General features: G+C 36.4%; 1 protein-coding gene across 1 annotated transcript; it reads left to right on the top strand.

Annotated features, from left to right (window-relative positions):
• The first annotated feature begins 5,147 nt into the window (after nt 1-5,147).
• On the top strand, nt 5,148-102,455 carry DTWD2 (DTW domain containing 2). The gene is made up of 6 exons (XM_032627602.1): nt 5,148-5,449; nt 32,991-33,081; nt 35,239-35,333; nt 38,299-38,491; nt 96,224-96,352; nt 101,718-102,455. The coding sequence occupies exons 1-6, from the start codon at nt 5,232-5,234 to the stop codon at nt 101,886-101,888; spliced, it is 897 nt and encodes a 298-aa protein (XP_032483493.1). The 5' UTR covers nt 5,148-5,231; the 3' UTR covers nt 101,889-102,455.
• The last annotated feature ends 41,724 nt before the right edge of the window (nt 102,456-144,179 follow it).

A 144,179-nucleotide genomic window follows, 5' to 3' on the forward strand; every position in this document is an offset into this window, starting at 1 on the left:
TTCTAGGTAGAAAAACAAATGTTTGGCAGACAAATGTTTGCTGGGCCGTGCAGAGTCAGTGGGACACAGAGGAATTCTAGCAAACAGACTTTCCTGTCTCCTAGTTATCTGTAACTGGAACAGGTCATCTACCTACATTCTTTTAGGCAGTTAGGGGGAAAATCAAAGTTTCTTCCTGAGTCTTGGGCCTTGATCATTTTTTCAGCTTGAAATCATCTGCATGCTAAAGAGACATTTTAGGGTGGCGAATTCTGCTCCCTGACACCGCAAAGATTGAGAACAACAAGGTCAGGGGACCTTAAAACTCCTGACTTCTAACTCACTAGGTTAGAAGTCAGGAGTTTTAAACTTTCTACCTGGCCATTTCCCCTCTTTGGGCCTCAGCTTCCTCATCTGTAAAAAAAAGCTGGATCTTAGGATCAGTGGTTTTCAACTCAAGCTGCAAGGAGAATACTGATGCCTGGGGTTCCCTCTTTCTCTCCAGGCTCTGATTTAATTGGCTTTGGGTGGGGCTCTTCCTCTGATTCCCATGTAAGACAGGCTGAAAAAGCACGGTGTTAGATGATCTTCACATTCCCTTCCTGCTCTAAAACTCAGTTGTTTCTAATAATAGAGGTAATTCTTGGCCATAAAAATAGTTAAGTTAAAAAATTTGCCAGTCATCTGAATTGGATTTATAAATTTTAATTATTTAACTCTATGCAGGGATATTTAATTCAAAATGTAAAAATGAGTGTCTCGGGCTTCCCTGGTGGCGCAGTGGTTGGGAGTCCGCCTGCCGATGCAGGGGACGCGCGTTCGTGCCCCGGTCCTGGAAGATCCCACGTGCCGTGGAGCGGCTGGGCCCGTGAGCCATGGCCGCTGGACCTGCGTGTCCGGAGCCTGTGCTCCGCGATGGGAGAGGCCACAACAGTGAGAGGCCCGTGTACCGCAAAAAAAAAAAAAATGAGTGTCTCCAAAACTAATTGGTAAAACAAACAAATCTAAGCAAACAAGATGCTTAAAAAAAAAAAATCCTGTGAGCAGAGGATCCAAGTTGTATGTGTAGATAAGGGATAATAAATTTCCAAGTTAATTAAACCTAGAATTTTTAGAAAATATGAAAGCATAACTGCACAGTCAGGAAATACAAAAATTAGAGTAGATCCTTGAGGAAAACCAAAGGGTCCAGTGACTTGGGGGTGAGGGAAACGCAATCACCTCCCTATCATCAACTGGGTCACTTAAGAACAATTTATGTCAAAATAATCATGACACATGTACTTAGGGAACTTGCATTAAATAAAAGAATCACTAGACTCACTACTAATTCACATAAAAAAGACCCAAAAATACAGTCTTAAGGAAAGGTAGCCTAAGGAAAACAAGGAATGGAATTAATAGAAACCATCTTCCACTTTATATTACTTGCCATTAATCATACCATTTAATATTCTGATATCTAGTTGTTAATGTTCTGAATTCTTCTTTCTAAAAATGTGGTTTACATGGTCATTGTGCAGAACATTTGTAAGATAGAGGAAAATCACACTCACACAGAGACTTCTAATCCCAGTACCTTGGTGTAAGTATCAGTAATACTTTGGGTATATGTTTTTCCTTTTTCTTTTCCATGTGAAGTTTGTATGAATTGCATCCGTAGATTTAGATGTGCAGATATGGAAGGTAAGATTTTGGCCCTCAAGTTCTGCACTCCCTGGTGTTATGCCTGAGACTATGTTACTTTACACAGCAAAAGGGAATTAAGGTTGGAGATAGAATCAAGCAGTTAATCAGTAGACTTTAAAATAGGGAGATTATCCTGGATTATCTAGGTGGAAAAGGAAGTGGAAAAGGAAGGCAGAGAGCGAGTCAGAGAGATGTGAGTACGGAAGAAGAGGCAGGAGAGAGTCAAACCACGAAAGGGACTCAAAACCTGCCATTACTGGCTTTGAAGATAGAGGAAAGGGATGAGTTCAGAACATGCTTCCCCAAATATATGCCTCTCTGGCATATTGACTCCTTTGAGTTAAAGCCATGTGAAAAACTGCAGATAGAAGAAAACCACTCTGACTTTACTTTTTTTTCCCTAAAAGCAGGAAGTGAAATTCCTATGTGAAAGGTATCCTCCCTATACCAGAAGGAAGGTACATTCTAATCATCAAGGACAGGAAGTTAAGATCAAGAGAATGCTATCATCCAAACAGACTTTGTTAAAATAATTCCTATCTTCCTTTAGCTTGCCCACATAGTTGAGTCACTTTTCCACGACTGCCTCTTCGTTCAACCTAATATAAAAACAAGTTGGTGTCATAATATCTTTGGATCTTACTCCTTATGAAGGGTCTCGTGTGACAAAAAGCTTGCATTAAAAAAATTTGTATTCTTTTCTCCTTTTGATCTGTCTTATGTCGATTTAATTCTCAGGCCCAGCCAAAAAGAACCATTTGGGGAGGGGGATATTTCCCCCTCTACCCCTCTTGAATTTTTGTGGCTGGACTAATAATATAATTGACACAGACAGATTAACAGAGAAAAAGAAACAATTTTAATTCATGTGCATGGAGGTCTCATAGAAATGAGACATGGGAAGTGGCCAAAGCAGGCATTTTTTATACTTGTTAGGTGACTTTGTGAGGAATTGGCAGGACAATGAAGTGTAGGTTTTGAATGCCCTATTAGTGAAGAATCTAAACAGAGTTTTGGCTTGAGGTAGTAAATTAAAGAAGTAACAATGTTTGTTTACACAGGCTTCTAGGCTGGAATTCCTTATCTTTGACAACAAGGGTGTCCTTCTACCTCCAGATGCAGGGGTGCACCTTTCACATGAAACACTGATTTCCTGCTTTCAGGGAGACAGGAAGGTCAGAGTGTCCCTCTTGTGTTGCCTGTTTCTTAAGTAATTTTAATTCAAAATAATCAATATGCCCTTGAGGCACACTTTGTACAAGCTACTCTGGGCTCCAACAGTTCCCTCCTCTGAAACTTCCCTGGAAGTTTCACATAGTCAAAGCTGAGCTGGTGATGGTGGAGAGAGAGAACAGGTTAGCAGAGTCCTCCATTTCATTGAACCAGTTTCTTAGTTCTGAGAACAGGTCATTTAAACAGTTGTATCTCATTTCAGTAATGCATCTGGGCTCCCAAAGCCAGGTCTATGGTGCAAGGAATCGGGTATTTAATAAGAGGAACTTCTATGGAAACAAAAGAAAAACATAGGTTAAGAATTGGAGCAGATTATAAACCAGTTTTTTAGCCCAGGGGGCAGTCAGTCAAGAGGATTTCTAGATATCAGTGTCCAAGCATCTTCTGCAGTTTGAAACGTCTCTGATGATGTCATTGGGTGTTCAGGTAAACTTTCTGAGTGACATACAGTAACAGGCACAAGGATTATTTAAATATAAGCTGTTGTGGCAATTTCTCTGAAGTTTATATCAAGTCGTTTAGCTTCAGTTTGCAGGGCTTCAGGAAAAGTTTTAAGTCTCAGTGATTCCAAGTCAAATGGATGGGAAGAAGTTGGAAAAGTTAGTTTAGAGAGTCGTAGCCAGATATTGGAGAAAACTAAAAAAATTCAGTCTAGTTTTTAGGTAAATTACAAAACCTCAAGGAAAGTTAATAGCAAAAAAATCTAATATCTACAAGTATGTATTATAATTTAATTGAAACCTAACTATTCTCTCTAAAATCTCACCCTGTTAACAAAGATAGCCGAATTAAGACTAATTTGTTTGCAAAGTAAGTCTAGATTTAGTAAACTTGACCTGATTATTTGTATAAGTCTAGCAAGAGTAGTGACTAACCATATAGAATCCTTTAAATCTGTATTGCTTGAACTTTTATAAGGAATCTCTGGTTTGAACTTTTTGTTTTTGTTTGTTTGTTTTTGCGGAACGCGGGCCTCTCACTGTTGTGGCCTCTCCCGTTGCGGAGCACAGGCTCCGGACGCGCAGGCTCAGCGGCCATGGCTCACGGGCCTAGCCGCTCCGCGGCATGTGAGATCTTCCCGGACCTGGGCACGAACCCGTGTCCCCCGCATTGGCAGGCGTACTCTCAACCACTGCGCCACCAGGGAAGCCCTACAGGCTTGATTTTAAGATGACTAAAAACTTAATAGTGAGATAAACACTTTAAGAAATACAATACTACTCTATTACTGTTAGTGATAAATCTTTGTTTTTTATTTAAACTTTAATAGCTCTAGAATCAAGATAATTATGATTGCAAAACTTAGCTCATATGACTGGTAAAAACTTAATATTTTTGTTTAAAACGATGAATGTTGGTAGAAGTAACAAAGTATTAAATGAAAACAATCAGCACCGATATAGGGCAAGAAGTAGTGCCACTTTCATTCTAACGTAAAGTTCATTCTGGCTTTTAAAAAACTGCGGGCTATATTGCTGTTTTCCAGAGCTGTAAAAAGTTGGGCAAGGTAGTTATTTTTCTGTGGCTTATTTTTCCCCTCATACATGAAATCTCAGCTCTCTTACTTTGATCTTAGTGGCCTCGGACAATTTAAAAACCGCATTTCAACAAATGTTTAGTGTCTAGCGTAAAACAGTATGCTTGATGACGAGTAGAAATACCAAGTACAAGACACAGGACACAGGTCCCTGCCCTTCTAGAGCAAGAAAGCCGCTGAAACAGACCAGCCGTGAATTCAACTTTCAATCGGTACAGCCTCTCCTTTGTAGGCCTGAAACAAGTACACAAGCTGATCAAGTACATCAGATGCTGAGACCGCTGTGCGCACTCACCCAGCTAATTCTTTTTTAAAATTTTTATTAAAAATTTTTTTACATTAATTAATTTTTGGCTGCATTGGGTCTTTGTTACTGCACGCGGTCACGCAGCTAATTCTTAAACTGCCATCCTAAGGGGGAAAACGCAGAATTCCATTATATTTTCACTTTTAAAGGGGTGAAAACAAGGAAAGTACATTCAAGTTTGCCACCTGAGGTGTTTTTAGAGGATTCCTTTACTTCTCCCCGAGAAGCTTTCCTAACCTCATCTGCTCCCCAGGAGAATCCACACTTCCCTTCCGGCTTCTAGGTGAACTGGCCCACAGGGCACAGACCAATGGGTTCATTCCTTGTCCGCTGCGGGGCGGGGTCTCCAGCCTGGGCTTCGTAGACCCGCCCCCCGTACGTGGCGTGCGTGCGTGGCGCCGGGCGGCGGAGGCTGGTTTCTCCAGCTTGTGGCGCCCCCTGGCGGCAGCGGGGCTTCAATGTGACGGTCGGACCTGAGCGCCTGCCATGGAGCTGCAGAAAGAGGCGCGAACACCCAGGGACCCCGTCGCGCGGCTACCCGGGGCCTCTAGGTCTCAGAAGCCGGACGAGGAGGAGCGGCGGGAGGGCGGCTCAGCCCCGGCGGCGACTGCCTTGGACGCGGAGGCGGACGGGGCTAGTGCGGACGGCCTGTGGGAACTGCCAGTGGAGCCGGCTGAGCGGAGGCCCGAGTGCAGCCGCTGCAGGTGACCGCCGGGCGGGGGCGGGGACTGAGGCTGGCGGCCGACTTGGAGGGGGATGTGTATCGCGGTGGCTGCCGCGCCCTCTGCCGGGGAGGCGGCAGCTGAGGTTCCAGGCCAGGGGAGCGCTGGTTCTGGCCTCTCCGCGCTTGGGGCGGCAGGGTCCACTGGTTGACCTTGGAATCACTGTGAAATACCTGTCACAGCTCTTTCGTAAGAAGCCATTTCTCCAGGTTCAGGATTATTTAGCCTTACTTCTTCCTGCAAGACACTGAGCGGGTCATGGGATGAGCAGACAGAAGTTCCGCTGTCAAGAAGCTTGAATGTCTGGTAGGGGAAGTAAGGCGTAATGACAGTAATATTTGTGAAAACACGTTTATGCTTACGTGACATAGTCATCTCACAGTAAGAAGAAAAAAAAATGGATCAGAGGAGACAATCAAGGTGGCTATTCCAGTAGTTGACATTGTATTCAGAATTATGAATTCACTTAGAAATATTTATTGAGCACCTACTGTGTGGCAGGCACTGTTCTAGGTTCCTAGAAACCTAGGCATGGATAAAACATACGTTATCTCTGCGCTCACTGGGTCACTTATAGTCTAATGGGGAGACAATTTATTAAACTAGCAACACCAACAATTAACATTATTTGACCGTTTGAATTATGCTGGTGTACTTTCAGGATTGTGAGGATTGCTTTCCCTGCTTGTTTGAATCTCATGCTATACAGATATACTATTATATTTACCTCTTGGGTGTTCAGGATCATTTCTCTTGGTTACTACCTCTCTGTTGTCTTTCACACTTTTAACAATTAATTAGATAGTGTCTCTACTTCCTCACCTGGGAATCACTCTGTAATTTGTCCTCAGATTCTAGGTGCTCTGAAATGGCTCTCACTAAAGTCACCATTAACCTTAATGAGGTGAAATCTAATGGATCCTTTTCTGTTCACTTTTTACTGGACCTCTTGGCAGAATTCTGCAGTTGAAATACTCACTCCTTGAAACACTGTCTCTTTGGTTTCGCTTTGATTTATCTGACTTCTGTATCCTAGTCTTCTTTGCCTATTCTATTAAAACTCTAAATGTTGGACTACCTCAAGGTCTTGGTTCTAGGTTCTCTTCTAACCCCACACACTTCTCACAGGTGATCTTACCAGTTTTCATGGCTAAGTTATCACCTCTACTCCAGTCTCTCTAGCTCAGACCTTTCTCCTGAGCACCAGATGTACGCATTCATTTAATCATTGAGTACTGAGTGCTTTGCTAATTACTGGTAATACGGTGGAGTCTTTGTCCACATAGAGTGTTCAGTTCGTTATTGGATACAGATGATAAACCAGTAAACAAGCAACTAAATATGTAATTACAGATTGGAAAAAAAAAGAACAGCAATGAAAGAAGTGGGATTCTGCCACAGAAAATAGCAGGATGGTGTCAGGAAAGATTTGTGAAGAGATAGCCTTTATATTGAGACTTGAAAGATAAGAAGGATTCAGCCAAGAGAGAAGTGTTCGAAGAAGGGGAACAGAAGAACCGGCTGGTTGATTGTCTTTAGCATTTGCATACTTGGAGTCTCTTACCAGGGCCATTTTGACCTTTTCCCAGAGCTGAATTGTAAGACCTCAGAGGAAGGATCTTGAGTGTAAGGATATTTTTATATTTTCTGAATGTACTATGTGCAGTAGATACTCACTAGACCTTTGACGAGGGTGAATAATTTGTGTCTAAAAGAGACTGTGTGTTGGAACAGACGGGGTGTGTGAATACAATTTATTTAAATAAGTTGTCTAAAGTTGTTAGGAGATAGCATTTAAGAATGCTTTGGGGCTTCCCTGGTGACGCAGTGGTTGAGAATCCGCCTGCCAGTGCAGGGGACACATGTTCGAGCCCTGGTCTGGGAAAATCCCACATGCCGTGGAGCAACTAAGCCCGTGTGCCACAACTACTGAGCCTGCGCTCTAGAGCTACTGAGGCCACGTGCCACAGCTACTGAAGCCCATGCGCCTAGAGGCCGTGCTCCGCAACAAGAGAAGCCACCGCAATGAGAAGCCCGTGCACTGCAACGAAGAGTAGCCCCCGCTCGCGCAACTAGAGAAAGCCTGTGCACAGCAACGAAGACTCAACACAGCCCCCCAAGAAAAAAAAAATGCTTCGAAGGGCTCTCACTAGGAGGTGGAAAGAAAAGTATTTCAAATACAAATCCAGAGCTAAATTATGCTAACTTTATCATGTAGTTTTTAGTCTACTCAGAACTGCTAGTTATAATAGTTTAAAAATTAGTCTTCTATGGCTAGCAAAGATTTATAATTTTTCTTATCTCCTCCTCTCTGCCCCATTAATAGACTTTATTTTTTAGAGCACTTTTATTTTATTTATTTTTTAAAAAATTTATTTATTTTATTTATTTATTTTTGGCTGCATTGGGTCTTTGTTGCTGTGCCCTACTTTCTCTAGTTGTGGTGTGCAGGCTTCTCATTGTGGTGTCTTCTCTTGTTGCGGAGCATGGGCTCTAGGCGCACGGGTTTCAGTAGTTGTGGCTCGTGGGTTCTAGAGCGCAGGCTCAGTACTTGTGGCGCACGGGCTTAGTTGCTCCGCGGCATGTGGGATCTTCCCGGACAGGGGCTCGAACCCGTGTCCCCTGCATTGGCAGGCGGTTTTTTTTTTTTTTTTTTTTTTTTTTTTTGCGGAGCACAGGCTCCGGACGGGCAGGCTCCGGACGCGCAGGCTCAGCGGCCATGGCTCACGGGCCCAGCCGCTCCGCAGCATGTGGGATCTTCCCGGACCGGGGCACGAACCCGTGTCCCCCGCATCGGCAGGCGGACTCTCAACCACTGTGCCACCAGGGAAGCCCGGCAGGCGGATTCTGAACCACTGCGCCACTAGGGAAGCCCTAGAGCACTTTTAGATTGACAGCAAAATTGAGAGGAAGGTACAGAGATTTCCCATATACTCTCTGCCCCTACACATACATAGCTTCCCAGTTATCAACATCCCCTACCAGAGTGGTACGTTTGTTACAATTGATGGACTCCATTGACACATTATTATCACTTAAAGTCCATGGTTTACATTAGGGTTCACCCTTGGTGTTATACATATTTTGAGTTTGGACAAATTTGTAATAACATATATCTACTATTATAGTATTGATAGCATACAGAGTGTTTTCACTGCGCTAAAAATCCTCTTGGCTCTGCCTTTTCATCCCTCTCTACCCTCTAACCTGATCTACTGTTTAAAAAATAAACATGACTTGCTGGATTTTAGCTTGTTTTTAGTTTCATTTAGTTAATCCTTTAGCATTATAATTCATTCCGACATTTCTGCACTTTGTTTTTTCTAGTGAAATTTTCTACCTTTTACAGACTCTTTCCCTTGGCATGCTGTGCATTTTGTTTGTTTTAATTGGTTGGAGTGCAGTTCTAGAATTATGGAGAATATTTAGGTGTTATCAGTATAATATTTATAGCTCTTTATATTTTATTTTATTAGGCGGTTAGGGTTTTAATTAGTTCCCTGAGTGAACTTGTTTACATTTATGCTTATAATAGTTTTTAAAATTAAAATGCATTCTTAGATTTGAGTGATCAGTAAGTCACAATTATTTGGCCATTTATTTAAAACACTATTCATTTCTCTAAACACATTACTATAATTGTCACAGCCTAAGGAGTTCTAGAGATTGGTTTTGTTCAGGAAGTGCAAACTCAATTTAACTTCTCAGCAGAATCTTGCTCGTTAGAAATACAACATATCTTAAACATTAATGAAATATTCTTTAAAAGATCCCAAACTAACTTGTTATTGCAAGATACAGATTTTATAAAAAGTGTGTCCCTGTTAGAAGGAACAGCATGTACAGGAGTACATTGTATAGAGTACAGTGTATTTGGAGAGCTTGGCAGAAAGGAAGGAGAGACGATTATACCACGATTAATGGTGGTTGCACTGGGAAGGGCCAAATAAACTGTGTTAGGGAGTTTGAGCCTAAAGCACTAGAACCCAACAAAACAGCTGCTGAAGTATTTTTATATTTGAATGGAGGTTACAACTTGACTTCTATAGGTGGCTTTTATCACAATTTGTACTCTGTTTTATATATTAAGAAAAATGCAAACTGAATGGTGATACAGTGGTAAAAGGCTTGACTGGGAAGAGTTAGGGCCTTATTCCAGTAAAATGCCAGACATCTTAATTTTTTTTTTATATCTTCTGTTTATATTCCTGCCTGAGGACAAGAGTTAGAAACCACTTGAAATTCATTGATCATAAGAATAATGGAATAATGTCTAAATACAGAGTATTTTTTAATTTGTCTGAGGGAGGAAGACAGCAGGGAGAACATGTACACAAACTGACACAGGCCCTGAGACAGAAATTTTTCTCTCTCCAGTGCTTTCTTCTTACGAAAGTACAAAGTTGTAAGGATTATAATAAGCCACATCAATATATTTAGCACCCGTTTATTAAGCACTGGTCATCTGCAGGTTATTCACCAAGCCTAGGTGCTTTATGTGTAATATTTTATTTATTTCTCATAACAGCATTCTAGAATTGATGATATCATTAGCTTTTAAATGATAAGAAGGTAGAGGTAACAATCAAGTAGCAGAGTTGGGTCTCCAGCTCCAGTCCACTTGGTTTCCAAGCTCTTGCAAATGCTTGGCTTTGCTCTACGCTCCACGCTTGCTGAAGAAGCCTTATGATTTTGTTTGCCGAGTGGATGTAGTCACTAGTTGAAGTGCAGCCACTAAGGCTGCAGGAGTAGCTCTGATTTTCATACTTTTTAAGCTGAAGTATGTTTACTTCAAGCTTAGTAACAGGATTCCTGAGCTTTGGTATTCTTTAGCTCCTTTTTTTAAAAATTAAGAGATATTTGTTGTATAATTTTGTATAAGTTTAAGGTGTACATCCTGTTGATTTGATACATTTCTGTATTGCAGTATGGTTATCACTGGTAGTGGTTAGCTGTTGTCACCTAATTATCATTTCTTTTTTTGTGCTGAGAAGACTTAAGATGTAGCCTCTTAGCAACTTTGAAGTATATTAGACAGTATTGTTGACTATATCACAATGCTGTGCATTAGATCTCCAGCATTTGTTCCCCTTCTAGTTCCAATTTTGTACCCTTTAACAACGTCTAGCTTCTTTATTCCATGTCTTAACCTTTTCCGTATTCTTTAGGCTTGGTTATTCTGGAGAAGAAGGTGATGGGGATAAAATAATGAGAAAGTGAAGCAGGGAAGGTTGCAGGTGTTTAAGAAGAATACAGGAGCCACAAACTGGCAGCCCCACAGATGTTTTGTTTAAAACTATATTTTTACCAATTTTAAATTACCAGTTGCTAATAGTTAAAAATGAAGATGTTTTATATCAAAATCCAGATTTCTGTTTTCTGTGAGAATGGGAAGATCTAGGAGCTTGGGGGCCAACTGCCTGAGCAAAATAGTTGGCTGAGCGGAGTATTGGTTGTGCCTTTAGATTGGGTGTGATCTGTCCAGGTCATCATTGTTCCCAGTCATTCCTGCTTAATTCAACTATGATTAACTGCCTGCCTCTCATAGGCATTTGCTTTTTTTTTTTTTTTTTTTTAACATCTTTATTGGGGTATAATTGCTTTACAATGGTGTGTTAGTTTCTGCTTTATAACAAAGTGAATCAGCTATACATATACATATGTTCCCATATGTCTTCCCTCTTGCGTCTCCCTCCCTCCCACTCTCCCCATCCCACCCTTCCAGGCTGTCACAAAGCACCGAGCTAATATCCCTGGGCATTTGCTTTTTGATCTGGGTCTCATGTACGTCATTGTGGGCTGGTCAGCCTGAGCAGGAGGGTAAATCAGTCTGCAGGTTTTGTAGGTAGAAGTGAAAAATGGTAATTCCCAAGCAATTAGTTTACAATAATTAAGATTGTTGAATTGGTATCAACACTTAGAAAACCAACTGTTTTGGTAAATTTAAAATAAACTAGATTATTGATGGTAATTTTTAGGGTAAAAATTTTGATAGTCTGCAAATTTAATTCTTTGTGCATTAACTAAGTTAATTTGTTCTTTCTTGTTAATACAGAAAATATGTTTATTCTTTGAACTAGTTCGTTCCTAAGATATGTGGGAAACTAATCATATGTTCAAAGTTGAGCAAAGATGATATATCTCAAGAGGGAATTTTTTCTTAATTAAGTCTCCAAAGAGGAGTGACCAATTTTAAGAAACTACTTTAGAGCTTTCTAAATGTTTGATTTATTTTCCCCAAGAAAAATAAGAACATTATTATTACCCTCTAATAGATAGAAGTTTTCTTCAAAGAATATCAAAGCACATTAATTTTTTAAGTATGTTTACATTTGCCCCAAATTAATAATTCATAACTCTGATAGTGCTTATGTAGTGAGAGAATATATTCCTTAATAGTCTAGTCTAAAATTTGTCTTTTTCATTTATTTTGTAAAATAGCTAATGTATTTTATTTTTTTCTTCCAGTTTTATTGAGATATAATTGACGTACAGCACTGTATAAGACGTACAATATAATGATTTGACTTACATGCACCATGAAATGATTAAGTTTATTGAACATCTATCATCTTATGTAGATAAAAAATAAAAGAAAAAGAAAAAAAAATTTCCTTGTGATGAGAACTCTTAGGATTTACTTTATTTATTTATTTATTTATTTAGGCCACTCTGCGTGGCTTGTGGGATCTCAGTTCCCCGACTGGGGATTGAACCTGGGCCACGGCAGTGAAAGTGCCGGATCCTAACCACTAGACTACCAGGGAAGTCCCAAGATTTACTTGATTAACAACTTTCATTTATAATGTACAGCAGTATTAATTATATTATGTTGTACATTATATCCCTGATACTTATCTATCTTACAACTAGAAGTTTGTACCTTTTGACCACCTTCATCCAATTCTCCTGCTCTCACCACTCCTCGCCTCTGGTAACTACAAATCTGATCTTTTTCTTTAAGTTTGTTTCTTGAAGTATAATTGACCTTTAGCACTATGTTAGTTCTTGGTGTACAACATAATGATTTGATATTTCTATACATTAGAAAATGATCACCATGATAAGTCTAGTTACCATTGTCACTATACAAAGATATTACATAATTATTGACTGTATTCCTTACACTGTACATTTCATACAGGTAACATTTATTTTGTAACTAGAAGTGTGTACATCTTGTATTTCCCTCACCTTTTTCACTTATCCTCTCACCCACCTCCCCTCTGGCAACAACCTGTTTGTTCTCTGTATCTAAATAAATTTGGCATTATTTTAAAAGACTTCACAGGTTACAAAGTGCTTTCTTACATGTATGTTTTTATTTACTATATACGACAACTTTCTGATTTAAATAGTTATTCTTTTTGATATATTCATAAGGTCAGGTGAGTAGTAGAGGCAGAGCTGCTTTAACTTTCATATTTTCATTACTGCATCACGTAATAATGAATTATACTAAAATGAACAGTATGACTTTCTTTGTTTTCCTATTGCATATAATACATACTTCCAGTGAGGTGTTCCTTTGCCTTCTTCTAATCCATAGATTCTTTTCCTTTTCCTTTGTCCATGGCTATTTTTAATTATTTTGGGATGGGCAATTTTAATTATTGTCTTTTTTAAGGTCCACCTTTTACCTCCTGAATCCTTTACCTGCCTATGGTCAGCTTCTCATTTCTCTTGGTGGCTCTTCACATTTCAATTAGAAAGGCAAATTTGAAGGTATTATTGATTGATAGGTTTTTTTTTTTCTCTGCTGAGTTTTTAGTTTGCTTGTTTCTTGTTTTTTGTCTACTGGAAGCCTAGTGGAAAAGTTGTGGGGAAAAAGGGAGCAGTGAAGTGAAGTAAGTAGAAGTGTTCCAGGATTAATCAAGGAAAAAAATGGAAAGGTATGGAATGATTCTCCTGACCTTGCGAAGAGTTAGAGAGACTGACCTGATAGAAATGTGTCTGATCTCACAGGTGTGACCCCTAGGAATAAATAAAAATAAGAATAAAAAAAAGAAAAGAAAACTGAACAGACATACCAGTGACTGCACACTACAAGAGGAGGGAGTCTGCAGGTTAAGTCCAGGCAAGTTTCCAAAGAACAGCATCCAGAAGAATTAAATAGAATCCAGAGTTTCTACACTACATTGTCTAAAATGTCTAGTTTTTAACCAAAGCTTACTAGACATGCAAAGAAACAGGAAAGTGTGACTCACATACAGGGAAAACAACAGCAAATAGAAACTGTCTTTGAGTGGATCCAGATTTTGGATATAGTAGAAAAATACTTCAAAGCAACTCTTATAATAGGTTCAAAGAATTAAAGGAAAAAAAATGTAATGACTGTGACTCAACAGAGACTCAATAGAGTTAAAAATTATTTTTAAAAGTCTATGCAAAATGTCATTGTAGGTTCATCATTTGTAACAAATGTACCACTCTGATGGGAGATATTGATAATGGGGAGGCTATGCATGTCTTTGGGCAGAGGGTATATAGAAAATCTCTGTAGCTTCCCATCAGTTTTGCTGTGAATCTAAAACAGCTGTAAAAAAAAAATCTTAAAAAAAAGAGATGTGTATGATCTACTTGTTTATGTAAATCTGTTATTTGGCAGGTCAATTAAAAAAAATCAGGTTAATATGTATATAACATATTTATCATTTGAACCATTTATAAGTGTACAATTCAGTGACATTAAATACATTCATAATGTTGTGTAACTATCACTACTATCTATACCCAGAAAATTTTCATCATCCCCAGTATAAACTCTGTACCCATTAATTAATATCTTCTTATCCCCTCCTCCCCCCAGCCCCTGGTAATCTCTATTCTCCTTTCTGTTTCTATGAATCTACCTATTCTAGATACTTTGTATAATCACACAATATTTGTTCTCTGTCTGACATTTCACTAAGAATAATGCTTTCAAGGTCCATCCATGTTATAGCATATATCAGAATTTCATTTTTATGGCTGAATTGTATGTATATGCCATCTTAATTTATCTATTATCCATTCTTTTGTTGATGGACACTTGGTTTGTTTCCATTTTTTTGGGTATTGTGAATAGTGTTGCCATGAACGTTGGTATACAAATATTTATTCTAGTTCCTGCTTTTAATTCTTTTGGATATATACCTAGGAGTGGAATTGCTGGGTCATATGGTAGTTCTGTGTTTAACTTTTTGAGGAATTGCCAGACTGTTTTCCATAGCAGCTGCAACCATTTTACATTCCCCTCAGCAATGCACAGGAGTTCCAATTTCCACAAAATTGAAGGTACACAGTTATCTGAGTAGTTAACAAAGCATATATATCACCCTTAATGTACTTGAAATTGAATCTTTAATACAAACCCTCAAAGAAAGAAATCACTGAAAAAATGCAGCAATTATCATAAGTAAGGATCTTGCTGTGCTATGCGGCTACTTCCCACTAGCTATGTATTTTACGTTTGGTAGTGTATATATGTCCATGCCACTCTCTCACTTTGTCACAGCTTACCCTTCCCCCTCCCCATATCCTCAAGTCCATGCTCTAGTAGGTCTGTGACTTTATTCCCGTCTTACCCCTCGGTTCTTCATGACCTTTTTTTTCTTTTTTCTTAGATTCCATTTATATGTGTTAGCATACGGTATTTGTTTTTCTCTTTCTGACTTACTTCACTCTGTATGATAGATTCTAGGTCCATCCACCTCACTTGTAGCGCTCATACATGGCCTTCCTCCTTACTTATGGTCATTCTGTTCAGGTGCCCATCATGACAGCATCAGTGTAGCTGTTTACTGAGGTCGGTTGATGCAAACTGGCTGAGTCATTCTGCCTACTTGGTTGAATAGTGCCTCTTCTGTGATAGATACTCTCTGGCATTTACAGGAGATAAAAAGATTGTCAAATATTTTTCTATATATCCATCCACATTGCCTCGACCACAGAACCCTTTCTGCTATCTTAATATTTCTTTCATGCCCCTGATAAATCTAGCATGGCAGCTAAAATTGAACCTACTAATTGAGTTTTTGGTATTGTCATCTCCACTTGATATACACAGCTCAGACTGATGAGTTAAATATGATGGGCGCTGCCAGTAATACATCTCTCTGATCCTCAGGGTAAGTGCACTAACTTTTTCCTTCCATCTGTGACTACAATAATGTTTTTACTATAATAACCTGGGTGACAGCTCCATTTTTCCTTCTCAAGATTGCTTTGGCTATTCGGGGTCTTTTGTGTTTCCATACAAATTGTGAAATTTTTTGTTTTAGTTCTGTGAAAAATGCCAGTGGTAGTTTGATAGGGATTACATTGAATCTGTAGATTGCTTTGGGTAGTAGAGTCATTTTCACAATGTTGATTCTTCCAATCCAAGAACATGGTATCTCTCTCCATCTATTTGTATCATCTTTAATTTCTTTCATCAATGTCTTATAATTTTCTGCATACAGGTCTTTTGTCTCCTTAGGTAGGTTTATTCCTAGATACTTTATTCTTTTTGTTGCAATGGTAAATGGGAGTGTTTTCTTGATTTCACTTTCAGATTTTTCATCATTAGTGTATAGGAATGCCAGAGATTTCTGTGCATTAATTTTGTATCCTGCTACTTTACCAGATTCATTGATTAACTCTGGTAGTTTTCTGGTAGCATCTTTAGGATTCTCTATGTATAGAATCATATCATCTGCAAACAGTGACAGCTTTACTTCTTGTTTTCCGATTTGGATTCCTTTTATTTTATTTTCTTCTCTGATTGCTGTGGCTAAACTTCCAAAACTATGTTGAGTAAGAGTGGTGAGAGTGGGCAGCCTTGTCTTGTTCCTGATATTAGTGGAAATGCTTTCAGTTTTTCACCATTGAGGACGACGTTGGCTGTGGGTTTGTCATATATGGCCTTTATTATGTTGAGGAAAGTTCTCTCTATGCCTACTTTCTGCAGGTTTTTTTAAATCATAAATGGGTGTTGAACTTTGTCGAAAGCTTTCTCTGCATCTATTGAGATGATCATATGGTTTTTCTCCTTCAGTTTGTTAATATGGTGTATCACGTTGATTGATTTGCATATATTGAAGAATCCTTGCATTCCTGGGATAAACCCCACTTGATCATGGTGTATGATCCTTTTAATGTGCTGTTGGATTCTGTTTGCTAGTATTTTGTTGAGGATTTTTGCATCTATGTTCATCAGTGATATTGGCCTGTAGTTTTCTTTCTTTGTGACATCTTTGTCTGGTTTTGGTATCAGTGTAATGATGGCCTCATAGAATGAGTTTGGGAGTGTTCCTCCCTCTGCTATATTTTGGAAGAGTTTGAGAAGGATAGGTGTTAGCTCTTTTCTACATGTTTGATAGAATTTGCCTGTGAAGCCATGTGTTCCTGGGCTTTTGTTTGTTGGAAAATTTTTCATCACAGTTTCAATTTCAGTGCTTGTGATTGGTCTGTTCATATTTTCTATTTCTTCCTGGTTCAGTCTCGGCAGGTTGTGCATTTCTAAGAATTTGTCGATTTCTTCCAGGTTGTCCATTTTATTGGCATAGAGTTGCTTGTAGTAATCTCTCATGATCCTTTGTATTTCTTCAGTATTAGTTGTTACTTCTCCTTTTTCATTTCTAATTCTGTTGATTTGAGTCTTCTCCCTTTTTTTCTTGATGAGTCTGGCTAATGGTTTATCAATTTTGTTTATCTTCTCAAAGAAGCAGCTTTTAGTTTTATTGGTCTTTGCTGTCGTTTCCTTCATTTCTTTTTCATTTATTTCTGATCTGATCTTTATGATTTCTTTCCTTATGCTAACTTTGAGGTGTTTTTGTTCTTCTTTCTCTAATTGCTTTAGGTGCAAGGTTAGGTTGTTTATTTGAGATGTTTCCTGTTTCTTAAGTTAGGATTGTATTGCTATAAACTTCCCTCTTAGAACTGCTTTTGCTGCATCTCATAGGTTTTGGGTCGTGGTGTCTCCATTGCCATTTGTTTCTAGGTATTTTTTGATTTCCTTTTTGATTTCTTCAGTGATTACTTCGTTATTAAGTAGTGTATTGTTTAGCCTCCATGTGTTTGTATTTTTTACAGATCTTTTCCTGTAATTGATATCTAGTCTCATAGCATTGTGGTCTGAAAAGATACTTGATACGATTTCAATTTTCTTAAATTTACCAAGACTAGATTTGTGACCCAAGATATGATCTATCCTGGAGAATGTTCCATGAGCACTTGAGAAAAATGTGTTTCTGTTGTTTTTGGATAGAATGTTCTATAAATATCAATTAAGTCCATCTTGTTTAATGTATCATTTAAAGCTTGTGTTTCGTTATTTATTTTGATTTTGGATGATCTGTCCATTGGTGAAAGTGGGGTGTTAAATCCCCTACTATGATTGTGTTACTGTTGATTTCCCCTTTTATGCCTGTTAGTATTTGCCTTATGTATTGAGGTGCTCCTATGTTGGGTGCATAAATATTTACAATTGTTATATCTTCTTCTTGGATCGATCCCTTGATCATTATGTAGTGTCCTTCTTTGTCTCTTGTAATAGTCTTTATTTTAAAGTCTGTTTTGTCTGATATGAGAATTGCTACTCCAGCTTTCTTCTGATTTCCATTTGCATGGAATATCTTTTTCCATCCCCTCACTTTCAGTCTGTATGTGTCTCTAGGTCTGAAGTGGGTCTCTTGTAGACAGCATATATATGGGTCTTGTTTTTGTATCCATTAATCCGGTCTGTGTCTTTTGGTGGGAGCATTTAATCCATTTACACTTAAGGTAATTATTGATATGTATGTTCCTATTCCCATTTTCTTAATTGTGTTGGGTTTGTTATTGTAGGTCTTTTCCTCCTCTTGTGTTTCTTGCCTAGGGAAGTTCCTTTAGCATTTGTTGTAAAGCTGGTTTGGTGGTGCTGAACTCTCAGCTTTTGCTTGTCTGTAAAGGTTTTAATTTCTCCATCAAATCTGAATGAGATCCTTGCTGTGTAGAGTAATCTTGGTTGTAGGTTTTTCTCTTTCATCACTTTAAACATGTCCTGCCACTGGGGACAGATACCAAAAACAACAGGAACTGCGAACCTGCAGCCTGCGAAAAGGAGACCCCAAACACAGTAAGATAAGCAAAATGAAATGCCTCCCTTCTGGCTTGCAGAGTTTCTGCTGAAAGATCAGCTGTTAACCTTATGGGGATTCCCTTGTGTGTTATTTATTGTTTTTCCCTCGCTGCTTTTAATATGTTTTCTTTGTATTTAAGTTTTGATAGTTTGATTAATATGTGTCTTGGCGTGTTTCTCCTTGGATTTATCCTGTATGGGACTCTCTGTGCTTCCTGGACTTGATTAACTATTTCCTTTCCCATATTAGGGAAGTTTTCAACTATAATCTCTTCAAATATTTTCTCAGTCCCTTTCTTTTTCTCTTCTTCTTCTGGGCCCCTTATAATTCAAATTTTGGTGTGTTTAATGCTGTCCCAGAGGTCTCTGAGACTGTCCTCAGTTCTTTTCATTTTTTTGTCTTTATTCTGCTCTGCAGTAGTTATTTCCACTATTTTATCTTCCAGGTCACTTATCCGTTCTTCTGCCTCAGTTATTCTGCTAGTGATCCCTTCTAGAGTATTTTTAATTTCATTTATTATGTTGTTCATCATTGCTTGTTTCCTCTTTAGTTCTTCTATGTCCTTGTTAAATGTTTCTTGCATTTTCTCTATTCTATTTCCAAGATTTTGGATCATCTTTACTATCATTATTCTGAATTTTTTTTCAGGTAGACTGCCTATTTCCTCTTCATTTGTTAGGTCTGGTGGGTTTTTACCTTGCTCCTTCATCTGCTGTGTGTTTTTCTGTCTTTTCATTTTGCTTATCTTACTGTGTTTGGGGTCTCCTTTTCACAGGCTGCACGTTCGTAGTTCCTGTTGTTTTTGGTGTCTGTCCCCAGTGGCTAAGGTTGGTTCAGTGGGTTGTGTAGGTTTCCTGGTGGAGGGGACTAGTGCCTGTGTTCTGGTGGATGAGGCTGGATCTTGTCTTTCTGGTGGGCAGGTCCACGTCTGGTGGTGTGTTTTGGGGTGTCTGGGGCCTTTTTATGGTTTTAGGCAGCCTCTGTGCTAATGGGTGGGGTCGTGTTCCTGTCTTGCTAGTTGTTTGGCATAGGATGTCCAGCACTATAGCTTGCTCATCGTTGAGTGAAGCTGGTTGTTGGTGTTGAGACAGAGATCTCTGGGAGATTTTCACTGTTTGATATTATGTGGAGCTGGGAGGTCTCTTGTGGACCAGTGTTGAAGCTGGCTGTCCCACCTCATTGGCACAACTCTGACTCCTGGCTGGAGTACCAAGAGACTGTCCTCCACACAGCTCAGGATAAAAGGGAGAATAAATAGAAAGAAAGAAGGAGAATAAAAAAAAAGTAAGATAAAATAAAATAGTTATTAAAATAAAAAATAATTATTAAGAAAAAAAGTTTTGAATAGTGAACAACAAAACAAAACAAACAAACAAAAAAAGGATGGACAGAACCCTAGGACAAATGGTGAAAGCAAAGCTATACAGACAAAATCTCACACAGAAGCATAACCATACACACTCACAAAAAGAGGAAAAGGGGAAAATATAATCTATCTTGCTCCCAAAGTCCTCCTCCTCAATTTGGGATGATTCGTTGTCTATTTAGGTATTCCACAGATGCAGGGTACATCAAGTTGATTGTGGAGCTTTAATCCGCTGCTTTTGAGGCTTCTGGGAGAAATTTCCCTTTCTCTTCTTTGTTCGCATAGCTCCCAGGGTTCAGCTTTGAATCTGGCCCCGCCTCCATGTGTAGGTCACCAGAGGGCGTCTGTTCTTCGCTCAGACAGAACGGGGTTAAAGGAGCCGCTGATTCGGGGGCTCTGGCTCACTCAGGCCGGGGGGAGGGAGGGGTACGGATGCGGGGTGAGCCTGCGGCGGCAGAGGCCAGTGTGGTGTTGCACCAGCCTGAGGCATGCTGTGTGTTCTCCCGGGGAAGTTGTCCCTGGATCCCGGGACCCTGGCAGTGGTGGGCTGCACAGGCTCCCTGGAAGAGGGGTGTGGATAGTGACCTGTGCTTGCACACAGGCTTCTTGGTAGCTGCAGCAGCAGCCTTAGCGTCTCATGCCCGTCTCTGGGGTCCGCGCTGATAGCCGGGGCTTGCGCCCATCTCTGGAGCTCCTTTAAGCAGGGCTCTTAATCCCCTCTCCTCGCACACCGGGAAACAAAGAGGCAAGGAAAGGTCTCTTGTCTCTTCGGCAGCTCCAGACTTTTCCCCGGACTCCCTCCTGGCTAGCCGTGGCGCACTAACCCCTTCAGGCTGAGTTCATGCCGCCAACCCCAGTCCTCTCCCTGGGATCTAAACTCCAGAGCCTAAGCCTCAGCTCCCAGCCCCCGCCCGTCCTGGCAGGTGAGTAGACAAGGCCCTTGGGCTGGTGAGTGCTTGTCGGCACCGATCCTCTGTGCGGGAATCTCTCAGCTTTGCCCTCTGCACCCCTGTTGCTGTGCTCTCCTCCGTGGCTCTGAAGCTTCCCCCCTCCGCCACCCGCAGTCTTTGCCCGCGAAGGGGCTTCCTACTGTGTAGAAACCTTTCCTCCTTCACACCTCCCTCCCACTAGTGCAGATCCCGTCCCTATTCTTTTGTCTCTGTTTTTTCTTTTTTCTTTTGCCCTACCCAGGTACGTGGGGAGTTTCTTGCCTTTTGGGAGGTCTGAGGTCTTCTGCCAGCATTCAGTGGGTGTTCTGTAGGAGCAGTTCCATGTGTAGATGTATTTCTGATGTATCTGTGGGGAGGAAGATGATCTCTGCATCCTACTCTTCCACCATCTTCTCCTGAATCTAACTTTGGGTTTTGTTTGTTGTTCTTTTTCTACTTCCTTTAGATGTAAGGCTAGATTGATTTTTTGAGATTTTTCTTATTCCCTGAGGTAGGCTTGTATTGCTATAAACCTTCCTTTTAGAACTGTTTTTGCTGTTTCCCATAGATTTGAATTGTTGTGTTTCCATTTTCATATGTCTCCAGATATTTTTTGCTTTTCTCTTTGATTTCTTCAGTGACACATTGGTAGCATATTAAGTTTCTATGTGTTTGTGTTTTTTGCAGATTTTTTTTATTGTACTTGATTTTTAGTCTCATACCTTTGTGTTTAGAAAAGATGCTTGATATTGTTTCAGTCATCTTAAATTTGTAGAGACTTGTTTTGTGGCCTAGCATGTGATTTATTCTGGAGAATGTTCCATATGCACTTGAAAAGAATGTGTATTCTCCTGCTTTTGGATGGAATGTTCTTTCTTTGACCTTTCTTTGACTTTGACTTTTTCTTCTTCCTTGTCTCTTTCAGCCTATTAGGTTTATTTATCATCAAATATTTTAATTTTAGTGCTAGGCCTTCTGGGACCTAGGGAAGCTCTACAGAGTTATGTTAAGACTTTTTATTGACATTAAATGCTTATATGGAATCAACAAAATGTATTGATTAAGGGCATACACTTTGGAATTAGAACTGGGTTCTAGCCCCAGCTCTGTTTTCTCTTGAGAAAGTTATTTAGCCTTTCATAGCCTTGGTTTCTTCATCTGTAAATTAGAGCAATAATACTACCTTTGTTTGACAGGTTTTGTAAGAATTAAATGAAGGTAAAGTATTTAGCATAGTGCCTATAGCATATGCACATTTGCACAAAATTGTGCAGTTGTTAAATTCTTCCTCGTTCCCTTTCCTCCTTGTTCTCATCTCTTATCTTTTTCTCTTTCCTCCTCTTCCTTCCCCTCTTTTTCTCCCTCCTCCCTCATTCTTTTTCTCCTCCATGAATTATCATTATTATTATTTACAAAATTGGTTTATTTTGTAGTCATCTTCTTCCCTGTTTGGGTAGTTTTTCTAGATTCAGAGATTAAGGGCAAGTAAACAACTTTGTGTGTGTTAATGTTGCAGGTCACCATAATTAAATTGCCTCATGATGGAGAGTTTATAATCCTAGGGCTTTTAAAATACTCAACTTTCCAGCTACAAATAAATATTCCATTGATGAAAAATACTTTCTTTAGGGACATCAAAATCGGTGGCTTATTCATAGCATTCTTGTGTTCTCTTATGTAGTAAAGTAACCCTATCTTAAACCTTATATATTTTTCTCTCTTATATCAAAGAAAATTCTCAATTCTCTTTTGCTTTTTTGAAGAAATGGACCTTTTTATAAATTTAGGAGGAATATTTCCTTAATAACTCAGGTATTCCAAATCTGCATTTTAAAATATAGACAGCTTTTAGGCAAGGGAAAGGAGGAGAAAGAATAAAGAAAATGAAGATGTTTTCTAGTAACACGGTCCCTTCACTCTATGCTATTCTTTGTAAAATATCTCTGCTGAGGTATAGCTGGTCCTTGGGACAATTTAACCTCTGACTCCTTGCTTGTCAGGATGGCCATTCATGCTGTCCCCTTTAGTTGACCAATGGCTAAGGAGCATAGAATTCTGCTGCACATGGATCTGGAGGCTTAATTTGATGAATCATGTGGGTAGTCTTTGTTCATTCAATCATTATTAATTCATTATCCAGTAAAGGCACAGCTTGGGTCATAGAAAAACAATTAAGAAATTGTTTCCTCTAGAATTCATAGTGAATTGAATGTGAGGGAAAACATGTCTATGTAATAAATATTTAAGACAAATTATGAAAGTATAAAATAAGAGTTTGTAGAGCAAAGAGTGATTTACTTAACTTGCTATTAAGAAAGATTTTTTTTTATATTTGTTTTATTTCGATATAAGAAGACAAAGTAAATAATAGGATAACTGACTATAGATGATTACTTTATGACAAGATTCTCAGTTGATCTGTCACTTTGTCATTGCATCTCTAGTAGGGGCTTTATATAGATGCTGTATATAGTCATCTCTCTGGACACAAGGCTTTTGTTTTCCAAGCATCTGGCTCCTCTGAAGGCTTTTTTTTTTTTGCGGTACACGGGCCTCTCACTGTTGTGGCCTCTCCCATTGCGGAGCACAGGCTCTGGACGCGCAGGCTCAGCGGCCATGGCTCACGGGCCCAGCCGCTCCGCGGCACGTGGGATCTTCCCGGACCGGGGCACGAACCCATGTCCCCTGCATCGGCAGGCAGACTCTCAACCACTGCTCCACCAGGGAAGCCCTGAAGGCTTCTTTAATATAATAACACTTACTAAAATTTTTCTTAGTTATAGATCTTGTAGTAGGAACAAGCTTATCTCTAGGCCAGTGATTTCTAAATTATTTTGAATACATACCACAGTTGGTTAAAATATTTAGGATGTAATTCTAATAGGTATACATATTTATCTATGATAATATACATTTATCATATACTAATGTATGACTTGCCTCTTAAACCATAAAAAAACATAGATAAAAGGGAAGAGATAATGGTGAAATAAACTATTTAAAAATGTTTTGCTAATTGTGATGGGGTCCTAGTCTTATTATTTAGTACTTTTGAGACATAATATATACTTGCAGTAAGGTTTATGATTGTAACTTACTGATAGTAAGATGTGATTTCATAGTTCAAATAATCTTTATAATTTCTACTTTTTAAAGTTATTGTCATCTGATTAGATTTATTAACTCTAATGAAGAGTTTGAAGTAGCAGTAAGAAAGGAACAGCTCTGCCATATACTTATTTATTTGTGATTATGTAATTAGAATTTCTTCAGTATAGACTCTTCGTGGGTATATATAGTTTCTTCGTGGGTGCTGTTAACACTTCATGTTATGAAACTCCTCCTTTTCTATTAGGATACTGCATATCCTGACACATTACCATGTGATATACCATCTCACAGAGGGAGTGTTATTCTATGTACTAAATATTAGTTGTTTAATTATAAATAGAAGTGATAATATTGATACTATCTTTTTGCACCTCATTGGGATATTTTACTTAACTCACTTTGGACACCACTCTTCTAAGCATGCCTAGGTCAATATGTCTCATTTAAAGATAGTTATTATCTTTAGAGAGTTACTTCCTCTCCTATAACAGTGATTTTTTTTCTAAGTCTATTGTTCCTCTACTCCTGAAGGCATTTATAAAATAAAATAATGCAGTGATAAAAAACAGATTTAAGGGGTTATGAGAATATCATTTCTTTTACACTTGAAGCAATCAGACATGGTTGAGATTGCTTCTCTTTATGAGATGAAATTTTATTATAATATTATATTAATAACGAAAAGCTGTTTCTTCTTTCATTGATTATATTGGATATAGTTTCAAAAATGTAAAACCTAGAGTTTATTTTACAGATTATTTAAGTTTCTTTAAAGTGACAGTAGAGGGCACTGTGGCATTTCGTTTTTCAAAGTCTGTTTTAAAATTAGAAAGTTGTTGCCATTTTTATGTGTAATGCAGTGTATCTATTCAACTGATCTATTGAAAAGTGATGAAACTCTTTGTTCTTTGCTTTTTCAGTCTATGGGACTAAAAATTTTTTGTCGAGTGTTGGAAAACTTGAGGTGCATTATCTTTCTGGGTTCTACATTTGCTTTTGTTTAGTGGGTAAAAGAAATTCTTTTAAAGATAGTGATTCTTGTAAATCTATTCACTGATCTTTTTTTTTTTTAAGATTTAATTTTATTTATCTTTGGCTATGTTGGGTCTTTGTTGCTGCGTGTGGGCTTTCTCTAGTTGTGGCAAGTGGTGTCTACTCTTTGTTGCATTGTGTGGGTTTATCTTTGCGGTGGCTTCTCTTATTGTGGAGCACGGGCTCTAGACGCGTGGGCTTCAGCAGTTGCAGCACGTGGGCTCAGTAGTTGTGGCATGTGGGCTCTAGAGCACAGGCTCAGTAGTTGTGGCGCATGGGCTTAGTTGTTCCGCGGCATGTGGGATCTTCCCCGACCAGGGATCAAAGCCGTGTCTCCTGCATTGGCAGGCGAATTCTTATCTACTGCGCCACCAGGGAAGTCCCATATTCACTAATCTTTAAAGTATGCCTTATTAGTACTATGAGAAAAATAGCTTTCAGTGAATATTATGTTAGAAATTAATTAAACTTTCAAATATTAATTAAACTTTTGGAAGATGTTTTTGTAGGTTTTAGCATCTCTAGTCATATGTCAGATATAATTTTATTTCCCTGCAGGCTGTCAAAGATAGCATACCCAGAGTGACAGATTACCCCTGTTTTACAGCATTCACTTCAGAAGCCAGTCAGTCCTAGTCTGACAGGAAGCCTACGTATTTATTTCTACAACCTTATTGAGAAAAGAAGAAAAAGCTTATTTCATAAAATTTGTTCAGGGAAATTATTTGAAAATTCCATTTATATGTTAAGAATATAATGAACATTAATTTGTTGTATAGATTTTAAAGAAGATAAACCCCAGTGATAGAGAACAGTATTTACAATACATTTTCAATGTGTTGTAAGTGTTGAAGAGGGAAAAAAATCTCAGCTCTTACTTTGGTCATTCTGTTATAAGTTAGTTGAAAAATTACATTTTTATTACATTTGCCTGTGATTCAGTAGTTATTCACCAGAACTTTCTTGGTATCTTATTACTAGTTCTATGAAGAAGGAAATTGAAAACCTCTGACACAGTCAGGATCACATAGCAAGACAATGATATTGTCAGTGACATATCTTAATCGTTATTCCCTAAACCTATACCCAATTTACCTGTTGATATTTATTCAGATATTAATTTTTCTTCCTTAGATCTATATAAATTGTAAAAGTAGTTTGATTTTTATTTTAAGATGAATGTTCATTATTTATAAATAATGATAAATAATAAGGTTCGATGTGTAGTTATCTGATCTGTTTTTTTCCTATCATCCATAATAGTTCATAGGAAGCAAGGAACTTAAAAAAATTTTTTTCTGGCACAGTGAAAACATACACATTCAGTGAGGGCAGTAATCTTTCTCTCTTTTATTGTCCCAAGTGCCTAATGTCTGGTACATAGTTAAGATGTACAGTAAATGTTTGAATAAAATTTTGTTGAATTTACAAATTATTTAATCCATTATTGACTTGAAATATTTAAGCCTTCAAGGATTAAGTTTGAATGTAGGGAGATTTTTTTTTTCCTTTGGAAACATTTTTTATTTAAAAATTTTACTTACTTTTTTGTTCAATTTTTTTAAACTAAAAAATACAAAAACAGTTCATCCATTTCTCCCCCTTCCATCCCCTGCCTCTGGCAGCCACCAATCTTTTCTCTGTATCTATGAGCTTAGGTTTTTTTGTTTTGTTATTTTTTTTTTAAAGATTCCATATATAAAGAGAGATCATATGGTATTAATCTTTCTCTGTCTGACTTATTTCACTTAGCATAATGCCCTGGAGGTCCATCCATGTTGTCACAAATGGCAAGATTTCATTCTTTTTTTATGGCTGAATAATATTCCATTGCATGTATATCACAATTTCTTTATCCATTCACCTACTGATGGACACTTTGTTTCCATATCTTGGCTATTATAAATAATTCTGCACTCAACATGGTAATGCAGATATCTTTTTGATTTAGTGTTTTCATTTTCTTTAGATAAATATCCAGAAGGGGAATTGCTGGATCATATAGTGGTTCTATTTTTATTTTTTTAAGGAATCTCCATACTGTTTTCCATAGTGGCTGCACCAATTATTTATATTTGCACCAACAGTGTAGGAGGGTTCCCTTATCTCCACACTTTCTCCAGCATTTATTGCTATTCTCCTTGACAGTAGCCATTCTAACAGATGTGAGGTGATATCTCATTGTGGTTTTGGTTTGCATTTCCCTGATGATTAATGATGTAGAGCATCTTTACATGTACCCGTTGGCCATCTGTATATCTTCTTTAGAAAAATGTCTGTTCAGATTTTATGCCCATTTTTCAATTGGATTGTTTTATTTTTTACTCTTGAGTTGTATGTGTTCTTTATATCCCATATCCCCTTATGAGATATATGATTTTCAAATATTTTCTCCCAGTGTGTTGGTTGTCATTTCATTTTGTTGATAGTTTCTGTTTCTGTGCAGAAGCTTTTTAGTTTGATGTAGTCCCACTTGTTTATTTCTGCTTTTGCTTTTGCTTTTGGTGTCAGATTAAAAAAATCATTACCAAGACCTAAGTCAAGGAGCTTACTGCCTATATTTTCTTCTAGGAGTTTTATGGTTTCCAGCCTTACACTCAAGTCTTTAAACCATTTTGAATTGATTTTTGTGTATGATATAAGATAGTAGTCCATTTTCATTCATCTGTATGTCCAACCTTCCTAACACCATTTAGAAGAGACTGTCCTTTCCCCATTGTATATTCTTGGCTCCTTTGTTGTTAATTAATTGACCATACATGCATGGGTTTATTTCTAGGCTCTGTGTTCTGTCCTGTTGATCTATGTCAGTATAACACTGTTTAAATACTAGGGCTTTGTTAGTATAGTTTGAAATCAAGGCGCACGATGCCTCTAGCTTTATTTGTCTTTCTCAAGATTGCTTTGGCTGTTTGGTTTAATGGTTCCATACAAATTTAAGGAATTTTGGTCTTATTCCTGTGAAAAATGTTGTTGGAATTTTGATAGGGTTTGCATTGAATCTGTAGATTGCTTTGGGTAGTATGGACATTTAAAAAATGTTAATTCTTCCAATCCACGAGTACAGAATATCTTTCCATTTATTTGTGTGTTCTGCATTTCCTTTCATTAATGTCTTGTAGTTTTCAATATACAGATCTTTCACCTCCTTAGTTAAGTTTATTCCTAGGTATTTTATTCTTTTGGAAAAAGATTTTAAATTGAGGAGAGCAATTTCTCTGCACTTATTCACTAGTTTGGTAAGAGATGGTTTAACATTTGGATAGTTAGTCACCAGCGTAGTACATGCAGACAATTGTGGAGTAGGAAAGTATGAGAAAAATTGCTGTTAATAACAAATAAGCAAAATTCTTAATTAATTAATAAGGGGGTTAATAAAGGGGACATGCTTTAAAATAAATGGGTAGTGATATGAGCATGTTAAAGCATAAACCAAAACAATTAGGTTTAGCTTAAATCACAGTTAACAGTGTTTGTACATAAAGTACTTAGCTGTTTTTTTTTAAGTAAATATTTTCTTCAGTAAATATTTTTTCTCTCTACATGGTATTGCTTACCAGAAAGATCACAAATGATAACAAAGGAAGATCTGAGGGAATTCCCTAGTGCTCCAGTGGTTAGGACTTGGAGCTTTCACTGCCACGGCCCAGGTTTGATCCCTGGTTGGGGGACTAAGATCCTGCAAGCTGGACGTTGTGGCCAAAAGGAAACGAAACAACAAAAATGTCAAAGGAAGATCTGAGACTCTGAATTTCATTTATAATACAAACTAATTGCTTTAGTAGTAGAGAGGAAGTGAAGGAGTGATCAGTATTTGATATGTAAGAAAATGAAAGGATAGGATAAGAAATTGTGTAGGAGGAGAAAGGAATTTCAAGGTCGAGGTAAGAGGGAATGCAAAGGTATTCCCTCATGTATTCAACAGTATTTATTGATAGCTTACTATGCTAGGTGCTGGGATATAAAAGTGAAAAAAGTAGGTCAAGTCCTTGGCTCTTAGGTAGCTTACATTGTAGAGAAGGAAACTCACCTTAACATGACATGTCAAATAGTGGTAAAATGCCTCTTTCTTACTAATTAGGTTGAACGTTCTTTTTTCATTGCATTTTTATATTTTTTAAAAAACCAGCTTTATTAAGATACGATTCACAGACCATGGCATTTATCCTACTAAAGTGTATAATTTAGAGGTTTTCTGTAATATTAGCAAAGTTGTGCAAACACCACCAGTATTACAATGATTTTAGTAGATTATCTTTGAGTGTCTCTTTACAACATCTTTCTTTTAAGCTGCCTTCTTCTTTTGCATTGCATCCTGTCCATTAGGCTCCACTAATTATCAGTTGATCATTTTATCATTTCGATACAGTGCCCTGGAGAATAAATTGCTCAGCAGTCTGATCCAGTTAAATTTGGAGAGGGATAGTTTTTGAGGCCACTCTGAGTTTTTTTTCTGACTGCATGTGTGTTCTTAGCTGTCTCTTTCCATCGTTCTTTCTGATGAACTAGCTGGCCTATGATTTAGCTGTTGCTCTTAATTAAGAAGAGTTATTGTTTTTGAGAGCACCCTTAGGCTTGAACTTCTCACACTCCATTTCAAATAAAGTCAGTTACTTTGGGGAGAGCTTCAGAGCTCTCTTATAGTCTGCCTCTCCTCCAAGGTGGATTCTCTGAGTCACTGTTCTGGGTACAGGGCTAGTCAGTAGCCTCTGACTTACTGCTTCTGGTGTCGAACTTCTGTCCTACGAGTGAACTGGGGTGAGAACAGTTGGGGTCCCAGCATTTTCAGCCTACTGCACTGTGGTAAAGCTTCTGTTTTTTAAGTGGAGGCTGGGTGGAGGAAGGGAGACTGCTCTGTTGGCCACACTCACCAGGAATTTATTTTCTTCAATTTGGAGTTGGAAGGATGAGAGATGCTGATGGTCTACCTTTCTCTGTGACATATGGTAAGTCTTGATTGAAAGCTGAGAGGAAGCTCTGTTCTCTTGGCCACACTTACCTGGACTGGAGTTTCTGTCAACCTAAACTGGGGCAAGGTAGTAAATGGGTTATGGCTCAAATGCCACAAACTATCCCAATACCAAATTTTCATAGATTTTCTTGAATAATGTTTCTTCATTTGAATATGCCTTTAGGACAATTTCCAGAGACTTCATTGTTTTAAGTTTTTTAAAAAAAGATTTATTTATTTGTTTATTTTATTTAGTTTTGGCTGTGTTGGGTCTTAGTTGCAGCACGTGGGAACTTCGTTGAGGCATGTGGAATCTTTTGTTTGTGGCGTGCGGGTTTCTCTCTTGTTGTGGTGTGTGGGCTTCTCTAGTTGTGGCGTGTGGGTTTTCTCTTCTCTATTTGTGGCACGCGGGTTCCAGAGTGCGTGGGCTCTGTGGTTTGTGGCACACGGGCCCTCTAGTTGAGGCGCACGAGCTCAGTAGTTGTGGCATGCGGGCTTAGTTGCCCCGTGGCATGTGGGATCTTAGTTCCCTGACCAGGGATTGAACCCGAGTCCCCTGCATTGGAAGGCGGCTTCTTTACCACTTGTCTACCAGGGAAGTCCCTCCAGAGACTTTAAATGGTGGTTTTATAAAACAGTATTTGTCAGTTTTGCTTGTTTCACTGGAGTGTGGGTCTCTGAAGCAACTTTCCCTGTTATCCTGGAAGCAGAACTCTCCAAACTATTTAATTCTAAATCTTCCTAAAGATCAAACGTGTCCTTCCAGTAAAGAAATTACTACTTAATTCTAAATCTTCCTAAAGATCAAACATGTCCTTCCAGTAAAGAAATTACTATCTCAGGTAACTTTTTTTCCCCCTATGAACAGAGGTTTTGGTCAGACATGAAACCCAGAGCTATCAATAGCTAAAGCAGTTCTTTGCACTATCCTGTCATACTAAGGACTTTTATAATTACTATATATGTCATGAGCTAAAGCTGTTATTTTAAGTGTTTATTTTACCTAGTTTTCTGTTACCCACAGAAATCTACAGCTTTCACTCAGCTTGTTTACTTGTTGGATTTTGCAGTTCTTTGGCCCTGCTGATATGTAGATGCTTCCTGCATAAGACATATGACATTTTTGCATTCTTTCATATTCTTAGAATCATATAATTTATAAATATGTAAGTTGATATCCAGTTAAATTCTGATTTTTAAAAAATGGCTTCATCTGATCTTAAATTACATTTTATAAAAGAATTTTACTGACATCTGATCATGCATTGCAGTCATATGTAGAGTTTCATATAAAAATATCAGAAACTTAGGGACTTCCCTGACAGTCCAGTGGTTGAGACTTTGCCTTCCAGTGCAGGGGTTGTGGGTTCAATCCCTGGTTGGGGAGCTAAGATCCCATGTGCCTTGGGGCCAAGGGACCAGAACATAAAGCAGAAGCAGTGTTGTAACAAATTCAATAAAGACTTTAAAAAAAATGGTCCACATCAAAAAAATCTTTATAAAAAAAATCAGAAACTTAAACTTTTAGAATTCTAATGTATCTAATTCTCTTCCTCCTCCTATTGAATGGGAAATCCTTTCTAATTGCAGCCCTTGATCTGTTTGTCAGTATACGTAGTTCCATCAGTCACTGCTCCTGTGTTTACTTATGTTTAAGTGGTCTTCTTGGGACCGCTGAAAGACTCTCCATTCCTATAAATCTGCTCACATTCCTGAGAAGGAACCCATTGTAGGACTGAGTAGTCACACGGAATCATTTCAGACATCACTGGAAAACAAGTATATTGATTTTCCTTTGGTTAATCATCCACTCTGGGTTCATTGGTGGAGAGGGCAAGTGGGGTCATGTTGTACAATACATTTCTACCTTTGTGTAAGATATTATCTAGATGATTTCTTCAGCAGGAGCAAAGGTTTGACAGTTTCTTGCAGAATGAGGTGGTAGATATAATTGAACCAATTTACTCACACTGTGTTTTATTAATGTAAGTATTTCTTACCTTAGGCTATAACTCAACATAAGTAAAATTGAGGAAACAGTTGATCGTGATCAGTTTTCTAGTAGTAAGTATGCTGTTGGGAATTCTCTTTAATGTCACATTCACTTGTGTACTATTGTAATGGCATGTAACATCTGCCTATAGTAGTGATCCATTGTGAAAATTTACTTCCATCATATACTGTGTCTGGCCGTTTGTTGAATTTCATATTATAAATACACATATTAAATATAGGATATAATGGTAAACTATCCATGTATATTCCTTCAATACCTTTGGAAGGACACACAAGAAACTAATCACTGGTTGTCCTTAGGGAAGAGAATGCACCAGGCTGGAGGACTGAGATGGGAAGTATACCCTTTTATTCCATCTGAATTTTGTAATAAGTATTTTTGAAACAATAGTAAAGCACTAAAAAGTAAGTAAAACAAAAACAACAAAGTAAACAATAACAAAAGGGAAAACAAATGGATAGACTGGCGTTCTGTGGATATAATTCTAGCCAAAAATACTTTGGTGGCCCGTTTGGGTTTCTTCTCACAATTGGTAAGCTCTCCATGTTGACTGATGGCTAAGTTTGATTAGAACCCTCTTCTAGGTGGTAATTATATTCTAATATTTTATCATCATTTTGTTCCCTCCAACTTCAGATGATTTAGATCAATTGCCAGGTTTCTCTTTGACATGAGATCTGTTCTTGATTTGGAATGCAAATTATTAGAAGTGTTTCTTCATGAATAAAAAGAGCATGGTGGTGACTTATGAGTATTCTTCCATTGAAGATAATTAAGGCAAGATTTTTTGAGGTTAAAAAAAAAAAAGATTTTTTGAGGTACTTTGATCTATATGGATGGTAAAAAATTTACTTGAGTCTTTTTTCAAATTCTCATATTGAAAATATGATTGATTAAATTCATTCTTGGTATCATTTTAAAGAATGCAGCTTTAGCAAATCTATATAATGAAGTGAGATTATGTTCAAATTTTAGGTTATTGGTATATAATTTTATTTTAAACATACAGGTTTTCATTTTTTTTCTGCCCTTTAGCCGACCTCAGAAAGTGTGTTTGTGTCCGTTTCTACCAGTGCATCCTCTACACATCTCTACCCACTTGTACATAATTCAGCATCCAGCAGAGGTAAGATGTTATAAAATACACAATTTCAGATAGAATATTAGGATACAAGAGGAAGTATACAGATGAACATACTCATCCCTTTCAGCTCTTCAGCATTTTTGAAAATAAATTGATGATAAATGCTCTCTTTGGGAAAAAAATAGTTTCTTTTATATATTATATGATAGTATAGTATCATATGCTTTATAGACAGACAAAAAATGTGTTATTTCATAAAATGGTGTTATTTCATAGAAAGTACATTACTGAATTGTATAATGAAAATTGAATATATAGAAGTTTAGAACTCCAACAATTTTGTATAGAGGAAGAAAAGATTTTGTGAGTAGAGAGCTAAGAAATTATTGCTTTTTAAATTTTGGTCATAGCTTGTATCCTTTGATGTCTTTTCTTGTTAGGGCAGAAATAATGCTCAGCATTTTAGTGTTATAAAATGAATACGTAAAATAAATTTTTTACTTCTTTAAGTGAATAGACAAATATGTATGTTTTACATGTGTATATAAAAATAAATATATAAAAATATGTGTACGTGTTGTATAGAAAGACTTTTTAGTTAATAATTTCATATGTTGGTGAGAATTATGCATGTGCTAGTGTGTATGTATGTTAGTAACTCTTGATTAACTGCAGTAATGAAGAGAGGAGCGAAGGAGATCATAGAAAACCAGAAATTATCATCAATACCAGACTAGTTGATGCATGGTACAAAAATGGGTTTACTGTAAACTGAAGTTAAAACTCTTCCAGGCTTTTAAAGGAGGAATAATTTTTTCTTAAATTTCTGAGGTGTATACCACTTTAAGACTTTAACAAAGACATTAAAGTATATTAATCAGTCACTTTCCTTTTCCAAATGATGAAGCAATTATTTTTTATTGCAAATTGTTAAATATTTCATTTAACAATGAAATATTTTTTTTTCAGTGTTTTTTTTTTTCAGTGTTAACAACATGCTTTTTTTTTTTTCAGTGTTAACAACATGCTTTTGTCAGGATTGTGACACTTTAATCACTAGCATTATTTTACTGCATTTAAACATACAACACGGTGCAGCTCAAATTTACATAAAATGATAGCTTACTGGCCATAACAGTTGTGGCTAAAACTTGACTTTTGATGTTGAGTGCTGTTTTCATTTTGCCATATACATAGTATGGGGCCTTTTCATTGTTGTATGGTTCCAGACATAAGATGGCTTTTAAAATATAGGTGTTTTCATAGATTTGTGGCAGTTTTAATGTTTTCATATCTCTTATTTGTTCCTAAGGATTAAGAATGGAATTCTTGTGGCAACCAGAAAGGTGGTTTTTAGTGTTGGAAGTTAGGACGTTGAAAAAAAACCCACTGATTTATGGTGAACATTATCTATGATGATAGTTAATGAAATTTACAGAAATGGTCACCAGCTTTTTTCACACTAAAGTTATAATTTTTTTCTCTTTCCATACTTTATTCCTTGGAAGGAAGACCATAAATCCAGCCCACACTCAAGTAGGAGGGAGAGATTAAACTCCACCTCCTGGAGAGGGGAGAGTTTATGTTTATTACTTGGAATTCTTCTATAAGGAAGATTTGTCGCTTCTCTCCCATTTATTTATTCAATCATTTATTTATATTAGTCTAGACTCTGTATTTATTTTATACTTTGGGTTATAATCCAAATACTGTTATTTTGTTGCTCAAGTTGTTCCATTGGGTGCTCTTTAAGATTGGCTTCTGTGTCCCTTTGATATGCCCTATTGTTTTGTTTTTTTTTGAGCACTTCCTTGCTTTTGGGGCATAAATATCTAGGCAGTTATCTTCAAGTTGACATACTACAAAATGTAATTACTAGTGAAATAAAAAGTTTGTCAGAATAAATGAATTCAATTTAGTTAAACACAAATTTACATTTTTCATAATGTTTATTATTTAGAATAATGTTATCCTTTTTGATCAGTAAACATGTAAATACACCCAAATAGAATAAAAATATACACTTATATTTAATACTGATAAGTCAGAGAAATTGTACCTCTTTTTATTAAACTGTGGCCTGTAGTAAAAGACTTGTGAAAATTATACATAATGCTGTGAATCAGATGTTCATCAAAAAGTTTTAAAAGCGTGTTTATCTAATTAGAATCTACATTTTAATTAATTTTTTAATTACAGGAAAACAAGGTGTTGCGGACAGTTCCTCTGCTAGTAGCATGTCTCCCCCAAGATAAGTGTAAAGTCAAGATTGGTCGTCGCTTCAGTGAGGAAAGGTAAATTAATTTTTAGGGCAATTTAAATGAATTCTTTTTTTTTTTGCGGTACGCGGGCCTCTCACTGTTGTGGCCTCTCCCGTTGCGGAGCACAGGCTCCGGACGCGCAGGCTCAGTGGCCATGGCTCACGGACCCAGCCGCTCCGCGGCATGTGGGATCTTCCTGAACCGGGGCACGAACCCGTGTCCCCTGCATCGGCAGGCGGACTCTCAACCACTGCGCCACCAGGGAAGCCCTGAATTCTTTTTTTACTTTAAAAATGGTTTCCTTCAAGTTACCTATTAGACCTAGAACATGGTACATTGGAAATGGTTAAAAAATTTAATTTCTGCCTTCTCTCTCAAAATAATACAAGATAAGCAAAACATAAAAACAGAACAAAATGGAATAAACAAATTATAGTATTATCTAAATTCCATGGTATATATGTTGAGCCTAAAAGGCATGTATATTTCCTGTTTATTTCATTTTGTTAAGATATTTTATTTCAGGATGTTAGTGTACTTGTATTAGATTTAGTTAATGTTTTTCTTTCTTTTTCTTTTACAATTATATATGATATACATTTATATAAACATATATTCATTTCTAGCCCATGAAGGCTTTCCTAAGGTACAGTGACTAGAACTATATTTAGTGTTCCAGTTATAGGCACATCCATATTTTAAAAAAAATGATAGAATGCTTTCTCTTGTTGTGTTTAAAATATTTTTTTTTGATGAGGCCCAGTATGTGCAGCAGTTTGTTAGTTGATATCTTCACAGACAGTTCTGTAATATTCTTGGATCTTATTTTACACTGTATTACAGAACCCATTATTATAAATATATATAATATACTGTATGTATATTGAAATTTTTCTACAAGTTGTTTCTTACCTTTGAAGCATATTTGTTGCTTTTCTACCTATTCAGAGCCTTCACAAATTACTTTGATCCTATCTACACAGTTAAATATATTTTTAGATTTCTTTTTCAGTTCACTTATGAAAATGCTAAGTAAGACTAGTGGCATCACCAAGCCCAAGGAATTGACCAAACTTTTTCCTTCCTTTATTATTTTAGCTTTATATTATGAAAACATCATGTTAGAACCTTATAAAATCATTTTTTTCCTTGCTCTGAAACTATTGGTTAGGCATTCTTTTCTCATATAGATTTTTCTTTTGCACAGTTTGCATTGCCTTGTCCTCCAGAGGTGAGCTTTGCTCTGGGCTTGGTGCTGCTGTTGCAGATTCTGCCGTTTTGTTGGGAGTGGAAGCACCATCCAGAGCCCTTCACATGGGGAGCAACCACATAATTTACACTGTGACACTTCTTTCACACAGAGGCTCTTTATAATGATAGTTTCTCTATAATTCTTGGATAGATGTGGGTATATAATCTGCCAGCTTGGATCTTGGTTATTTTATTGCAAAAATGGTGAGCATCTATGGTGGTAGAAGTGGCAGCTATCTGGGTCATCCCTGACATTTGGCTATCTAACCCTTCCACAGATGTGTGTGGGGATGAGAAACTTGATATTTTTCTAAATAGCCTATCCCATTTTGAGCCTATGATATTAAGCTCAGTATTATTTTTTTAAAAATTTTTATTTATTTATTTATTTTTTTGCGGTACTCGGGCCTCTCACTGCTGTGGCCTCTCCCGTTGTGGAGCACAGGCTCCGGACGTGCAGGCTCAGTGGCCATGGCTCACGGGCCTAGCTGCTCCACGGCATGTGGGATCTTCCCCGACTGGGGCACGAACCCGTGTCCCCTGCATCGGCAGGCGGACTCTCAACCACTGCGCCACCAGGGAAGCCCTAAGCTCAGTATTTTTGATGGTACCAAATATAGTGCTTACTCAGTAAATTATTATTCACGTATGGATTTTAAACTAAAGCTGATTAAGATTATTGATTTAATATTAATCTGGTAATTGATTGATTTATTTTTATAAATTTATTTTATTTATTTATTTATTTTTGGCTGCATTGGGTCTTTGTTGCTGCGTGCAGGCTTTCTCTAGTTGTGGCGAGTGGGGGCTACTCTTTGTTGAGGTGCGCAGGCTTCTCACTGCAGTGGCTTCTCTTGTTGTGGAGCATAGGCTCTAGGCGTGAGGGCTTCAGTAGTTGTGGCACATGGGCTCAGTAGTTGTGACTCGCGGGCTCTAGAGCGCAGGCTCAGTAGTTGTGGCACACGGGCTTAGTTCTCCACAGCATGTGGGATCTTCCCTGACCAGGGCTTGAACCCATGTCCCCTGCAGTGGCAGGTGGATTCTTAACCACTGCACCACCAGGGAAGTCCTGAATGATTGATTTAGTTTTTTGTTAGAGTATGTGATGTAACCATGGAGGAATGATTAAGAGACTTATTACTTTTAGTATCCTTTGTAAATGGAATTTAAAAATACTTACTTTCAGTTTTTTGCCGCTAGTATATAAGAAAACAGTTGGCCTTTGTATATTAACCCTGTATACTATGACTTTCTAAATTTATTTGTTAGTTGTAGAAATTGTTTTGTAGATTCCCTAGAACTTTCAATGTAAGTAGGATTATTTGCAGATAGGGTCATTTATATTTCTTCCTTTCTGATGTTTATGCCTTTTATTTCTTTTTCTTGCCTTATTGTAGTAACTGGGACCTTCAGTACAATGTGTATTATGAGTGGCAAAAGCCCCTATCTTTACCTTGATACCAATCTAAAAGGATGTTGTTAGAGCTGATATTGGCTGTATATTTTTGTAGATGCTACTTATTATTATAGTTTGAAGATTATACCATTTATTGTCTTTAATTGACTTTTAACTTGTCTCCTTCCCACTCAAGTTTGTTTTGTTGCTTGCAGACAGAGGCTGTGTCATTCTTTATTATATCTCTAGTGACAAAATGCTTTGACATGTATTTTTGAATGAAGTTCAATAAGAATAATAAAACTCCACCCCCCCACCAGGCTAATAAAGACTTTTATTTTAAACTTTTAGAGATCCTGAACTTTCAACTGTTTGTCGGAAGTCTGATACGTTAATATTATATCCAGGGGCTGAAGCTGCTAATTTGGAAGAATTTATATTAGATTCTCCTATTTATCCTTCCACAATCATCATCATCGATGGTACATGGAGCCAGGCTAAGGACATTTTCTACAAGAATTCCTTGTTCCGACTGCCTAAACAGGTAAACTAGTATTTTAACATAGAGTAAATACAAATGTATAGTTATACATGTATATGTTTTCTGTGAGAGGACACACATATGTGTTTATATATAAATTTGATGGTGTTTAGATATGCGAATGTATGTACAGAGGTATGTATATGCTTGTGTGTATGATTTATATGTAAGCAGAAAATTTCAAATTTGTCCTTCTTTGTCAGTTCCTACCATCAGATTTCACCATAGTTTAGGCATTTAGCTGTATTAAAAGTTTCTCAGACATTTAATCAGAGCAGTGTAAGGATTATTTATTTCTATGTGTATTAATGTTTTTGTTAAGAAGTGTTATGTTTAAATATTTTTGGAATACTAAATTACTTTGTTCTTATTAGGCATGACTTGAGTTTTTATGAAATATTTTTTTTTGTCATTCGCGATTATAATCATATGGTTTATCCTTCAATTTGTTGATGTAATTGATGATGATACATTTCCTAATGTGGGACTGTTCTTGTATTATTAGAATGAACTCTACTGGGTCATATTGTACTACCCTTTTGCTATATTACAGAAGCTTATATTTTATTTAATGGCTTTAAATTATAATTTATATATCTTATGTACTTTTATTATAATATTTGGGTACTAAGATAATGGTAACTTCACCAAATAAATAGGAGAGATTTTAATATTTTTCTGTGGCTTGGAATAGTTTAAATAATAGTTAACCTAACTTCATTTAGGTGAACTTGAGGTGCTGCCATTTTGTTGTATATGTACAGGATGGTGGGCTGGGAAGCCTTTGTCACGAACCTATAGTACCTATTTCAACTTCCCCCAAATGACTCCGTCCCTGAATTTGTTTTCCTTGGGGGAGGGGGGATGGATTGTACCATGAATAAGAAGTATTAATTTTTTTAAAGACAAATTGACTTTGAAGATATAAAAAGTTCACTGCAAGAAATAAAAATTGTGAATGAAGGAAAAAAAAAATAGTTTTGCTCCTTAAAAATTACATGGAGCTCTATGGTGAAGCCACCTGATACTGGTCTCTTTAAAATGGTAACTTTAAAACCCTTCTTTCAAACTCTTTCATGAAAATTATTCAAGCTTTCTACTTCTATTTGCTTCATTTTTTAATAGTTTATCTTTTCTAGGGAATTATTCCTTTCCCTTGGGTTAACAGGTTATTTGCCATATACCTATATATTCTTAAGTACTTATTTTAATTTCTTCTGGATGTTTCCCTTTTTTTTTTCTAATCATACACACAAACACACACACACACACACACACTTTTCTCCCCCATGAACAGACTCAAGAGGGATTTCCTTGTTTATTGAGCTTTTAGAAGTATTAGCCTTTAGATTGCTTTAATGGCTATTAAACTTTATTCTTACTTCATCAATTTGAACTTTTAGCTTGATCAATTTATTTTACCTTTTTCAGCTAAATTATTTTTTCTGATTGTAAGATTTGTGCTATAAGTACTATGTTTCTTTATTAAGATTAGTGAGTTTTTTCTTTAATAATAAAGGGAAAGAAGACTGTAATGTTTCTTCTTAGTATAATTGTCATTGTATCCTATAGTTTTGGATTGATGTGTTTTTGTATCTATACCATTGATATAATTTGTAATTTGTTTTGATTTCTTTCTACCCATGGATTATCAGAGTTCTTAATTCTCAAGTGTTATAATATTTTTGTAGCTATTTTTATTTTTATGTCTTATTTTGTTGGATCATGATAAAATAGCATTGCCAACAATATTGTGAATAATTTTATGATTTTTATCAGGGTAAGTACATGGCAAATTTTTGTGCATGTTCTATGAATATAAAAAATTTACCTTCTCTATTTAGCAATGAAAGTGTTTACATTTTTTTAGTTTGTTATTGTGGTTTTACTTTATGCTATTATTTTTGGCATGCCCAGGCTATTTTATATTGAAAAAGGTATATGGAAAGCTTCTATTTGTGTGTTTTTAATGAAGTTATTCCTACATTTTCTTCTTTTTAAATTTATTTTATTTATGTTTGGCTGTGTTGGGTCTTCGTTGCTGCACACGGGCTTTCTCTAATTGCGGTGAGCGGGGGGTACTCTTTGTTGCAGTGTGCAGGCTTCTCATTGCAGTGGCTTCTCTTGTTGCAGAGTGCGGACTCTAGGCATAGGGGCTTCAGTAGTTGTGGCACGCAGGCTCAGTAGTTGTGGCTCGTGGGCTGTAGAGCGCAGGCTCAGTAGTTGTGGTCCCCAGACTTAGTTGCTCCACGGCATGTGGGATCTTCCCGGACCAGGGCTCGAACCCATGTCCCCTGCATTGGCAAGCAGATTCTTAACTACTGCACCACCAGGGAAGCCCCTTTTTTTCCTACATTTTCAATAGTTTTTGTGTTATGTATTTTTTTTAACATTTTATTGGAGTATAATTGCTTTACAGTGCTGTGTTAGTTTCTGCTTTATAGCAAAGTGAACCAGCTATACATATACATATTTTCCCATATCTCCTACCTCTTGTGTCTCCCTCCCACCCTCCCTATCTCACCCGTCTAGGTGGTCACAAAGCACCGAGCTGATCTCCCTGTACTATGCGGTTGCTTCCTACTAGCTATTTTACATTTGGTAGTGTATATATGTCCATGCCACTCTCTCACTTTGTCCCAGCTTACCCTTCCCACTTGCCGTGTTCTCAAGTCCATTCGCTACATCTGCATCCTTATTCCTGTCCTGCCTCTAGGTTCTTCAGACCCTTTTTTTGTTTTTTTTAGATTCCATATATATGTGATAGCATATAGTATTTATTTTTCTCTTTCTGACTTACTTCACTCTGTATGACAGTCTCTAGGTCCATCCACCTCGCTACAAACAACTCAATTTCATTTATTTTCATGGTGGAGTAATATTCTATTGTATATATATGCCACATCTTCTTCTTTTTTTTTTTTTTTTTTGCGGTATGCGGGCCCTTCACTGTTGTGGCCTCTCCCGTTGTGGACCACAGGCTCCAGATGCGCAGGCTCAGCGGCCATGGCTCACGGGCCCAGCCGCTCCGCGGCATGTGGGATCTTCCCGGACCGGGGCACGAACCTGTGTCCCCTGCATCAGCAGGTGGACTCTCAACCACTGTGCCACCAGGGAAGCCCCGCCACATCTTCTTTATCGATTCATCTGTCGATGGACACTTAGGCTGATTCCATGTCCTGGCTATTGAAAATAGAGTTGCAGTGAACATTGTGATACATGACTCTTTTTGAATTATGGTCTTCTCAGGGTATATGCCCAGTAGTGGGATTGCTGGGTCATATGGTAGTTCTATTTTTAGTTTTTTAAGGAACCTCCATACTGTTCTCCATAGTGGCAGTATTGCTTTACATTCCCACCAACAGTGCAAGAGGGTTCACTTTACTCCACACCTTCTCCAGCATTTATTGTTTGTAGAATTTTTTTTTTTTTTTTTTTTTTTTTTTTTTTTTTTTTTTGTTTTGTTTTTGCGGTACGCGGGCCTCTCACTGTTGTGGCCTCTCCCGTCGCGGAGCACAGGCTCCGGACGCGCAGGCCCAGCGGCCATGGCTCACGGGCCCAGCCGCTCCGCGGCACGTGGGATCCTCCCGGACCGGGGCACGAACCCGCGTCCCCCGCATCGGCAGGCGGACTCCCAACCACTGCGCCACCAGGGAAGCCCTGTTTGTAGAATTTTTGATGATGGCCATTCTGACTGGTGTGAGGTGATACCTCATTGTAGTTTTGATTTGCATTTCTCTAATGATTAGTGATGTTGAGCATCCTTTCATGTGTTTGTTGGCAATCTGTATATCTTCTTTGGAGAAATGTCTGTTTAGGTCTTCGGCCCATGTTTGGATTGGGTTGTTTGTTTTTTTGCTGTTGAGCTGCATGAACTGCTTGTAAATTTTCGAGATTAATCCTTTGTCAGTTGCTTCATTTGCAAATATTTTCTCCCATTCTGAGGGTTGTCTTTTCATCTTATTTATGTTTTCCTTTGCTGTGCAAAAGCTTTTAAGGTTCATTAGGTCCCATTTGTTTGTTTTTGTTTTTATTTCCATTTTTCTGGGAAGTGTTTGAAAAAGGGTCTTGCTGTGATAATTGTCATAGAGTGTACTGCCTATGTTTTCCTCTAAGAGTTTTATAGTGTCTGGCCTTACATTTAGGTCTTTAATCCATTTGGAGTTGATTTTTGTGTATGGTGTTAGGGAGTGTTCTAATTTCATTCTTTTACATGTAGCTGGCCAGTTTTGCCAGCACCATTTATTGAAGAGGCTGTATATTCTCCGTTGTATATTCGTGTCTCCTTTATCAAAGATAAGGTGACCATTTGTATGTGGGTTTATCTCTGGGCTTTCTATCCTGTTCCACTGGTCTGTGTTTCTGTTTTTGTGCCAGTACCATACTGTCTTGATTACTGTAGCTTTGTAGTATAGTCTGAAGTCAGGGAGCCTGATTCCTCCAGCTCCTTTTTTCTTTCTCAAGATTGCTTTGGGTACTCAGGGTCTTTTGTGTTTCCACACAAATTGTGAAACTTTTTGTTCTAGTTCTGTAAAAATACCATTGGTAGTTTGATAGGCATTGCATTGAATCTGTAGATTGCTTTGGGTAGTAAAGTCATTTTCATAATGTTGGTTCTTCCAATCCAAAAGCATGGTATATCTCTCCATCTGTTTGTATCATCTTTAATTTCTTTCATCATTGTCTTATAGTTTTCTGCATACAGGTCTTTTGTCTCCTTAAGGTAGGTTTATTCCTAGGTATTTTATTCTTTTTGTTGCAGTGGTAAATGGGAGTGTTTCCTTAATTTTTTTTTTTCATATTTTTCATCATTCATGTATAGGAATGCAAGAGATTTCTGTGCATTAATTTTGTATCCTGCTACTTTACCAAATTCATTGATTAGCTGTAGTAGTTTTCTGGTAGAATCTTTAGGATTCTGTATGTATAGTATCATGTCATCTGCAAACAGTGACAGTTTTATTTCTTCTTTTCCAATTTGGATTCCTTTTATTTCTTTTTCTTCTCTGATTGCTGTGGCTAAAACTTCCAAAACTATGTTGAATGATAGTGGTGAGAGTGGACAGCCTTTCCTTGTTCCTGATCTTAGAGGAAATGGTTTCAGTTTTTTACCACTGAGAATGATGTTGGCTGTGGGTTTGTCATACGTGGCCTTTATTATGTTAAGGGAAGTTCCCTCTATCCCTATTTTGTGGAGGGTTTTTTCATAAATGGGTGTTGAATTTTGTCAAAAAGTTTTTCTGCATCTACTGAGACGATCATATGATTTTTCTCCTTCAATTTGTTAATATGGTTTATCACATTGATTCATTTGCATAAATTGAAGAATCCTTACATTCCTGGGATAAACCCCATTTGATCATAGTGTATGATCCTTTTACTGTGCTGTTGGATTCTGTTTGCTAGTATTTTGTTGAGGATTTTTGCATCTGTATTTATGAATGATATTGGTGTGTAATTTCCTTTTTTGGTGATATCTTTGTCTGATTTTGGTATCAGGGTGATGGTGACCTAATAGAATGAGTTTGGGAGTGTTCCTTCCTCTGCAATGTTTTGGAAGAGTTTGAGAAGGATGGGTGTTAGCTCTTCTTTAAATGTTTCATAGAATTCACCTGTGAAGCCATCTGGTCCTGGGCTTTTGTTTGTTGGAAGATTGTTAATCACAATTTCAATTTCATTTCTTGTGAATGGGCTGTTCATATTTTCTATTTCTTCCTGGTTCAGTCTTTGGGAGATTGTACCTTTCTAAGAATTTGTCCATTTCTTCAGGTTGTCCATTTTATTGGCATAGAGTTGCTTGTAGTAGTCTGTTATGATGCTTTGTATTTCTGTGGTGTCCATTGTAACTTCTCCATTTTCATTTCTGATTTTATTGATTTGAGTCATCTCCCTCTTTTTCTTGATGAGTCTGGCTAAAGGTTTATCAATTTTGTTTATCATCTGAAATAACCAGCTTTTAGTTTTACAGATCTTTGCTCTTGATTTCTTTGTTTCTATTTCATTTATTACTGCTCTGATCTTTATGATACTTTCTACTGATTTTGGGTTTTGTTTGTTCTTTTTCTCTAGTTCCTTTGGGTGTAAGGTTAGGTTGTTTATTTGAGATTTTTTTTTGTTTCTGGAGGTAGGATTGTATTACTATAAACTTCCCTCTTAGAACTGCTTTTGCTGCATCCCATAGGTTTTGGATCATTGTGTTTTCGTTGTCATTTGTCTCTAGTTATTTTTTGGTTTCATCTTTGATTTCTTCAGTGATCTCTTAGTTATTTAGTAATGTATTGTTTAGCCTCCACGTGTTTGTGTTTTTTACGTTTTTTTCCCTGTAATTGATTTCTAATCTTATAGCGCTGTGGTTGGAAAAGGTGCTTGTTATGATTTCAGTTTTCTTTAATTTACTGAGGCTTGATTTGTGACCCAAGATGTGATTTATCGTGGAGAATGTTCCCTGTGCACTTGAGAAGAAAGTGTAATCTGTTGTTTTTGGATGTAATGTCCTATAAATATCAAGTAAATCTATCTGGTCTATTGTGTCATTTTTTTTTTTTTTTTTTTTTAAATCTATTTTATTTATTTATTTATTTGACTGCGTTGGGTCTTCGTTTCTGTGCGAGGGCTTTCTCTAGTTGTGGCGAGCGGGGGCCACTCTTCATCGCGGTGTGTGGGCCTCTCACTGTCGCGGCCTCTCCTGTTGCGGAGCGCAGGCTCCAGATGCACAAGCTCAGTAGTTGTGGCTCACGGGCCCAGTTGCTCCACGGCATGTGGGATCTTCCCAGACCAGGGCTCGAACCCGTGTCCCCTGCATTGGCAGGCAGATTCTCAACCACTGCGCCACCAGGGAAGCCCTATTGTGTCATTTTTAAAACTTGTGTTTCCTTATTAATTTTCTGTCTGGATGATCTGTCCATTGCTGTAAGTGAGGTGTTAAAGTCCCCCACTTTTATTGTGTTACTGTTGATTTCCTCTTTTATAGCTGTTAGCTATTTGCCTTATGTATTGAGGTTCTCCTGTGTTGGGTGCATATATGTTTAGAATTGTTATATCTTCTTGGATTGATCCCTTGATCATTATGTAGTGTCCTTCCATGTCTCTTGTAACATTCTTTAAGGTCTTACTCCAGCTTTCTTTTGATTTCCATTTGCATGGAATATCTATTTCCATCCATTCATTTTCAGTCTGTATGTGTCCCTAGGTCTGAAGTGGGTCTCTTGTAGACAGCATATATACGGGTCTTGTTTTTGTATCCATTCAGCGAGCCTGTGTCTTTTGGTTTCAGCATTTAATCCATTCACATTTAAGGTAATTTTCAATATGTATGTTCCTATTACCATTTTCTTAATTGTTTTGTTTTTGTAGGTCTTTTTCTTCTCTTGTGTTTCCCACTTAGAGAAGTTCCTTTAGCATTTGTTGTAGTACTGGTTTGGTGGTGGTGAATTCTCTTAGCTTTTACTTGTCTGTGAAGCTTTTGATTTCTCTGTTGAATCTGAATGAGATCCTTGCTGGGTAGAGTAATCTTGGTTGCAGTTTCTTGCCTTTCATCACTTTAAACATATCATGACACTCCTTTTTGGCTTATAGAATTTCTGCTGAGAAATCGGCTGTTAACCTTATGTGAGTTCCCATGTATGTTATTTGTCATTTTTTCCTTGTTGCTTTTAATAATTTTTCTTTGTGTTTAATTGTTTTCAGTTTGATTACTATGTGTCTCGGCGTGTGTCTCCTTGGGTTTATCCTACCTGAGACTCTGCACTTCCTGGACTTGGGTGGCTATTTCCTTTCCATGTTAGTGAAATTTTCAGCTATTATCTCTTCAAATATTTTCTTGGGCCCTTTCTCTCTTCTCCTTCTGGGACCCCTATAATGTGAATGTTGGTGCGTTTAATGTTGTTCCAAAGGTCTCTTAGGCTGTCTTCATTTCTTTTCATTCTTTTTTCTTTATTCTGTTCTGCAGCAGTGAATTCCACTCTTCTGTCTTCCAGGACACTTACCTGTTTTTCTGCCACAGTTATTCTGCTATTGATTCCTTCTAGTGTATTTTTCATTTCGGTTATTGTATTGTTCATCTGTGTTTGTTTGTTCTTTACTTCTAGGTGTTTGTTAAACATTTCTTGCATCTTCTCCATCTTTGCCTCCATTCTTTTTCTGAGGTACTGGATCATCTTCACTATCATTATTCTGAATTCTTTTTCTGGAAAGTTTCCTATCTCCACTCTATTTAATTGTTTTTCTGGGGTTTTATCTCATTCCTTTGTCTGGTACATAGTCCTCTGCCTTTTCTTTTTGTCTATCTTTCTGTGAATGTGGTTTTTGTTCCACAGGCTGCAGGATTGTAGGTCTTCTTGCTTTTGCTTTGTGCCCTCTCTTTCAAGATTTAAAATGTACATACCTTTCAACCCCAAATTCACTTTTAGGAATCTAAAAATCTTTACAAGTTCAATATAGGAATGACATCCTAAATATTCAGTACAAGGAATGGTTAAATGGATTATCATACTTACGTACTGTACTGATATAGAAAAGCATCCACGATATTACGTCAAGTACAAAAAAAAGTAAGGTCCAGAATATAAGTGTGGCACCATTTTTTAGACACATTTGTGTAGGAATAAAATATTCTTGTTTATTTTTTAGTTGGCCTACATTAAGGTTTTTGTCTGTGTTTAGAAAAATTCCTTAGAGATAATGAGATATATAAAGAGGCAGTGAACCAAAGACATACCTAAATCACTTCTGAATTTGGAAGTCATGGCACGTGAGGGCCAAAAGAGAAGAAAACAGGGGAGAACAGAAGAAGTGGACTTGCAGCGAAAGTGAGAGAGAGAGAGAGGGAGGAAAGGAGGGAAGGGGTGGTTGGTGGGTGAGAGAGAGTGAGAGAGAGAGAGAGAGAGGGAGGGAGGGAGGGAGAAAGAGAGAGAGAATATGGCAAAAGAGAAGACCTGGGAGTGTGTGGAGAAAGAACAGTGTTTTCAAAATTCAATTTTAAATAGTTCACCTTGTTACAACCTTCCCCCTGCCCCACAACTTCATGTACCCAGACATTCTTTAGAGTTTCTTTTATACACAGAAGAATACTTTGTGTGAGTGAAGTGTGTATGTGAATGCTTTGTGTGTGTGAATGCTTTGTGTGAACTACCCCAGATAAATTTTAGGAGAGGGGCAACATTCCACGTCTGAATAGACAGGAAGCTGAGAAAAGAGAATGTCTATGGGAGATAAGTGTATAGCAGAATAGGGAGGTACAAACTTTCAGCTGTAGAATAAATGAGTCACAGGTATGAAATATATGGTGTGGGGAATACAGTTAATAACTGTGTAATATCTTTGCATGGTGACATATTGTAACTAGACTTATGGTGATCATTTTGAAATGTATAGAAAAATATCACTATGTTGTGAAACAAGAACTAACATAGTGTTGTAGGTCAATTATACTTCAAAACCAAACAGACATGCAAACTCAGAAAAAGAGATCAGACTGTGGTTACCAGAGGTGAAGGGGTGGGGGGAGGGGGAATTGGAGGAAGGTGGTCAAAAGGTACAAACTTTCAGTTATAAGATAAATAAGTACTAGGGAGATAATGTATAACATGATGAGTATAGCTAACACTGCTGTATGATATACAGGAAAGTTGTTAAGAGAGTAAGTCAGTCCTAAGAGTTCTCATCACAAGGGGAAAATTCTTTTACTTTTTTCTTTTCTCCTTTTCTTTTTATCGTATGTATAAAAGAAGATGGATGCTAGCTGAACCTATTGTGGTAATTGTTTCACAATATATGTAGATCAAATCATCATATTGTGCACGTTAAACTTATACAGTGATGTATGTCAATTATTTCTCAATAAAGCTGATAATTTACCTTCTGATTCTTTACTGATCAGGAATTCATTGTTTTTACCCAGTATCAACTGACCTTTACATTATTACTTTTCAAATGATGTAATGTGTATCCTTCAGAATAAATTTTTATCAAGGTCAACTTTTAGGAGACTTCAAATGTACCAGTATAAAAGACTAAGATTAAAAATCAGTTTTCAAATAGTAATTTTACTTTGAGTTTATTTGCCATGATGCATATTTTAAAAGAATATCATTTAGTGCATTTTGTTTTACACAGATTCCTTTTAACTACTTTTAATTTAGTGTTTTCACAGGAACAGAAGATATGCCATTTTAGGCCAGTCTGGTCAGTGGTTTGTACAGCCTAATACATTGTTTTTGATAGTAAAGTGTGGCTGTTGTTCCAGTTGTCTATTTTTACATGTGCAGAAAGCAATTAACAGCAGATTTGAGACTGCTATCCTTAGAAACATTCTTTTTTTTTTTTGGGGGTACATGGGCCTCTCACTGTTGTGGCCCTTCCCGCCGCGGATCACAGGCTCCGGACGTGCAGGCTTGGCGGTCATGGCTCACGGGCCCAGCTGCTCCGCGGCACGCGGGATCCTCCCGGACTGGGGCACAAACCCGCGTCCCCTGCGTCGGCAGGCGGACTCCCAACCGCTGCGCCACCAGGGAAGCCCCTTAGAAACATTCTTGCAAGAATGGCCTTTGGCATCTGATAATGTGAATGGTAAACAGTTTGCTGCACAGATATAAACTTTCCCTAAAGGATGAGTGGCTCACTGTTGTACAGACAATGTGGTGTATAATGAATACTTGCTTTTCTGTAGGAGTCTGAAATTTTGGTGCGTGCTAGGCAGAGGGTGTCTATGTAACTAATCTCCAGTGAAGACCTTGGGCCCTGTGTCTCTAATGAGCTTCTCTGGTAGGCAGCACTTAACACAGGTTGTCACAGTTTAATGCTGGAGGATTTAAGTGCATCCTCATCAACCTCACTGGGAGAGGACTCTTGGAAGCTTGAGCCTGATTTCATTTGGACATGTGTCTTTTCCCTTTGGTAATTTTGCTTTGTGTTCTTTTGCTGTAATAAGTCTTAGTCATACGTTGAACTAGATGCTGAGTTCTGTGAGTCCTAGTGAATCACTAGACCTGTGAGTAGTCTTGGGAACCCATGACAAACTGCATAACAAAATTCTGCAAAACGTAGTATCTTAAAACAGCCATATTATTGTATCTCACGATTTTGTTGGTCAAGAATTCAGTTTGACTTGTTGACAGAGGTCACTTGGTGATTTTCATCTAATAGTTGGTTTGGTCTGGTGGGTCCAAGAGCTTTCTCCATGAATCTGGCACTTTGGTAGCGATGGATGGAAGGCTGTGCTCAGCTGGGACTGTTGGCTGGACTGCCTACATATGGCCTCTCCTGTATTACAGCCCTAAAATGCCAATTAAGAATCAGACTATCCTGAATAGACCGATCATTTATTTATTTTATACTGCTGAAATAGCTTATATTATTATTTTTAGCTGGAATAATTGGAGTTCTGAATTCCCTGTATTACCACATATTTTGTAATGTGTGGTTATTAATTCCTTTTGTTTTCCCCAAACTACCTTCCCTTTGAGTGTTACGGGATATCTTTTTGTTCTGCTGAATAATTCTGTGTTCATGTTATCTGTACTCTTTGTGATTTTATTAACATGTAACATCTTCTTTTGGCTTTCATATTTCTAAGAAGAGAATGTTTTTATTATATCCTCTTTAGAGAGTGACTATTCTAGTTATTTTTATCTTAACCATTTCCAGGTTCATATTTTCATTTGAAAATGAAAAATCTGACCTATATGCAATATGATAGGCTGAGATGCACCATATATATATTTTTTTCCTCCAGAAGAACCATGGAGGCATGAATTCCCTTTGCAGAAAATATTATTACTTTTTATGGCTAGAAATTATTCTTACTTAAGTGGAAAATTTTCAAACCTGTGATTAGAAATATTTATTTTTTACTCACTGGTTTGTAGTTCCTTGAGAGCCCTTGGAGCCTTTTTTTAAATGAATAACATGAAAAATTCTTGAAATCTTTCAGCGGCTTTTACAAATTTTAGCTCATAGTTTGATAACTTCACATTTGAGTTCCTTCAGGACTCCTGAGTGAATGTTATTCAATCCTAATTTATTTGTATTCAACAATCATGTTTATTTTTTGGTATTAACAATAAATGACATCTCTGGATAATATTGCATGCTAGAAAATTTTAGCATGCATTATATAATTTCATTCTTTAAGCAAATTGTTAGATGGTTTGAATAAGTATTTTTTAAAAATTGAATCATAATGTTTTATAGTAGCAGTTAATTTGGCATTCTGTATATGCCATGGATTGTAATAGTTCATATTTGTGAATATTATGTGGATCTCATTTTAAGAAGTTGTCTCTTTTCATAGCTTACTCCAATTATTTACAATACTATTTTTTTCTGTTTTTGAGATTCAAATAAAAATAATCTCTAAATTAGAATGATAGACTTAGAAGGAAGCTCAAAACTCTGGGTACTAGGGACACAAGAGGTTTTGCATTATCCTCCTTGTACTTATTTTGAAATTTTTCTACATTGAGCAGGAAATTTCAAAGAGGAAAATAAAAATTGCTTGAAATCCTACTATCCATAAATAATCATAGTTAGCATTTTGGTCATTTCCTTTCTTCTCCATCTTCCTGTGGATTTGAATAGTATTGTTAATTATCCCACTTCATAGATGAGAAACCTGAGGCTTAGAGTGATTTTTTAAGTTTGAAAATAGAAGAACTAGAGTGAGAATGGAGATCTTATGACTCCAAATCCCACTGCTCATGGGCATCTGTTCAGTTTTAGGGGCACCACACTACCGTCCTGAGTCCTGGTGTTTAGATGATTGTTGTTGTTGTTAATGTTGATCAAGGCAGGCAGGATATTATGCAGTCCACTTGCATCACGGATGTTCTGAGATTGATATTTGAATACCTGAGGTGAACCCGGGACACTCATGATCACAGTGAGTCTCCCCTCTGCTTTAGTGCACTTAGAGTGCTCAGTTAGGTGATTGAATTTCAGCCTTGGTTTCTGACTTATCCTTCCATTTCCCCCAGTGGGACTGAACTCTGCCTTAAATCCCCACCTCCCTAGTTCTTGCTCCTAGAAACTGGACCACAGAAGCTCCACCCACTGACTGGAATGTTGTTCCAAAGATAGGATCATGGTGGTACCATCCACCTGACTCTTCTGACCTTGTCTCACTCACAAGTTAGAGTGCTTTTGGCTATTTGACCACCATTTCAGTGTCACTAAAGATATGGATGTTTGCACTGTTGGTCACTCTATTTGGGGGGGCAGCCCTACAGTGTGGACTCACTCATATCTACTTTCTTACTTTTTCTCACCAGCATATATATATTGAAGTTGAAATAGTAGAGACTTCCAGGTTTTTTCCATCAGGGTACACTACTTCCTTAGGATAATCCTAAACTATTAATTAGATATTGAATCTCTGCACTTACCATGTTTTCGTATATATATCTATCTTCTGAACTATTCCCAGTAAAATGAACTTGAGAATTTAGAATCCCTTTAAAGTAATAATTTTCAATCTAAAGTTTACAGGAGTGGTTAAAGACTGAGGTATATACATTTGTGAGTCATTTCCACTTAGGTGGCAAGTGAAACCAGGTTATGGATATTATCTAGAATGAGAATATGGAGTTAAAAACAAGTATTTAAGATTGGACCTTGAGGAACTTGAGTATTTAATAACCAGGAGAGAAGGTTGAAACCACAAAGGAGACAAGGAATGTGTAGCCAGATGGGTAGAAAGAAAACTAAAGGAATGTGGTGTCTTGAGAACAAAGGAAGAAGAGTGTTAGCAAAGTTGAATGCTCCTGAGAGATCAGTTAAGATGAGTACTGAGAAGTATCCATTAGTTTTAGTGACATGACGGTTATTGTTTATTTTAGTCAGAGTGTTACAGTGGAGTGATAGGATGGAAACCAGGCAGTCAGGCTTAAGTGGCAGGTAGAGGTGAAGAAATGGATCCAGTTGGTATAGAAAACTATCTTAAGTAGTTTGGTAAGAAAAGAAGTGAGGTAGAAACAAGGGAATTGTGAAGTTGGTGGAAGATGTTTTCATTTATTATATGTTTCAAGTAGGGGAGACTTAAGTATAATTAAAAAACAGTGGGAAGGATTTAGTTGAGAGGGAGAGGTCAAGTGTATCACAGAAAGAAAGGATGTTTGATAGTATATTATGTTTCTGAGGAAGCAAAAAGGCTGCATAAAGCTGCTTTGAATGATCTTTTACAAGTCTTTTTGTGTTGCATGCTTTTATTTCTCTTCAGAAAATACCTAGGAGTGGAATTCCTGTGTCTTTTGTTTAACTTTATAGGGAATGACCAGTTATCCAAAGTGGTTATACCATTTTACTTCCTCATCAGCATTGTACGAGAGTTTCAGTTCCACATTCTTGCCAACACTTGTTAGTGTTTTCAATTTTAGCTAATCTAAGGGCAGAGTAGTGGTATCTCATTGTGGTTTTGATTTGCATTTTCCTGGTGATTAATGATGTTGAGCATCTTTGCATGTTTTTAGTTGATCATCATATTTTTTATTTAGTGAAGTGTCCTTTCCTATTTTGGGGGGATTGATTGCTTTATTATTGAATTACAGGAGTTTTAAATATATTCTGCAGAATAGTTCTTTCTCAGACATATGTGAAGCAGATATTTTGTTCTGATCTATGTTTTGCCTTTGCATTTCTTAATGTTGATTTTGAAGAGCAGAAGCTTTTAATTTCAATCAAGTCCAGTTTATCAGTTTTTTTTTAAAATGGTTTGTATATTTTATATCCTAAGAAATATTTGTCTACCCACAGGTTACAAAGATTTTCTCCTACTTTTTCTTTTAGAAGTCATATATTTTTATTTGAGTGATACATTTTTAGCTGATATTTTTGATTTAAGTAATTTTTTTGTGTGTGGTGTGAAGAAAGTAAAATTTCATTAAAAAGATATGGCTATGTAGTTGTTCCAGTACCTTTTGTGGGTAAGATTTGTCATTCCTCTAATGAATTACTGTGATTCATTTGTTGAAAATACCTTGACCATCTATGGTTCTGTTTCTGTTCCACTTATGTATGTGTTTATCTTTAATGTCAATACCATTCTGCCTTGATTATTGTAGCTTTGTGGTAAGTCTTAAAATCACATAATGTAAGCCAACCAACTCTATTCTTTTCCTTTTTTAAATTTTTTTTTGTGAAAATTGTTTCAGATTTCCTTTGCATTTCTGTATACCTTTTAGCATCTGTTTTTTATTTTCCAATATAAAATAAGTGGGAGTGGGATTGTATTGAATCCCAAGTGAGGATGGGTAGAAAAAGTGAAATGACCTTTTCCAATCAGATTTACATTTTAGAAAGGTCACTCTTCTGACAGAGTGCAGGAGTGCATTAAAAGAGAGTAGGATTGGCGACAGAACAACTTATAGTCCAGGTGCTAGATGGTGAAGACTAGAAGAAAGACATTAGTGCAAGTACATACTTTTGAAACCTCTGTCAGTTTTCTATTGCTGCCCTAACAAATTACCATGAATTTAGTGGCTTACAACAACACAAATTTATTATTTTATAGTTCTGAAGATCAGAAGTCTGGTACAGTTCCTGGACTAAAATCAAGGTGTTGATCTACTATGTTTTTTTCTCCTGTGTTGCTTTCTGGAGGACCTTGGGGAAAATCTGTTTCCTGCTCCTTTGGGTTGTTGGAAGGATTCCATTCCTGTGCTTGTATGTCTGAGATCCCTGATTTTTTGATGGCTGTTGGCCAAACGCTGTTCCTAGCTTCTGGAGGCTGTCCACCTTCCTTGGTTAGTGGTACTCATCATCCATGTTCAAATCCAGCAATAGCAGGTTGAGATCCTCTCATGCATCCTTTTTTTCTTCTTCTTCTTCTTCTTTTTTTCCCTTCAGTCCTATCTCTCTGACCAGCTGGGAAAGGTTCTCTGATTTTAGAGGCTCATGTGATTAGATTGGACCCACCCATATAATTCAAGAGAGTCTTCCTATATCAAGATCTGTAATTTAGTTACATCTACAAAAATGAAAACTGTATAAAAACTATACTCAGAAGTCTCACTCTTTTTCATATCCCTTCTTCCTCGTTTCCACATATTCTCCATGGGTAATAACTTTTACTAACTTGTTTATTCTTATAGCATTTTTCAAGAAGCAAGCAGATACATACATATATTCATAGTCTCATTTCTATGTTTTTTACACAAAACTCTCTTACTATACATATTCTTTTGCATGTTTTTTAACTTAACACCATTATCGTTGAAATCACTCCATATCAGTTTATAGAGATCTTCCTTATTCTTTTGTTTATAGTACCTGTACTCCTTATATCCTTTAAATAGATGAACTATACTTTATTCAACCAGTTTCCATAGAAAGGCATTTAGATTATTTCCAGTGTTTACTCTGACAAATAATGTTGTATATATGTTGTTTCATGATTGTGTAGGTGCTTCTTTGGGGTAAATTCCTCAACATGGGATTGGTAGATCAGAGGGTAAATACTTATGTAGTTTTATAAATATTATCAAATCCCTTTCCAACTATTTTCTCTCATTTCACGTACCTATCAGTAATGTTTGAGAGTGCCTGCTTCCGAACAGCCTTTTCAACAAATTTGTTGTCAGGCTTTTGAATTTTGTCAATTGGATAGGTGAGAAATGGTATCTCATTATAGTTTTAAAAAACTAACTTTACTGAGGTATAATTTATAGAAAGTAAAATGAATTTATTTAAAATATACAGTTGATGATTTTTGACAAATGCATAATCATGTAACCACCACAACAATCAAGATGTAGAATGTTTCCATCATCCCTTAGAGGTTCCTTGTCCTTTTTGTGCTCAATTTCTCCATCCTTCATCCCAGCCCCAGACAATCACTGATATGATTTCTGTCTCAATAGATTCCCCACCCCCTGCCTTTTGGAATTTTAAATAAATGTAATCATATAGTATGTACTGTTTTATGTCTGATGTCTTTTGATTAGCAAAATGCTCTTGAGAGTCATCCATGTAAGCATGTGCATAATTTATTCATTTTTTTTACTCAGTGGTATTTCATTGTATGGGTAATTGTTTATCTGTTTACCTATTGATAGATATTTGAGTCCTTTCCAGTCTTTACTATTATTAATAAAACTGCTGTGAAAATTCTTATACAGGTTTTTGTGTGGACATATATTTTCATTTCTCTTGGGTAGATATCTGGGAGTGAAATTGCCAGTAAGTGTATGTTTTACATTATAGGAAGCTATCAAACTGTTTTCTAAATATATATCATTTTATATTCCCACCAATAGCGTTTGAGAGCCAGTTGCTTCACATCCTTTATAACATTTGGTATAGCCTGTGTTTTTAGTTTTAGCCACTCTAATGGATGACTAGTGGTATGTAACTATGGTTTTAGTTTGACTGTTGACCATTTATGTATCTTCTTATTATTAAGTTATCTTTTTATGGATGAGTTGTAAATATTCTGGATATCAGTATACTGTCAGATATATGCAGTGGATTTTCTTCCACTTTGTGGTTTATCTCTTCATTTTCTAAATAATGCCTTTCAGAGAGCAGAAGTTTATAATTTTAATGAAGTCCAACTTATAATTTTTTTCTTTTATGTTTCATGTTTTTCATATCCTAAGAAATTACCTCCCTCCAAATCACAACTATTTCTTTTATGCTTTCTTCTAGAACATTTGTAGCTTTTTAAAAAATATATTTATTTTATTTTTGGCTGCAATGGATCTTTGTTGCTGTGTGTGGGTTTTCTCTAGTTGCAGTGAGCAGGGGCTACTCTTTGTTGCGGTGTGCGGGCTTCTTAACTGCGGTGGCCTCTCTTGTTGCGGAGCATGGGCTCTAGGCACACAGGCTTCAGCAGTTGTGGCTCGTGAACTCTAGAGCACAGGCTCAGTAGTTGTGGCGCATGGGCTTAGTTGCTCTGCGGCATGTGGGATCTTCCCGGACCAGGGCTCGAACCTGTGTGCCCTGCTTTGGCAGGCAGATTCTTAACCACTGAGCCACTAGGGAAGCCCCATTTGTAGTTTTGCTTTTATGGTGGTCAATTTTGAGTTAATTTTGGTAAGTGTGACTTAGGGGTTGAGGTTTATTTTTTTCCCAGTGACTATCCACCATTTATTGAAAAAGTTATCTTTTTTTTCATTGAATTACTTTAATATCTTTAAAAAAATCAATTGAATATGTATGGGTAGATCAATTTCTGGATGCTATATTCAGTTCCATTGATCTGTGCCTTTCCTTATAGCGATAATACTCTGTCCTGAATACTGTAGCTTTCTTTATAGACCACCTTGAAGTCTGGTATTATAAAGTCATTCAATTTTGTTCTTTTTAAAAATTGATTTGGCTAATTCTCAGTCATTTGCATTTTCATGTAAATTTTAGAATCTTCTTGTCAGTTTCTGCCAAAATGCCTGCTGTAATTTTGATTTGGATTACCTTAAATCTTTAGATCAGTTTTGAGAAAATTGACATCTTAACACAATTGAGTCTGTCAGTCCATAAACGTGAACATGGTATATCTTTCTATTAATTTTTCTTCCTTAATTTGTTTTAACAAATTTGTGGCTTTCAGCATTTAGGTCTAGCACATATTTTGTTAAATCTATCTCTAAGTGTTTCATGTTTTTTGATGCTATTATATTGACATTGTATTTTGTTGATTTAATTTTCTAATTGTTTGTTGTAATATATTGGAATACAGTTCAGTTTTGTATATTGACCTTGTTTTTCAGAGACCTTTTAAAATTTGCTTATTATTGGCAGTAGGTTTTTAATAGATTTCTTAGGTTTTTAAAAACTTATGTGATCACATGTAAGTCATTTTTAGATGGTGAGGTGGTAAAAAAGATGATTATGTTGTGGAAATTTTGTTAAAAACTTAGGAGAATACAAAAAATATAAGATTTTCACTTAAGGCACTGTATAGTAGCTCATAGGATGTAAGATCTTTCCCACAATAGCAAAGATCAGTTGATTCAAAATTTGAAAACTTGCATGTACTTTTATTTAGTTTAAATGAGTCATGTGATAAAAGAGACACAGTCCAATTAATACTTTGGGTAAAAAATAATTTGGTAAGCTCAAATGTAGGAAGAAGGTGGCTTTGGGTAAGCCACTGCCAGGGTCCCATGATCCAGGGACAACCTCTCCGGGAGAACACACGGCGTGCCTCAGGCTGTTGCAATGTCACACGGGTCTCTGCCACCACAGACGCACTCTGCAATCCAATTATAGCTACCTGTACTCCTTCCTCCCCCTGGCATAGGTGAGCCAGAGCCCCCTAATCAGCCGCTGCTTTAACCCCATCCTGTCTGGGTGGGAATAGATGCCTGAGGGCGACCTACACCCAGCAGTGGGGCCAAAACCAAAGCTGAAGCCCAGGAGCTTCATGCAGCCTCAGGAGCAGCGGATTAAATCCCCACAGTCAACTTGATGTAGCCTGCATCTGTGGAATACCTGAATAGACAATGAATCATCCCCAAATTGAGGCAGTGGACTTTGGGAGCAACTGTAGACTTGGGGTTTGTTGTCTGTGACTGATTTGTTTCTGATTTTGAAGTTTTTCTTAGTATAGTTTTTAGTGCCTGTTATCATTGGTGGATTTGTTTATTGGTTTGGTTGCTCTCCTATTTTTTTATTATTAATTTTTTAAAATTTTAATAATTTTAAAAAAATTTATTATTTTTAAAATTTTATTTTATTTTATTTATTTTCTTCTTTTCTCCCTTTTCATCTGAGCCGTTTGGATGACAGGCTCTTGGTGCTCTGGCCTGGTGTCAGGCTTGAGCCTCTGAGGTGGGAGAGGCGAGTTCAGGACATTGGACCACCAGCGACCTCCTGGCCCCATGTAATATCAATTGGCGAGAGCTCTCCCAGAGATCTCTGTCTCAACACTAAGACCCAGCTCCACCTAAGTTTACAGACACCCCAAAACACACCACCAGACGTGGCCCTGCCCACCAGAAAGACAAGATTCAGCCCCACCCACCAGAACACAGGCACCAGTCCCCTCCACCAGGAAGCCTACACAACCCACTGAACCAACCTTAGCCACTGGGGGCAGACACCAAAAGTAATGTGAACTACGAACCTGCAGCCTGCAAAAAGGAGACCCCAAACACAGTAAGTTAAGCAAAATGAGAAGACAGAGAAACACACAGCAGATGAAGGAGTAAGGCAAAAACCCGCCAGACCTAACAAATGAAGAGGAAATAGGCAATTTTCCTGAAAAATAATTCAGAATAATGATAGTAAAGATGATACAAAATATTGGAAATAGAATGGAGAAAATACAAGAAACGTTTAAAAGGACCTAGAAGAACTAAAGAGCAAACAAACTGATGAACAACACAATAAATGAAATTAAAAATTCTCTAGAAGGGATCAATAGCAGAATAACTGAGGTGGAAGAACGGATAAGTGACCTGGAAGATAAAATAGTGGAAATAACTACCACAGAGCAGAACAAAGAAAAAAGAATGGAAAGAACTGAGGACAGTCTCAAGACCTCTGGGACAATATTAAATGCACCAACTTTGGAACTATAGGGGTCCCAGAAGAAGAAGAGAGAAAGAAAGGGACTGAAAAAATATTTGAAGAGATTATAGTTGAAAACTTCCCTAATATGGGAAAAAATAGTAAATCAATTCCAGGAAGTGCAGAGAGTCCCATGTAGGTTAAATCCAAGGAGAAACATGCCAAGACACATATTAATCAAACTATTAAAAATTAAAGAAAAAATATTAAAAGCAGCAAGGGAAAAGCAACAAATAACACACAAGGGAATCCCCATAAGGTTAACAGCTGATCTTTCAGCAGAAACTCTGCAAGCCAGAAGGGAGTGGCAGGACATATTTAAAGTTATGAAAGGGAAAAACCTACAACCAAGATTACTCTACCCAGCAAGGATCTCATTCAGATATGACAAAGAAATTAAAACCTTTACAGATAAGCAAAAGCGAAGAGAATTCAGCACCACCAAACCAGCTCTACAACAAATGCTAATGGAACTTCTCTAGGCAGGAAACACAAAGGAAGGAGAGACCTACAATAAAAAGCCCCAAACAATTAAGAAAATGGTAATAGGAACATACCTATCAATGATTACCTTAAATGTAAATGGATTAAGTGCTCCAACCAAAAAACATGGACTGGCTGAATGGATACAAAAACAAGATATGTATATATGCTCTCTACAAGAGACCCACTTCAGACCTAGGGACACATACAGACTGAAAGTGAGGATGGAAAGAGATATTCCATGTAAATGGAAACCAAAAGAAAGCTGGAGTAGCAGCCAACATCGTTCTCAGTGGTGAAATACTGAAGCATTTCCACTAAGATCAGGAACAAGACAAGGTTGCCCACTCTCACCACTATTATTCAACATAGTTTTGGAAGTTTTAGCCACAGCAATCAGAGACGAAAAAGAAATAAAAGGAATCCAAATTGAAAAAGAAGTGAAGCTGTCACTGTTTGCAGGTGACATGATACTATACATAGAGGATCCTAAAGATTCTACCAGAAAACCAGTAGTTTTCTACCAGAAAACTACTATAGCTAACTACTATAGCTAATAAATGAATCTGGTAAAGTAGCAGGATACAAAATTAATGCACAGAAATCCCTTGCATTTGTACACGCTAATGATGAAAAATCAGAAAGAGAAATTAAGGACACACTCCCATTTACCATTGCAACAAAAAGAATAAAATACCTAGGAATCAGCCTACCTAAGGAGACAAAGACCTGTATGCAGAAATCTATAAGACACTGATGAAAGAAATTAAAGATTATACAAATAGATGGAGAGATATACCATGTTCTTGGATTGGAAGAATCAACATTGTTAAAATGACTCTACTACCCAAAGCAATCTACAGATTCAGTGCAATCCCTATCAAACTACCAATGGCATTTTTCACAGAACTAGAACAAAAATTTTCACAATTTGTATGGAGACACAAAAGACCCCGAATAGCCAAAACAATCTTGAGAAAGAAAAATGGAGCTGGAGGAATCAGGCTCCCTGACTTCAGACTATACTACAAAGCTACAGTAATCAAGACAGTATGGTACTGGCACAAAAATAGAAATATAGATCAGTGGAACAGGATAGAAAGCCCAGAGATAAACCCACACACATATGGTCACTTTATCTTTGATAAAGGAGGCAAGAATATACAGTGGAGAAAAGACAGCCAGCCTCTTCAATAAGTGGTGCTGGGAAAACTGGACAGCTACATGTAAAAGAATAAAATTAGAACACTCCTTAACACCATACACAAAAATCAACTCCAAATGGATTAAAGACCTAAATATAAGGCCAGACACTATAAAACTCTTAGAGGAAAACATAGGCAGAACACTGTATGGCGTACATCATAGCAAGATCATTTTTGACCCACCTCCTAGAAAAATGAAAATAAAAACAAAAATAAACAAATGAGACCTAATGAAACTTAAAAGCTTTTGCACAGGAAAGGAAACCATATAGAAGACGAAAAGCAGCCCTCAGAATGGGAGAAAATATTTGCAAATGAAGCAACTGACAAAGGATTAATCTCCAAAATATACAAGCAGCTCATGCAGCTCAATATCAAAAAAACAAACAACCCAATCCAAAAATGGGCAGAAGAATAAATAGATATTTCTCCAAAGAAACTATACAGATTGCCAACAAACGCATGAAAGGGTGCTCAGCATCACTAATCATTAGATAAATGCAAACCAAAACTACAGTGAGGTATCACCTCACACCAGTCAGAATGGCCGTCAGGAAAAAATCTACAAACAGTAAATACTGGAGAGGGTGTGGAGAAAAGGGAACCCTCTTGCACTGTTGGTGGGAATTTAAATTAATACAGCCACTATGGAGAACAATGTGGAGTTTCCTTAAAAAAACTAAAATTAGAACTACCGTATGACCCAGCAATCCCACTACTGGCCATATACCCTGAGAAAACCATAATTCAAAAAGAGACATTTACCACAACGTTCATTGAAGCACTATTTACAATAGCCAGGACATGGAAGCAACCTAAATGTCCATAGACAGATGAGTGAATAAAGATGTGGCACATATATACAATGGAATATTAATCAGCAATACAAAGGAACAAAACTGAGTTATTTGTAAGGAGGTAAATGGACCCAGAGTCTGTCATACAGAGTGAAGTAAGTCAGAAAGAGAAACGCAAATACCGTATGCTAATGCACATATATGGAATCTAAAAAAGCGGTACTGATGAACCTAGTGGCAGGAGCAGAATAAAGACGTAGACATAGAAAACGGACTTGAGGACACGGCGGGGGTGAAGCGGAAGCTGGGGCGAAGTGAGAGAGTAGTATTGATATATATACACTACCAAATGTAAAATGCATGGATAGTGTGAAGCTGTTGCATAGCACAGGGAGATCAGCTAGGTGCTTCGTGGTGACCTAGAGGGGTGGGATAGGGAGGATAGGAGGGAGGCTCAAGAGGGAGGGGATATGGGGATATATGTATACATATAGCTGATTCACTTTGTTGTACAGCAGAAACTAACACAACATTGTAACACAATTATACTCCAATAAAGATATAAAAAATTAAAAAAAGATGAACCAATTTTGTCAATGTGTATGAAAATATTGAAGGCATGTGTTTATGTGGTACATGAATGTGTTATTGGAAAACTGAAGTATATTTCAAACAACTTAGATACATGAACTACTTTTTAAACTCTGATGAAATCTAAATACAGATTAAAAATTTATGTTTGATATTTAGCCCCTTAATTAAGATGTTATGTATATATAAAATATACAGTGGATTTCAAGGACTTGGTTTTAAGAAAAGAATATAAAATCTCAATAACTTTTATAGTGATTATAGTTAAAATATTTTATTTTTGATCTTTTTGGTTAAATAAAATATATTATTAGAATTAATTTCACCTTTTCCCTTTCGTTCTAAAAGTGCAGCTATTAGAAAATTTAAAATTACATACGTATGTTGCAATATATTTTTATTAGACAACATTGAGCTAGATTATTTATTGTCTTGCTTGCATAACAGTTTGTGAGTGTCTTCTGGATGCTTGAGGTTAAGAGAAGTTTAAGATAAGAGCTGTTTGGTCTTAATTCAATCAGTAGTAATTTCTTGGTTATCCTGGTCACTTCAATGACTGTTATAAGGTTTGTAATGCATTTTATTTATTAAATATTAATGGTTTGATCCAATGGATCTTACTGGGTTGTGATATGTGAAAGTAGTAATGTGAAATGAATTTGTGTTTGTATATATTAATTACTGTAACTTCTTGTGAGCCATATTATGATACTGACGGCGTTTAAGCCTCTAATTGACTGCATTCTTTCAGAGGAGTACATTATTCAGAGATGTTTTGCACCCAGTTTAGGGTGGGATGTGAGTGGCAGTGGATGCACTGTAGACTTTCTTGCAACAGCTGTCACAATTGGCAGAGGGAATGCTGGAGAAGCATGGCATTAAATTGGCCCAGTGGACATAATTATTTCAGAGAAAGAAGAGCTGTTTGCATAGCAGGCATGCTTGGACTAGTTGGGCAGCTGGTATGATTATGTGCCTCACTTACAGGGCATGGTCGGTAAAACTGCCTCTGTTTATGAAGTGATGTGGATGCTGTAGTTGGAACAGATGGCTAAAAAATACTTGACCTTCTAATACTTTGATATACTAATAATGAAAATAATTTTTTAAAAAAGAATCAGGAGAATTCTTATAGATTCGGGAAACAACCTGAATACAAATGGAAAAATGTAGCCAAATTTAGTCAGAAAAAAGAAGACATACTAAAATATCTCTTTTATTGCATCTAGAGGTTACTAATGAAATCTCATTTTTGATAAAATTGTTATATAAATATGTTAGAATGTCACCCTGCAAAATTTCACACTTAGCCCTCCATGTATTTTTGTTCTGTTCTTTTACCTGATTAATAGTAATGCACTATATACATTTTAAAAAACACTTTCTGCCTCTGCCTTCATTAGACATCTGAGTTAAAGAAGGTAATTCATGTAATTAAAGCACAAAACTTGAGAAACTAGGATTTTGCCTTTTGGTGACTTGCTGTAATTTATATCCTAAGGATTGCATTCTATCTAAAAAGTAAGGTCCACCAGTTGTCAAAGGTATATAGATCCCAGAGAAACGGAAATAAAAACAAAAATAAGCAAATGGGAGCTAATGAAACTTAAAAGCTTTTGCACAGCAAAGGAAACCTAAACAACACCAAAAGACAACCCTCAGAATGGGATGAAATATTTGCAAATGAAGCATCTGACAAAGGATTAATCTCCAAAATTTACAAGCAGCTCATGCAGCTCAATATCAGAAAACCAAAAAACCCAATCAGAAAATGGGCAGAAGACCTAGATATTTCTCCAAAGAAGATATACAGATTGCCAACAAACACATGAAAGGATGCTCAACATCATTAATCATTAGAGAAATGCAAATCAAAACTACAATGAGATATCATCTCACACTGGTCAGAATGGCCATCTTCAAAACATCTAGAAACAATAAATGCTGGAGAGGGTGTGGAGAAAAGGGGACCCTCTTGCACTGTTGGTGGGAATGTAAATTGATACAGCCACTATGGAGAATAGTATGGAGGTTCCTTAAAAAACTAAAAATAGAACTACCATACGACCCAGCAATCCCACTACTGGGCATATACCCTGAGAAAACTATAATTCAAAAAGAGTCACGTACCAAAATGTTCATTGCAGCTCTATTTACAATAGCCTGGAGATGGAAACAACCTAAGTGTTCATCATCGGATGAATGGATAAAGAAGATGTGGCACATATATACAAAGGAATATTACTCAGCCATAAAAAGAAATGAAATTGAGTTATTTGTATTGAGGTGGATGGACCTAGAGTCTGTCATACAGAGTGAAGTAAGTCAGAAAGAGAAAAACAAATACCATATGCTAACACATATATATGGAGTCTAAGAAAAAAAAAGAAAAGGTCATGAAGAACCTGGGGCAAGTCCTACTAGAGCATGGACTTGAGGATATGGGGAGGGGGAAGGGTAAGCTGGGACAGAGTGAGAGAGTGGCATGGACATATATACACTACCAAACGTAAAATAGATAGCTAGTGGGAAGCAGCCACATAGCACAGGGGGATCAGCTCGGTGCTTTGTGACCGCCTAGAGGGGTGGGATAGGGAGGGTGGGAGGGAGATGCAAGAGGGAAGAGATGTGGGAACATATGTATATGTATAACTGATTCAATTTGTTATAAAGCAGAAACTAACACACCATTGTAAAGCAATTATACTCCAATAAAGATGTTAAAAAAAAAGATACATAGAAAAAAATTTTTAATTAATTTATTTTTGGCTTCAGTGGGTCTTCTTTGCTGTGCATGAGCTTTCTCTAGTTGAGGCGAGTGGGGGCTGCTCTTCGTTGGGTTGTGCAGGCTTCTCATTGCGGTGGCTTTTCTTGTTGTGGAGCTCGGGCTCTAGGCGTGTGGGCTCAGCAATTGTGGTGCATGGTCTTAGTTGCTCTGCAGCATCTTCCCGGACCAGGGCTCGAACCCATGTCCCCTGAATTGGCAGGCAGATTCTTAACCACTGCGCCACCAGTGAAGTCCGATACACAGAAATTTAAATGAATTAATTCAAAATCTAAGAACTTCAGAGTTTATAAAATATGAATTACTGAAGAGTATATACAAGATTATCTGCCTAGAACTTTATTGTACCTTATTTAATGGAATGTGTAGGACAGGCCTCATGGCCTAATGAGTATCAGTCCAGGCCCTGATGTCAGACTGCCTCGCTTTATACCTGGCTCCACAACTTACTTGCTGTTTGACATGGCAAGTTACCTCTGCTCTTAGATTCTTCATTTGGAAAATAGAAATAATGATAGCATTTACTTAATAGATTATTGTGACATTCAAATGTGATAATACAGGCAAAGTATTTAGCATAGCTCCTGGCTCATAGTGTGTACCTACTAAGTATTATTTACTTCTAATGTATATAATGTCGTTGGCTAACTGAGGCTTGCCTAATTCATTTACTTTTTTCTTAGTTAATAAATTGTACTTTACTTCATATTACCAAATAGTAACAGAATGTAGTATATATTTCTGAAGCTAGAGGGTCTTGAGTTTCAATAGAAAACTGAGCAAAGTTCTTCATTCTTTCCTGAAAAACTGTATTTTTTAAGGGATACATTTTAGTCTCAGAAAGCAATGACTTAATCTTTTTCTTGCATCACAATAATTAAATAATTGTTGAAAAGACCGTAAGTATCATTCAGTTTTTTTGAATTTAGTTTTTAATAAAAGTGAGATATTCACATGGCTGAAAATTTAAAAGATATGAAAGAGTATAGAGTGAAAAGTCTTCTTCTCGCCTCTATACCCCATGTACCCATTTCCCCTTCCCAGACGTAACCAATATGTCAAGTTCTTATGTATTTTTCCAGATTATTTTATTTATATACAGTTAAATCCCCCTTTCCTAGATACGTGGTAGATACCTGCTCCTCTGTTCCTTGCCTTTTTCATTTAACAATTTATTTTAGGACCTGTCTGTATCTGTATGTAAAGAGGTTCCTTATTCATTTTTAGCTGCCTTGTATCTCATGTATGGATGTACTGTAATTTATTGCGTGATGTTAAATTATTCTTCATTTGTCATTTGTTTTTCCTATTCATTTTTCTCCTTAATTTTCTGGTAATAGCTTTGTATGGATCCTGTGTTTGTTTCTTTTTTCTTTTTTTGCTTACTCATTTTTATTTGAGGCCTGTTAATGCAAGGAGGTACCTGTGAGAGAAGGACCAGAGCCCCGGGAGGAGTTTTCTTTGTTATCTTAGGTTTGTTCAAGATTTCACCCAAAGCACCATCTGTAAAAGAACAAATTGACTTGGACTTTCATCAGAATAAACACTTCTGCTTTTCAAAAGTCACTGTTAAGAGAATGAAAAGAAAAGCCACAGACTGAGATAAATTATTTGTAAAGAATAGGTTGAAGAAAAGACTTGTATTCATAATATGTAAAGAACTTTCAGTTTTCAGTAATAAGAAAACAAACATCTCATTAAAAAAATGGATGGGCTAAAGTTTTGAACACTTTTACCAAAGAAGATAGATGAATGGCAAATATGCACACGAACAGATGCTTAATATCATTAGTCATTAGAGAAATACGAATAAAACCACGATGAGATACTATTACACACCTATTAAAGTGGCTAAAATTAAAAAAGACTGTTCACACCATGTATTGGCAGAGCTGTAGAGTAACTGAAACTCTCATACACTCCTAGTGGCAATGTAAAATGATGCAGCCACTTTAGACAATAGTTTGTCAGTTTCTTAAAAAGTTAAACATGCGCGTAACATATGGTCTAGTCATTCCACTCCTGGGTATTTATGCAAGAGAAATGAAACTCAGTGTCCATGCAAAAACTTCTTCATGGAGTGAGAAGTGTACATATCTCTTAAATTTTAGTGCTTCTGGAAAATTTTTATTAGCAATATTCTATATATGGTTCAACAGAGATGGGGAATGTTCATTATAGTTTCCATGTTTCTCTTTGCCTGTTCGTTTCTCATTTGATAGCTGCAAAGTTGTATCTACAGAAGAAGAACCCTTGTAAATTTACAAAAATCTGATGTCTATCTTGAACTATACTATTCTGTCTCTTCTACTCATTAGGTACAAAAATATAAATATTTGTCGAACTCATAGCACCACCATTTTCAAGTGTCATTTTTGCCAGCTGTTTATTTTTTGAAGTAATTTTACCCTCTAAGATGAGTAGTGTTTGATTTTCCTCTATTTTTTGAGATAATTGTTGATGTTCTAGAAAAATAAGTTTCAAATAATGTTGGTAGTCATTAGAAGGAAATGATATTTTCAATTGATAATACTCTTATAAACCATGTTATTTCTTAGATTCATGAACTTTCAAAATCTCAAATCTCATTTTTTCAAGTAAGCAATGGAGGTTTAAAAAAAAAATCTTAGATCATGGTATTTAGAGTCATAGGAATCTGGTAAAAAAGAAAGCAAAGATAGCATTTGGATCATGTTCTCGTAAGATTCATGTCACTTAATAGATATGTTAAAGATTGGTATTTAGACCTTCACTGTTTGCTTTTTCTGTGTGAATTTGAACATATGATAAATACAAGGTAGTGTTCTTGTTAAATGTTTTGTTGGAGAAATAAAATGTATATTCCAAAATAGATGTATATTAGAATGCATTCAAAATCTGATATAAAACATTAAAACTGAGAGATTAATTCTGTTGTACAAAGTTACTAATCAGGATGATCAGATCATTTGCATGTAATGTTTTGCTGATAGCATCAGAATTTTAAGGTGATTGAAGTGATTTTCAGTGTGCTTCAGTAAGCCATATGAAAATACCAAAAAGCATACTTACCTTAGTTGTTAAGGAAAATCCCAAAGCAAAATACTTACTTAAATTAGAGAGTTTAGGTCTTGGTTCATATATGTTTGAATGCATTTTAGTACTTGATATTTGCCAGTAGTGTGAGTTTATAGAGGTCTCAAAGCCTAACAAATATATGAGAATTGAAATAATATGGGAATGGAAAAAAAACTGAGATGTATTTTTAAAAAAGAAACAAGGAAAAATAATAACAAGTTAGTTGTGTCTGGAACCTAATGAAAAAACCCATTCCAGTTGAAAATTAGGCAGTGTGTTTTTAAGAGATTTTTAAAAAGTCAGAAGAGAATCCCAACTGTTACCACTTGATTATGATGAGTGTTTTTGAGTTAATGAACTTTTAAAACAGTTTGTTTCTGAAGTTTAGGAACCTAAAATTCTATTATAAGACATATTCTAATTTTAGAGATGTTGAAATGTGGAGAGAAAATGCGTGTCTAAGAATCAGTAAAATACAAGGTTATTGTTTACAAGCACAACAAGGTAGAAGAACTTGTCTAAAGTTATAAAAAGTGGTTAACAGTCTAGATGTGAATCGAGTTCTAGTCTGGCTTTAGAATTCTTTCAGCCACTAAAATACAGTGCCTCACCTATAGAAATCTTTGTCAATACCTAAGATATACAAAAAAAAAAAACCCCAAACCAAAAAACTGTACTTCATGGCATTCCATTGAATAGATGTGCTGTAGTTTATTTAACCATTTCCCTACTGCTGTATATTTAGTTTGTGTCCAGCTCTTTGCTGTTATATAAGCAGTGCTACAGTAAACATCCTAATACATGTGTATACATGTGTATTTATCTGGTGCATAACAGGAACTAAAATGGCTGTGTCAAAGAGTGTTCACGTTTCAAATTTTGATAGAAACTATAAAGCTGCCATATCGGCTTTGGCCATTGGGAGTTCTTTCAGATTGGTTCCTGTGTCCTTCTGACATGCTTCAGCCTTTTTTCCCCTCTCTCTCAAGTACTTCCTTACCTTCTGTCACTATAATGTACTCCAGGCTCATCTTCTATTTTTCCTGCCCCAGTCCTAAAATTTCTCCAGCTCAGCCATTTCTCCAGTGATCCCTGGTTCCTTCCATTGACAAATTATATTTATAGGGCTTCCATGGTGGCGCAGTGGTTGAGAGTCCTCCTGCCGATGCAGGGGACACAGGTTCGTGCCCTGGTCCGGGAGGATCCCACATGCCGCGGAGCGGCTGGGCCCGTGAGCCGTGGCCGCTGAGCCTGCGTGTCCGGAGCCTGTGCTCCGCAATGGGAGAGGCCACAACAGTGAGAGGCCCGCGTACCGCAAAAAAAAAAAAAAAATTATATTTAGAAACTAAGCTGTGGGCTATAGGTATGCTTGCTGCTACTGGGGTGTCACTTTGATAGGGCCTCTCAGTTGACAACCCTAGAAAATGTATGTGTACATACATCTCTAATTATTTCCACATCTAGCTATTCTGTATCTGCATACATATTAAAGCAAATGAGTTTGTACTGGTGTCTCCAACTGTAATCCAGCACCACAGGGTTCATTCCAGCCTTTCTCCCTTGCTTATTTGTAAATTTGTTCTCCGACCTTGAGGAACCTCCTTTCCATTACTATAGTTTGTCTGTTTGTTCAACCTGAATTCAGTGCATGTAAACTAGTTTCAGAGTTATTAACTTCCGTCCCCATAAGAAAACACACCAACAAGACTACTATGTTTATGTACAGTTCTTTTCATCTTCAGCTCAATAGTAGCAAGTTAAAATACCGTTTTCCAAAGTTACTTAGGTCAGTTTTATTTTTTCTCATCATCTTCAGGGATATTATTTTATATCACTTTTAATCATTTTTAAATTAATTTTTAAAACATCTTTATTGAGATATAATTGCTTTACATTGTTGTGTTAGTTGCTCTTGTATAACAAAGTGAATCAGCCATACATATACATATATCCCCATATCTCCTCACTCTTCCGTCTCCCTCCCACCCTCCCTATCCCACCCGTCTAGGTGGTCATAAAGCACAGAGCTGATCTCCCTGTGCTATGCGGCTGCTTCCCACTAGCTATCTGTTTTACATTTGGTAGTGTATATATGTCCATGCCACTCTCTCACTTTGTCCCAGCTTACCCTTCCCACTCCCCATGTCCTCAAGTCCATTCTCTACATCTGCCTCTTTATTTCTGTCCTGCCTCTAGGTTCTTCAGAACCTTTTTTTTTTTTTAGATTCCATATATATGTGTTAGCATACAGTATTTGTTTGTCTCTTTCTGACTTCACTCTGTGTGACAGACTCTAGGTCCATCCACTTCATTACAGATAACTCAAATTAGTTTCTTTTTATGGCTGAGAAATATTCCATTGTATATATGTGCCGCATTTTCTTTATCCATTCATCTGTTGATGGACACTTAGGTTGTTTCCATGTCTTGGCTATTGTAAATAGAACTGCAGTGAACATTGTGGTACGTGACTCTTTTTGAATTATGGTTTTCTCAGGGTATATGCCTAGTAGTGGGATTGCTGGGTCATATGGTAGTTCTGTTATTAGTTTTTTTTTTTTTTCTTTTTGCGGTATCGGGCCTCTCACTGTTGTGGCCTCTTCCGTTGCGGAGCACAGGCTCCGGACGCGCAGGCTCAGCGGCCATGACTCACGGGCTCAGCCGCTCTGCGGCATGTGGGATCCTCCCAGACCGGGGCATGAACCCATGTCCCCTGCATCGGCAGGCGGACCCCCAACCACTGCGCCACCAGGGAAGCCCCTATTTTTAGTTTTTTAAGGAACCTCCATACTGTTCTCCATAGTGGCTGTATCAATTTACATTCCCACCAACAGTGCACGAGGGTTCCCTTTTCTCCACACCCTCTCCAGCATTTATTGTTTGTGGATTTTTTGATGATGACCATTCTGACCAGTGTGAAGTGATACCTCACTGTAGTATTGATGTGAATTTCTCTAAGGATTAGTGATGTTGAGCATTCTTTCATGTGTTTGTTGGCAATCTGTATATCCTCTTTGGAGAAATGTCTATTTAGGTCTTCTGCCCATTTTTGGATTGGTGTTTTTGTTTTTTTGATATTGAGCTGCATTTGCTGCTTGTATATTTTAGAGATTAATCCTTTGTCAGTTGCTTCATTTGCAAATATTTTCTCCCATTCTGAGGTTGTCTTTTGGTCCTGTTTATGGTTTCCTTTGCTGTGCAAAAGCTTTTTAGTTTCATTAGGTCCCATTTGTTTATTTTTGTTTTTATTTCCATATCTGTAGGAGGTGGGCCCAAAAGGATCTTGCTGTGATTTATGTCATAGAGTGTTCTGCCTATTTTTTCCTCTAAGAGCTTTATAGTGTCTGGCCTTACATTTAGGTCTTTAACCCATTTTGAGTTTTTTTTGAGTATGGTGTTAGGGAGTTTTCTAATTTCACTCTTTTACATGTAGCTGTCCAGTTTTCCCAGCACCGCTTATTGAAGAGGCTGTCTTTTTACCATTGTATATTCTTGCCTGCTTTGTCAAAGATAAGGTGAACATATGTGCATGGGTTTATCTCTGAGCTTTCTATCCTGTTCCATTGATCTATATTTCTGTTTTAGTGCCAGTACCATAGTGTCTTGATTACTGTAGCTTTGTAGTATAGTCTGAAGTCAGGGAGCCTGATTCCTCCAACTCCATTTTTCTTTCTCAAGATTGCTTTGGCTATTCGGAGTCTTTCCATACAAATTGTGAAATTTTTTGTTCTAGTTCTGTGAAAAATGCCATTGGTAGTTTGATAGGGATTGAATTAAATTTGTAGATTGCTTTGGGTAGTAGAGTCATTTTCACAGTGTTGATTCTTCCAATCCAAGAACATGGTATATCTCTCCATCTGTTTGTATCATCTATAATTTCTTTCATCAGTGTCTTACAGTTTTCTGCATACAGGTCTTTTGTCTCCTTAGGTAGGTTTATTCCTAGGATTTTATTCTTTTTGTTGCAATTGTAAGTGGGAGTGTTTCCTTAATTTCTCTTTTAGATTTTTCATTGTTAGTGTATAGGAATGCAAGAGATTTCTGTGCATTAACTTTGTATCACCTTTAATCATTTATTATTAAAATTATGGGGGTACATAAAATAATGATATATTGTATGGTAACCTGACATATTGGCAGAAAAATAAATGGATAAGAAACCTTTTGTAGCTTTTATTTCAAATAATATTTTAACATAGATCCATGATAAAAAAGATTTCAAGGAAATATGGATATTCATTTTGTTTTTCTGAGTAGTTCTCTTTAAAATGTAATTATTTTCTCATACATATTATCTTTAATACATTTAAAAGTTCAGATACAACCAATTGTAATAATTTTTTTTCTAAGATAGGAAAATAATGTAATTAGATAAGATTATTATTTCATTGGTTTATAGAACTATAAGGATGAAGGAATCTATTCTGTTTATTTATTTGTTCATTTTACCTTATTTAATCTTTGCTAGCCTATCATGAATGAGGGAATATTATTAGTAAAAGCTAAGGGTTAGAAAAACAAGTTAGAAGAATAATGAAGTTACACAGTGTTCTGTTTGTTCATATTTTTAATTAATGAGAAGTCATTTCCTAATTCAGCTAGGGAATTTTGTTTAGCTTCATTGTTCTATAGTTTTGAAAATCTCATAGTGTTCCTGCTAAAGGTTTACTAAAAAGTGAGCCAAATCTAATTAAGTCACAGTAGTTCATTCATCAATCTCTTAATCAAAATCTAATTTTTTTACTTTATATATATTTTTGTTTTGTTTTGTTTTTTTTTTTTTTTTTTTGCGGTACGCGGGCCTCTCACTGTTGTGGCCTCTCCCGTTGCGGAGCACAGGCTCCGGACGCACAGGCCCAGCGGCCATGGCTCACGGGCCCAGCCGCTCCGCGGCATGTGGGATCTTCCCGGACCGGGGCACGAACCCGTGTCCCCTGCATTGGCAGGTGGACTCTCAACCACTGCGCCACCAGGGAAGCCCATACTTTATATATATTTTTGTTTATTTAAAGTGGTATTTTCAACAGCAAATAAAAATTTGCGTATGAAATATAAACTCTGGAATATCATTGAATATCAGTGTGGGAAACAGGTTTGTCCTTTCTTTTACTTGTTTAGTAGTTTTACTTAAAAAAATTCTATTGCTGTCATGCTAACTCATTTTAAAGCGAATCTCCTTCCTGAAGTTGCATTTTAATATTTACTGAACTGTTGTTAGGGGACCAGATTCCTTATCCTTTTCTTACTTTTAAAAGTAGCTCCCGTTATAGAGACAGGAAACATATTTGGAGCTGTGCAGTATTTTGTGATTCAGAGTACTTACAGAGAGCTGTGCTACTGTATAAAATTTTTCTTTTTTCATAACTATCACTAAGTATCTGAGTACAGAAACTGCTTTTCTCTTTGCTGTCTTCTTCATAAATCTTAGGTACTTTTCTTTCAGTTAATGAGATCCTATTCCAGGGTACTTTCCTTAGTGGTGAGGAAAAAGGGATAGAAGGAATTAGAAGGTAAAGCTCCTCCTTTCTGCCCTGGGAGGGGAGTGTGACTGGTTGGCTTCTCTGCTTGTTTACTTGCATATGTATTTATAAAGCAAAGTTATATTCAGCACCTCTTATGTGCCAGGCCCTTTCTTAGGTACCATAAACACAAGTATGAGGAAAAAGCAAGGTTTCTTTTCTCTAGTTGCACAGTCGAATTGGAGGAGATAAATACATAAATATAATTACAGTAGTGTGTCAAGAACTTGATAGTAGGTATTTTGGAAGAAGAGAAATATCATGTGTCCTGGCAGGGGAAGTTATGGAATGTTTCCTGTAGAAGAGGTGTTAACCCACCTAAGGAATGTGTTGAGTCACCCAGAGAGAGCAGGAAAGAGAAGGAAGGAGCCTTCTGTAAAGGGGAAAGTGGGAGCACAGTCTCAAGAGAAAAAACATCATGTATGTGAGGGTGATCAGGATCCTTAGAAAATAAGGTGCAAGCAGTAAAAGGGCAAGAAAGTGAGTAAGATAGGGCCTAGATTGGGGATGAGTATTTAATGCCATCCTTGGTATTAATGCCTGGCATTATATAATGGAAAGATCCTTTCCGTTTTTTACTGTGTTAAAATACATATGACATAATATTTACCATTATAACCATTTTAAGTGTACATTTTCAAGTGTTCAACTATCTTATTATTTAATTTAATTTAATTTTTATTTATTTATTTATTTATTTATTTGTGGCACACGGCCCTCTCACTGTTATGGCCTTTCCCATTGCGGAGCACAGGCTCCGGATGCACAGGCTCAGCGGCCATGGCTCACGGGCCCAGCCGCTCCGTGGCATCTGGGATCTTCCCGGACCGGGGCACGAACCTGTGTCCCCTGCATCGGCAGGCAGACTCTCAACCACTGCGCCACCAGGGAAGCCCATATCTTATTATTTTAGATGGCAGAAGAAGATCTCATTTTGAAATATACAAAGCTCTGTGATTCCCTTAAGATTAAAGTGAAAGTTTACACAGTGTTTCCATTACATGTTGCCACAATAATTCTGTGTAACAACCAACCAGAAGCATTTTAGTAGCACATAATCTTAGTAGTATAAAGTAAGTTTATTGCTTACAGAGTCAGGTGGGTGTTGGCTAGGCAGCTCTGCTGGTCTTGGCTTGGCTCACTCTTATAACTGGTGTAGACTGGCTCTTGGATGGTCACCGACATGATTAAGCTCTTCCACTTCTCATTCTCCTGTAGGTTATCCCAGTCATACTCTCATGATGATGGCAGATGTGTAAAAGGAAGCAAGCGAGTATAATTGTATGAGCACTTTTCAAGTGCTCAGTCTAGGGCTGCGTATTCCCCACTATAGAGGAAAGACCTTTCTGTGTACTCTGCTCAATAACCTATGAATCATGAGATTTTCTAGTCTGGCTGGTGGGAACAGGCCCATACCCAACCCTGTGTGTCTGCAGGTACCATTGTCACTTTTCTTTTTAGACGACTTTGGTGTCTAGTATTCCTTAAACATAGTATGAAAAGCAATAACCATAAAGTAAAAGGTTGATAAATTATATTTCATTGATCTTAAGAACGTCCAGTCATTAAAAGACATTAGTAGAGTTAAAAATGTACTTTACAGTTAGAAGATGTTTGTAATACATAATATAAAAAATAGTACAAATCACTAAGAAAGAGGCAGAAAACCCAATATTATAAAAATTGGAGCCAACACATACACATAGGTTTTACTTAAGTGAAAAGAAAAAACTTAAAGCTCATACACACACACCAATTGGAAAAGTCACTCACCTAGTTAGGGTCAGAGTAGAGACTACTATTGAGGTAACTTAAATTTTTAAAAACTTTTGTTTTACTTGTAGCTTAGTCAACTTTCTGGCTTTTGAAGTTACAAATTGCACAGCATAGATGTGCAAGTTTGAACGTTATCAGCATTAAAAATGTTATTAACTCTATATTTGTAAAGCATTTTACAGTTTACAGTGATTTACCATACTCATGTTCATTTGATCTTTCTCATATCTGTACCAAGCCACAACAGATATTATAGAAAACTAAGACTCACAGAAGTTATGTGGCTTGGCCAGAGTCATAAAGATGTATTTGGTGACCCTAGCGTTAGAACTCTTACCTTCTCGTGCCCAATCTAATGCCTTTTCTACTTCACATGGATGTCTTTCCAAAAACATTCATAAACCTCTTATGTTCAAGATAATGTCAGATTCTTAGGATGTCGAGATACAAGTCAGCCCACCTTCAATGGTGTGACAGGTGAGTAGTAGAAATTACTAAACCAAGATTCCTCCAGAATCCTAGGCTGGTGTTGAAATTGAGGTCATTCATAGTAACAATCACCTTTGTTTCACTGGTTCCTGCTCCTGCCTCATAGGGTCTGACCATGGTCACCAGTAAATCCTCCACCATTGGCAATTGCTGAAAATACTCAAATGGTGTTCTACGTGAGCTCTGGAAACAGTGTAATCAGCTACCCAGATTTAATTCTTCCTTACAACTCTGAAGTTCTGTTTCTGGACCAAGCTTGTGTCTATTTTCTTTCCTTTTGGGTAGTTTATTGTTTTTTCTTCAGAGGTCTCTAAGCTTCTTATATACACGTATTTCTTTTGGGTCTTTTAAAGATGTCCCATTTAAGATACTCATCCACATTTCTTCTTTTGTAAGTAGATGAAAGGAAAAATACAAAATATCCACAATGAGAAACGCTTTATTCCCATCAGATTAACAAACATTTAAAAATGTCTGATGATATCAAACGTTGGAGATGAAATGGAACAAGTGGAACTCTTATTCGCTGCTGAAGGGTGTATAAAATATTACTACTTTGGAACACAGTTTGCCATTATTTCATGAGGAAAGCATAACCCAATACTTTGATACCAGTTTTACTCCTAGATACGTACTCTGGTGAAACACCTGCACTTCTGTACTAGGACACACAAATTTTTATTAGTTTGCCTATAATAGCAAACAACTCTAAACAGCTCAGATGTTTCAGTGAATATGTAAATTGTGGCAAATTCACATACAGGGATACTGTAAGACAGAAATGAAAATGAATGAACTGCAGCTATAGGAATAAATATGGATGGATGAGTCCTGAAATATAATGTTGTTAAAAAGACAAGTCACAGAAGAATATAAACCTTTTTTATAAAGTTCAAAAAGGCAGAATTGAACAATGTGTTATTTAGGATACCCAAAACTAAGAGAATAATAAAAAATTAAGACTAGTGGTTATCTTGGAGGAGGTCAAGTTTATTAGGAGAACTTTCACTGTTTTACTAAGGATATTCTTTTTGTTTCGTTTTTTAAACTGAGGTATAGTTGATTTACAGTATTATGTAATTTCAGGTATATATCATAGTCACAATTTTAAAAGGTCATACTCCATATATAGTTATTATAAAATATTGACTATATTCTCTTTGTTGTACAATATATCCTTGTAGCTTATTTATTTTATACATAGTAGTTTGTATCTTTTACCATACCCCTATCTTGTCCATCTCTCCTTCCTGCTTCCCACTGGTAACCACTAGTTTGTTCTCTTTATCTGTGAGTCTGTTTCTTTTTCGTTGTATTCACTAGTTTGTTTTATTTTTTAGATTCCACATATAAGTAATATCCCACAGTATGTCTCTCTCTGTTTGACTTAACTTCACTAAGCATAATACCCTCCAAGTCCATCCATGTTATTGCAAATGGCAAAATTTCCTTCTTTTTTATGGCTGAGTAGTATTCCATGTGTGTGTGTGTGTGTGTGTGTGTGTGTGTGTGTGTATACCATATATATATAATCTCACATCTTCTTTATCCATTCACGTGTTGATGGGCACTTAGGTTGCATTCATATCTAGACTATTGTAAATAGTGCTGCTATGAACATCGGAGTGCATGTATCTTTTTGAACTAATATTTTTGTTTTCTTCGGCTGTATACCCAGGAGTAGAATTGCCGGATCATACAGTAATTCTGTTTTTAGTTTTCTGAGGAACCTCCATACCATTTTCCACAGTGGCTGCACTAAGGGCATTCTTAAATGAAATTAGATGTATAGATGGATCTATCTGTCTATCTATCTATCTGTCTGTCTGTTTCTCTGTATTTCTGTGAGTGTGTGGAGCATACTGGGAAGGGTATCCTGAGAGTGTCAATCATTTTGGTTATTTCTATTGTATTTCTTAAATAGTTACTAAAAGATTCAGGGATGCCAGTTTTAGTCATTCTTCATGACTCAAATATTGCATATTTTCTTTTGTAGATATTAAAAGTTTTATAATTATGTATTAAAAACTAAGGTGTTAGAAGAAATAATGCTGTATGGTAGTCATTTTTTCTTGGTGGTAACATTACAGGGTACTCTCACTTTTTATATTATGCATTTCTAAATCTTATAGGTCTTTTATAATTGACATGAAATTTTAATATCGAGAAAAGACATAGATGACTATTGAAAGTAAAAGCACAAATTCAAAATTTTTTCTAATATTTTGCTAATGAGATGTTAACCTTGAGTTATATGCTAGTCTACAAGGCTGTCATGTTGGACTTAATACTAAGGATATTTGTTTTGGACAATCACCAAGCCCAGCATTTACTCTCACTTGAGACTTTCAGATAAGCATATTTATCTTTCACCAGAATTTTAATAAGTCCAAATTTGGGTCAGTGTTTTCTGCACTGATGTAAAGTATATCTAAATTTAAAACTAAAGCTGATGCTTGAGTGGTCAAAAGACACTAATATATGTTACATTGTTACAGTACTTAAGTATCCACTTGTATGCAATACTATTAAACAATTCCAAAACCATTCATTATAAATAAAAGTTTATTTTATAAGTTTTTCAACAAATATCCTCTGCATGGTACTTTATCTTTTTATAATTTCTTTTAGCACCTGTAACTAAATGTAATTATGAGAAGTTGGGGCAAAAGATTATAAACATTTTTATTTTAAGGGAAGAAAATAGAAATGATGTGGTTACTAAAAGTGAGTCTCTGTGATTATTTGAAAATCTTTAAAAAAATTCCAACTTTATACAGAATGTTAAATGTCTTAGAAACATATGAATGATATAATGTAATTGACCATGAAACACTGGCTTCCCATGGTATCAAGTTTATACATATTCTTGAGTTGACAGTTTAGAAGCTTTTGGTATCTCCATTTTTATGGTAGAATAATTATGCATGTGTTTATGTACATATATATGTGATCAGACAAATATAATTATAGAAAAGGTTTTTGTGACTTACTTTCCTTATATGATTTTATAATTTAAAAAATTGCATGACATTTATTCTCTTTAGAATTTTTTCTCCAAATAGGTGCTCTAAAAATGTCACTTTGAATTAAAGCATAGTGTTTGGAAAAGATAACTTATTTATGTTCTTGATGTAGATTTCAATAACATGCTGAGTTTTGCTCTGGTTGAATTTTTCCAGTATCTCGAAAGAAATTGCTGAAAATATTTAGATGTAAGGTTTTCAGATTTTGCATTATAGAAAACAATGTTAGAATTGCATAGAATAAAAGAAGGTAATCCCTTTAAAATTCCTAGAAGAGGATTTGATATGCACCTTATATATATACATATATATATATATTTTCATTAAACAGGTCATATTTGCTTCACAAAGTCCAATTTTTTATTTTATTTATTTATTTATTTATTTACAAATTTCTCAGCTTAAAAGGAATTGCATTTCTTTTCCCATAATATGAACAACTGGCTAAATTTCTAGTTCTTAAAGGATTTGTGTGATGTCAGTGGGCTCTCCCTGCTTAATAAACTTACTAGGCCTCTCACCTTCTGAGATGGCCCGAACTCTGTGGAGGGTGTTTCTCCCTTGGCTCCTCTCACTTTCTGAGAGACCCCATGCCCTGGGGCCACTCTTGCCTTTTGAGACGGACTGCATTCTGTCTATGGAATGTGTGTTTCTAAATAAATCCATGTCTTACCTAAAAAACAAAAAAATAAAACACAACTTACTGAAGTCCCTCAAAAGAGGTAAATTATGACTAATAATATTTGTTTCCCATTTCCAGCTTTTCTATATAAAATTTAATAATTGACTAAAGCAGTTTATCAACTTTGTAAGTTTATTTTAATTATTTATTTTTTTGGCCTATGCTACGCAGCTTGCAGGTTTTTAGTTCCTCGACCAGGGATCAAACGCAGGCCCTGGCAGTGAAAACGCCAAATCTTGACCCCTGGACCGCCCGGGGAATTCCCTCAACTTCATAAGTTTAAATTCAGACAGAGAACCCTAATGTCTTTATACAAATCCTTTCCCCACCTCTCATTTCCACGTCTCCTTGCCCAGTAAAGTTACCAGAAAACCATAAATTTAAGTATTTAACTGCTGGGTTTGGATTCATAGCTATAGTTTTTTCTTTTCTAATGATTATCATCAGCGTTCATTCATTCAACCAGTATTTATTGAATACCAGCCACTATGGGGCACTGTTATTGACACTAGAATACAGTAAGTTGTAAGTAAAATAATCCATGCCTTAATGGAGCTTACTTTGTGTGGAAATAGCCACTTAGGTCAGTATATAATTACAAATTAAATTCTGTGAATAGCATATAGGGGGTGCTTTAAAATGGCAATTTGATTGAAGTTGGGAATTCATGAAGAACTCTTTAGCATTTGAGAACTGAAGGATAGTAATAGTTAGCCAGGCAAAGAAAAGGTAAATACTTTTTTATACTTAGTCTGGCTATGTAGTGAGGGAGGTGGGGAAAGAGTGTTCTTCATTAAATGGGTAGTTTATAGACCATGGTAAGGATTTTGCCTAGTGGCAAGCTAAGGATTTTAATATGAGTAATAATGTGATCAGTTTGTTTTTTAGAAATTCACTTGGCTGATACATATAGAAGGATTTATAAGAAGATTGAAGTGGAAGCAAGATGTCCAGATAGGCATTTGCAGAGATTCAGTCTAGAAAGGATATTGACTTGGAATTGAGTACTGTTGTTGGAAAGAATGTTATTAAAAAATAAAAGTCATGCTAATAGTTACAAAGACTTATGTGTTTGTGTCTCTTGCTGAGACTGCTAACCTTGTCTAGTAGAAAAAGAACTAATTATTACAGATAGATGGAATTAGACTGTAGATACTGCCAATAAATTAAATACATGCAAATAGCTTTTATATGGATTAAGGAATTGATGGGAATCTTAATAAAATAATAGTAAGCTAAAGTACAGAACCTTTCATTAAGCAGATGGTGAAAAGCAACATAACAGTAAACCACAATTTGTTAAATATTGTATATCATCATAGTGATACTTTTGTTGTAATTAATGCTTTCCATAAGAAGCGTGGGATTAACATGCCAATGTTTTATCTGTTTATTTATTTATTTATGAGGATGATCTTTTATTTATTTATTTTTAAACTTTTTAAAATGTACAGAGGTGTTGAATTTTTTTTTTTTTTTTATGGTACGCGGGCCTCTCACTGTTGTGGTCTCTCCCGTTGCGGAGCACAGGCTCCAGACACGCAGGCTCGGCAGCCATGGCTCACGGGCCCAGCCGCTCTGCGGCATGTGGGATCTTCCCGGACCGGGGCACGAACCCGTGTCTCCTGCATTAGCAGGCGGACTCCCAACCACTGTGCCACCAGGGAAGCCCTGAATTTTTTTTTTATACATCTTTATTGGAGTATAATTGCTTTACAATGGTGTGTTAGTTTCTGCTGTATAACAAAGCGAATCAGCTATATATATACATACATCCCCATTTCTCCTCCCTCTTGCGTTTCCTTCCCACCCTCCCTATCGCACCCCTCTAGGTGGACACAAAGCACCGAGCTGATATCCCTGTGCCACGTGGCTGCTTCCCACTAGCTATCTGTTTTACATTTGGTAGTGTATATATGTCCATGCCACTCTCTCACTTCGTTCCAGCTTACCCTTCCCTCTCCCCGTGTCCTCAAATCCATTCTCTACATCTGCCTCTTTATTCCTGTCCTGCCTCTAGGTTCTTCAGAACCTATTTTTTAGATTCCATATATATGTGTTAGAGCATACAGTATTTGTCTTTCTCTTTCTGACTTACTTCATTCTGTATGATAGACTCTAGATCTATCCACCTCATTACAAATAGCTCAATTTCGTTTTTTTATGGCTGAGTAATATTCCATAGTATATATGTGCCACATCTTCTTTATCCATTCATCCAATGATGGACACTTGGGTTGTTTCCATCTCTGGGGTATTGTAAATAGAGCTGCAATGAACATTTTGGTACATGACTCTTTTGAATTACGGTTTTCTCAGGGTATATGCCCAGTAGTGGGATTGCTGGGTCATATGGTAGTTCTACTTTTAGTTTTTTAAGGAACCTCCATACTGTTCTCCATAGTGGCTGTATCACTTTACACCAAAGTGCAAGAGGGTTCCCTTTTCTCCATGCCCTCTCCAGCATTTATTGTTTGTAGATTTTTTGATAATGGCCATTCTGACTGGTGTGAGGTGATACCTCATTGTAGTTTGGATTTACATTTCTCTAATGATTAGTGATGTTGAGCATCCTTTCATGTGTTTGTTGGCAATTTGTATATCTTCTTGGAGAAATGTCTCTTTAGGTCTTCTGCCCATTTTTGGATTGGGTTGTTTGTTTTTTTGATATGAGCTGCTTGTATATTTTGGAGATTAATCCTTTGTCAGTTGCTTCATTTGCAAATATTTTCTCCCATTCAGAGGTTGTCTTTTCGTCTTGTTTATGGTTTCCTTTGCTGTGCAAAAGCTTTTAAGTTTCATTAGGTCCCATTTGTTTACTTTTGTTTTTATTTCTATATCTCTAGGAGGTGGGTCAAAAAGGATCTTGCTGTTATTTATGTCATAGAGTGTTCTGCCTATGTCTTCCTCTAAGAGTTTTATAGTGTCTGGCCTTACATTTAGGTCTTTAATCCATTTTGAATTTATTTTTCTGTATGGTGTTACGAAATGTTCTAATTTCATTCTTTTACATGTAGCTGTCTAGTTTTCCCAGCACCACTTATTGAAGAGGCTGTCTCTTCTCCATTGTATATTCTTGCCTCTTTTGTCAAAGATAAGGTGACTGTATGTGCATGGGTTTACACCTGGGCTTTCTATCCTGTTCCATTGATCTATATTTCTGTTTTTGTGCCACATACTGTCTTGATTACCGTAGCTTTGTAGTATAGTCTGAAGTCAGGGATCCTGATTCCTCCAGCTCCATTTTTCTTCCTCAAGATTGCTTTGGCTATTCGGGGTCTTTTGTGTTTCCATACAAATTGTGAAATTTTTTGTTCTAGTTCTGTGAAAAATGCTATTGGTAGTTTGATAGGGATTGCATTGAATCTGTAGATTGCTTTGGGTAGTAGAGTCATTTTCACAGTGTTGAATCTTCTAATCTAAGAACATGGTATATCTCTCCATCTGTTTGTATCATCTTTAATTTCTTTCATCAGCGTCTTATAGTTTTCTGCATACAGGTCTTTTGTCTCCTTACGAAGGTTTATTCCTAGGTATTTTATTCTTTTCTTTGCAGTGGTAAATGGGAGTGTTTCCTAAATTTCTCTTTCAGCTTTTTCATCAGTAGTGTACAGGAATGCCAGAGATTTCTGTGCATTAATTTTGTATCCTGCTACTTTACCAAATTCATTGATTAGCTCTAGTAGTTTTCTGGTAGCATCTTTAGGATTCTCTATATATAGTATCATGTCATCTGCAAACAGTGACAGCTTTACTTGTTTTCCTATTTGGGTTTCTTTTATTTCTTTTTTGTCTCTGACTGCTGTGGCTAACACTTCCAAAACTATGTTGAATAAGAGTGGTGAGAGTGGGCAACCTTGTCTTGTTCCTGATCTTAGTGAAAATGGTTTCAGTTTTTCACCATTGAGGACGGTGTTGACTGGGGGTTTGCCATATATGGCCTTTATTATATTGAAGTAAGTTCCCTCTGTGCCTACTTTTGGGAGGGTTTTTATCATAAATGGGTGTTGAGTTTTCTCAAAAGCTTTTTCTGCATTTATTGAGATTATCATATGGTTTTTACCCTTCAGTTTGTTAATTGGGTGTATCACATTGATTTGCGTATATTGAAGAATCCTTGCATTCCTGGGATAAACCCCACTTGATCATGGTGTATGATCCTTTTAATGTGCTGTTGGATTCCGTTTGCTAGTATTTTGTTGAGGATTTTTGCTTCTATGTTTATCAGTGATATTGGCCTGTAGTTTTCTTTCTTTGTGGCATCTTTGGTTTTGGTATCGGGGTGATGGTGGCCTCATAGAATGAGTTTGGGAGTGTTCCTCCCTCTGCTATACTTTGGAAGAGTTTGAGGAGGATGGGTGTTAACCTCTTTTCTAAATGTTGGATAGAATTCTGTGAAGCCATCTGGTCCTGGGCTTTTGTTTGTTGGAAGACTTTTAATCACAGTTTCAATTTCTCTGCTTGTGATTGGTCTGTTTATATTTTCTGTTTCTTCTTGGTTCAGTCTCAGAAGCTTGTGCATTTCTAAGAATTTGTCGATTTCTTCCAAGTTGTCCATTTTATTGGCATATAGTTGCTTCTAATAATCTCTCATGATCCTTTCTATTTCTGCAGTGTCACTTGTTACTTCTTTTTCATTTCTAATTCTATTGGTTTGAGTTTTCTCCCTTTTTTTCTTGATAAGTCTGGCTAATGGTTTATCTATTTTGTTTATCTTCTCAAAGAACCAGCTTTTAGTTTTATTGATCTTTGCTTCAATAAGCAGTCATTTCTTTCGTTTCTTTTTCATTTATTTCTGATCTGATCTTTATGATTTCTCCCCTTCTGCTAACTTTGGGGTTTTTTTGTTCTTTCTCTAATTGTTTTAGGTGTTAGGGTTGTTTATTTGACATGTTTCTTGTTTCTTGAGTTAGGATTGTATTTCTATAAACTTCCCTCTTGGATCTGCTTTTGCTGTATCCCATAGGTTTTGGTCATCATGTTTTCCTTGTCATTTGTGTCTAGGTACTTTTTGATTTCCTCTTTGATTTCTTCAGTGTTCTCTTGGCTATTTAGACGTGTAGTGTTCTCTTGGCTATTTAGACGTGTATTGTTTAGCCTCCACGTGTTTGTATTGTTTATACATTATTTCCTGTAATTGATATCTAGTCTCATAGTGTTGTGGTTGGAAAAGAAACTTAATACAGTTTCAGTTTTCTTAAGTTTACCAAGGCTTGATATGTGACCCAAGATATGATCTGTCCTGGAGAATGTTCCATGAGCACTTAAGAAGAAAGTGTATTCTGTTGTTTTTGGATGGCATGTCCTATAAATATCAATTAAGTCCATCTTGTTTAATGTATCATTTAAAGCTTGTGTTTCCTTATTTATTTTCATTTTGGATGATCTGTCCATTGGATGAAAGTGGGGTGTTAAAGTCCCCTGCTATGATTGTGTTACTGTTGACTTCCCCTTTTATGGCTGTTAGCATTTACCTTATGTATTGAGGTGCTCCTATGTTGGGTGCATAAATATTTACACTTGTTATATCTTCTTCTTAGATTGATCCCTTGATCATTATATAGTGTCCTTCTTTGTCTCTTGTAATAGTCTTTATTTTAAAGTCTATTTTGTTTGATATGAGAATTGCTACTCCAGATTTCTTCTGATTTCCATTTGCATGGAATATCTTTATCCATCCCCTCACTTTCAGTCTGCATGTGTCCCTAGGTCTGAAGTGGGTCTCTTGTAGACAGCATATATATGAGTCTTGTTTTTGCATCCATTCAGCCAGTCTGTGTCTTTTGGTTGTAGTGTTTAATCCATTTACATTTAAGGTAGTTATCAATATATATGTTCCTGTTACCATTTTCTTAATTGTTTTGGGTTTGTTGTTGTAGGTCTTTTCCTTCTCTTGTGTTTCCTGCCTAGAGTAGTTCCGTTAGCATTTGTTGTAGAGCTGGTTTGGTGGTGCTGAATTCTCTTAGCTTTTGCTTGTCTGTAAAGGTTTTAATTTCTTTTTCACATCTGAATGAGATCCTTGCTGGGTAGAGTAATCTTGGTTGTAGGTTTTCCCTTTTATAACTGTAAATATGTCCTGCCACTCCCTTCTGGCTTGCAGAATTTCTGCTGAAAGTTCAGCTGTTAACTTTACGGGGATTCCCTTGTACGATATTTTTCCCATGCTGCTTTTAATATTTTTTCTTTGCATTTAATTTTTGATAGTTTGATTAGTATGTGTCTTGGCGTGTGTCTCCTTGGATTTATCCTGTAATGGACTCTCTGTGCTTCTTGGACTTCATTGACTATTTCTCTTCCCATATTAGGGAAGTTTTCAACTATAATCTCTTCACATATTTTCTCAGTCCCTTTTTCTTTCTCTTCTTCTTCTTATGTGACCTTTATAGTTCGAATGTTGGTGCATTTAGTGTTGTCCCAGAGGTCTCTGAGACTGTCCTCAATTCTTTTCATCCTTTTTTCTTTATTCTGCTCTGCAGTATTTATTTCCACTATTTTATCTTCCAGGTCACTTATCCATTCTTCTGCCTCAGTTATTCTGCTATTGATTCCTTCTAGAGAATTTTTAATTTCATTTATTGTGCTGTTCATCATTTTTTTTTTCCCCTTTATTTCTTCTAGATCGTTTTTAAGCATTTCTCCGTTGTATTTCGAAGATTTTGGATCATTTTTACTGTCATTACTCTGAATTATTTTTCAGATAGACTGCCTATTTCCTCTTCATTTGTTTGGTCTGGTGCATTTTTACATTGCTCTTTCATCTGCTGTGTGTTTCCCTGTCTTCTCACTTTGCTTAACTTACTGTGTTTGGGTCTCCTTTACGCAGACTGCAAGTTCGTAGTTCCCGTTGTTTTTGGTGTCTGCCTACAATGGGTAAGGTTGGTTCAGTGGGTTGTTTAGGCTTCCTGGTAGAGAGGAGTGTTGCCTGTGTTCTGGTGGATGAGGCTGGATCTTGTCTTTCTGATGGGCAGGTCCACGTCTGGTGGTGTGTTTTGGGGTGTCTGTCGCCTCATAATGATTTTAGGCAGCCTCTCTGCTAATCGGTGGGGTTGTGTTCCTCTCTTTCTAGTTGTTTGCATAGGGTGTCCAGCACTGTAGCTTGCTGGTTGTTGAGTGGAGCTGGTCTTAGCATTGAGATGGAGATCTCTGGGAGAGCTTTCGCCATTTGATGTTACGTCGGCCCCAGAGGTCTCTGGTTGACCAATGTCCTGAACTCAGCTCTCCCACCTCAGAGGCTCAGGCCTGACACCCGTCCAGAGCACCAAGACCCTGTCAGCCACTCGGCTGCTAGTGTTGGAGGGTCTCTTGTGGAGGCGGGCAGTGGCTGTGGCTCACCGTGGAGACTAGGACACTGGCAGCAGAAGTTCTGCAAAGTACTCCTTGGCATGAGCCCTCCCAGTGTCCACCATTAGCCCCACCGAAGAGCCCATGCCAGTGTTTTGATTAACCATCTAATAGAATTTTCATTTAAATCATTTGAAAAGTGAATGATAAGCTTTGGGGAAATTAAGTTTTAATTTGAAATCAGAATCTTTTCCTACTGAATAGAAAAGAAATTCCTGTAATTTTTAAAGAATTCTTTACCTTGTATTCTTTTCCCATATTATTTTTACTCTTCATTGCAGTTATCAGTCTTTCATCCCTTTTTTTGGGTGGTAATTTTTCAGCCTTATTTGTGTCAATAAAAACTAATTCATTTGTCAAATTCAGTATCTGACATTTATGCACATATTATTCATGCTACACAGTTGACAGAATTATGTTATATTTCTGAGGGGAATATATTATATCATTAATGACTATTATGCAGGGTACTTTATGTTGTCCAAATTGTGTTTGAATGGATTTATTTAAGAAACGCCAATTCACTTTTTGGATTTCACTAGCTCTATTAAATAGTCTAAGAAAATAATTAACAGACATGGAGGCATCATGCACTCTGATTTCAAACTGTACTACAAAGCTGTAGTAATCAAAATTATATCGTGCTGGCACAAAAACAGACACATAGATCAAAGGAACAGAATAGACAAACCAGAAATAAACCCACACTTATATGGTCAATTAATCTATGACAAAGGGAGCAAAAATATACAATGGGGGTAAAGACAAACTCTTCAGTAAGTGATGTTGGCAAAACTGGACAGCTATGTGCAAAAGAACGAAACTTAAGCCACTGTCTTACACCATCTATAAAAAATAAAGTCAAGTGGATTAAAGTCTAAATGTAGGACCTGAAAGCATAAAACTCCTAAAAGAAAGCATAGGCAGTATGCTCTTTGACATAGGTCTCAACAATATTTTTTTGGATCTGTCTCCTTAAGCAAGAGCAACAAAAGCAAAAGTAAAGAAGTGGGACTACATCAAACTGAAAACCTTTTACATAGTGAAGGTAACTATCAACTGAATGAAAAGGCCCCTTACTGAATGGGAGAAGACATTTTCAAATGACAAGTTCAATAAGGGGTTAGTACACAAAATATGTTAAAAAAAAACTCATACAGCTCAATATCAAAAAACCCAAACAATTTAATTTAAAAATGGGCAGAGGACATGAATAGATAGTTTTTCAAAGAAGACGTACAAATAGCTAACAGGCACATGAAAAGATGCTCAACTTCTGTAGTCATCAGGGAAATGCAATCCAAACCAAAATGAAATCATTACCTCACACCTTTCAGAGTGGCTGTTATCAAGAAGACAAGTAATAAAAAGCATTGGCAAGCATGTGGAGAAAAGGGAACCCTGGTACAATGTTGATAGGAACGTACATTGGTACGGATGCTATGGAAAACAAAAAATTAAAAAATGGAACTGCCGTATGGCTCAGCAATTTCACTTTTGGGTATTTAACTGAAAACAACAAAAGCACTAATTAAAAAAGATATATGCATACCAGTGTTCATTGTAACATTATTTACAATAGCCAAGATATGGAAGCAACCTAATTGTCTGTGAAAAGATGAATGGATAAAGAATATGTGGTATATATACACAATGGAATATTACTTAACCATAAAAAGAACAAAATCTTGCCATTTGTGACAAAATGTATGGACCTAGAGGGTATTATGCTAAGTGAAATAAGACAGAGAAAGACCAATACTGTGTGATATTACTTTTTTATTTTTATTTTCGGCCACTGTGTGGCTAGTAGGATCTTAGTTCCCCAAGCAGGGATTGAACCTGGGCCATGGCAGTGAAAGTGCTGAGTCCTAACCACTGGACCGCCAGGGAATTCCCCTGTGTGAATCTGAAAAACAAAACAAACATAATAGAATAGAAACAGACTCATAGATACAGAGAACTGACTGGTGATTGCCAGAGGGGAGGTGGGTAAAGGGATGGGCAAAATAAGTGAAGAAGATTAAGAGGTACAAACTTCCAGCTATGAAATAACAAAGTTATGGAGATATAATGTACAACATAGGGAATATTGTCAATAATATTTTAATAACTTTGTATGGTGACAGATATTAACTATCCTTATCCTGGTGATCATTTTGGTGTAAAATGATCAAAGGTAAAAAAAGGTATAAAAATATCAAATCACTATGTTGTACACCTGAAACTATTTAACATTGTAAGTTAATTATACTTCAATTTAAAAAATTGTGATATTCTGCAACTCATAATTTCTTATCATTTAAGTATTCTGTACTCTATTCTTCAAAGGAACATAGCAACTTAATTGTTAGCTAATTCTTTTTTATGTCCGTCTGCCAGTTTTACTGTCATAAAATCAATTAAACATTACAGATAAGTTACACATGTGCAGAGATAGAAGAAGATGAGAAAATATATTGAAAATATTAGGCAGATAAAAGAGTCACGCAAGGTCGTTCAAGAAATGAAAAAATTTCATTTAAAAAGTATTTTCAAAAATCATTATAAACTCTTGGTCTGTCTCTTCTGTTACATAGTGTTGTTTGGGAATGTTTTAAAGAAATATCAAAGATTTAGATACAAGATTCAGTACTTTGGGAATTATTGCACATTTTAATGATGCTTAGATCATGTACTTAAAGGGCAAAAGAGTAAAATATGAATATTTTCCTTGTATATAAATTATATCTTTAATGAAAATATTTCTGCCTTTTTCAGGATTCTTACTGTTAGGAATATTTTATTTATCTGGCAGTGTAACTTGTTCTCTGTTATTCAGTGAAACTCTTCTCTGGTTCTTTCTCCTGCTTCTAAGACTGCTTTTTCTCTACCTGTTCAATAGCTTTTCTTCTTCCGTCCTGTAAAATTTGACATTCTTCTGGCTCTAAGTTTTATCTTATCCCACACTCTTGGTCAGGCTACTCATCTGGCTTTATTGCGATAAAGCTGAGTTGCTTCACACTTATTCATTAGATTGTGAAGAAAGCATTGTAATCATCACTAGCACTATCCTGGTTAACATCAGTAGCATCAGTACCACCCTCATCAACATCTTTGCCTGTATTGCCTGCTTACTGTATGGCAGGCATTGCTGAGCACTTCACATATATTAGCATCTTAAAGCACAATCATTCTTCAAGGTTGTTAATGTTTTAGGCTCTGAGAGTTTAAATCTTGTTTGAGGTCATACTACTATTATGTAGAGTTAAATTTAAATAAGTCTAATTTCCTTTCTTATGCTTTTAGTTGCTGTGCTTTTCTATCTCCCGATTCATGCACATTATTGTAATTCAAGGTTATAGAAAAGTGTTGTTAATAAAGTAAAAGAGTGTACAATTTAACTCAGTAAATTTTAAAATAAAAATTTTTTGTGACAAATAGAACTTATGAAGTAATTGTATAACGTGTGCTTTATTTCACACCTAGGCTAATTTATGATTTATTTTCCAATAGCTGTTTATAAAGGCATGACAGCTTTTGAAATGAGTAGAAATGATAATTGTTAAATGAAATTTATCTTTGGTGAGAAAATGTTTCACTAGCAAGACATTATAAAATTGGTTATTACTTAGGTGAGACTAGTAAATCAATTTCTAATATCCTAAATCAGTTTCTGTTCTAAGTTTCCTAATAAAGGATATAAATTGACGTAAGCCCAGAATGAATAAATGCATACATGTAGACATGCTTAGTTTGGACAATTTCAATTCCAGGAGATATCACAAAAGTTAGTTTCTATAGCATTATTCAACAGAGACTCGTCTTCATTAAGTATTGCTGAGAAAAATAGCAGCAGAAAGTAATGCCAAGGCGTTTAATCTATAGTCACATGCTTCTTTCTGGCTTGTTTAATGGCGTAATGTTTTGTTAATTTACTGAAATCACTCTGAAGTTATTGTAGGCAATAATTTTTTTTTTTTAACTTTTTTGGCTGCATTGGGTCTTCGTTGCTGCGTGTGGTCTTTCTCTAGTTGCAGCGAGTGGGGGCTACTCTGTTGCGGTGTGCGGGCTTCTCATTGCGGTGGCTTCTCTTGCTGTGCAGCACGGGCTCTAGGTGCGTGGGCTTCAGTAGTTGTGGCACGTGGGCTCAGTAGTTGTGGTTCGCAGGCTCCAGAGCACAGGCTCAGTGGTTGTGGCATACGGACTTAGTTGCTCCGCGGCATGTGGGATCTTCCCGGACCAGGGCTCGAACCCGTGTCCTCTGCATTGGCAGGCAGATTCTTAACCACTGCGCCACCAGGGATGGTAGCCAATAATCTTAAGGAATTTTTGTTTTCATGCCTCTATTCTTTTTTTTTTTGAAGAGGAAGCTTAAAAACTCAGATAAAACTTTTTTTATTTAAGAGAAATTATTATATTTCAATATTATTTTAAACTTTAATTCTGTCATTCTAAACTTTTTAAAAGAGTAATTATGCCTGAGAACGTGGAGATTACTATCTGACTTATAAAGATAACTTCCAATTCTGTGATCTCATGAATCTATGTGTTTTTACTTTCCTTCTCTAGATATTTCCATACCCATAGTTCTCAGTGACTTCAGATATGTACTACTTGGAGTTATGTGAAAAACAGTGGTAGATTAAATATTTTTATTAGTAGGAAAAAACACTAGTCAAGATATTTGATTAAATATGTCACTCAACAGAATTTTAATTTTGTATCATTATTTAGATTTGCTTAAATTTGAAATTTGTAAGTGCTTAATTTTTAGGCTTCTGAATTGTATGTTTGCATTTTTAACATCAAAGTTTTTGTGTGTTGGAAAAGCAATGTGTAACTTTAATTACTATTTTAATGTGTAAGAAAGTACTAAATTTTAAACCCAATGTGTTCTACGAGTTCTTTGGTAATTTTGGAATTGTGCTTTACCATAGAAACTGTTATGAAATGAAGTTTCTCAGGTCAACTCAGAAAAAAAAAAATTTAAACAATAATGTGTTTTGGAAGTAGCACAATATTATCATTTTATCTATAACTAATGCCCCCTTTAACCTTATTTTTATCAAATTTTCTGAGTTTCAACATTAATCCTGGAATCTTAACTTTCTGTAAAAACTTTACAGGCTTCATAGTGTGGGAAGATGGGAGCAAGACATACATATTGATATTTGTGAGAAACTTTCATTCTTGAGAAGACTCCTCCCCCTTTATCATTTTTTTTTTACACTGTGTTCATAAGACCCCTAAAATTATTCAGGAGTCCCTCAGCCTTGCTTTCCAGCAGAATAGCTTTGTTTTATTTGTTTAATATGTTGGGATTTGCCTAAGAATTCATCCATTTAATTATTAGCCTAGTTATGAAGAGCTCAAGCTCTCAAAGAAGACTATAAATTCATTTATCTGCTTTACCATGATTGATTTTGGAACCTTGGATAAGTTACTTCACCTCTCTGTACTTTGGTTTCCTCATCTGTAAAATGGAGATAATAGTACTTCATAGGATTTTTGCGAGAATTAAATGAGACAATATATGTACATTTTCTAGAATAGCACTTACTGTCCAAGTGCATGAGACTTTGCATATAAGTGGTTAAGTCTCTGTTCAAACTGGCAACTGTCTGATGCCAAAGCTGGACTTTTATCACTATTAGATCATAGTGTTGAACTAAACTGAGGAAATTAAAGGAATGAAGTGGATTGAGGGATTGGGGCTAGAAGAAAAGATTTAGTACCTCTCCTTCAAAGGGCAGCTCATAAGCTCAGATACTGATTCTTGTTTGTGAAAGATCATAGAAAAAAGGGTGCTTCAGAAAGGAGGGTTTTTATGTGTGTCTTCCACTGGTAAGGAATTCAGAATGTTAGTAAAAAGAATTTTTTTAGCTTGTTCTAGACTAGGGTTGTTTCAGAAAGCCTGCAAAATAGATTGATTTTCCTAGAAACCTTTAAGGAAGCTGATCAACTGATGAGAATGTCTTGTGACTCCTAATAATTAAGTGAGGAGCACAATAGTTTTATGTAATAATGAAACTTGTCTTAAAAGAGCCTGAGAACAGATAACACGTAATCACCATCAAATTATAAAAATACAGCATTTGTTGGGGGTGTGTGTGTGTGGAGATGATTAAAATTTTAATTTTGAGGTCTTTTTTAGTTTATTTTTCTTGACAAAAGAATTAACTATATTATAGTAAATTATTTTAAAGACATATGTTATGCAAACATAAGCCATGGCATGTTAATCCTTTGGATAGTTTTTTGAGTCCTAAAGGTCATTACTAAACCACTGAACATGCTATGACTTCCACACTATTAATGACACAAATCACAAAAATAGCTAAAGGTCTATCTAGGAAGGAGACATTTGTAAAAACCCTTTTAAAAAGCATCTGAACAGTGATCATAGCTGTCAAACTGTTATCTGGTATTCTTATATATTAAATATATATTTAATATTTAATGGAAGAAAATAAAGGAAGGCATTAACAACAAAAGAATTTTAAGGAATTCAAATTTTAGCCAATCCAGAGAATCAGTGGAAAAGATCTGAAGCTCAGTCTAGAAGTAAAATTTGGATGAGTTGGCTGTTTCTAAAATGGGAGTTATATTATAGGCTTACAACCTATACCAGTAGAATTCTAAACCAACCAATGATACTCCTGTTCCTAAAGAAGTCACATTAAGAGCACTCAGACAACTTCTACCCATGGAGAACCAACTTCCAAGAAGATCAAAATTATTGAAGCATTCTTTGCATCAGCATGGCTTCCAAAAATTGGAAATGAAGATTGTATATAATAATTATACATAATATATTAATAATAATGATATATAATTAATGTAGCATTAAAATTATATATACATTATATGATCTTGGGATTGATCACTAAAAAATAGGTTTTAATACCATCAGGTCCAGCTATCTGATTTTTATCAAGTGAGCAGGAACTGAGAAACTATATGACTGAAATTAAGTGATTAATTATTGTCAACTTTGATATAATAATATTGGTCTTTCAGTAGTTCCTTTTTCTACATACCATACTTTCATCATATGTTAATTTTTTTCATTTCTTATAATAGTTAATTTTGCCTTGGATTTTCTTGAACACTTATTCATGAAGATGAGGCAGTTTCTGAGAAATTATTATGATGCTTGTGACTTCTCAAGAAGATGGATCAACAGGGTTTCTGTTTAGTCTTGCTCATTTACTCACTGAATTAAGTGTGTGATGAAGGTGATATAGCACGTAAGCGTAAAAGGAGGTGCCGTGAGATCACATTAGCATGCTTTAATAACATGTATCCTAATAATATGACAGATCTTAGTTATATATACTCTTTTAATATATCCAGTTACTAGGTAACTCCCAGAGAGACGATTTGTGAAGGATATTCTGAAGTCTTTTAACAAATGATATATTTCAAATTCTGTTTTCATACAGCCATGTGAGCCACAGTAAGAAATAAAACACCCTCCCGAAATAACAAATTTCTTTTAAAAATCAAATTAATTCCAATAAACAAAATCCACTGTGAATTTTGCATGTTTTCCAAAGGTTTTGTTTTAATCAGATGCTTGTTATAAATTCCTCCAGTGATGACTTGGAATTAAGTATTGAAAGCAGTAGTTGTCTGTACTCTGTTCTACTGGTTGACCTGATGAAATATCAAAGCTTTTAGTAATTACAATTAATCAACATCATGAATTATTCTTACAGTTATTTAAACATAGGCTTTCTTTTATCATTATACATGTTTCTCAACCATTTTCTTCCATCTTTTCTCTCCCTGCATCTGTTTTTCATCTTGTCCATTGGTAGAAATGCAGAGTAATTTTAATATGATATCTAAAATATAATTAGTCAAATATGCTTTAAAGAATATATTCCAAAATCATATATAGGGCAATACATTCTATAGTGAATCTTTTATGATGCCCACTTTGTTTCCCTCTCTCTCTCCCTCCCCCTTCCCCCTCATCTCTTTTTGAGGAAGGAAAGGAAACAAGTTGTAGAGGATAATTTTTTGAACAAAAAGCAATCAGAGTGGAAAAACCATATTTCCCATCACATATCCTTAAATGTGATTTTGATCAGAGTGTGGGCTTTATGAGTGTAAGATTACTTGAGTTTCATTTAATTAAAGTAGGAATCAAAGGGCCAAAATGCTGACATTCAGTTTTCTATTGCCTTTCTCATGTCTGACCCTATCTCAGCTAAAATATTATCTCGATGGAGAAAAGTATCTCTGTAGTATGCTACTTTTATCTAAAAAGTGGATGTATATATATGTGTGTGTGTGTGTGTGTGTGTTGGTGTGTGTGTGTATCTCTGTGTGTTTATATAGATTTACACCCACACAGACATATGCTTATCAGTTTAAGAAATAAAGGAGGAATAAACCAGAAAATAAAATATCCCAATCATCAGTTCTCCAAAGTGATTAAACCATTTTCACTTCCACTTCAATGTATGAGAGTTTCATTTACTCTATCCTCATTTGGTGGTGTTAGTCTTTTCGATGTTAACTGTTCTAATGAGTGAAATGTTATTTCCTTATGATTTTATTTTATTTTATTTTTATTTATTTATTTTTGATTGTGTTGGGTCTTCGTTGCTGCACATGGGCTTTCTCTAGTTGCGGTGAGCGGGGGCTACTCTTCATTGCGGTGTGAGGGCTTCTCATTGCGGTGGCTTCTCTTGTTGCAGAGCATGGGCTCTAGGTGCACGGGCTTCAGTAGCTGTGGCTCACGGACTCTAGAGCGCAGGCTCAGTAGTTGTGGCGCACGGGCTTAGTTGCTCCGTGGCATGTGGGATCTTCCCAGACCAGGGCTCGAACCCATGTCCCCTACATTGGCAGGTGGATTCTCAACCACTGCGCCACCAGGGAAGCCCCTCATTGTGATTTTGATTTACATTAAACCATGTTGAGCCCTTTTACATGTACCTATTTGCTACTTGTATATCTTCTTTTGTGAAGTGTCTGTTCACTCTTTTTGCCCACTGGGAGGGGGTTATTAGTCTTTTTAGTTTTGATTTGTAGGAATTTGTATATATTTTGAATACATTTTCTTTGTCAGATGTGTAACTATCCTCTAGCTTCTATTTAACAAAACAATAATAAAAGGATGTTATGTATAGAAGATATTGATACATTTAATATTTATAAACTGGCAATTTTGGAAGGAAATTAGAGTAATTAGTATTTAAAATACAGACCTTAGGGGCTTCCCTGGTGGCACAGTGGTTGAGAGTCCGCCTGCCGATCGAGGGGACATGGGTTCGTGCCCTGGTCCAGGAAGATCCCACATGCCGCGAAGCGGCTGGGCCTGTGAGCCATGGCCGCTGAGCCTGCGCGTCCAGAGCCTGTGCTCCGCAACGGGAGAGGCCACAACAGTGAGAGGCCCCCATACTGCAAAAATAAAATAAAATAAAAAACAGACCTTATAGTTTTAAACTTAAAAGAAAAATTACATTATATTCTGTTTTTGGTTTCAGGTGCAATTAAAAACCAGCATTTCTAGTCAGTATGTAATTCGGGCACAACCAACTAATAGGTGCCTTTCTACACTGGAGTGTGCAGCTGTCGCTCTTTCTATCTTGGAGAAAAATAATTACATACAAGAGGTATGTCTTTGGAAAGTTACATAGTTTTTGAAAGTAGGAGTTTAGTTAGATTTTTGTCTAGAAAATTAAAAAATGCATAACTTGTTAAATTTGTAACTTAAGTGACAAGTAGACTGTATCTGTGATAGAAATTTGTGCACTTTTATAACCTTCCTTTCCCCTCTGGTGTTTCTCTGTTAGTTTAACGTTCCAGATTGCATTATTTAAATATTCATTCTAAGCTGTGCAAACAGCATTTGTAATATGCTAAATCGTTTTTAAGTAGCATAACATTAAATATAGTTTTTTGGGGCTAGATATGTCTTTCAGTAGTCTGTATTTCTGTTTTAGTCTTTTGTGTTCTCTTGTACTAGACTTTTTTCTTTTTATTTAAAAGAACATTTTACAGCAAGATTTTTTCCATTGGTGCTTTTATTCAAGGAGATATACCAACTTCCTGTTTAATCTTATTAACCTTGCTTAGGGTATAAAAAGATATAATTTTTCTTGAGAAAAAAGCCTACAGAATATGAAAACGTTATAACCTGCAATCAACATTTTATTTAATTTCCATGAAAGCCTGATGATTTCATATATAATTCATAATCATTAGTAAATAATAATGTTTCAGTGAGCTCACAACATCTCAACCTTTTAGAACATGTAAGAAATTTTCCATTTATGACAAGAGAAAAAAATAGCAAACTAAATGGAGTTTTATAACTCCCTCCTCTAAGACACACACACACACACACACACACACACACACACACACACGCACAAAGTATGCTCTTTCCTGCCTTCTTTCTGTCTTTCTCATTATACACCATGGTTTCTATTATAAAAGTGTGCCTTAGCCATGAGGGAAATTCCGATAATGGATAAAAGCTTAGGTCAGAGTAACTGGATAAGTGGGTTAGTTACCAGGAAAAAGAACAAAAGACCTCCAAAGCAAGGGGAGTTAAAGAATGCCAGAAGAAGCATTGAATTGCCCTTTTCCTCCCCCCTACCCTAAGCCATGGTATGTGTCAGAGTTGGAGACTTTCTTCTTTTGAAAGAAGTAGGCTTTCATGAGTAGGCTATTTTTGTGTGTATCTGTATGAGTAGACTTACTTTTGGGTCTAGGCAATTTCTCTTTCTCTCTTTTGAGGGAAAAAATGCGTGAAGGATCCTAGATCCTTCCTCCAAATGACCAGGGAGTATTCTCAGACTCTTTTTTCTCCCCTCTGACTTTATCACCTATTCCCATGTACCTTCCATCAATATAACACTTAATATACGCCTATACTTGTCTCTCTGTTTTGTTTATTAACCATCACCTGTGCATGTTCTTCAGCAGAAAACAACATTATTTTTAGGTGTCTTAAAGGAAAGATGGAACCCAAGGCTGTTGTTTAAGCTTGCTTTCTGTACAGTCTCTGTATTTTCCTTTTTGTTGATGTAAAATCCTAGGATCAGCCAACATCAGACACAGGCCTCATTAAAAGTTTAAATCTTGAGGGAAAAATATAATGGTCTTTGGCTATAAATTTAAATTTTCTTTCCTCTTCTTCTTTTGGTTTATAAAAAGAATCTTCTATGGATTTATATTTATTATTCCCACAATTGGAATTGAATCTTTACTGCATTCCTAAACAGAAGCTTTAATGTTGGTAACGGTGGTGTTTTAGTAGTAGTAGTTATAGTATAATAGGGCTAGGGTTTGGCATAGGGTTTGTACTACTACTACTACAAATGCTGCTACTGCTCCCCCCTTTCCAGCTTTATAAGATATATTATTCTGATATTAATTAATGTACTGTCACAGCAGGAAACCTGTCTTATGTTTTTAGTATAATATCTTACAACAGGCAGAGTTTAAGAGATAGAAGGGTGTAAGGATCTATCATCTCTTCAGCTTTTGGAGCTTTTATTTTTTTCTGTGGGTCAAGTTGAACATAAAATCCCAAAGCAAAAGTGGGGTCCTAGAGTTCTCATTCTTTTTGCTTTGGTCACCAGGAGTGGTTATACTATAGTGACCAGGAGTAGAAGAAGGATGTTTGATAATCAGGCATGTGATTTGGGAGGTGCTGATAAGATGGTCGCAGGAACATGAGCAGAAAAAAAGCATATGAAACATCCCAAGTTGCTTATTATTACATCTGGCAAACAATTAGCTTTCTTAGTGGGGGAACACCAAGTCCAGCTTGTTTAAATCTAGCTACAATAAAAAAATCAGTACATTCTTCTGAACATCTGCTCTGAAATAGGTGTTTTCTTTCCTTCCTGGGGAGGAAAGCTATAACATGCCTTTTACCCCCAATAACCTTTTATTAGGGGCATCCTAATAAAACCTTAAGAGGATGGGGAGAGTAGTAATTTTTCAGCTGGCTTCATTCTGTAGAGGTAGGGCTCCTCAAAATAAAGAACTTGGCATAGAATGGCCTTCTTAGTCTGTTGATTCATTCTCTTCCTTTATTCTTGAGCAGTTTTCAGTCACTTGGAGATAGCATGATATGAGTTCTGAAGCAAGTTTGAGTTAAAACTTTATCACTTAAAAAAAAAAAAAAAAAAAACTTTATCACTTATCATCAGCAGTTTTTGCCAGAAGGCAATTCATGTAATCTCTTTGTGTTTGTTTTCTTATCTGCGATATACAAAAAATAGTTACCTCATAATATTGTTATGAGAATCAAATGGGATAATGTATGTTAATTGCCTGACACCGGGCTCTCAAGAAGTGTTCATCTTTTTGCCTTTCCTCGCCTCTGATTCTTGTCTATAGATTGACAGAAAAATTGAACTGAAAGTTGGTGATTTTCATTTTGCCATTATAATATGTACCAGGGTTACTCATACCTTGGAAGCCTTATGAACTTTTGTAACTAGACGTGGCAAAGCTTTGTGCTGTAACCTAAATGTCTTAGCTCTACTCATCACCAATAGTTGTTAATAACGGTCTTTTGAAACTGTCACATTGCATCTATAGACAGAGGATTTACAGAACACTGATTTTCCCCCAGATAAACTTTTAGAAACTAATTTTGTAAGTAGAGGATTTTCTTTGTTCTTCTGAACCAGTAAACCTCTCATATAGCTTCACATTGCCCCAGATATAATGTTATGAATGTAGAGAGAAACATTATCATTTATTATCAATCAAGTTATATGCTAAGCACTTTAAATGTATCATGTGAGTGCACCATAATAATAACCTTATAAGGTGGACATAATATTCCTCACTTTGCAGATGAAGAAAACGAGGCAAAGAGAGGTTAACTTATCTGGGAACACATAGCTAGTAAGTGATTGTATCAGTCACTTAAAACCCCAAAATCAGAATGGCATAACACACTGTCTGTACAGTGGGATTGCCAGGGGGACCGCTGCTAATTATAGTCACTTGGATCCAGGCTGATGGATGCACCATCTAGACACATCACTTTAAGGAAGGAATAAACAGAGGTGAGGAATCATACACCACTTTTAAAGCATCTGCCCAGAGGTGACACACATTATTTGTGCTCACATTTCATTAACCAAGTCAAGTTATATGGCCATGCCTAACTTCAGAGGGGGCTAGAAAATGCAGTCTGATCATGTATCATGAAAGATGACTGATGTATTTGTGAACAACCCTAGTGACTACCACAGATCTATCTCCAAAATTCATTGTCTTAATTACTCAGAAAATTGATAGAATCTTATCTTCAGGAAGTAAAAGTTGAAGGCCCTTAATCATAGGAGTATTAATACTCTTCTATCTATGAAGAATCTAATAAATGTCATAAAATAGCAATTGTCTCAGTCTGTGTATGGTCCAAGGTATGTTTCCTAGGTATGATGTTTCAGGATTCAATCACTTCCTTATATTGACTCTGTAAAGTAATATATAGTCATTTCTATATTTCTTCTCTTGTTTGAAGAATTGAAGGTACAAAAAGAAATTATGAGAACGTACCTAAGAGACTCTCTACAATAATGTCAGGCAGAGCTTTTCCAAGATGTTTGTCTTTTTCTTACTGGTGTGTCTCAGTTAGGAGTTACATTTAGTTGCATGTAACAGAGCCCTTACTGCAGTGGTTGGGCCATATATGAGTTTATTTTTCTCCTGTAATAAGAAATGCTGAAGTTAGTGGTCTAGGGCTGGGGATGCAGCTGAAGAGGACATCAGAGACCCAGATTTCTTCTGTCTTTCTGTCCATCACTGTATGTATTTGGCTTTAATCTTCATGTTTATTGTCCTGTAGTCACATGTGTTCATCCACATGTGGCAGTCACGTTCCGGGCAAGAAGAAAAGGCAAAAGCCTATGCCTGCTAGGTCTGTCCCAACCCAAGGCCTTCCACTTACATCTTGTTGGATAAACTGTCATTAGTCAATGTAGTATTACTAGCTGGACACATTGCCACCTTGAATAAAATTTTAGATTTTTTTTAATAAGGAAGAAAAGAATGGATATGGAGAAGCAACTACCAGTGACTGCCACATATTTGTAAGAGTTCATTGTAAATTAAAGCTGTTAAGCCCTTTGCTGCCACTTTTGTTGTATATGTGGGGGAATACATTTTTACATAGACATTGTGAAATTTTTATAGTTAAATCTTTGTTCCTTTTATTTTCTTTTTAAACAATCTGCACCATCAAGTTTGTTATTTAAAAGTGTTATATCAGGGATCTCAGGCCCAGGGAAAGATTCTGACTCAAATATGTTTAAAACACTAGCTTAATGTTTTTTTTTTTTTTTCCTAACTTTTGAATTTGAATAACTTTAAGAAGGACATATGCTCAGTTGTTTGACAACCTCCACCATTCTCTGTTACCTTATAGGTCCACCTAGGTCACATGTTTATGTTATATGTCTGGCCCTATAGGTATTTGAGTTCAGACAGGTATGTATACAGTTACAGTTATTTCAAATGCACCCACACGTGGTTATCTAACTTGTATGTGGGCCATGGAGTAGTGTGAGAGAATTAGTAAACTTACCCATTGCTGCCATCATCCATTTGTTAGCAAGTAGCGGGAAGCTTGTGTTAGTCTGTGATTGAAACTGAATTAACTAATTTGTACCTAAATGTCTCTTTTAGTCTGCTGTTACAGATTAGTTATTATAATGGCCACAATTTTTGTACTGTTTGAATATATTAAAGTATAAAACTAAATTTAGACTTTATCACCTATATGGAAAATTAGTATTTGTGTCTTACTGGAACTCCCTAGTGGTATGTAAGGTATGAATTTAAATGAACTATTTATTTAGAAGTTATCATATATTTGATTGCCTATTGCTTTTCATAGTTAAAAGCTAATAATAAAATAATAATCCCTGTTTCTAAAGAAAAAATTTAGATAGAATATCATGATTTGTCACATCTTTTTTAGTATCTTTTTTTTTATCTTAACAGACTTTGCTTCGCCCTCTTCAAGCTTTATGCTCTTTCCAGCTTCAGCATGGTGCTCAAATTCGCCTCAGCAAGGAACACCTTCTGAAAAATGGATTATATCCTAAGCCGATGCCAAAGAACAAACGCAAACTCAGGAAAATGGAACTATTAATGAACAGCATTAAAATTTAGTACAGTTGTTCTTATGGTGCTAGTTTTGTTGTCTTCAGCTGACAATAATGAGTTAACTTTTTATACATTTTAAGTCTGTGGGTTTTTGTCTAAAGAATGAGAGTTACATACTAAACTTACCCAGAAGAAGAAAGTAATCCAAATAGCCAAAAAACAAACAAACAAAATTCAGTGATTCAGTGAAAAGCAAGATTTCGTACTGTATTTGTTTTTAAAATGTGCCTCTAATACATTTTTTCAAGTCAGTAATTTGAAATGTGATTGGTTGTTGAGCTGGGTTAGAAGTACTAATTAATAAAAGGGAATGGAAGGAAACTGATGTGCCTGACTGGTTCAGTATTGTTTCTGTTAGTGTTTATAGATAATTAGGTGTAGACCTATAATAGAGGATAATCTTGCACATGAACTTTATAGTTTGAAATAAGTAACAAAAGAAAATAATAATCAAGTAATTTAGGTTGAATTTATTTCATAAATAAGTATTCTTTAGGGACTAAAATTGAATTCAGCCAATGTGATTTAAGTGTGCGATTAATTGCCCATATTTTTAAAGTTAAAATTTAATTAGAAAAAGTATATTCACTGTCTAACATTATTTTCAGGTGTACAACATAATGATTTGGTATTTGTGTACATTGCAAAATGATCACTGCAATAAGTCTAGTTAAAATCTGTCATCTTACATAATTAGAACAAATTTTTTTCTTGTGATGAGAAGTTTTAAGATATACTCCCTTAGCAACTTTAAAATATACAATACAGTATTACTAACTATAGTCACCATGCTGTATATTACATTCCCATGACTTACTTGTTTAAAAACGGCCCTTTTGACCCTCTTCACCCATTTCACTCCCACCCTCACCTCCACCCCTGCCTCTGGTAAACACCAGTCTATTTTCTTTATCTTAGAGCTTGTCTGTCTATAAGCTTTTTTTTTTTTTCCAGATTCCACATTTAAGTGATACCATTTCTTTGTCCGACTTACTTCACTTAGCATAATGCCCTAAAGGTCCACCCATGTTGTTGCAAATGGCAAGATTTCATTATTTTTTTATGGATGAATAATACTCCTTTATATATATATATATGTGCATGTGCGTGCATGTGTGTATCACATTTTCTTTATCCATTCATCCATTGATGGGATGCTTAGGTTGTTTCCATATCTTGGCTGTTGTAAATAATGCTGTAATGAACATGGTGGTGCAGATATCTTTTCAAGTTAGTGTTTTCTTTGGATAAATACCCAGAAGTGGAGTCACTGGATCATATGGTAATTCTGTTTTCAATTTTTGAGGAACCTCCATGCTGCCTTCCATAGTGGCTGCATCAATTTATATTCCCACCAGCAGTGCACAAGGGTTCCCTTTTCTCCACATCCTTGCCAGCATTTGTTATTTATTGTCTTTTTGATGACAGCCATTCTGATAGGTGTGAGGTGGTGACTCATTTTGGTTTTGATTTGCATTTCCCTGATGATTAGTGATGCTGAGCATCTTCTCATGTACCTGTTGGCCATCTATATGTCTTCTTTGGAAATATGTCTATTCAGATCCTCTGCCCATTTTTAAATTGGACTGTTTGTTTTTTTGATATTTAATTGTAATAGTTCTTTATATATTTTGGATAGTAACCCCTTATTAGATATATGATTTGCAAATATTTTCTCTCATTAAGTAGGATGCTTTTTCATTTTGTTGATGGTTTCCTTTGCTGTGCAGAAGTTCTTCAGTTTGATGTACTCCTACTTGTTTATTTTTGCATTTATTGCCTGCCTTTGCTTCTGGTGTCAGATTCAAAAAAGCATTGCCAAGACCTATGTCATAGAGCTTACTGCTTATGTTTTCTTCTGGGAGTTTTACGGTTTTAGGTCTTACATTTTAGTTCTTAAATCCATTTTGAGTTGATCTTTGTGTATGGTGTAAGATAGTGGTCCAGTTTCCTTCTTTTGCGTGTGGCTACATGTGGCTGTTCAGTTTTCCCAACATCATTTATTGAAGAGACTGGCTTTTCTCCATTGTATATTCTTGCCTCCTTTGTGGTAGATTAGTTGACCATATAAGTGTGGGTTTGTTTCTTGGCTCTCTGTTTCATTGATCTATGTGTCTGTTTTTGTGCTAGTACCATACTGTTTGATTACTGTAGCTTTGTAATATAGTTTGAAATCAGGAAGCATGATACCTCCAGCTTTGTTCTTCTTTCTCAAGATTGCTTTGGCTATTCATGGTATTTTTTGGTTTCATACACATTTTAGGATTATTTGTTCTATTTCTGTAAAAAATGCTATTGGAATTTTGATAGATATAGCATTGAATCTGTAGATTGCCTTTGATAGAGCCCTAATTTTTAAAGAGGTGCATGTAATTTTGAAATAGCACACATTTTCATTTGTATGCAACTGGATAAGTTTAGATTTCTCAGTATTCATTGAACAAGTTTATTCACTGTGATAAACTACTTATATTGAAGTTTTCACATGGAAATAACTGTAGAATATAAGACAGCTATAATTTTGAGAACAAATATAAATATTTTTAGTGGACAAAAACTTTCAATTTGAGAGAATAAATTTTTCCCACTCCCTTGGGAAAATATTTAAGGAGATTTCTATATAGAATAAGAGACATACATGTAGTATATATTTATATCTAACTTACATCTACTGCAGTTATGTACACATTTCAGCAAGAAGAGGGGACTTCGTTTTTTCTTTATTTATGACTTCTAGAGTTTCCTGTATGTAGTTTTAAATTGTAAGGAAAAACTAAACATTAGATTTAAAAGTAAGCTTTATACACACACACACACACACACACATTTAATTTTTTCTAGTATACAGAGCTTTTTTAGTCACTTACTCTCTTTAAGCATTTTAAAATACGTTTTAAAAACTGTTATTATTAATATTTTTAGTTACTAAAATTTTTCAAAATGTGTAGTATTATGTGAGGATTTAACTTAATCTGGTTTTTAAAAGTCATTACTTTTTTATTATATTAGTTGACTTTTAACTTCAGATGCTTTGTATCTGGTTGAGTTGCCTGGATTAATTCTAGGTTTTGTGGATTTGTAGCTGTAGAGTATACATATAGGCTTTACATGTATACTCTACACTTTGATGTGGGGTAGATTGTTTTGTGACTTGTTATTTAAACCATGTAACTCAGAGAGTATTCCTTTATATATAAGGTGACCATGTGTTTAGTCAGCCTTTTTGTGGTGTGTTAAAAAATCACTGTGTAATGAGTGATGTTATTTTGAGAATTTTATGCACATGTGAGTATAAAGGGTTGAGAACTACAGTATATGAAACAAGTCACAGTGCTTGGAAACTTTCTATAGCTTGGATTATAAGATTTCTCATGTGGAACATGAGAGTTACGTTAAGAAAAATTATTTTCCTCCACTTTAAGACTCCAAACCAACTTTTCTTAGCTGTGACCATTACAGTGTTACGGCCTTCTCCCTAAGATTTTGGAAGGAGCAAGTTCCTCACCACCACCACTGTTAGTGAATTATGTAGAAGAGCACTTCTGTATAGCTTTCTTCATCACATATCCCCATTTATTGCCCTAAATTGCCTGTTTAAAAATGTGGTCATGCTAATAGAGAATCCTTTCCGTTGAATGATACTGAATTTCAGGAAGGTAAGTTGTTGATCATGGATACAACTTCATTGGTGTAGGAGTAAATGTTATTGATGCTCTAAGTAAAAAATAAGCTTTGACTTAGTGAACTCAAAAGTTTTATATAACTGGATTTTTACTATGTAGATTTATTCCTTAAAAATAAGTATGAGTGGATATTTTTATAGATAAGTAGACTGTGTTTTAGATGTAATGAAACTTTGCATCTAATTCTGTCCTATAGCATAGAATAAATCACTGCCCCTTAATTTTTCCAATCTAAATTTTTATTTACTGGCTTTGCTTAGCATATCCTCCCTCCTTTCTCTTTTTTTCAGCTTTATGGAGGTATCATTGACAAATAAAATTTTAAGATATTTAAAGTGTACAACATGATGATTTGATATACATTGTGAAAGGTTTCTTCCCTATGAAGTAATTAACACATCCATCACTTCACATATTTACTTTTTTTTTGGTGATAACGTTTAAGTTCTCTTAGCAAATTTCAGTTATACAATTCAGTGTTAATCAACAATAGTCACCATATCCTCCCTCCTTTCTTTTCATACTTGCTTCTTCTTTCCTAGGCTCTTCCTCTCCCTCTCTCATTCCCCTCATTGTCCTCTATCCTTTTCTACTATCCTTAGCCTGTATACTAGTTTGTAGAAAAATTTTTTACAAATTATTCATGTATTCTTACATAAGTATTTTTCTTTACAAAAGATCCTGTAGTGGTCTTAATAGATTATAATTTTATATTTAAAATTTGTGCAGGAAATCAGTGCTCCATGACTTACTCTGTGCAGATGACTTGGCTCCTTTAGTCTATTTAAAAAAACATATTAGACAAACAAGTAATTGTTTATTAGTCTTTAATAATTGTTCACTTGAACTAACAACGTAAGAATTATTTTTTAAAGAAATTTTTTAGTGTAAGGAATTAAAAAAACTGAAATAGATGGCCTTTGAATAAGAAATTATAATTTACTGTTATTGTTATTTAAAAGTATATTAAGGAATTAAGGCATTAAAACATTTTAGAAAGTACAACTGCCTCAAGATTATTTTCACAGATGTACTCTTCATTGATTTTGTATGCTAAAAGCATTTATCCATTTCTGTCTCTAAATATGTTATTTACAAGGTAAAAAATCTCTTATTATATTTTTGGAATATATTTAATTTTATGGGAAACATAATTGATATGAAAAAGGCAGTAATTTACAATGTGAAAAAATCATCAGATTTTATAAATCTGAGGTTTTTTTGGCTTTATTAAATAATTTTATATCTAAAGTTGCTTCTTTCTTAATAGAATCAATGAAGAAAATGTTAAAAATGTATATAAAAAACCTTGATTTTGGATCTAAAATGTAAGCTTGCCTTTTCACGTCTCTGGATTATCTACAATTATAGAAATGAAACCAACGTTTTAACATCACATTTAATAGTTATCGTTTAGTTACTCTCAGAACTCTTGCAAATTCAAATTCTATGGGGCAGACAGTGACAGACAGATACTTTTACCCATGGCATATAGTTTTCTATAAAAGAAAAATATCCAGTTAGTGAATAAGGGAAAAGTAAAGATTAGTAGAAATAATGAGTATCTTTCAGGCAAAATACATTAACAAATTGGCTCTTCCTTTAATTCATAAAGTGTTCATTCAGTAGGTTAAAGTAGGGAAAACGGATTATGATGTCACTTTTTCTTTTTTTATTTTAATTTAATTGGAGTATAGTTGATTTACAATGTATTAGTTTCAGATGTACAGCAAAGTGATTCAGTTATACATATACGTCTATTTATTCTTTTTCGGATTCTTTTATAGGTTATCACACAATATTGAGTAGAGTTTCCTGTGCTATACAGTAGATCCTTGTTGGTTATCTATCTTATATATAGTAGTGTGTGACATGTTCATCCCAAGCTCCTGATTTATCCCTCTCCACCTGCCGCATTTCCCCTTTGGTAACTATAAGTTTGTTTTTGATATCTGTAAGTCTGTTTCTGTTTTGTAAATAAGTTCATTTGTATCAGTTTTTAATTTAGATTCCACATACGAGTGATATCATATGATGTTTGTCTTTCTCTGACTTACTTCACTTAGTATGATAATCTCTGGGTCCATCCATGTTGCTGCAAATGACATTATTTCATTCTTTTTTATGGCTGGGTAATATTCCATTGTATATGTGTACAACATCTTTATCCATTCCTCTGTTGATGGATATTTAGGTAGCTTCCATGTCTTTGCTATTGTAAATAGTGCTGCAGTGAACATTGGGGTGCATGTATCTTTTCAAATTATGGTTTTCTGCAGATACATGCCCAGGAGTGGGATTGCTGAATGATATGGTAGTTTTTTTTAGTTTTTTAAGGAACATCCATACTGTTCTTCATAGTGGTTGTACCATTTTACATTCCCTCCAACAGTGTAGGATGGTTCCCTTTTCTCCACACCTTCTCCAGCATTTATTGTTTGTAGACTTTTTGATCATGGTTATTCTGACCAGTATGAGGTGAAACCTCATTGTAGTTTTGATTTGTATTTCTCTAATAATTAGTGTTGTTGAGCATCTTTTCATGTGCCTTTTGGCCATCTGTATGTCTTCTTTGGAGAAATTGGACTTCTTTCTCATCTTTGCAAGATCTTACTGTGATTCTGTCCAGGAAACAAAATTATGTCCCTTCCTTTCTTCTAATATCTATGAGCAGATTCAACATATAAAGCAAGGCTTCTGATTTCTTGATCTGAAAGCTACCTTTTTGATAAAGGACTCCTGCATTCTGGCAATTAAATAGTTAACTTATTCATATCTTTGGATGGTTTTATTTGCTCATAAAGGTCCTGGAAACTTTTGTATGGAAAAGAATTCGGTAAATTCAATAATGTCAGTATACCAATGTAAATGATCTCCTTTATTTTCAGATCATTGGTGATGAGAAGTATAGACTAAATGGGGATTGTAGGCCTGGGATTAGGCCATTGAATTTTTTTTTTGGCCACACTGCGTGGCTTGTGGGATCTTAGTTCCCCGACCAGGGATTGAACCTGGGCCCTTGGCAGTGAGAGTGCGGAGTCCTAACCACTGGACCGCCAGGGAATTTATGATGTCACTTTTTGATTTTTAATTTATGCAAATTGATTTCATTACTTTTAAGAGTACCGGTCTTCTTTTTAGCTTAAAATTTATTAATGTCTATGTTTACGGGGTATAGTAATAGTTTTTACTTAGAACTAAATATTTGTGATTTGTAATATCTAATATTCAGTAAATTATTAATACAATATTAAACTTAATTTCCATTTTAAAAGAAATAGTTAAATTACTAATGACTTAATAGTTACTTTGTATAATGCTTCTACTAATTTTTGTTGGTAAGTTATTTGAATTATTTTAAAAAATAGAATTGTTATGTTTTATTTTTGTGGTGATTCTCAATAACATTATTATTAAAATATAAATATTTAATTTGAAATATATGAATCATTCCTAGTATTTAGCATCAAAGGACAAAGTCTGTTAGGTAATATATCTCTCCATGCATCTACCATTATTTTGGATAATTGGACATGATGTTACTAGTGAAATAGGCTTGGGTATCCATAAAATACCAGGTTTCAGTATATAGTAAAAGTGTCTGTGAGGTCTGTCTTTTATGTCTATTAGTAGATAGATCTTGGTCTACTTAGTGTTTCTCAGTGATCAGTCCAATAAACCATTTATTTGGTAGATATTTTTATTTAGCTCTTAGTATGTGTCAGGCACTATTTTAGGTACTAGAGAATACAGTGATGTTGAAGACAGAATCCCTGTGTCCAAGAACTTGAAGTTCGATGGTTGGAGACAGATGTGATAAAATAATTTCAGGTATTGATAACTGTTATGGGAAAGGGTCCTGTAGCAGAGTATGAGAGTCCAGTCATAGTAGTTGGGAAAGGCCTTGTTGGAAGAGGTGACTTTTCAGTTTTGTGCTAAATGATGAGAAGGATGCAGCACATAAATAATCTTAAGGAATTTTTCAGAGAAATAGTAGTTCAGAGGGATCAAAGGACAGGATTTTTTTTTTCCAGATACGTGATATTAAGGATAGCTGTCTGGGTAGATTGGTAGACTTGCTGAAGAAAAAATTTGACATGTTTTTTATCTGATTGTATTTTTTCAGTGAAGAAAGTGGTAAAGTTATCAACTAAGTATGAAGGGGGATATTGAGATATGTTTATGGAGAGAGAGGACATGAAGTATTTATCTGGAGAGTGGGTTTACTGGGGCAAGGACTAGGATTGTTTGGCATTGTTGTGTGCCCCTTTCAGATATATGGGTATAAATTTGAAGCAGATCTGTTTAGCATGCTTATGTGAGTTGTGTATGTGGGCATGCTCCACATCCTGTTGTGGTGCCTAGTCCTAGAGTAAGCAGATAATTGGATTGGGGTGCTGTTCAATGAGCACAAGAGAAGGAGAGAGGGTAAGGGATTGGGGTGCTGTGTAATAATACTAGACTGTAGAATCTGGACTGATAAGGAGAGAAGGGCATCTGGACCATGGATAGTGAAAAATTGGTATGGTCATTGGTTGAGAATCTTAATGAGGTCATAGAATTATTGGAATGGGTATTCTAGATAAATAAGCTGGAAGGTGAGGGTCAGAGAACAGGAAGTTTGAAATTGAGATTTCAAACGTGGTACAGTTATTACTGATAACAGTTTCCAATGTGTGATGTTAGAAATGATGCTAAAGTTTGGTAGAGGACTAGATGTTTAGAGCTAGGTAAAGAATCAAGAGGCTGTGGAATTGGATGGCCAAGTTTTGGGGTGTGGAAGTCCCCAAGAATAATAAGAGTAATGGTGGAAAGTAGGTGCTGAATTCATCAGCGAATGAGGGGAAGTGACCGGGAGTTAATAGATAATGCCAACAAGGAGGGTAAGGGATAATAGAGTCTGGCAGTGCATATCAGAGGTGCTAGAGGTTTTTAATGAAGAAGGAGGAAAGACCAAGTGAGTTGAATGGAAAGTGACAATGGCCATCAAAGAGAACTATACTGTCACCAGGCTCTGAGGTATGAGGGATATGAGAGGAAAAGCAGCCTCTACTTGGGAGAGCCACAGGGGAAGCAATGTCCTCATTTATATAATAAATGGCTCACAAAACTTGGAGAAACATTTTACTTACTAGATTACCAGTTTATTATTAAAGGCTGGAACTCAAGAATAGCCAGATGGAAGAGATTGCATAGGGCAAGGTATGTGGGAAGGGTCTTGGAGCTTCCATGTCCTCTCTAGGCTCGTCACTGTCCCTGAATCTCCATGTTTTCACCAACCTGGAAGCTCTCTGAACGCTGTCCTTTTGGATTTTTACGGAAGCTTCATTATATAGGTATGATTGATTAAATCAATGACCATTGGCTATTGATTCAGCCTCCAGCCCTCTGCTCTCCATGGTCTTTCTAATTATGGCTTATTTCACTTAGAGTTATGACCTCCAGAATCATCCATGTTGTTGCAAATGGCAGAATTTCCTTTTTTAAAACCACTGAATAATATTCCATTTTATGTACACCACATTTTCTTTACCCATTCATCCATTGAAGGACATTTAGGTTATTACCATATTTTGGCTATTGTGAATAATCCTGCAGTAACATGGGGGGACTGAAATTTCCAACCCTCCAGTCATGTGGTTGGTTCTCCTGGCAACAAGCCCCCATCCTCAGGTGCTTTCCAAAAGTCACCTTGTTAACATAAACTCAGGTGTGTTTGAAAGGGGGTTGTTATGAACGTCAAGACACCTTTATTGCTCTTATCACTTAGGAAATTCCAAGGGGTTTAGGAGCTCTGTGCCAGAAATGGGGAAGAAGAAATATATATTTCTTGTTATAAATCACAGTATCACAGTTTGTAAGGATGGGAAGAGTAGAAAATGGGATTATTAGAGATGCCTAATGGTGAGTCTATAGGGTGATAGATAATCTGGGAAGTTTGTATTTCTTTTTTTTAAATTTTTCAATTAAAAAAATTTTTTTTATTCAAACAGGGGAAGTTTGTATTTCTAATTGAAATGACTGGACATGTAAAGTATGATGGGATTCATCCTGAGGTCAGAACATGCAGTAAATCTTTAAATCCTAAAAATGATTTTTTATCATTATAGAGGAATAATTGACAAATATAATTGTATATATTTAAAGTGTACAATACAATGTGATGATTTGATATACATATACGTTGTAAAATGATTACCAAGATCGAGATAATTAACATATCCATCACCTCACATAGTTTACGTCGGTAACTCTTTTGTGTGTGTATGTGGTGAGAATGCTTAGGATCTAATGTACAACATAGTGACTTGATATTTGCGTATACTGCAAAATTATCACCACAGTAAGTCTAGTTAATAGCCGTAACCATACATAGTTACAATTTTTTTGCTTGTTATGAGAACTTTTAAGATTTACTTTCTTAGTGACTTTCAAATATACAAATATTATTAACCATAGTCACCATGCTATATATTAGACCCTCAGAACTTATTCTTCTTATAACTGAAAATTTGTACCCTTTGCCCTATATCACCTTATTTCCCCCTACCCCTAGCCCCTGGCAACCACCATTCTATGTTCCAATGAAATCAGCTTTTTTTTTTTTTTTTTTTAAGATTCCACACGTAAGTGATACTATTTAGTATTTGTCTTTCTCTTTCTGGCTTATTTTACATAGCATAGTGCCCTTCAGATACATCCATGTTGTTGCAAATGGCAGGATTTACTTCTTTTTTATGGCTGAATAATACTCCATTGTGATGTGTGTGTGTAACATTTTCTTTTATCTGTTGATCCACTGAAGTACTTTTAGGTGGTTTTCATATCTTGGCTATTGTGAAAGATGCTGCAACAACATTGGGGTGCAGATTTCTCTTAAAGATTCTGATCTCACTTCCTTCAGATAAATACCCAGAAGTGGGATTGCTGGATCATATGGTGGTTCTATTTTTTATTTTTTGAGGAAACTCCATAATGTTTTCCATAGTGGCTGTACCATTTTACATTCTTACCTGCAGTGTATAAGGGTTCCCTTTTCTCAACATTCTTGACAACATTTGTTACCTCTAGTGTTCTTGATGATAGCTATTCTAATAGGTATGAGGTGCTAATCTCATTGTGGTTTTTAGAATTTTTTATTTTTTTATTGAAGTATAATTGGTTTATCATGTTGTGTTAATTTCAGGTGTACAGCACAGCGATTCAATTATATATATGCGTGTATATATATATGTATATCCTTTTTCAGATTATTTTCCATTATAGGTTATTACAAAATACTGAGTATAGCTCACCGTGCTACATAGTAGGTCTTTATTGGTGATCTGTTTTATATATAGTAGTGTGTATATGTTAATCCCAACCTCCTAATTTATCCCTCCCCCCACTTTCCCCTTTGGTAACCATAAGTTTGTTTTCTATGTCTGTGAGTCTGTTTCTATTTTGTAAATAAGTTCATATGTTTTTTGTTGTTGTTGTTTTAGATTCTACATATAAGCGATATCATATGATACTTGTCTTCCTCTGTCTGGCTTACTTCACTCAGTATGACAATCTCTAGGTCCATCCACATGTTGCTGCAAATGGCATTATTTCATTCTTTTTTATTTCTGAGTAATATTCGTTTTTATATATACACTACATCTTCTATATCCATTTATCTATTGATGGACATTTAGGTTGCTTCCATGTCTTGGCTTTTGTAAATAGTGCTGCAGTAAACATTGGGGAGCATGTATCTTTTCAAATTATAGTTTTCTCTGGATATATGCCCAGGAGTGGGATTGCAGGATCATATGTTAATTCTATTTTTAGTTTTTTAAAGAACTTCCTGTTCTTCCTGTCTACTGTTCTCCATAGTGACTGCATAATTATGGGTTTGATTTTCATTTCTCTGATGATTAGTGATGATTAGTGGAGTAAGACCCAACTGTAAACATTTTATAAGATGCACCAGACACTTTAAATGTAAAGATAAGGTTAAAGACAAAAGAATGGAAAGAGATATACCATGCAGACCTTGACTTTTTTCATTTTCGAATCCATTTTATTTATCATTCATTCAACATGTATATGTTTATCATCTAGTAGGTGTCAGGCACTGTCTTTACTACAATATTGTATGTAAAAAAATCTAGCTATTTGGATTTTCCATTATTTTGAAGTTTAGATAGGAAAATTTGAAAGTGGTAGGGCACTTTCATATAAATGTTCGTTCCTAAAAACGTCTTGTTCTTAAAAGAAAAAAGCCAACTCGCTCATCCCGACTGTCCAGTTAATTCTTTTTGCAGTTATAAATGTCTACCAGAAAAAAAAAAAATAGAATACTTTTAACCACAGTGGTAGGCATCAGTAGTCTTTAGTAAATACTTTAATCCTGTCTGGATCTTTATAAAGAAGGATATAACAACAGTAATATTTTATATATACTTGTTTGATTCAAATAGTTGTTTCAATCCTTGTGATCTAGTCATTAATTCTTTAATTTATTACTTTAGAAACCATGTTGCATCTACTTCCTTTTTGAATGGGGAATGGAATCTGATTTTTCCCCTTGAGCCCGGGATGTTATTCTCAACATGTGGTGAATCCCTATCAGAAATGAATAAAAGCTTCATTAGATGTTTCTTATAAAGAAAATTAATTTTCTTTTCTTAACCTACTTCACTTTATTATCATCAGAATATAATGCAGAAAAACTATTGTAATATATGTTGACAGGGCCTTCCTGCAGAGAGGATGTTCTAATTGACTTGCTGATTTCTACAGGAAAATGCCTTGCCTAGTGCATAATTCAGGTAAGATAGTAGCAAGGGATTGGACTGACCAACAATTTCAGTGAGGAAATCATGTTGAAAGCAAAATATTCCATGTAAAATGTATGATATTCTGAATGCTCATATTTAATATTTAATGAATCCAGCCCTGAAGGATAGTCTTTGAAACACAAGTTCAGCTACCTGATTGGTATTTCTGTATGCCACAATTAGAGCTGTCAAAACAATCTTTTTAAAAATAGAACCAGAAAGAGCTTGAGTGCTTGTTGTCTGGAGTTGTACTAGCATTACTTGATGTGAATGCAGAGTTTCCACAAAAGATGAGGCTAAAAAAATACTTTCTGATTATAAGTACAGCACTACCCATAACATGCACCAAAAGAAGCATGTATTTTTCAAGGATATGGTGAGATATTTTTATTTAATTATTTAGATATATATGAATAAGCAGGCATAACCAAAAAAAATCTATGAAGAAACATGTAGGTAAACATTTCTGAAATTAACTTATGGAACAAAGAGGCCTCAAATATGTTGTTATAATATGGAATAGAAAATAGGGCAATGTATGAAGAATCCTAAAATAATTGTTCATTAATGGACATCATACATCTGATAGAACTGCTTTTACTTTATTATCTTAGGACTGCATAGAGCAAATGAAGTAAGGTAATAAATGGCTCATCAATCCCTAATCTTTACTTTTGCAAAACATTTTTTTTAAATGATCAAAATCTGAAATCTGTTTCCTAATTCACAAATAAAATTCTCATTACGCATTGCTAGAAATCCACCAATCAGCCATACAGAATTGCATTATTTTACAAGATACAGTTCTTGCATCAACTTTTTGCTCCTCTTTCAACTTATTTGCCCATATATTAAAAAAAAAAATCTAGAAAAGTTCTCTCTCTTTGTATTCTTAGAGTGACTTAGCCTGATATTATTATAAGCCAGGTTCCTGATTGTCAGATTTAAAAATTCTGATAGAAATTCTGTGACAGACTCTGCAGCAGCATCTCAAATATAATGTCAGTGGTGGATCTTCCCACTCATTTTAAGTAGGAAATGAATGATAAAGTCTATACCATAGTATCAGGTGTTCTGCTCTCAAACTGCCTGACTTGCTCAAAAGTCAGGAAGAGCAAAGAGAAACATTGGTCCCTGCAGTATGTGAAATTTAAAAATGTGTATGCTGCCTTTTGAAGGAAAGGCTAGATTTGTTGTTTAAGGGTTTTATGCTTAAAGCCTTACTGTTCACTCCCCAGTTAAGTCCCCCTAGACTTTGTATTGTGGTTGTCTCCAGCTGAGTGCTGAAGGTGGGCCAGCTATGGTTGGTCATTGCATTAGAGTGCAGGGAGTCAACTGTACTGAGGAGAACTGTTAGAGTGAAACTCTCAGGACTGGCAGAAGAAGAGCCCTTAAGGGCACTTGGCATTTCCATTATAAACTAGAAGTAGCAGGAAGAGAAGAGGGACACAAGGTTAGTTCAGAGGAGGGGGAGTTCAAGCTCCCTAAATGCTATAGCTGTAGCCATCAGTCCTTTTTTTTTTTAAATTATCTGAACGCAAAAATAGAGATTTAATAAAATTTTTTTTAATTTTATTTTTTTATACAGCAGGTTCTTATTAGTCATCCATTTAATCCACATCAGTGTATACATGTCAATCCAATCTCCCAATTCATCACAAAACCACCACCCTCACACACTTCTACTTTCCCCCCTTGGTTGCCCATACGTTTGTTCTCTACATCTGTGTCTCAATTTCTGCCCTGCAAACTGGTACATCTGTACCATTTTTCTAGGTTCCACATATATGCGTTAATATGCGATATTTGTTTTTCTCTTTCTGACTTATTTCACTCTGTATGACAGTCTCTAGATTCATCCACGTCTCTACAAATGATCCAATTTTGTTGCTTTTTATGGCTAATAATTCCACTGTATATATGTACCTACCACATCTCCTTTATCCATTCGTCTGTTGATGGGCATTTAGGTTGCTTCCATGACCTAGCTATTGTAAATAGTGCTGCAGGGAACATTGGGGGTGACTGTGTCTTTTTTTTTTTTTTTACATCTTTATTGGAGTATAGTTGCTTACAATGGTGTGTTAGTTTCTGCTTTATAACAAAGTGAATCAGTTATACATATACATATATCCCCATATCTCTTCTCTATTGCACCTCCTTCCCTCCCACCCTCCATATCCCACCCCTCTAGGTGGTCAAAAAGCACCAAGCTGATCTCCCTGTGCTATGCGGCTGCTTCCCAGTAGCTATCTATTTTACATTTGGTACTGTATATATGTCCACGCCAGTCTGTCACTTTGTCCCAGCTTACCCTTCCCCCTCCCCTTATCCTCAAGTCCATTCTCTAGTAGGTCTGCGACTTTATTCCCATCTTGCTCCTAGGCCATTCATGACCATTTTTTGTTTGTTTTTTAGCTTCCATATATATGTGTTAGCATATGGTATTTGTTTTTCTCTTTCTGAACTTACTTCACTCTGTATGACACACTCCAGGTCCATCCACCTCACTACAAATAACTCAATTTCGTTTCTTTTTATGGCTGAGTAATATTCCATTGTATATATGTGCCACATCTTCTTTATCCATTCATCCGATGATGGACACTTAGGTTGCTTCCATGTCCTGGCTATTGTAAGTAGAGCTGCAATGAACATTCTGGTACATGACTCTTTTTGAATTGTGGTTTTCTCAGGGTATATGCCCAGTAGTAGAATTTCTGGGTCATATCGTAGTTCTATTTTTAGTTTTTTAAGGAACCTCCATACTGTTCTCCATAGTGGCTGTATCAATTTACATTCCCACCAACAGTGCAAGAGGGTTCCCTTTTCTCCCCACCCTGTCAATCATTTACTGTTTCTAGAGTTTTTGATGATGGCAATGCTGACCGGTGTGAGATGATATCTCACTGTAGTTTTGATTTGCATTTCTCTAATGATTAATGATGTTGAGCATCCTTTCATGTGTTTGTTGGCAATTTGTATATCTTCTTTGCAGAAATTTCTATTTAGTTCTTCTGCCCATTTTTGGATTGGGTTGTTTGTTTTTTTGTTATTGAGCTGCATGAGCTACTTGTAAATTTTGGAGATTAATCCTTTGTCAGTTGCTTCATCCGCAAATACTTTCTCCCATTCTGAGGGTTGTCTTTTCATCTTGTTTATGGTTTCCTTTACTGTGCAAAAGCTTTTAAGTTTCATTAGGTCTCATTTGTTTATTTTTGTTTTTATTTCCATTTCTCTAGGAGGTGGGTCAAAAAGGATCTTGCTGTGATTTATGTCACAGAGTGTTCTGCCTATGTTTTCCTCTAAGAGTTTGATAGTGTCTGCCCTTACATTTAGGTGTTTAATCCATTTGGAGTTGATTTTTGTACATGGTGTTAGGGAGTGTTCTAATTTCATTCTTTTACATGTACCTGTCCAGTTTTCCCAGCACCGCTTATTGAAGAGGCTGTCTTTTCTCCATTGTATATTCTTGCCTCCTTTATCAAAGATAAGGTAACCATGTGGGCGTGGGTTTATCTCTGGGCTTTCTATCCTGCTCCATTGATCTATATTTCTGTTTTTGTGCCAGTACCATACTGTCTTGATTACTGTAGCTTTGTAGTATAGTCTGAAGTCCAGGAGCCTGATTCCTCCAGCTCCGTTTTTCTTTATCAAGATTGCTTTGGCACTTCGGGGTCTTTTGTGTTTCCATACAAATTGTGAAATTTTTTGTTCTAGTTCTGTGAAAAATGCCATTGGTAGTTTGATAGGGATTGCATTAAATTTGTAGATTGCTTTGGGTAGAATAGTCATTTTCACAATGTTGATTCTTCCAATCCAAGAACATGGTATATCTCTCCATCTATTTGTATCACCTTTAATTCCTTTCATCAGTGTCTTATAGATTTCTGCATACATGTCTTTTGTCTCCTTAAGTAGGTTTATTCCTAGGTATTTTATTCTTTCTGTTGCAATGGTAAATGGGAGTGTTATCTTAATTTCACTTTCAGATTTTTCATCATTCGTGTATAGGAATGCCAGAGATTTCTGTGCATTAATTTTGTATCCTGCTACTTTACTAAATTCATTGATTAGCTCTAGTACTTTTCTGATAGCATCTTTAGGATTCTCTATGTATAGTAGCATGTCATCTGTAAACAGTGACAGTTTTACTTCTTTTCTGATTTGGATTCCTTTTATTTCTTTTTCATCTCTGACTGCTGTGGCTAACACTTGCAAAACTATGTTGAATAATAATGGTGAGAGTGGGCAACCTTGTCTTGTCCTGGTCTTAGTGGAAATGGTTTCAGTTTTTTACCATTGAGGATGATGTTGGCTGTGGGTTTGTCATATATGGCCTTCATTATGTTGAGGTAAGTTCCCTGTATGCCTACTTTCTGAAGCATTCTTATCATAAATAGGTGTTGAATTTTGTCAGAAGCTTTCTCTGCATCTATTGAGATGATCATATGGTTTTTCTCCTTCAATTTGTTAATATGGTGTATCACATTGATTGATTTGCATATATTGAAGAATCCTTGCATTCCTGGGGTAAGCCCCACTTGATCATGGTGTGTGATCCTTTTAATATGCTGTTGGGTTCTGTTTGCTAGTATTTTGTTGAGGATTTTTGCATCTATGTTCATCAGTGATATTGGCCTGTAGTTTCCTTTCTTTGTGACATCCTTGTCTCATTTTGGTATCAGGGTGATGGTGGCCTTGTAGAATGAGTTTGGGAGGGTTCCTCCCTCTGCTATATTTTGGAAGAGTTTGAGAAGGATAGGTGTTAGCTCCTCTCTAAATGTTTGATAGAATTCGCCTGTGAAGCCATGTGTTCCTGGGCTTTTGTTTGTTGGAAGATTTTTAATCACAGTTTCAATTTCAGTGCTTGTGATTGGTCTGCTTATATTTTATATTCCTTCCTGCTTCAGTCTCGGAAGGTTGTGAATTTCTAAGAATTTGTCCATTTCTTCCAGGTTGTCCATTTTATTGGCATAGAGTTGCTTGTAGTAATCTCTCATAATCCTTTGTATTTCTGCAGTGTCAGTTGTTACTTCTCCTTTTTCATTTCTAATTCTGTTGATTTCAGTCTTCCTTTTTTCTTGATGAGTCTGGCTAATGGTTTATCAATTTTGTTTATCTTCTCAAAGAACTAGCTTTTAGTTTTATTGATCTTTGCTATTGTTTCCTTCATTTATTTTTCATTTATTTCTGATCAGATTTTTATGATTTCTTTCCTTCTGCTAACTTTGGGGTTTTTTTTGTTCTTCTTTCTCTCATTGCTTTATGTGTAAGGTTAGGTTGTTTATTTCAGATGTTTCTTGTTTCTTTTTTTTTTTTTTGCATTATGCGGGCCTCTCACTGTTGTGGCCTCTCCCATTGCAGAGCACAGGCTCTGGACACGCAGGCTCAGCAGCCATGGCTCACGGCCTAGCCGCTCCGCGGCATGTGGGATCTTCCCGGACCGGAGCATGAACCTGTGTCCCCTGCATCGGCAGGCAGACTCTCAACCACTGCGCCACCAGGGAAGCCCCTGTTGGTTGTTTCTTAAGGTCGGATTGTGTTGCTGTAAATTTCCCTCTTAGAACTGCTTTTGCTGCACCCTATAGGTTTTCGGTCGTTGTGTTTTCATTGTCATTTGTTTCTAGGTAATTTTTGATTTCCTCAGTGATTTCTTGGTTATTAAGTAGTGTATTGTTTAGCCTCTATGTGTTGATATTTTTTACAGATTTTTTTCCTGTAATTGATATTTAGTCTCATAGCGTTGTGGTTGGAAAAGATACTTGATACAATTTCAATTTTCTTAAATTTACCAAGGCTTGATTTGTGACCCAAGGTATGATCTATCATGGAGATTTTTCCATGAGCACTTGAGAAGAACGTGTATTCTGTTATTTTTTAATGGAATGTCCTATAAATATCAATTATGTCCATCATGTTTAATGTATCTTTTAAAGCTTATGTTTCCTTATTTATTATCATGTTGTGTGATCTGTCCATTGGTGAAAGTGGGGTGTTAAAATCCCCTACTCTGATTATGTTACTGTTGATTTCCCCATTTATGGCTGTTAATATTTGCCTTATGTATTGTGGTGCTCCTATGTTGGGTGCATAAATATTTACAATTGTTATATCTTCTTGGGTTGATCCCTGATCATTATGTACTGTCCTTCTTTGTTCCTTGTAATAGTCTTTATTTTAAAGTCTATTTTGTCTGATATGAGAATTGCTACTCCAGCTTTCTTCTGATTTCTATTTGCATGGAATATCTTTTTCCATCCCCTCACTTTCAGTCTGTATGTGTCCCTAGGTCTGAAATGGGTCTCTTGTAGACATCATATATACGGGTCTTGTTTTTGTATCCATTCAGCCAGTCTATGTCTTTTGGTTGGAGCATTTAATCCATTTAAGTTTAAGGTAATTATCCATACGTATGTTCCTATTACCATTTTCTCAATTGTTTTGGGTTTGTTATTGTAGGTCTTTTCCTTCTCTTGTTTTTCCTGCCTACAGAAGTTCCTTTAGCATTTGTTTTAAGGCTGGTTTGGTGGTGCTGAATTCTCTCAGCTTTTGCTTGCCTGCAAAGGTTTTAATTTCTCCATCAAATCTGAATGAGATCCTTGCTGGGTAGAGTAATCTTGGTTGTAGGTTTTTCCCCTTCCTCACTTTAAATATGTCCTGCCCCTCTCTTCTGGCTTGCCGAATTTCTGCTGAAAGATCAGCTGTTAACCTTATGGGGATTCCATTGTGTGTTATTTGTTCTTTTTTCCTTGCTGCTTTTAATACTTTTTCTTTGTATTTAAGTTTTGATAGTTTGATAAATATGTGTCTTGGCGTGTGTCTCCTTGGATTTATCCTGTATGGGACTGTCTGTGCTTCCTGGACTTGATTAACTATTTGCTTTCCCATATTAGGGAAGTTTTCAAGTATACTCTCTTCAAATATTTTCTCAGTCCCTTTCTTTTTCTCTTCTTCTCCTGCGACCCCTATAATTCAAATGTTGGTGCATTTAGTGTTGTCCCAGAGGTCTCTGAGGCAGTCCTCAATTCTTTTCATTCTTTTTTCTTTATTCTGCACTGCAGTAGTTATTTCCACTCTTTTATCTTCCAGGTCACTTATCCGTTCTTCTGCCTCAGTTATTCTGCTATTGATCCCTTCTAGAGAATTTTTAATTTCATTTATTATGTTGTTCATCCCTTTGCTCTTTAGTTCTTCTAGGTCCTTGTTAAACGTTTCTTGTATTTTCTCCATTCTATTTCCAAGATTTTATATCATCTTTACTGTCATTATTCTGAATTCTTTTTCAGGTAGACTGCCTATTTCCTCCTCATTTGCTAAGTCTGGTGGGTTTTTATCTTGCTCCTTCATCTGCTGTGTGTTTCTCTGTCTTCTCATTTTGCTTAACTTACTGTGTTTGGGGTCTCCTTTTTGTAGGCTGCAGGTTCGTAGTTTCCGTTATTTTTGGTATCTGTCCCCAGTGGCTTAGGTTGGTTCAGAGGGTTGTGTAGGCTTCCTGGTGGAAGGGACTAGTGCCTGTGTTCTGGTAGATGAGGCTGGATCTTGTCTTTCTGGTGGGCAGGTCTATGTCTGGTGGTGTGTTTTGTTCTGTCTGTGGCCTTCCTATGATTTTAGGCAGCCTCTGTGCTAATGGGTGGGATTTTGTTCCTCTCTTGCTAGTTGTTTGGCATAGGGTGTCCTGCACTGTAGCTTGCTGGTCGTTGAGTGGAACTGGGTATTGGCTTTGAGAGGGGGATCTCTGGGAGATTTTCTCCGTTTGATATTACGTGGAGTTGGGAGGTCTGTTGTGTACCGGTGTCCTGAATTTGGCTCTCCCAGCTCAGAGGCACAGCCCTGATGCCTGGCTGGAGCCCCAAGTGCCTGCCATCTACACGGCTCAGAATAAAAGGGAGAAAAAGAAGAAAGAAAGAAAGAAAGAAAGAGGAAAATAAAATAAAAAGTTATTAAAATAATTATCAAAAAATTTTTAAGTAAAAAAGAAAGGAAGAAAGAAAGAAAGAAAGGAAAGGAGAGCAGAGAGCAACCAAACCAAAAAACAAATCCACCAATGATAACAAGAGCTAAAAACTATACTAAGAAAAAAAAAAACATGGACAGCCCGAACCCTAGGTCAAATGGTAAGAGCAAAGCGATACACAGAAAATCACACACAGAAGCATACACATACAGTCTCACAAAAAGAGAAAAAGGGAAAAAAAAAATATATATATCGTTGCTCCCAATGTCCACCTCCTGAATTTGGGATGATTCGTTGTCTTTTCAGGTATTCCACAGATGCAGGGTACATCAAGTTGACTGTGGAGATTTAATCCGCTGCTCCTGAGGCTGCTGGGACAGATTTCCCTTTCTCTTCTTTGTTCGCATATCTCCTGTGGTTCAGCTTTGGATTTGGCCCCGCCTTTGCATGTAGGTCGCCTGAGGGCATCTGTTCCTGCTCAGACAGGACAGGGTTAAAAAGCAGCTGATTATGGGGCTCTGGCTCACTCAGGCTTGGGGGAGGAAATGGTACGGAGTGCGGAGCGATCCTGCTGTGGCAGAGCCTGGCATGACGTTGCACGAGCCTGAGGCGCGCTATTCGTTTTCCCGGGGGCGTTGTCCCTGGATCACGGGACCCTGGCAGTGGCGGGCCGCACAGGCTCCCAGGAGGGGAGGTGTGGATAGTGACCTGTGCTCATACACAGGCTTCTTGGTGGGTGCAGGAGCAGCCTTAGCATCTCATGCCTGTCTCTGGAGTCTGCGCTGATAGCCGCAGCTAGCGCCCGTGTCTGGAGCTCCATTAAGCAGTGCTCTTAATCCCTCTCCTCACGCACCAGGAAAGAAAGAGACAAGAAGAAGTCTCTTGCCTCTTCGGCAGCTCCGGACTTTTTCCTGGACTTCCTCCCAACTAGCTGTGGTGCACTAGCCCCCTTCAGGCTGTGTTCACGCAGCCAACCCCAGTCCTCTCCCTGCTATCCGTTCTAGGAAGCCGGAGCCTCAGCTCCCATCCCCCACACGTCCCTGCGGGTGAGCAGACAAGCCCCTCTGGCTGGTGAGTGCTGGTGGGTATGGATCCTCTGTGCAGGAATCTCTCTGCTGTGCCCTCTACACCCCTGTTGCTGTGCTCTCCTCCGTGCCTCCGAAGCTTCCCACCCTCCGCCACCTGCAGTCTCCGCCCGCGAAGGGGCTTCCTAGTGTGTGGAAACCGTTCCTCCTTTGCAGCTCCCTCCCACTGGTGCTAGTCCCTTTCCTATTCTTTTATCTGTTTTTTCTATTTTCTTTTGGCCTACCCAGGTACGTGGGGAGTTTCTTGCCTTTTGGGAGGTCTGAGGTCTTCTGCCAGCCTTCAGTAGGTTTTCTGTAGGCGTTGTTCCACATGTAGATGTATTTCTGATGTATCTGTGAGGAGAAAGGTGATCTCCATGCCTTGCTCTTCCGCCATCTTGAAGCTTGCCTAGCATGTGACTTTTTTTTTTTTTTTTTTGAGGTTCGTGGGCCTCTCACGGTTATGGCCTCTCCCGTTGCGGAACACAGGCTCCGGACGCGCAGACTCAGCAGCCATGGCTCATGGGCCCAGCTGCTCCACGGCATGTGGGATCTTCCCGGACCGGGGCACGAACCTGTGTCCCCTGCATCGGCAGGTAGACGCTCAACCACTGCGCCACCAGGGAAGCCCACATGTGTCTTTTTGAATTATGGTTTTCTCTGGGTATAAGCCCAGTGGTGGGATTGCTGGGTCATGTGGTAATTCTATTTTTAGTTTTTTAAGGCACCTCCATACTGTTCTCCATGGTAGCTGTATCAATTTACATTCCCACCAACAGTGCAAGATGGTTCCCTTTTCTCCACACCCTTTCCAGCATTTGTTGTTTGTAGATTTTGTGATAATGGCCATTCTGACTGGTGTGAGATGATACCTCATTGTAGTTTTGATTTACATTTCTCTAATAATTAGTGATGTTGAGCAGCTTTTCATGTGCTTCTTGGCCATCTGTCCGTCCTCTTTGGAGAAGTGTCTGTTTAGGTCTTCTGCCTATTTTTGGATTGGGTTGTTTGTTTTCTTAGTATTGAGCAGCATGGGCTCTTTATATATTTTGGAGATTAATCCTTTGTCTGTTGATTCATTTGCAAATATTTTCTCCCATTCTGAGGGTTGTATTTTGGTCTTGTTTGTAGTTTCCTTGGCTTTGTAAAAGCTTGTAAGTTTCATTAGGTCCTATTTGTTTGTTTTTATTTCCATTACTCTAGGAGGTGGATCAAAAAATACCTTGCTGTGATTTATGTCAAAGAGTGTTCTTCCTATGTTTTCCTCTAAGACTTTTATAGTGTTTGGTCTTACATTTAGGTCTCTAATCCATTTTGAGTTTATTTTTGTATATGGTGTTAGGGAGTGTTCTAATTTCATTCTTTTACATGTAGCTGTCCTGTTTGCCCAGCACCACTTATTTAAGACACTGCCTTTTCTCCATTGTATATCCTTGCCTCCTTTGTCATAGGTTAGTTGACCATAGGTGCATGGGTTTATCTCTGGGCTTTCTACCCAGTTCCATTGATCTGTATTTCTGTTTTTGTGCCAGTACCATATTGTCTTGATTACTGTAGCTTTGTAGTATAGGCTGAAGTCAGGGTGTCTGATTCCTCCAGCTCCGTTTTCTTCCCTCAAGACTGCTTTGGCTATTCAGGGTCTTTTGTGTCTCCATACATATTTTAAGATTTTTTCTTCTCATTCTGTAATATGATAGGGATTGCACTGAATCTGTAGATTGCTTTTGGTAGTAGAGTCATTTTCACGATACTGATTCTTTCCATCTGAGAAATGGTATATCTCTCCATCTGTTGGTATCGTATTTAATTTCTTTTAACAGTGTCTTATACTCTTCTGCATTCAGGTCTTTTGTCTCCCTAGGTAGGTTTTTTCCTAGGTATTTTATTCTTTTTTTGGCAATTGTAAATGCAAGTGTTTCCTTAATTTCTCTTTCAGATTTTTCATCATTAGTGTATAGGAATGCAAGAGATTTCTGTGCATTAAGTTTGTATCCTGCAACTTTACCAGATTCATTGATTGGCTCTAGTAGTTTTCTAGTGGCATCTTTAGGATTCTCAATGTATTGTATCAAGTCATCTGCGAACAGTGACAGCTTTACTTCTTCTTTTCTGATTTGGGTTCCTTTTATTTCTTTATCGTCTGATTGCCATGGCTAGGACTTCCACAAGTATGTTGAATAATAGTGATGAGAGTGGACATCCTTGTCTTGTTCCTGATCTTAGAGGAAATGCTTTCAGTTTTTCACCATTGAGAATGATGTTTGCTGTGGGTTTGTCATATATGGCCTTTATTATGTTGAAGAAAGTTCCCTCTGTGCCCACTTTCTGGAGAGTTTTTATCATAAATGGTATTGAATTTTGTCAAAAGCATTTTTGGTGTCTGTTGAGATGATCATACGGTTTTTAGTCTTCAGTTTGTTCATATGGTGTATCACATTTATTGATTTGCATATATTGAAGAATCCTTGCATCCCTGGGATAAGTCCCACTTGATCGTGATGTATAATCCATTTAATATGTTGTTAGATTCTGTTTCCTCGTATTTTGTTGAGGATTTTTGCATCTATATTCATCAGTGATATTGTTTTGTAATTTTCTTTTTTTGTAGTATCTTTGTCTGGCTTTGGTAGCAGGGTGATGGTGGCCTCATAGAATGAATTATGGAGTGTTCCTTCCTCTGCAATTTTTGGAGGAGTTTGAGAAGGATGGGTGTTAGCTCTTTAAATGTTTGGTAGCATTCACCTGTAAAGCAATCTGGTCCTGGACTTTTGTTTGTTGGAAATTTTAAATCACAATTTCAATTTCATTACTTGTGATTGATCTGTTCATATTTTGTATGTCTTCCTGGTTCATTCTTGGAAGGTTATACCTTTCTGAGAATTTGTCCATTTCTTCCCGGTTGTCCATTTTATTGGCATAGAGTTGCTTGTAGTAGTCTCTTAGGATCCCTTGTATTTCTGCGGTGTCTGTTGTAACTTCTCCTTTTTCATTTCTAATTTTATTGATTTGAGTCCTCTCCCTCTTTTTCTTGATGCGTCTGCTTAATGGTTTATCAATTTTGTTTATTGTCTCAAAGAACCACGTTTTAATTTCATTGATCTTTGCTATTGTTTTCTTTGTTTCTATTTCATTTATTTCTGCTCTGGTCTTTATAATTTCTTTCCTTCTGCTAACTTTGGGTTTTGTTTGTTCTTCTTTCTCTAGTTCCTTTAGGTGTAAGGTTAGATTGTTTATTTGAGATTTTTCTTGTTTCTTGAGGTAGGCTTGTATAGCTATAAACTTCCCTCTTAGAACTGCTTTTGCTGCATTCCATAGGTTTTGGATTGTCGTGTTTTCATCATCATTCTTCTCTAGGTATTTTTTGATTTCCTCTTTGATTTCTTCAGTGATCTCTTGGTTATTTAGTAACGTATTGTTTAGCCTCCATGTATTTGTGTTTCTTACATTTTTTCCCCTGTTACTTGATTTCTAATCTCATAGTGTTGTGGTCAGAAAAGATGCTTGATATTATTTCAATTTCTTAAATTTACTGAGGATTGATTTGTGAACCAAGATGTGATCTATCCTGGAGAATGTTCCATACACACTTGAGAAGAAAGTGTAATCTGCTGTTTTGGGATGGAATGTCCTGTAAATATGAAGTAAATATATCTGGTCAGTTGTGTCATTTAAAGCTTGTGTTTCCTTATTAATTTTCTGTTTGGATGATCTGTCCATTAGCGTAAGTGGCGTGTTAAAATCCCCCACTATTATTGTGTTACTGTCAGTTTCCTCTCTTACAGCTGTTAGCAGTTGCCTTATATATTGAGGTCCTCCTATGTTGGGTGCATATATATTTATAATTGTTATATCTTCTTCTTGGATTGATCCCTTGATCATTATGTAGTGTCCTTCCTTGTCTCTTGTAACATTCTTTATTTTAAAATCTATTTTATCTGATACGAATAATGCTACTGCAGCCTTCTTTTGATTTCCATTTGCATGGAATATCTTTTTCCATTCCCTCACTTTCAGTCTGTGTGTGTCCCTAGGTCTGAAGTGGGTCTCTTGTAGACAGTTTATATATGGGTCTTGTGTTTTTATCCATTCAGCAAGCCTGTGTCTTTTGCTTGGAGCATTTAATGCATTCACGTTTAAGGTAATTATCGATATGTATGTTCCTATGACCATTTTCTTAATTGTTTTGGGTTTGTTTTTTTTTAGGTCCTTTTCTTCCCTTGTGTTTCCCACTTAGAGAAGTTCCTTTAGCATTTGTTGTAGAGCGGGTTTGGTGGTGCTGAATTCTCTTAGCTTTTGCTGGTCTGTAAAGCTTTTGATTTCTTCATTGAATCTGAATTAGATCCTTGCCGGGTAGAGTAATCTTGGTTGTAGGTTCTTCCCTTTCATTACTTTAAGTATATCATGCCACTCCCTTCTGACTTGTAGAGTTTCTGCTGAGAAATCAGCTGTTAACCTTATGGGAGTTCCCTTGTATGTTATTTGTTGTTTTTTCCTTGCTGATTTCAATAATTTTTCTTTGTCTTTAATTTTTGCCAATTTGATTACTGTGTGTCTTGGCGTGTTTCTCCTTGGGTTTATCCTGTATGGGACTCTCTGTGCTTCCTGAACTTCAGTGGCTATTTCCTTTCCCATATTAGGGAATTTTTCTACTATAATCTCTTCAAATATTTTCTTGGGTCCTTTCTCTCTCTCTTCTTGTTCTGCGACCCCTATAATGCAAATGTTGTTGTGTTTAATGTTGTCCCAGAGGTCTCTTAGGCTGTCTTCATTTCTTTTCATTCTTTTTTCTTTATTCTGTTCTGCAGCTGTGAATTCCACCATTCTGTTTTCCAGGTCACTTATCTGTTCTTCTGCCTCAGTTATTTTGCTATTGATTCCTTCTAGTGCATTTTTCATATCAGTTATTGTGTTGTTCATCTGTTTGTTATTTAATTCTTCTAGATGTTTGTTAAACATTGCTTGCATCTTCTCCTTCATTGCCTCCATTCTTTTTCCGCGGTCCTGGATCATCTTCACTATCATTATTCTGAATTCTCTTTCTGGAAGGTTGCCTATCTCCACTTCATTTAGTTGTTTTTCTGGGGTTTTATCTTGTTCCTTCATCTGATACATAGCCCTCTGCCTTTTCATCTTGTCTCTCTTTCTGTGAATGTGGTTTTTGTTCCACAGCCTACAGAATTGTAGTTCTTCTTTCTTCTGCTGTCTGCCCTCTGGTGGATGAGGCTATCTAAGAGGCTTATGTAGCCATCAGTCTTGAGAACAGTAAGTCCCTCCCCTGGTCACAAAGATTCCTTTATGAAATACAGTAGAAAATTTTTATAAAATTATTGAAGTTATTTCTTTAAAAATATACCTGCATATATATATCCCAAGGAGTACTATCCCCATCAGAATAATTGGGTTAGGATGTTATACATATATTCCACAATATTTTAGGAATCTATCTGGAATTGCATCCAGAACATGAATCAATTTTTTTCATATTCTTAAAGGTAAGAAAATTATCTCTTGGTTGTTTATTTATTATTCAAATACTTCAGTGCAGAATATGAAAGTGGAAATCGACCTAGTTTTACTGTGAAAATATGGTGAAGAAATTGTAGTTTGTTCCTTTTGAGTTAAAAAGAAAACACAAGCACTTCACCATTTTTGTACATCAAGCCTAATTGCTCTTGTAGAATAAATCCTTCATGAAGGTGTCCATTGATTTGAAAGAAAGTCAACATTTATATTACTTTTGCATCGGACACTTGGACATTGTAAGGCTTCAGAGTGTTGGGGATCTCTTCTGATTTCTTTAATTACTGATTAATATTTTCTGTAATATTAAATTTTTTGGCCCCCCAAAAATCATCTTAATTTTTTACTCAAAGGCTATGACAAAATAATTGCTAACGTTTTTTCATGTTAATTTTATTTTACAGTCATCTTTCTTTCATCTAAATTTGACTTCCAATAATCCAATCTACCTTAATGAACTAAATCTTACCTTTTCAACATTTTCATTTGAAATTTTCGTGGATCTTACAGGTAATTAGGTAACATTTCTTCATATAGAATTGTGGATATCTTCTTTTACTTTAAAACTTTTGGGGAGCCCAAACCTTTCTACCTTAACATAACTTCATCTGTATAAACTTTTAACAGGTCAAAATATCTTTCAACAAAAACTTACTTTTTGATCAGTATTATAACCAGTCACTTTTATGCTGACCTGAAACAGCAGGAATGTACAAGAGCAATATCAAGACTTTACTAGCTGATCTTGGCTGATATCGAAGATGTAGCTGCAAGTTGTAATGTTACAGTATTTTCTGCTTTAATCAGTCTTCTTTTCTATAACAACAATAATTAACTTCCCATTGTTGGTTGTGAATCCCAGCTTGCTTGCTTTCACTGGACCCTGTTCTGTTATTGATTACTGAAGAGTTCTGATGAAGGGGAATTATTATTAATTGCATTTGTGGCAAGATTTCTGTCCTGCCTAAACCCCCGTTTTACTTTCAACCCCAGGGAGTTGGGCTTGATCATATTTAAACCTCAAAGACTTTCTTTTCATCTTTCTCACCTACAGTCTAGACCTTGCTTTCTCCCGAAAACCTCATCTAGGTCCATTTAAAGGCCTCGAAAGCGTGGGTGACTGGACAGTACACTCCGGCCTGTAACAGCATCTATTGAAGAAAACCTAGAGAGGGGAGGAGCAATAGGAGAATTCAGTTCCTCATTGACCTTCACCTTCTGGAGCACAGCACAAAAATGTGGCAGTGCTGAATAAAGGCTCTGGACAAGGGCCCCAGCCCTTGGAATGTAGGATCTTGAAGATGAATTATTGGAGGATGTATCAGCCCTTCCCCTGGCATCGTCAGGAGCTGGGATCCAAGCCTTAGGGTTACAGTTGTGTAACACAGTAGAATATGGACTTGTTCTGTCCCCTCAGTATTTGCTAAATCATCTTTCTATAGAAGGCTAGCCACCATTCTGTGGAGCTTCCCTGTATTCTCAACCTAGTTCAACTTTATCTCACACACTAAGGTGGCCATTGATAGAAGAGAGCAAACGTTGCCTTAGTCCATTTCTAATCATGACCCTGTGTTCCTCTTACCAAAGCATCCAGTCACTAGTCCTAAGGAAGATGGTGAGTGGGACATCATTCTGTGGTATTCTTGCCTCAGGTTTGTCACAGACATTCAAGAGAGTTGCTCCCTGATGGTAGAGTTGGGGATGTTATGATGAACAATTTGTTTTAGATATATAGATATGACAGACTGGTCACCTGTGAAATAGAATGTTTCTACAGCCAGCACATTGTTTAATTAAAAAAAAATAGTTGCTGGCATTTCATATTGGAAATCTCAAGAATTCAGATTTCTGTTTTCTTTCAAAAAATTAAAAGATTTTGCCTCCTTGAGCTTATATTCCTCCATGGCAACAGTCAGATGGGTGGTCAGTGTTGCCTGACCTCCATACCTTTGGACAGGTATTCTTCAGTTTCCACTTTTCCCTGACCCAGCACAGTCACATATGTTACTTGCCTGGCTCCTGTGGTCATTTGAGCCTCTACCTTTTGTTTTTGAATCCCACTGTAGGTATAGCTGCTGATATATTGCTCCCATCATGTCTGTCTAATCTAAAGGTACAAAAATGGAACAGATTAACAGTGACAAGAATAATAAATAATTATTATTTAGTAATAATAAATAAGATCTATTTATTAAATAAATTTATTTATTAATAAATTTATTAATTAAATAATTTTATTTGTTTATAATTTTGTTTATTTTATATTTTATTTATTTATTAAATAAATAATTTTATTAAATAAAATAATTTTATTTATTAAATAATTTTATTTATTAAATAAGATTTATTTAATAATAAATCTTCCGCTGTTTCTAAGATTTTTCAGTTTTTACTGTGGACATGGAAATTTGCCAGAAGCGTTAGTGTAAGCTTTTGGTGGAAAACAATCATATTTCTATATGAACTGAGTTGCTTGTTCAAAATCTTTGTTCCTTGGGGTGGAGGCAGGGTTAGTGAGGACATATTCTGCTGCTTCTGTCTGCACTTGAAACATTTTACACAATTTTGATTCCACCTAGAGTACTTGAGTAAAAATTTCATTGTATAGGAATAATGAACAAATTGCTTTGAAGGAATAGTGTCTGTCTTGAACATAAGTGACAAGCACGAGACAGTGGGTTAATGGAGCCCTACAAAGCACTGGATCTAACTGATCACAGATTCAGAGGCTGCTCACCTTCCACTGTTCTCTACACCTTCCTAGAATGTTTATATCTGGCGGCAGGGGGGGGGAGTAGGGCATATTGAAGATGCATACCAGAGACTAAAGCAAACGTGGTTATGTTTCTGTTGCTTTCATGTCAGTCTAAAGAGTTTTTATGTAAGATCTTGATGCTCTGCTTTATTTTAATTTTTACTCCTAAGTTGAGACAAGGTGTTAAAAGCATATGTTATAGAATGTGCACCTGAGGAAGTATTTTAATTTTGTTAGGTGAATGTAAAACTGTTGAAGTGGCTAGCTTTTCTGGAGAGCATCAAGAGTAGGGTGGGTGTAGAGCAGTAAATGAAGAAGAGAGAAAATGGGGAGGGGGAGGGAGGGAAAGAGAAAGAAGGGGAGAGAATGCCCATGTGTGTATGTAATATGTAGGACTGTAGGATTTCAGGGAAGAATTTACACTGAATTGGAAACAATTCTGGGCACCTCTGAGATGCAACTGAATATAGAGTTGAAATGCCAGTGCCTTCTCTTGCTTACTTTTCTACACATCTGCTCTCCTGGCTGGTACTGACATTAGCATTTTTCGAGTCTTAAGGAATTTTAAGGTGGAGTAATTGATCAAATCAGTAAGAATTACTCAAAAGATGGGGCAAATCACAGTTTCATTGACTTTTAGAAAACTCTTGATCTGAATGTGAAGTGGCATCTAAGAGGCAAATGGGGCAGAGCTGCTAGCAGATTGTAGACAGTTCATTTCCAAGGCCATGCAATTATTTCAGTATTGACCAAGGCCTGCAAACACTGCACAGAAGTATCCATTTCCTTTTTATTTTCAACTTATAACAAACCAAACAAAAATTGCACTACGTTTTGGAATCATCAGTTGCCTCTCATGATGAAATCAAAGTTGTAATTTGAGATCTTAATATGCAAATTTTATTTATGAAAAATTTAAATGATTATATTCCTGCAAAACACTCTGATTTATAACTTGAAGATATAAACATATACTAATAAGCTTATTTAGTCAGTCAAAAAAATCTAAAATAACAATACATTAATGATAAACAGTGTAATGCTATATATGTCAGCATGATCTGTGTATTTTTATACTAAACATTAAGGGCGGGAACCTTAAATCAGATGTTTCCAAGCTAGTCTTTAATTGAAATTGTTGTTAATTTAAATGTGGGTGCTTGAAAGGAAAAAGATGTGAGACAGAGAAAGCCTCACAGGTGCCAGATCATCTTAGTGGAAGCCTGAAACCTGAGAGAAGAATCATTTAATGTTCTGGTCAAAAAAATGCTTCTGAAACCCTATAAACTGATGTAGAATTTATCAGGGTTATAAACCCATAATGAATTTTAGGGACCAATTTCTGTAAGCCACCTCCTAGTTTAATGATATAATTTTATTAACTTGTGCATCCTATATTGTCACACAATAAATATTAAGTTAATGACAAGATGAATGATTTATTTAGATGCTAAGATTCTTGTTCAGTATTATGGTAGCTGGTTATTCAGAGAACTTTAAAATTTAAGCGTATTATTGGATGCCCAAAACTCTGATTTGCTTAGATAACCTAAAAATTCATATGGTTAAACTAAGAAGACAGTGTAAAATCCCTCTGAAAGCCTGATTCTTGAAGGGAGTCCTAATCATAGAAGAAAGGACTTTGAGGAAATCACTCTGTGTGCTCACCTTTCCCACCTAGTATTTTTTATTTGGGTGAAATCAGATTAATATAATCATCAAAGAAAGCTTCTGGAAGAATGGGGTAAGACTGCAGGGAGTGGGAGGAAGTCATAAATTATTCTCCCTAATAGGATACATGTGGAGGGGAGGAAGCACCAATTTTGCTGTTTGCTTTGTTTGTATTAGAGGTTTTTATGGTTGATTTATGTCAAATAACAGATCTTTTCTGACTCTGGTTTCTGGAGCTTCCTTCCTCACATGGACTCCTCTTGGTGTTACTGCTCATTTAGTGGTTGTGGAGTGCCCTGAAGCTGGGGTCAGGGAGCTACTGTTTGAGGGCCAAATCAGGTCTTCCACTTGTTTTTGTAAGGCCCTGGAATTGAGAATGGCTTTTACATTTTTAAATGGTTGAGAAAAAACAGAGGAAGAATAATATTTAGTAACAGGTCAAAATTGTATAAAATCCAAATTTTGGTGTCCACAACTACATTGTTATTGGCACATAGCCACATTCATTTGTTTACATATCGTCTATGGCTGCTGTCACACTACAGCAGTGGAGATGAGTACTTGCAGTAGAACTGTATGGTTGGTTAAGCCTAAAATATGAACTCTCTGGTCCCTTACAGAAGTTTGCCAATCCCTACCCTTAAAATACGGAATTTAGGAAGAACACCTTGATGTTCTTTCTTAAGATCTGGGCATCAGTGACATAAAATCACCTGTGGCAATTGTAAAAATTCAGATTCCTGGGTCCCAGTGCTATACTTTCTACTAAATAAAAACCCATGGAGCCATGTAGACTGTGGAGTTTGCATTTTTTTTTTTTTTTTTATAAATTTATTTATTTATTTTTGGCTGCGTTGGGTCTTCGTTGCTGCACGCGGTCTTTCTCTAGTTGCGGTGAATGGGGGCTGCTCTTCATTGCGGCGTGCGGGCCTCTCATTGCGGTGGCTTCTCTTGTTGCAGAACACGGGCTCCAGGTGCGTGGGCTTCAGCAGTTGTGGCACACGGGCTCAGTAGTTGTGGCGCACAGACTCAGTTGCTCCACGCTCCGCGGCATGTGGGATCTTCCTGGACCAGGGCTCGAACCCATGTCCCCTGCACTGGCAGGCGGATTCTCAACCACTGCACCACCAGGGAAGTCCTGGAGTTTGCATTTTAAACTAGTGTTCCTCCAGGTGGTTTTTCCATCAATATGGAACCAGAATCATTGCTTTGTACAGGGAAAGGGAACTGGGCTTCTGGATGTCTAGAACTGACTTAGTCTAGATAGGCTACCTGGTTTTACATGAAATGTTGTTTATAGATTATTTGAGATAGGCTAGAGCATTCTCTCTGAATTTTATATTTTTCTGTGATCTCTTGTCATTTGCAGAGCTCCTAGGAAGACTTGCTATATTGAAATAAGGTCTTATTTGTTTTATTGTATGAAATGATGGTCTCCAAAGTGGAATATGCATACTCAGAGTCTGTAATCCTCTCACTTTCAGGAAGAATATATTAATTTTCGTTTGTAACTTAATTTTTTGTGAATGAAATACATGTACAAAGCTTAAACATTAAAAAGTTTATAACAGAAAAATAGTGTTTCCCAGTTACACCCATTGCTACCCTCATTCCTTTTCCCCAGAGGCTCTTTCCTTTGCCACTTACCTTTATGTTTCTAAATAGTACGCCCATACAACTATTTCTTGATTTTTCTATTGTAGACATTACCTGTTGACTTCTGTTGTGAAAGATGAGGATTTTGTTCTCCTATATTCTGCTTACTCATACTCTTGCCTTACTGCCATTGTCTCTGTATGATTATGTAAAATTTTTCTTTAACATTCAGTATTTACATTATTATTACAATGGATTGATTGCTTTCTAGATCTACTACATAGCTATTGTCCTTTGACTTTTCTTCACTATTTTGGAATTCCTTTGCCTCTTTTCTTTGTTGATTTCTTAGTTTGTTTTGTCTCATGTTTTCCTTTTTGTTGCTTTTCTCCCTGATTTTGGTGGATCCCATTCTCCAGTGACTTCCTGGTAGAAGGCATGTGGGAGATAAACTTTTCAAGAATTTGCATGTCTGAAGTGCCTTGATTGATAGTTTTGATGAAGATAGTGTTGTAGTTTAAAAATATTTTTTTTTCTTCGTAAGGCATTATTTCCTCTACTTCCAAGTTCCAAAGTTGCTATCAAGAAATTCAATGTCATGTTGATTTCTGATGCTTTGTTTTTCTCTGGGAACTTTTATAAAAGTTCCTTTCTCATCCAGTGATCTGAAATTTCACAATTATATGTCTTATTGTAGATATTTCTTCATTTATTGTGCAGTGTACTTGGTTCCTTTCAATCTAGACACTCATATCCTTTAGTTCTGAAAACTTTTTCTTGTATTATTTTTGTTTTAGTTACTTCCTTTTTCTCTTTTTAGAGCTCCTATTAATTAGATATGGGAACTTCTATGTTGATTTTAATTTTCTTATTTCTTTCCTGTTTTCCATCTGTTTTTTGGTCCTACTTTCTGGTATATTTTGTCATTCTTATCTCCCAATCCTTATATTGAACTATGTTTTGGCTAACATTTTTATTTCCAAGAGGTCTTTCTTTTTCTATGTTTATTCTTTGACTATAACACATTATTCTTTTTCAGAGTTATGATAGCTTCTCTTAGAGCTCTGACTATAGTTTGTTGTTTTAACCTGTGCTCTATTTCTTCTGAGTGCCTATTTTTCTCTATTAGTTTTGATCTCTATTTTTCATGCTAGAGACCTTTCTCAAATTTCTGGTGATCTTTGGCTCTTTGTTCATATTAATGAATGAGACACTCAAAAGCTGAATGAAATTTCTGTATGTACAATTGAGACTTATCTATTGGGGAGCTTCATAATAGGGTAGAAAGGCAATGAGCAGGTTTTTTCACTTTGGAATGGCCAAATAGTGTAGCTGTTCGTTTACCAGTTCCATTTCCTCAGCGGAATCTCTAGTTTCATGCATGGATAGAATAAACTTGACTTCTAGCATTCTGGTAGCTGAATAAAGGAAGGGGACTGGAGGTCTCATCTTTCTGTGTGTGGAATTTAACTTAATCATTCTCAGTACAGTGCCTCACTCAACCATGCAAAGCTTTCTAGAAAGTAAACTTACTGTCTTTTGCTGGAATGTGTAGGTTGCAGTGAGGTGTGAGGGGAGTCATTTAGCTATGTAAAGTGGAGATGGGATCTTCCAACCAGTCCTCATGTTCCAACCAAAACTTCTACACAGTGCCTCTAGTTTCTAAGCGCTTCTAGAAGAAATCTGTATTGTGAATTGAACTTTCTAGTCACTTTACTTCTCTCAGGCCCCCACCCCTGCCCCCATTACTTACAAGATTTCAGGTTTCTGTCATCTCTAAACCTTTTACTGTCACTTTTGTGGGGTTGGGACAAAGTAGTGATAAATGTGCATGTATAATCTATGTTTAATGGGTCATACAGAACTCTTTATTTTTCTAAATGATTTAATTAAAAATTCATATTGATGTATTTTACTGATTTAATAGTAAAGAAACACATGTATGTAATTTATACATATATATTTGAAAATGTGCTCAAAATATTAACTGCTGGAGATATTGGATAAGAACCACATTTAGAAACTACTTATTTTAAAGATATATAGTTAAATTTTTGAAAAATATTTGAATATAAAGATAGGAGTTGATCTGAGGATTTCTTAAATCAGAAATACTAAAAATTTTGCAAGAGAAAAACATAATAAAGTTCAGTTGTATAGCTTTCCAGAGATATTGTACATGAGGTTTTGCTTTTTGGTGATTTATTAGGCTAGAAAAGTTCTAAAGTTCCTCCTAAGTCTAATATTCTATGATTTATAAAAATCAGATTTAAAGTGGTAAAATACTATATTAGGGTCAGTTTTGAATAAGCAAAACAGAATGCAGAGTAATAGTTACGCGTATAATGTGTTTCGTAGTTATAACTTCATCTTTACTATTTATAGCTAAAGATTTATCTGATTGGCATGACTTACAGAAGATGTTCCTCAGTAGGGCTTATGCACAGCTCCCTGACACTTTGAAAGAAAGGTCTTGTCTTGGTGGGAAAAACATCCATCCATTTCACTGGGCTATCTTTCATGTGGAATGAAAGTAATTAGATGTCTGGCTTTAGTAGTATAGTATTAAGTCTTATCTTGAGGACACCTAAGGTTTATGTAATACCCAGGCATCAGTCAATTAGACCGAGAAAAAAACAAGTCAATTTTATGAGTCTGCATGAGTCAGGCATTTGATTATCCTGAGAAAACAGAGGTCTGGCTCCTTTCAGTGAAGCTTTCCTTCTGCAATCGATTAACTGCTGACTCTTATTATATTGACCCTCACTAATTTTGTTGCCTGGTCTGTCATGCCTTATCTGGAGTGAGAAGGAGGCTCCTCTGTACATATCAACAACTGATGAGGTTAGGGGGGCACTATCTATTCTGGGATGGATCTTCATAGTGTGTGTCTGTGTGGAGGGCCGTTCTTGAGCTTGTACCTAACACATTTTCTTAGACCAGGTTGCGAGTTATAGCTCTCTCTTTTACACATAAAACAGTTATTGGACAACCAACCCCAGTATAGATATTTACAAATTAGAATTTGACTTTGTCTTTTGGTTCTTATGTTATATTCTTACTAATATAAAATCCTGCCTTTACGTGGAAATGGAGTTTAGAGACTCAATAAATTAATTCTTCCCAGCTAAGGATTAGCTCATGCTATTTCATTTTACTCTCAGCTTCTTTGTATCAAAAATTTTAGTGGCTTGTTTAAAACAACAAACTTGACCTAATTCTTTAATTAATATAGACAATTAGTATACTCAAAGTCTAATGCTGCTGGTTTCATGTTATTTGTTGGATATCATTTGGGTCTCTATATCCATTCCCTAAATTGTCTAAAATTTGTTTGTTGGGTGAAGTCTTATCAGATTTCTATAATTTTAAGACAAAATTTCTAAAATCAAGCTGAATTATATGTTAGATATTGGACATAGAATGAGGAATTCACTGGAATAACCTTATTGCTGAATGAGCTATCCAGAGTGGGATATGATCCATCACTGCGGAATACTTCTCCCCAACTTGATACCTTATCACCTAAGCTCAAACTGAAATGTGACATTTATAAAGAGTGATGCATTTAGATCCAAACAAGCTGGACATGCTAGAAAGGTAGGTTAGTGTAGGCTTAAGAGTACAAACTTACTCCTATTTTGACTGTCCCACGTAATATTTGTAAAATGGAGCTACTAAGAATTTATTTAGTTCTCATCTGAGCCTGAAGACCTTCATCTTTTTCTTCTCTCCAACACGTACCTGTACTCTTAGTAGATGAAGTAATGTGCAGGTTCCTGAACATCCTGTTTTATTTTTCATCTCTACACTGTCATTTCCCCTACCCATGATTATCTTTTTCTTCTGAGTCTGCATGGTCATTTTTCAAGACAAAGTTGATGTATTTTTCTTTTTTCCTGTGAAACTGCTGACTAACCAAAGTAGGGTAGAGAACTCCTTCCTTTATTATCCTTTGTAATACCTATCAAGTATTACAGCCTTTGTCACACTGTGTAGTTATTTTATTAACATGCAAGTCTCTCTTTTAGGACTCTGCACTCCAAGTGCTCAATACATGTTGAATGAATGCTATTTATTATGCCTAGAATGTGTTGGATCAGTTGTCAATTGCTGCATAAATCCCTAGATTTATGGATGAAAGCAACTCTGATTTGTCTGCACAATTTTTCTTTGGCCTCACCTGAGCTCACTCATGTGGCTGCAGTTGGCTGGCAGCTTGACTGGGGATAAGAGGATCTCATATGGCCTTCCTCATGTGTCTGGTGCCTCAGTTGGAATAGTTGGGATGACTGATCCTCTCTCTCTTTGTGTTCTTTCATCTGGGCTTCTTCACATGATGGTGGGCTAGTCCTAGTGAATGGGTGCTTATAAAGCCTCCATGGTGTCATATTTGCTGATATTCCCTTGACCAAAGCAGGTCATGTGGCTGAGTTCAGAGTCAGTGTGGGAAAGGACTCTACAAGGACCTGGATGCCAGGACACATGGTTCACTGGGGGCCACTAATGTAACAATTCAGGATGTGCACTTACCTCCATGGTCTAGCTGTTAAAGAGCTTTTGTTCAGAACTCTCTTTGATCATTTTTCTCCTCTAAAAAGCCTTCAATGACCCCCTAAAGCTTGTCTTACATGTTTCTATTGCTCATAGTCCTCAGTTATCTTGCCTGGGAGCAGCAGTGAGGTGCTCAACCAGAACTTAGAGAATGTTATTCATCGATACTTCACCTTGTTCCAGAAAAATTTAAGGCAGCAACTCGGAAATAGAGGATGTAGGGTCACCTTGGAAACTTTAACTGTGTAATATGTAAGATTTAATACATATTGACTCCAAGTTCAAGTCAGTCTTTACTGAAGGTGTCAATATATCTAAAAGAAATATATTGTTTTCCAAATTTCAGTTTTGAAAAGATAAAGGCAAAAAACCCTAGTACTCTGCTGATAAGGGTTCAGGGAGAAGGGCACTCTTATGTACTGTGGGATTGGAATTGCAGTTGTTCTGTAAAACCGTTTGGCAGTCTGTATTGAGACCTTAAGAAGTTCATATTGAGTCAAGTCCAGTGATTCCACTTCTAGAAAATCATTCTAAGGGAATAATCAGAGACAGTTTTGTGCAAAGATGTTTAGTGAGGCATTATTTATACAGAGAAAAGGGAAAAAAATCCACATTGGGAAATGGTGACATTATGGAACCGTTATGTAATGGAATATTATGCACCTGATAAGAAGTCTATAGGAAGAAATTGTTATGACTTTGGAAATTGCTCACAATGTAAAATGTAAGTGATTCAAAGGTATATAGAGGATTAATTCAATTCTTAAAAACCTGTGTGTGTGAGTTTGTATGGGTGTGTGTGTGTGTATTGTCAGTGATCACAAACGTATTAACACACTCTGTTTGGCACTAGGGCTTATCTGGAAAGAAGAAAGACATGTTCACTTCCCTTACTCTGCTTACGGATTAGTGGGGAAAATAGTTGCTGAATGGCGTTGATGCTGATGGGGTAATAGCCATATTTACACTGGAAGTGGAAAGACCAAGAAGAAAAAGGAGCAAGCAAGAAAGCTTGTTGGTTTGAAAAGACTGAGTGAATTTTGAAGGGGTTAAATATATTTTTGGGGTGGGAGAGAATTGAGAGAGAATAAATCAAATGAGGTAAAAGGGTTTTTAAGAATTTCTGCTAGATATATTCCTGCTTTTTCTTTTATTTTGTGAGGGACTTTTGCAAATACTTAAGTTACTCTTCAATTATTTTAGATGCTGAACTGAAATATCTTTGGGTATGTCACCATGCTGACATGAAACATTCCAGAGCCCCCAGCTTACCATGGGATACATATACATATATATGTATATGTATGTGCATATATACATACATTCATCATCTATCTGTCTATCTATGCAAATGTAATAAAGATTGGGGGAAATGCATTCCAATATCTAGGAGGTGATTACAGGTAATTTAAATTTTGTTCTCAGTTTTTCTATAGTCATAAAAATATGTACATACATTAAAATTAAGTATATTAAAAATATGAGCTAATGAGGAAGTAGGTTGGTCATCAGGGAAAGCATGCTGTTGCCTTGGCCAGGGGTAGGGTGACTGTCATCTTGATTGTTCAGGTATTCTCAGCAGGTCTCACTAGTGTGGAGTTGGATCCTTCGTGGTGTCATAGCCTGAAGTCATCAAATGTGTGTTGCATTCAAGTAATTTCCCTAGTTTTGACTCTGTAATTATCTAAATATTTTTCTGCATATAAGTGAGGTTGAGAATGTGTAGGTAGATCTGTCTTCAGAAGCAGAATGAACATGCTGTGTCATCACAAGCCCTCTGTCCCTAATCCTCGTGACAGTGCAAGTTTCATTATAAACTAGTTAGTTAGAATTCTGGGTTATGCATTAGTATTGTTAAGCTCAGTTAATATAAGTTAATGTTACAGAGACAGATTCATGCTTGGTGTGCTGACAAAATCAGATTTCTGAGCTTTCCAGGGAGGAGGCCAGGCCACGTACATGCAAATTTAGCAAGGTAAGTCCATCCTGAAAAGCTTCTTGGCAGTTTGCCATGTGGCCTGTTCTGTTAACACTTGCACCTGAATGTGTGTTCATTTCCCTTAATACTCTACATTATTTACTTAAACTTTATAGAATCTTGTCCATTTTCTTGTTTTTCTTACCACAGGGAAGAACCTTTGAAAGCAGATACTTCTTTTTCATTTTTTAGCACTTAGCACAGTACCTGGCATAAAGTATGTATTTAATTAACATTTAAGAAAACAAATATATTAATTGAGGTTAATTACCAGACGTAGTTAACCATATATACAAGGGCAAATATAGACAGATTTTGGAATATCCACTCTTTTGAATTATTTATACCTTTCTTTACATATGTTAACCTAATAAATAACTGTACTTATAAACTATTATTCTGTCTTCTTCTTATCTCCTGTACAATTCTCTGTGTGAGCATTGTTGCAGTGTTATTAGAGGTGGGTGATATTTAAGGGTGTGTTAGACCATAAATGCAATCACTATTCTGTTCTGATATAGTATCACTTGTAAGAAATGATAGGACTGGTGGAGGTAATCCAGTGTAGCTAAGGTAAGAAATCAGTCTATCTGTAGATAAAGCTTAAGTTTGTTCCAATGACATTTTCTTGTTTTAAAAGTCTACTCTTCCATAAGAAATCTGCAAAATGAATGCACTGAGGGCTCAAGAATGAGGAGAGTATTGGCATTTTTGCTCCTTCTCTGTAAAACTGATTGAAACAGACGGGGAAGAAAGGTAAATACCTGTGACCTCCTTTCTTTGGGCCTCTGCTGAAGTCGTTTGGCATGAAATGAGGCCTGCAGTGAAGGGTCCTTCGGGGGGCCCCTCAGGTTTCCCCTCATCCAGTGGGATTTCTTTTTTACTCTCAGTAACGCTTTTGTGCTCCCAGGAGGAAAACAGCTAACAAGCTTAGATGTGAACAATGGGCTCCATATGTATCGTGCAAATTTCTCAAATTTCATTTGCACAAAACTGCTGAATGACATTTCCTCAGCTCTAACTACTGTCCATACCTCTGGGGAATGTGAGCAGCATGGCGAGGTCAGCCCCACAATGAGGCGGCTTTCTGGGCTTCAATAGGCACTTTATGCCTGTTCAAAAAGAAACACTTTGAAGGCTCGCTCTCTCCATCGCAGGGCATGTGAACACTGCTGTGCAGAGAGAGAGCCAGCTCAGGCTGAGCCAAGAGGAATTAGGCTAACCTTGCTGAGGGATCCCAGAACTGGCTCTGAGGTTGATGGGGGGGTGACTTGGATTTGAAGCTGACAACCTAATATGTGGTCGGTTTAGAGTAACCCTTTGTGCTGGACTCATGTCTGAAATACATTTGACTCTTTTACACATAGGCAGGGTTTTTTTGTTTTTGTTTTTTTGCTTGTTTTAGATTGGGGCCCTACTTCCCTTTAAAACTGTTTCTATATATTTTACATACAACTTAATGTTATATAGGCCAAATGTAATAATTATCTTTGAGAATAATCCATAAGAGGAATTTTTGAATTATCTACCATTTCAAACCCATTGTCCTCTGTCATTGCAGTTTTCAGGGAAAACTTTTATTCTAGAGGAAATGTTTTGTAGTAGATTTCAGTGAAAAAAAGTTAAGAAAAGTTTAAGAAAAAATTAAGAAAACTTTAGTGAGAAAAAAGTTAAGGAAAATTCGGTGAAAATAAATAATTCTGATTTTGGGGTTATAAGAAAGCGAGAAGAAATATTCCATTGTGTGTTAGATTATAGCTGCAAAAGCTGAGAGGCCTATGATCTGGAAGAATTTGTAATTCCTGAGGTTTAGCATAAGAGGAAAACAGAATCTAGAGAAAGAGGGAAAAGTATTAACTGATACACAGTCATATTGGCTCTATAAATACACATTTCCATAGGGTAGCATCTCATTTATATGAAATCATTACAGCCAGTGATTTTAGTGGTTATTAACAGAAAACCAACACAAATGGGCTTAAGCAAAAGGGGAATTTAATGGCTGTCAAAAGTGAAAGGTATTAAGTAAGGACTGTTCGATGAAGGGGCTCAGATTACATCACCAGGACTCCATTTCTCTCCATCTCTCCATTTCTGCTTCTTCCAGATTGTCTTCCCTGCATGGGCAGCAGCATTGCTGCACCTGTTCCAGCCTCAGAGCTTCGCTACCCTCTGCCTCTTTTCCAGGTGATCCTGGAAAACCTCTGGGATTCACTCTGATTGAACTGATTTAGATCACATGCCCACCCCCTCATCAACCATCAATATAATGTAGGGAAATACTATGCACTGGTTGCCTTAGGCCTGGGTCTCTGACTTCCTCTGGGGCCTGAGGAGCCCTGAACGGTCCAGTGGATTGAAAGAGAGGAAGGGGTAAATTCTGAAAATTAAGGGCATAAGAAGGTGTAATGGAAGCTGGAAAGGCAACGGTAAGTGTCTATCACATCTAACAAAATGTATCTTGTTTAAAAACATATAATTTTCTTGTCTAGTTAAATAGTTTATTTTTAAAAACAGTATTTTGTGAAAGTGCTACCTGGTGAATAAAATTTCCTGTTTTTAGTAATTGGTAGATTTTCGAATTTCTATGCTGACTTGTGTGAGGCTAATCATATTTAATATCTTCCTCATATAGTCTTTCCTAAAAATGTTTATTGAGAAGGTGTGGACTAAATAGGAATTTATATCCTTTATATCCTATGTGCTCTGCAT

This window comes from Phocoena sinus, chromosome 3, assembly GCF_008692025.1.
Source record: "Phocoena sinus isolate mPhoSin1 chromosome 3, mPhoSin1.pri, whole genome shotgun sequence".
NCBI lineage: Eukaryota > Metazoa > Chordata > Mammalia > Artiodactyla > Phocoenidae > Phocoena > Phocoena sinus.

What these genes read in the sequence shown, in the direction of transcription:
- DTWD2 (XM_032627602.1), top strand. Translation starts at nt 5,232, where the DNA reads ATGGAGCTGCAGAAAGAGGCGCGAACACCCAGGGACCCCGTCGCGCGG. An exon ending in TAATTCAGCATCCAGCAGAG is followed by an intron (nt 33,082 to 35,238) that starts GTAAGATGTTAT and finishes TTTTAATTACAG; the next exon opens with GAAAACAAGGTGTTGCGGAC. An exon ending in AAAATAATTACATACAAGAG is followed by an intron (nt 96,353 to 101,717) that starts GTATGTCTTTGG and finishes TTATCTTAACAG; the next exon opens with ACTTTGCTTCGCCCTCTTCA.